At 47.4% G+C, this 142729-nt stretch overlaps 3 long non-coding RNA genes across 4 annotated transcripts in view; 1 reads left to right on the forward strand and 2 right to left on the reverse strand.

The window, feature by feature from the left end:
* The window catches only part of LOC137453323 (uncharacterized), a 21794-nt gene extending 19319 nt beyond the window's left edge, over nucleotides 1-2475 (reverse strand). Inside the window, exon 1 of the long non-coding RNA XR_010990324.1 lies at nucleotides 2427-2475. This is a non-coding gene — a long non-coding RNA (uncharacterized lncRNA). The remainder of the gene's footprint in view (nucleotides 1-2426) is intronic.
* Nucleotides 2476-5324: 2849 nt separating this feature from the next.
* Nucleotides 5325-39255, forward strand: LOC137453321 (uncharacterized). The gene is made up of 4 exons (XR_010990321.1): nucleotides 5325-5350; nucleotides 19602-19769; nucleotides 21090-21252; nucleotides 38329-39255. It is a non-coding gene; the product is annotated as an uncharacterized lncRNA (long non-coding RNA).
* LOC137453322 (uncharacterized) lies at nucleotides 33903-73233 on the reverse strand. 2 transcript variants are annotated; one of them, XR_010990322.1, is made up of 5 exons: nucleotides 73072-73233; nucleotides 57591-57745; nucleotides 45082-45197; nucleotides 36642-36790; nucleotides 33903-33983 (listed from the first exon to the last, which is right to left on the reverse strand). It is a non-coding gene; the product is annotated as an uncharacterized lncRNA (long non-coding RNA). The 2 variants fall into 2 exon arrangements; XR_010990323.1 differs by lacking the exon at nucleotides 45082-45197.
* Between the last annotated feature and the right edge of the window lie 69496 nt (nucleotides 73234-142729).

Consider the following 142729-nt stretch of genomic DNA (forward strand, 5'->3'; position numbering starts at 1 on the left):
AATCATAGAATTGTGTGATTCTACGGAACCATTTGATTGCAAGTTCGAAGTGCCCACGCAGAGGCACCCTGCAGAGGTGGTTCCAGCGGCCGAATGCTGGCACCTGTGAATAGCCTCTGTGAATAACCTGTTGCATGGTTTGGACATAAATGAACTACTAATATATATATATTGGTTGATATCTTTGCCGCTGACTCCTGAGGGCACATTGCCAACAAATGGTGAAGTCAGCTAAGGAATATTGGATTGCTGGGGAGGTGCAAGTGCCCCAGGCTGAGCTGGGAAGGGACAGCAGTGAGCAGGACTAGGGCTGGGCTGGCTCACAGAGGATCTTACCACTCTCTACAACTACTCGAAATAAAGTTGTAAGTCAGGCTTTGCTCCCAGGCAGCTTGTGACAGGACAAGAGGGCATGGTATGGAGCTGGCCAGGGGAGGTTTAGGTTGGGTATTGGGAAGCATTTCCTCGCAGAAAGGCTGATCGGGTGCTGGAATTGACTGCCCGGGGAGGTGGTGCAGTCGCCACCACCGGAGGTCTTTAACAAAAGCTTGGAAGTGGCACTTGGTGGCATGGTTTAGCTGATGTGGTGGTGCTAGGTCATAGGCTGGACTTGATGATCTCAGAGGTCTTTTCCAACCTCAATAATTCTGTGATTCACAGCAGGACAGCCATGTCCAGCACCCTGTGACAAGCAGTTCTTTTTCTTGTCTGTTTTCCTAGTCAGATTTTCTTTCCTCAGACAAAAGAGGAGGCTCAGTGAGGCAATTCTGGAACTTTAAAAGCAGAGATTAAGGAGCTCTTCAGTACAAGAGTGGTGAGACTCTGAATTAGGCTGCCCAGGGAGGTTGTGGCTGCCTCCTCCCTGGGGGTGTTCAAGGCCAGGTGGGATGAGGCAGCTTGAGCAGCTGAGCCTGATTGAGAGGAGTCCCTGCCCATGCTGGGGAGGTTGGAGTGGATGAGCAATGAGGTCCCTTACAACCTGAGCCACCCTATGATGATGATTCTGTGATGATTCTATGATGATATGATGCTATGATTATAGTAGTCATGAGGTCTTGGGTGACAGGTTGGACTTGATGATCTTTGAGGTCTTTTCTAACCTCATTGATTCTGTGATTTCTGAGCACCTTCCCTCCTCCCAGGCCTCCTCTCCATCCTTTCCCTCACTCCTGTCCCGGAAGGGTTAACGATTGAGGCCTGTCTACAGCTCATTTCTATAGTAACAGCAAGACTGAGACTACTGGTGGGGTTTTTTTTTTTTATGGGCACCTAATAATTAGAAAGTGCTAGAAGGTATAACAATATAATGAATCAAAACTGATAGACTTGTGGGTTTCCATAGAAACCTCTATAATTATGATAATCGGTCCCTGGCGTACCCTCAGCATCGTATACATTCAGTTAAATGCAATAAACATTAGGCACTATTTAGTGAGCTGTGATGCAGATGAACAGTGTGAGATACAGGGAGGCTATGAAGGAAATTGCTGTACAGTTTAGCTCCCAACTAATTTCCCAGATTGCTCTAGCAGGACGTGGAGGTGAGGAGTGGCAAAGTGTATCTGTGGGTGGGTGGTGAAGCTGGCAGAGGGAATAGTGCATCAAGTGGCTACCTGCTAATCTTGAGGCAGGTTGGGGTCTGGCATGGCACCCTAGTGCACAGGAGATCAATAAGTGCATGGAGAGGGTGGCATGGTGGGGCCCTGCTGAATTGCTTGGGTTTGGAATGTGATATGGGGATATCATATGGGCTGGAGTCACCATCCCTGGAGGGCACAGCATCACAGAATGGCTCAGGTTGGAAGGGAACTCGGAGATCATCCAGCTCCAGCCTCCCCTGCCATGGGCAGGGACACCTCAACCAGACTCAGCTGCTCAAGACCTCATCCAGCCTGGCCTTGAACACACCCAGGGAGGAGGCAGCCACAGCCTCCTTGAGCAGCCCATTCCAGAGTCTCACCAGCCTCCTACTGCAGAACTTCTCCCTCAGCTCCAGTCTAACCCTGCTCTCCCTCAGCTCCAAACCATTCATTCCCCTTGTCCTGTCTCTAGACACCCTCATGAAAAATCCCTCTGCAGCCTTCCTTCAGCTATTGGCAGGCAGCTCTAAGGTCCCCCTGGAGCCTTCTCTTTTCCAGGCTGAACAACCCTCAGCCTCAGGTGTTCAAGGAGCATGTCCCCATGGCACTTGAGGTGCCAGGGTGGTGTTAGGTGGATGGTTGACCTTAGAAGGGCTTTTCCAACCAAAACTATTGTATGATTTTGGAGCTGAGATTGCTTTGGCAGCTGGAGTTGTGTGTGTTCAAATGCAGAAACAGATGTGGCTGTTAGTGATACTGCTAATAAAAACCTTGTTCTTGGGGGCCTTTTCCAATCCAAGCAGCTCTATGATCCCTGATTCTGTGACTCTATGATTCTGTACTCACCAATACTCCTGGTCCAATCCCCACTCCAGCTTTTCCCAAGGCAGAGCACATTGGTGGTGTCCTCAGATGCAGCTGCTCAGCATCAGCAGATTTGTATTCTTAGCATCCCCTGCAAGGCTGTTGGTTTTGGTGGCTCTGTGCTTTATGGGTGAAAAGGGAATTCTGGTTGTCATTTCAGGGGCATTTTGGACTGTGTGCAGCCCTGCATCAGTTAAAAAACCCAAGTCAGATGGCCAGCACTGCACTGAAAGAGAAGCAGATTATGTACAGGTGTGTTTGAGGCAGAGGGTGTTGGAACATGCACTGTGGATCAGGACACTCTGAGCATTCCTGTGCCTGCCAAAGAAGCTGTCCACAAGCCTTCAACTAGGTCTAAATGTTTTCTAATCCTCCTCTTTGAAGGCCCAGGTCTTTTTGGAAGGATGAATTTAGCTTGATGCAGTCCTTTATAGGAGGCAAGTTTTGCCCTAATGAGTGTTTTGTTTAAGCAAACCTTCATTTCAGAAGGGGAGAGAATGGGTTGTGAGACAGCTGATGAATATTAAGAGCCCAGACACAAGGCAGCCAGACATCAAACCCTCAGCATTCAGCTTGGTGCCCAGACAGAAACGTGTTTACCTCAGATGCTCCCTGCTCTGTGCCTTGGGTAAGCTCAGGGACAGCAGCTTTCCTGACAAACCCCTCTGCTGCCCCAGTGGCTCCCCTTGGCCCCATGTCTTCATGGGCTTTTTCTTCCCTGTGACTCAACTGCCTCTTTGTCATAGAGTCATAGAATTGTTTGGGCTGGAAAAAGCCTCTAAGATCACCCAGTCCAACCATCAACCCAAAACCACCGTGGCCACCAAACCATGGCCCCAAGTGCCATGGCCACAGGTTTCTTGATCACCTCCAGGGCTGGGGACTCCACCACCTCCCTGGGCAGCCTGTGCCAAGCCCTAACCACTCTTGGGGGAAAAAACTTTTTGTCCTAACCTCCAACCTGAACCTCCCTTGACACAATTTCAGGCCATTGCTTCTCATTCTATCACTTGATACTTGGAGGTAGAGACCAAGCCCCACCTCACTGCAGCCTCCTTTCAGGGAACCGTAGAGAGCAATGAGGTCTCCATTCAAGCCTCCTCTTCTCCAGACTAAACCATCCCAGTTTCCTCAGCCCCAAAGACTTGGCTTCTCAGGGACCCTGTGCTGTGTCCTGGGGTCCAGGGACAGCTCAGCAAGTGCTGAGTCCAGCCCCCTTGTTTTGCAGACGTGGCTGCCTGTCTTTGTTGCCTCAGCCTTCAGGTCCTTGTCTCTGCTGAAAAGAGTCTTTCATCAAAATGTGTTTCACATCTGGCTTCCCCTTCACTCACTGCTGTGCTGGTACTGAAATGCCAGCAGCTGATAGGGGTTCAGAAAGCTATTAGACAAATTCATGGAAGAAAAGTCTCTCAAAAGCTACTAAAGAGAGAGATAAGACCTCTGGGTCAGGATGTCCCTGAGCTGCGGCTTGCTGGTGGCTGAAAGCAGCTACCCAGGGAGCGTGGCTGCGTGCCTTGCTCTTCTGTTCCTCCCTAGGCATCGCTATTGGCCACTGTTAAAGACAAGATCCCAGAGAGAGATAAAGCCTTCATCTACCCCAGAGCAGCCCTTGCTACATTCTCATGTAAAAAGAGACTTGGCTGCTAACACTGATGAGATAAAACATGTTCAAAAGCTTGCTGCAAGAGATGATACCCAAGCTGCACTCTGGAAGCTTTTCTGATTCTTCCTCCTTTGCCTTTCAGTTTATTTTTTTCTTTCCTTAAGAAAGAGGAGAAAAAAAAAAAAACCAGGTGATTTTTATTGCTGATATTCTGAAGCTGGAAAGCTGCTTCCTTCCTCCTGCCTGCCTGTGCAGGGGGTCACTGATTCTCAGGTGTCTGGTGAGGCTTCCCAGGAAGGGCAACATGAGCCCAGGCTTGGGGAGCACTGACAGATGTGTTCAAGTGCCAGGGGAATTTCCAGCTAGCTCAGTCGTTGTCCCTGATGTTCTTCAGGCCATCTTGAGTGTTGTTCATTTTGTTAGGTCCCTTTACATGTCATTTAGGTGGTAGAAGGCAGGGGTGGGCTAATAGGAGGACAAAAAAAATACACCCAAGTCCTGTGAGAACATTTGTGCTCTCCATTTGTGTCCCTGTACAGGTGAGCCAGGCTGGAAGCCCTCTGCTGTGAGGCCAGGCTGAGAGAGTTGGGGTGGTTCAGTCTGGAGAAGAGAAGGCTCCAGAAAGACCTTCTGGTGGTCTTTCAGCACTTAAAAGAAAGATGGGGAGAGGTTCTTAGCAGGATCTGTTGGGACAGGACAAGGGGTGATGGTTTGTACTGAAAGAGGGAGAGGCAGACTGGGGAGAAGGGAGGATTTTTTACACTGGGGGTGGTGAGATTCTGGCCCAGGTTGCCCACAGAGCTGGGAGATTCCCCATCCCTGAACCATTCCAGGTCAGGTTGAGGAGGCTGGAGGTGAAGGCAGCCATGCTCTCCTTCAGTGCCTCACTGAGAGATTGGAGGTGGACAGCCCTTTGGTTTCATCCTTCATTGGCTTTCCCAGCCCCTTCAGTAGGAAACAGCATCCTTACAGATGGGAACAGAGAGGTTTGGGGAGACATTATGACTGTGCTTATCCCAAGGAAGGTTGGATCAGATATCCTTGAGGTCCCTTCCAACCTGTGTTCAAGGATTCAAGGAGGGTCTGAGCAGCCTGCTCTAGCTGCAGAGCTCCTTGGTGGGTGTGTGTGGGGGGTTGGACTCGGTGACCTTTAACCCTTCCAACCCAAATCACCATTCTGTGGTTCTGATTGTATCATTCTGTCACACACAGTGCTCCTACCCTGCTGGAAGGACAGTGCCATGGCACAGCCACTCCACTGCCTGGGTCTGCAGCCTTCAGCAGGGAAAAGCTTCACTTTGAGGTGAGTTAGCTGTGCTGGCATGGGCAAGGACTGCATGTTTTTGACTTCTCTAAGGGAATAACAGGCTGTGCCAGTGCTCCAAGAGCGTGAGGTGCCAAACCTGCTGTAGCTGTGGAAAGGAAAGGGAAGGCAACAAACTCCTACTGGTGCAGCACAGGGGAGGGCAACAGCCCTGTTTGTACAAAGCTGTGTCTCTGTTTTCTTGTCTTCCCTTTTGTCTGTCCTGTGACCTACTGAATCCTGATAACTACTGACCTGGCCAGAGGATTGCCTTTTGCAGGCTGTGTGTGCTCCTCAGGGCCAGCCCTGAGTGCTTGTGTGCTTCTGGGGGCTTATGCAGAAAGGAACTTTTATCTGTGTGGAGGTTTACAGCTGCTGCTGCTATCTAATTAATAACTAAGTCATCTTCATCCTAATACTATCCCAATCGTGCAGAGCTTCACCCTTGGTTGAGCACAATCACCAAAATCAGAGGTGGCTGTGGAGAATTTGGTCCATCAGAGCCTGCCAATGGGTGGAGGATCCTGTTCAATGATTAAGTCTGCTCCAGTGCCTGGCCTCCAGTTGGCAGGCACAAGGCTAATCCCCTTCAGTTGTGTTCCTGCTTGTTCTGTGATAAGGTAAAACAAGGGTCCCCTCTCGGGGGAAGGTTCCTGCCGCTTTCTGCACTGAATTCGATTCACAGCCCCCCCACCCCTCCCCTCCCCATCAGTTCTTGACTTTCACCTCCTGCCTGTTGCTAGATTTCTTTGTGCTGGCAAGCCTCCTGGTCCCCTGTGAGTTCTTTTGTCATGGCAGAGTGAACTCTTTCTCCTAGGCTCGCTCAGACTGCTCGTAGCCACATTTTCATCTGGTGTCTTTGTGAGGCAGAACTCCCTACAGCTCCACTTCTTGTTCTCCCCTTCCCCAGGATGCTGAAGCTGATTGCTTTTGTACCAGCACACATTGCTAACCAGGAGCTGTTTATCTCATGTGCAGGGCTGCTGACTGAATTTCCCATAATTTGATAAATACAGACTTCAGCATCTCCCCTCTAAAGGGCTTTTTTCTCCTGTGCTAAATGAAAATATCCAGCTCAATATTTCAACCAAAAGAATTGGCATGACAGGCAAAGCAGGATGTGAACACACTTTATTTAGATTATTATTTCCCCTTTTTTCCCCCCCCCTTCCCTTTTCTTAACTGTATCTATCAGCTCAGATCATTTTATTCATTGTTTGCCCATGTTTACAAATCATTTCAGGCACCCACAACCCCTGAAGCTGCTGAACAGCTTCCTAGCTAGCACACAGTGTGGTTGGCTTTCTCATTAAAATAGACCTCCCCCCCAAAAAGAAGACTTTTCTCTTTCAAGGGTGCATGATTTTCATAGTATCAGTCAGGGTTGGAAGGGACCACAAGGATCAGCTAGTTCCAACCCCCCTGCCATGGGCAGGGACACCCCACACTAGATCAGCCTGGCCACAGCCTCAGCCAGCCTGGCCTTAAACACCTCCAGGGCTGGGGCCCCAACCACCTCCCCCTAGACAATCCATTCCAGGGCTTCACCACTCTCATGGGGAAGAACTTCCTCCTCCCCTCCAGCCTGAATCTCCCCACCTCCAGCTTCATTCCATTCCCCCTAGTCCTATCACTGCCTGAGATCCTGAGCAGTCCCTCCCCAGCCTTCCTGGAGCCCCCTTCAGATCCTGGAAGGCCACAATGAGGTCACCTGGGAGCCTTCTCTTCTGCAGACTGAACAGCCCCAACTCCTTCAGTCTGTCCTCACAGGAGAGGTGCTCCAGCCCTCTGCTCATCCTTGTGGCCTTGTGTACGTGGATATGTACATTAGAGGTTTGTGGGAGGTGTTTTGAAGATGATTTTTTATTGAAGTGGGGATTTCATCTTCCTAAGTGCATGAGAAGAATCCAGGTGGTTTAGTTCAGCTCAGATTTAGGCTCTCTGGAATGTCCTCTTGTTCTGGTGCTGGCTGGCTGGGAGAAGAGACCAACCTCTGCCTGTCTACAACCACCCTTCACGTAGTTGTAGACAGCACTAAGGTCTCCCCTAAGCCTCCTCCTCTCCAGGCTAAGCAACCCCAGCTCCCTCAGCCTCTCCTCATAGGGCTTGTGTCCAAACCCCTCACCAAATGATCTTGGTTCTGGCACTTTCAGTCATACTCAACAGAATCAACACTGAGAGCTTGCTTTGGACTGGAAAGCCAATGATTTTTTGACTCTTTATTCCTGCTCCCATGCAACCAATGCCCCAAACTCAGTGCCAAGCATGCTCCTGAGTTCTCTCTCTAAGGGTTGTCCTCTTTGTGTCTCCCTCCCAAGAAAGATGACTGTGGAATAAAGCTCCGAGATCTCAGCCATAGAACTGGGACTGAACTCTCAGTTCCTCCACTGAAACCCCTGCAATTATTCTGTAGTTTATTAAAACTGTAGTAAATCAGTCCTAATAACAGTAAGGCTGGAGTAATCACACTGAATAATGGCTGCCAGTTGTTATCTGTGTATTTGCTGTACTATTACAATAATTACAGTTCAACTGGAGGGGTTTATTTAATACAAAGTCTAAATTTACTGTGGTAATTTGCTTCTAGTTTCTTCCTTTGCATAATTTCTGGAGTCTATAATAAGTGCAAGTTCTGGCTGGGGCTGGGAGAGCTTCCCCTCTATCTTTAAAAACTGTCATTAAAAGGATTAATAATTAGACAAATAATGAAGAACTTTGAGGCTTTTTTGGCTGGGGGGGCAGGGAGAAAAACCATAGATACTAGAAATGCTCTTCCTTTTTGCTGCAGTACATGGGATTCTTTGCAGCATGCTGAAACCAATTTGTGAGCCTGGAAGAGGGAGTGAAGCTGTTTAAAACTCATTTAATAGCTTAATTTTCCTGGAAATCCATGAAATAATCATAGTATCAGTCAGGGTTGGAAGGGACCACGAGGATCAGCCAGTTCCAAGCCCCCTGCCATGGGCAGGGACACCCCACACTAGATCAGCCTGGCCAGAGCCTCATCCAGCCTGGGCTTAAACACCTCCAGGGCTGGGGCCTCAACCACCTCCCTGGACAACCCATTCCAGGGCTTCACCACTCTCATGGGGAAGAACTTCCTCCTCCCCTCCAGTCTGAATCTCCCCACCTCCAGCTTCATCCCATTCCCCCTAGTCCTATCACTGCCTGAGATCCTGAGCAGTCCCTCCCCAGCCTTCCTGTAGCCCCCTGCAGATACTGGAAGGCCACAGTAAGGTCACCTGGGAGCCTTCTCTTCTGCAGACTGAACAGCCCCAACTCCTTCAGTCTGTCCTCACAGGAGAGGTGCTCCAGCCCTCTGCTCATCTGAACAAATAGTTGTTCAGAGATTGGATTGGAAGGGACCTTAGAGATCATCTGCTCCAACCTCCCCACCGTGGGCAAGGAGACCTCTCAGCCAGGCTCAGCTGTTCAAGGCTTTGTTGAGGTGCTGGGCAGGCAAAGCAGTGGAATTCTGTTAGCTCATCATAGCCATATAGAAGCTGCAAACACTGAAACTGCAACACTTGGGTAGAATCCTGAAGGCAGGAAGCTGCAGAGGTTCTGTGTGTGTCCAGGTGCAAGTACACAAGAGGTTCATGGATTCAGGGAATGCTTTAGGTTGGAAGGGACCTTAAAGATCATCCAGTTCCAACCCCCTGCCATGGGCAGGGACACCTCCCACCAGCCCAGGCTGCTCAAGGTCTCATCCAGCCTGGCCTTGAACACCTCCAGGGAGGAGGCATCCACAGCCTCCCTGGGCAACCTGTTCCAGTGTCTGTACAAAATTCTTTCTTCTCTCTTTTCTGAATCCCCCTCTTCTGGTTTCAAACCATCACCCCTTGACCTATGACAACAGGCTTTGCTATAAAGTCTGTTTCCATCTTTCTCATCAGCCACTCTCAGTAGTGAAAGGCCACCAGAAGGTCGCCCTGGAGCTGTCTCTTGCCCAGGCTGAACACCACCAGCTCTCTCAGCCTGGCCTCCCAGCAGAGGGTTTCCAGTTGAAGTGAGTCATCTTGGCTACCTCAATAGTTAAAGGGGAATAAGCAGTTCCCTCCTAAGGATGATTCATCTTCCTGCTCTTGGAAGCATATCTTAGGATGCAAAGACTGATGTTAAGTGGAATTGATCCAGGCCAAGGAGGATAAGCTAAAGTAAACCAAATTAGCACCAAAGAAATTGATGGCATTAAAGCAATTACAAGCACTATGGCAACCAAGAAGCTTTTTAATTGTTAGCTCCTTTCACCACAGAGTTTGCATCTGTAGCTCATACTGAGGATCCTAGCATGCATCCAGAGATCTTGGCTGGAGTATTCTTGCACAGAGAGCTTGTGGAGTCCCTCCCTAGAGGCATCCAGAATCCACCTGGATGTGTTCCTGGGTGATTTACTCTGGGTGATCCTGCTCTAGCACCTGTTTGGACTGGGTGATCTTCAGAGGTCCCTGTTCTGTGAGACCCTTCCAAGAGCAATGAAGTAGTTAAACACTTCTTTGAATTCCATATCTGGTCACATACTCCATATCCTTTCACAGTCCATCTTCAATTCAACAGGCAGGGCAACACAACCTGCAGTATCTTGGACCTCAGCTAAGATTAATCATCAGCTAGTCTTAGCATCTTAAATCTCATCTTTGCCAACAAGGTAAAGAGAGCTTCAGAGAAGGGTAAAATCATTGCACTAACCAAGAAAGTTCTTCAAAGCAACCTTCCTCTAGCACTGCAACCAGAGGATAGCTGCAAGGCCCAGGAATGTGTTGGAAAACCAGACTGGATATGAGTGGAGAGGAAGAAGAATTGAAAGGGAAGAGTAAAGAATTGAAGAGTAAAGAATTGAAAGGGAAGAGTAAAGCCAAAGCAGAATGAGGGAGTGAGAAGGGAGGATTTGGTTCATAGGTTGATAGAATGGTTTGGGTTGGAAGGACCTTTAAAGATCATCTAGTTCCACCCCCCCTGCCATGGGCAGGGACACCTCCTACTAGAACAGGTTGCTCATCCAGCCTGGAGCACCTCCAGGGAGGGGGCATCCACAGGATCTTTGCTCCTTCCTTTTCCCTTCTCTGCTCAACTGGTAGGGGAGATTTTGCCTTAGAATGAGGAAAAACTCAAAGTTCTCTCTGCAAGTTTGCAATTAACCTCTTTCTGAGGTTTACATAACTCTGTTCAACAAAGAGCAAAGTTAGGGCACAGAGAATCTGTCTGGGAAAGGAGAAGCTGAATTGCCCTGTGGGGAAATGACATCATTCACTCCACTGATTGTTATGCCAATGCTGTTAGAAAATGCTAACTCCCTCAGTACTGAGAGCCCAGCACAAAACTCTCCCTCTGAAAAGGACTCTTGCTGCAGAGCCTTTTCAGCTCAGCTGGGTGATTGATTCTGGATTTAATGGAGGGGACTCTGTTTCTTTTGCTTGACACACACTTTATGGAATTATTGTGTTCTTGCTAAACAGAAGCAAAGCTCAGGGATAGTTTTTCTCAGCCTCCCCCAGCAGCACAAATGGATTTTAATAATTTCATATTATTTTCTTTCTTTTCTTTCTGAAGAGACAACCTGGCTTGGATTTCCTTTTGATTAACTATTTCTACCACACAATTTCACAGTTCAGAAGGATCTTGAGCCAGTGCTTGAGGTACAGCAAGTCAGAGTGCAGGGTGCTGCAGCTGGGTCAGCCTAACCCCAGGCACCGATCCAGGCTGGCTGCAGAGTGAGTTGAGAGCAGCTCTGAAGGAAGAGGCTTGGGGGTGTTGGGTGCTGAGCAGCTCCCCAGCAGCCAGCAGTGCCCTCCTGCAGCCCAGAGGCAGCTGTGTGCTGGCTGCAGCCAGAGCAGTGTGAGAAGCCTTGCAAGAGAGGGGATTCTGCCCCTGGGCTCTGCTCTGCTCAGACCTCACCTCCAATCCTGCCTCCAGCTCTGGTGTCCCAGCAGCAGAAGGACTCAGAGCTGCTGGAGTGAGTCCAGAGGAGGCCACAAAGATGCTCCAAGGGCTGGAGCAGCTCTGCTGTGAGCACAGGCTGAGGGAGCTGGGGGTGTTCAGCCTGGAGAGGAGAAGGCTCTGTGAGGGACCTTAGAGCTGCCTTCCAATACCTGAGGGGATCCTACAGGAAGGCTGCAGAGGGACTTTTCCTGAGGAAAGACAAGGAGGAATGGTTTGGAGCTGAGGGAGAGCAGGGCTAGACTGGAGCTGAGGAAGAAGTTCTTTAGTGCAAGAGAGGTGAGGTTCTGGAATAGGTTACCCGGGGAGGCTGTGGATGCCTCCCCCCGGAGGTGTTCAGGGCCAGGTTGGATGATGTCTTGAGCAGCTGAGTCTAGTTGAGAGGTCCCTGCCCATGGCAGGGGAGTTGCAGTAGATGATCTCTGAGGTCCTTTCCAGCCTGAGCCATTCTATGATGCCGTGATCGAGCTCAGATCCTTCTCCCAAGCACAGGAGGTGAAGCTGGTTGGAAGGTGCCCACTCTGCACCAAGGGAATGGAGCTACAAATCACAGGGGGTTGGCTGCTGGCTTCTTTTTCATTCAGGACCTCATGCAGGAAAGAGAAACACAAAAGCACCACATGGCTCATGGAGAATTTGTAGCCCCAACAAAATGCTTTTGCCTTGCCTCTATTCTGTCTCAATCAGACTTGGGTACAACAGGTAGGAGATCACTGTTAACACCTTTTGGGGTTTGTTTTTTGAGGCTCTGCCTGCACCTGAGCTGATGAAATCAAACCAGAGTGGGGTTTTTACTCTTTTCTTTACAGCTGAATAATTTTTATTCACCTATAAATACATCTCCTGCTAATTGAGTTTGCATGTGAACCTGGTGCTGGTGTGCCAACATTAATTTAGTAGGGGAGGTACAAGACAAAGAGAAAGGCAGAGAAGGGAAAACTCCAGAGAGAAAGAGTGGGGAAGATTTGGCAGGGTAAAATCATCTCTTTTGTTTGTTCCTTCTTTCTGATTCCTACTGCATCCAGGGAAACTTTGTGTGTGGTGCTAGAATCATTGAACTGTTTGGGTTGGAAACAGCCTCTAAGATCATCCAGTCCAAGCATCAACCCAACCCCAGCATGGCCACTACACCCTGTCCCCAGGTGCCATGGCTATGGCTGAAGGTTTGCTGAACCCCTCCAGGGATGGGGACTCCACCACCTCCCTGGGCAGCCTCTGCCAGTCCCTGACCACTCCTGCAGCAAAGAACTTTCCCTGCTCTCCAACCTAAGCCTTCCCTGGCACAATTTCAGGCCATTTCCTCTTGCTCTATTGCATGTGTGGAAGTAGAGCTCTTTCAGCTTCCAGCCTGGGCTCCCATCCTGTCGTGCAGCAAAGGCAAAGCCCCAGAGTGGTTTTGTTTTTGACTAAGGCCATTAGAGCAACTTCTCACAGCAGCCCTGGCTTGCTGCTGTGTACCATCAAGTGGGGGCTGTGGGGGTTTTATTAAGCTCATTTTTTGTCTAAGGGTGGAGCTGAGCTCCTAAATTCTCCTCCACCACGGCCAGAAGTTTCATCTGAGGGCTGCAGCATCCTGTGCAGCTCTTCAGCCGGCACCGTGCAGGTCGATGGAGAAATTCCCATGTGCTGACACAGCTTGCCTCACACCTGAGCAAATCAGGGTCTTTAACGAGCTGTCAATAGCTCCTCCTGGAAAGCTGCGGCACAGCACTGAATAGAACCCGTGGTTCTCTTTTAGGATGTGCTTTGATCTCTCAGTTGTGAAGTTTAATGTTCTGCAGTTTCCTGCAGCAATTCTCACACAGCAGCTTAAACTTGCAGCTTAAACCTTCTGGCCGTGATCCAACAGAGCATCGTGGAGAAAAGGAGGCTCGGGGGAGACCTTCTCACTCTCTACAGCTCCCTGAAAGGAGGTTGGAGCCAGGTGGGGGTTGGTCTTCTCCCAGGGAACAAGCAATAGGATGAGAGGAAACAGCTTCAAGTTGCACCAGGTTGGCAATGAGGGAAAATTGCTTCCCCCAAAGGGCTGTCAGGCCTGGGACAGGGCAGTGGTGGAGTCCCCATCGCTGGAGGGGTCTCAGAGCTATGCAGATGTGGTGCTGGGGGCCATGGCTTAGTGGTGTCCTGGCAGTGCTGGGTTAAGGCTTGGGCTGAAGGATCTGGAAAGTCTCTTCCAACCAAAATGATTCTTCAGTCCTCTGATTGGTGATCCAAAGGTGAGCTCTGTACCTGCAAGTGCCAAGTCATGTCCCCTCCTTCCCAACACAGGGAGCCAAGAGGGGAGAAACCTTTCATGTGATTCAGGAGCAGATCCTGTGTCATAACCAAGCAATCAGTGGCTGCTGCCATTCATTAATTCAGAGGCTGTTGGCAAACACAGAGTTTGCAAAGGAAATATGTAAGAGGATTAGCTGCATTTCAGGGCAAGTGCTTCACTGGCCAATATTTATCCTTAAAAAGCTTAACTGCAGGGCCCAAAGGGGTTGCCCTGCTTACAAAGCACTTTGAAGGACTTCTATTGTCTTTCATGGCTTGGGGATGAGACCTGTGTCAAGACAAGCTCTAAGCTATGTTGTTTTGATCTGGAATTGAGAAGCTGAAGCGTTTGGCTTGCAGAAGTACATCAAGGTTTGGTTTGTTCCCTGCTGAGCACAGAAAGCCAGGAGAAAGGTTTTCATCTGGACTTTCCTAAGATTTAAGATCCTTTTCCTGGAGTTTGAAGCTGGATTGAAAGATCCTCTGAATCCCTTTTGGGTAGGTCGAGAGGGGGTTTGATGGCAGCAGCTCTTGTCAAGCCTGCGTGAGGGCAGCAACCTGCTCCAGCTGCAGAGGTTCCTGCTGACTGCAGGGGGTTGGGCTGGATGACCTTGAAAGGTCCCTTCCAACCCAGCCCAGGCTGGGATGCTGTGAGCCATGAGGGGGCAGGTAGGGCTCTGTGAAGAAGTTGCTGTCTTCTCATAAACATAGCAAGGAAAGAGTACTTTCAGAAGCAGAACTTGAGATCTGAAGGCAGCAACACTGCCCCAGCACACCCAGCAGCACCTCCTGAGCCTGCCCAGGGCACACTGCACTCTGTATCTCTTTAGAAAATTCCAGCAGGATTCAAATTGCACTGGGGTCAGGCTCCTGTCACTGCCCAGGGAGAGGACAAGAGGCACTGGGCACAAACTGGAACCCAGGAGGAGAAAACTCTTTGGTGTGAGGCTGCTGGAGCCTGGAGCAGGCTGCCCAGAGAGGTTGTGGAGTCTCCTCCTCTGGAGAGCTTCCAACCCCCCCTGGGCATTGTGCTCCTGGGCAAGCTGCTGGGGGTGCCCTGCTTGGATGATTTCCAGAGGTCCCTTCCAGTACCCCGTGCTGGGATGCTGGGATTCAGTGACTGGAAGGCTGCTCTGCTCATACTCGGGGTCTGCTTCACCTCTGCCCAGTTTCTTCTCTTGCCTGGAAGTGCTCACACTGACTCCTTGCTTTCCACCCCTTTGCTTTCTGCTCCTGATGGCTTTTTTCCTCTTCTCCTGTAGCTCCCTGTGCCTCCTTTGTTTAGCAAATCCTGAAGCCACTGCAGTTCAGCAGCACTTTGTGCTTCAGGGAGGTTTCAAAAGCAAAAAGAAGGGAAAAAAGAATTCCTGAAGCTACTTTTTCTTCCCCAGCCTTTTGTTTCCAACCTTCTTGGCAGCTAATGCTGTGGTTAAGTCTTTCTCAGTGCAATTAGCTCATTCTCTCTTCTCTGGCCACTTCTTTTCCATCCTGGTGCAGCCTAGTTTTGTACTCTGGTCTGTGTGGCACGTTATGGGATGCCCAGAGTCAGGTTCATTGCCTCCTATCCTAAAGGGCTGTGGCCATCCTCTCAGCATCTGGATCAAGGCCTTAAAGCAGTCATGGTCCTGGCTGTGATTTGTAAGGCATTTACCTGAGCATACATCTCCCCAGCTTGCTTGAACTCAGCCTTGCACCTGAGCTATTGAGTTCAGGGCTCACAAAGATCTCCTGTTTCAATGATTTCCAATCTCTTCTCTCTTCAGGGTGGTTCAGTTTCTTCCCATTTAGAAGATACTTGCTCCCTTTTATTGTGCTGGTTAAAACTCATCAAGTCTTACGAGGAGCAGCTGCAGGAACTGAGGTTGTTCAGTCTGGAGAACAGGAGGCTGAAGGGGAGACCTCACTGCTCTCTGCAGTTCCCTGAAGGGAGGTTGCACTGAGGTGGGGGTTGGGCTCTTCTCCTGAGCATCAGGTGATGGGAGAGGAAAAGGCCTGAAATTGTGCCAGGGGAGGGCTAGGTTGGAGATGAGGAACAATTTCTTTGCTGCAAGAATGTTCAGGGGGTGACACAGGCTGCCCAGGGAGGTGCTGGGGTCCCCATCCCTGGAGGTGTTCAAGAAATGTGTGGCCATGGCACTTGGGGCCATGGTTTGGTGGCCATGGTGGGGTTGGGTTGATGATTGGACTGGATGATCTTAGAGGCTTTTCCAGCCCAAACAATTCTATGCTCCTATGGCTTTGCTCTGATCATTAATGAACTGTATTGACCACCTCTTAGTCCAGGCACTTGACTCTTCTCAGCCCTCCTGCTCCAGGCTGTCTCATTATTTACTCATCTTCTCAATTCACTGTAATCTGCAAATAGTGGGGAGTGAAAGCCTGAGCAGTGCTGGCTGGCTTTGGTGATGTTTATGAGCAGGAACAGGATGAGTTGTTAGTGGAACTCTGTAATGTGTAATGAAAGAGTCAGCAGAGACTGGCTGCTCCTGGCTGCACAGCAGAGACTCACAGCAGCCCAGGATCAAAATGGGGGCAAACAAACTTATTTTGGTTCTTTCTTTAGTGGAAAGAGAATTGCAGAATCACAGCATGGTGTGGGGGTTGGAAGAGACCTCAGGACATCATCCAGTCCAACCCCCCCTGCTAAGGCAGGGCACCCACAGCAGCGTGCTCTGACATCTCCCAGGATGTTTCAAGGAGGAAGTTCTTCCCCATGAGAGTGGTGAAGCCCTGGAATGGGTTGTCCAGGGAGGTGGTTGAGGCCCTGTCCCTGGAGGTGTTTAAGCCCAGGCTGGATGAGGCTCTGGGCAGCCTGATCTAGTGTGGGGTGTCCCTGCCCATGGCAGGGGGAGTTGGAACTAGCTGATCCTTGTGGTCCCTTCCAACCCTGACTGACACTGTGATACTATTGACCCCAACAGAGGCAAGAGGAATTAAATCAGCTGCACAGAAACTGGCTGTGCTGGGGTGATTCAGTGGATGAACACAGAAATACAGGTTGGAGGGGACAGCATTCAACTTTGCCTAACCAACCAAGCAAAGCTAATGGTTTGGTTTTCATTTCAAAGTGTTCCAGAAGCCTGATGGGTTTGTTTGCAAACTGTCAGTGGTGACTTGCAAACCACAACCTGGGTGTGTTGCAAATCACAGCTTAGTTTTTGCTCTAAGTCACAACTTTTAGGTTTTGCGGTCTCTGACAGCTGGGAGTTCCACTCAGGAACCCCAAACCTCTCCATCTGAGAATCCCCATCGCTGTCTCCATACCAAATTCTTGCCCTGAAGCTAGACAAACCCAGCTGCCAACCTGCAGCATCTCCTGCACTTCTGTGAGACAGCCAAGCCCCTGCATTTTGGAGGCTTTTTGTTATCTTGATGGTTGTGGGTTTTTTTTAACCTCCTGTCAGTGGGGACAATTTCTCTCCCATGCTTAATCTCAATCTTCTAAACAGAAGGCAGATAATTTATCTGAAAGGCTAAAAAAGTCTTTGATTAATAAGCAGGGGAATTGCAGGTATTAAAATCACCCCCAAGTGACCCCATATTGTTCCCTGAATCCATTAGAAACTGAGGCTGAAGTACAAAGGAAAAATAATTAAAAAGTATAAGGCCTGCGGAGCTGAAATAAAATCTGCTCCCCTGAGCTGCTGAGAGGATCCAGACACATGCCAAGTGTCAGGAAATCAGCTTTCCTTTGCAGGATCATTTTCTTCAGCAGCCACAACAAGAGGGCTTACAGGAATGGCAAGTTTGGGGTTGTGGTGGTGTTGTCATTGAGCTCTCCACAGCCAACATCCCTCCCACAGTGGCCTTTGCATCCATGGCAGAGGAAGAGCCTGGAGAAGAGAAGGCTCTGGGGAGACCTAATAATGAGCTTCCAGAACCTGAAGGGTGCTGCAGAGGGACTGTTTGCAAAGGTCTGCAGGGACAGGACCAGGGACAGTGGCTTCAAAGTAGAGCAGAGCAGGTTTACATTGGATGTTAGGAGTAAGTTCTGCACCAGGAGGGTGGTGGAACACTGCAACAGGGTGCCCAGGGAGGTGGTTGGGGCTCCATCCCTGGAGATACTCAAGGTGAGGCTGGACAGGGCTCTGGGCAACCTGATCTAGTGGAGGATGTCCCTGCTGACTGCAGAGGGGGTTGGGCTTGGATGAGCTTTGGAGGTCCCTTCCAATCCAGACCATTCTGTGATTCTAAGAGGGATTAAAGAGGCAAATGTCATTTTGGCAGCTGGAGCTGGAGTCAAGGGTGCAGGGGGCTTGGACTAGGTGATCTCCAGAGATCCTTTCCAACCCTCACCATGGTGTGATTCAGTGATTCTATGAGGCTCTCTCCCTCTCTCTGAGTGAGTCTGAGGCTCTCTCCCTCTCTCTGAGTGAGTCTGAGGCTCTCTCCCTCTCTCTGAGTGAGTCTGAGGCTCTCTCCCTCTCTCTGAGTGAGTCTGAGGCTCTCTCCCTCTCTCTGAGTGAGTCTGAGGCTCTCTCCCTCTCTCTGAGTGAGTCTGAGGCTCTCTCCCTCTCTCTGAGTGAGTCTGAGGCTCTCTCCCTCTCTCTGAGTGAGTCTGAGGCTCTCTCCCTCTCTCTGAGTGAGTCTGAGGCTCTCTCCCTCTCTCTGAGTGAGTCTGAGGCTCTCTCCCTCTCTCTGAGTGAGTCTGAGGCTCTCTCCCTCTCTCTGAGTGAGTCTGAGGCTCTCTCCCTCTCTCTGAGTGAGTCTGAGGCTCTCTCCCTCTCTCTGAGTGAGTCTGAGGCTCTCTCCCTCTCTCTGAGTGAGTCTGAGGCTCTCTCCCTCTCTCTGAGTGAGTCTGAGGCTCTCTCCCTCTCTCTGAGTGAGTCTGAGGCTCTCTCCCTCTCTCTGAGTGAGTCTGAGGCTCTCTCCCTCTCTCTGAGTGAGCCTGAGGCTCTCTCCCTCTCTCTGAGTGAGCCTGAGGCTCTCTCCCTCTCTCTGAGTCTATGAGTGAGCCTGAGGCTCTCTCTCTGGTTCTGAGTTAACTCCTGGAACTCAGACCAAGCAAGTTTGCTTAGCTGAAGACTTTCCAGATAAGTTCAACATTTTTTTCCCCTCTCTTTTTTTTTTGCTTGCAGAGCTCTCAGATGATAAACACATCAACCAACAGCCTCTGTTATTAGTATTTTTTTTGTCAGTGCTGTCATTCATGTGCTGAGAAAAGTGGTACTTTGGAAGCAAGCTAATTCACAAAATAAAGGCATGCAAAGTTTGTCAAAACAGCTGCTATTTATATCAGCAAGGACCAGGCTTCCAGTCTGATTTGCCCATTAGTTTTTCTTCTTTTTGCTGTTCTTTTTCTCAACCCAGATCAAGTTTATTTGCATTCCCTCCTCTCCCTGTTAGAATTCTTCTCTGGGTCTGCTGGAGCCATGGTTGGAGTTACAGGGCCTGATGAGAGCATCTTGATACTGGGAATTAGTTTGCACTGAAACTCAGCATCTTTATGGTGAAAGTCAGTTTGCACTGGAGCTAACCAAAGCCTCTTGCTGAGTAAGAGTCATGGATTCACAGAATGGTTTAGCTTGGAAGAGACCTTAAAGCTCCTCCAGTTCCAACCTCCTGCCATGGGCAGGGACACCTCCCACCAGCCTGGCCTTGAACACCTCCAGGGAGGAGGCAGCCACAGCCTCCCTGGGCAACCTCTGCCAGAGTCTCCCCACCCTCACTGGAAAGAATTTCTTCCTCATCTCCAGTCTCAATCTGCCCTCCTCAAGCTTCAGTCCATTGCCTCCCATCCCAGATGTTCACCAGAGGAAGCCAGAGTGGCAGAATCTGGACCATCCTCAGTAATTCAGGAGTAGAGAGTGGCACAAGGCTGCAGCCCATGGGAGTCAGCAGCACATTGTAGTGCCCCAGAAAAGCAAGAGCTGTGCACCTCAATGAACTTGCTGCTTACCACTGAGCTCAGCAGATCTGTGTGGACATGTAGTTCCAGTCACATGCTGCTGGCTGGCTCTGGCAGACTGAAAAATGGATGATGAGTTCTACCTGAGCACAACCCTTTGGATGCTCTCCACTTTACTTACTGATTTATTTATTCTCTTGTTTGTTTCAGGAGAAAAAGCAGGAGCTGCAAATGAAAACCAGCTTCTTGTATGAGCCACGTGCTGGGGGCCCTCAGGATGTGCCACCCCAAGATGGAACAAGGCATGAAGAGCATGAGAAATGGCCTAGCTCCTGGACTCCACCAGCTCATGCAAATGACTGGGTGAAAAAGCTGTTGGTGAGTTATCCAGCTAGTGACACACTAGTGTCACCTCTCCTAAAGCAGGCTGCACAGTCCACATAGCTGACAGCCAGGAAGACAGAGAGAGGGAGGAGAAGGAGAAAAGGAGAACAAGTAGAAGGAGTGGGAGGAAAAGGAGAGGAGGAGAAAAGGAGAAGGAGGAGAAGGACAGAAGAAGAGGAGGAAAAGGAGAAGTAGTAGAGGGAGTGGGAGGAAAAAGAGAAGAAGGAGGAGAAGGACAGGAGGAGGAAAAGGAGAAGAAGAGAAGAAGGAGAAAAAGAGAACAAGTAGGAGGAGTGGGAGGAAAAAGAGAAGGAGTAGGAGAAGGACAGAAGAAGAGAAAAGGAGAAGTAGTAGAAGGAGTGGGAGGAGAAGGAGGAAAGGAGAAAAGGAGGAAAGGGAAGTAGGAGAGGGATTGGGAAGAGGAGGAGAAAAGGAGAAGGAAAAGGGGGGGGAAGGAAGAAAGGCAAGGGAAAGGCAGAGGGAGGAAGCTCTATTTTTTGGCAGTTAAGCATCAAACTGGCAAAAGCAAATGTTTACTCGAGACAGGGGAGAGAGCAGCTGCCTGCAGCGTGTCACTCGGGTTTTCTGAGTGCTAAAAATAAGGTGGTGTGTCTGAATTTAACAGCAAGTTAACTCCAGAGCACCAAACCACCACTGTTTCAGCTGCTCTGCACAGCCCTCCTGCCTTTCACTGCCACAGCAGCCTGTGGCAGAGGCATTTTTAGCTGCTTGCAGACCCGGCTCGTGAGTAGACTCTGCTGCTTCTCCTCCTCCTCCTCCCAGTCGTGGCTCTTATGAAACTGGGGGTGGTTGTGTCCCTGCAGCCCACTGCCTGTCCCCAGCACAGCCTGAGAGCACAGGCAGCATCCTGAGCCATCTGGAGGAGTAAAAGCCAGCAGAGCAAAGCCTGAGGCTTCACTGCACAGTGTAAAAAGCTTTCCCTGACTCCAGCTCCCCCCAGAAAGTCCATTCCTCTGCAGTCAGTTATTATTATATAACAATTGGTTGAGTGTTTCTCCTGTGTATCAAGCTCAGCTTTTACAGCTCCTTCTTCAGATGATTCTGAACAAGAGTAATTTACTGGCTGTGCCTGGGCAGCCTCCTTCTAAATCAGCACAAAACCCAAGCCTCAGTCTCTCTCTTTTCTCAGTATGGGCACCACTGTGCTTCACTACCACATAGTCATTTTCCCTATTTAGTTGATATTGCTTCTGAATGAGGCCAGGAATCCAGAACATTCCACCCTTGTTTCTTTCTGCAGCATCAGCATTTTAATGCCTTGCCCTGAAAGTAATCTGCTGCCTTGCACTGCAGGAGCCTGCCTGTGGAAACCAAGGTTGTATGGCTGAGGGCAGTCACCTTGAGATGCAGCCCTCAGGTCTAGCAAGAAGAGGCTGAAGAAGCTGCTGTGTACCACAGGGGCTGAAGGGTTGTGGATCTCATCCTCTGCAGGGAATCAGGAGGCACAGAAACACAGGTACCATGGGAACAGTGTGACATAGGAATCACTTCCCAAGGGAAGCAGTGGAAGAGACCTTAATGACCACCCTTCAAGATCATCCAGTTCCAACCCCCCTGCCATGGGCAGGGACTCCTCCCACAGCCCAGGTTGCTCAAGCCTGGCCTTGAGCACCTCCAGGGAAGAGGCAGGGGTTTATGTTTCAAAAGGATCTCTGCTGCCTGGTTTGGTGTCTGGCCTCAGCAGACCACTGCAAGGTCTGTGTTCCACCTGGGTGGAAATGGTTGAGCTCTGAACAGGGGACAGGAGTTCCAGATGCTCTTTTGGGGTCCCTTCCAGCCCCTGAAATGCTGTGATGTGCTCTGTGTCTGCTCTGGGCTGCCCATCAGCAGTCTGTTGGGTGGGATGAGATGGAGGCTCTACAGCTACCTGAAGGGAGGGCGTCATGAGGTGTGTGTTGCTCTCTTCTCCCAGGTGAGAGTGCCTGAAGCTGCACCACGAGAGGTTCAGGCTGGACATTAGGATGTTTTTTTTTCCCATGAAAGGGTTGTCAGGCACTGGGACAGGCTGCCCAGGGAGGTGCTGCAGTCCCCACCCCAGGAGGTGTTTGAAAGCTCTCTAGATGTGGTGCTTGAGGATATGGCTTAGTGGTGGGCTCAGAGTAGGGTGAATGGTTGGACTTGATGATCCTGAAGGTCTTTTCCAACATCAATGATTCCATCAGATTATGAATGAAGGCAGCTGTGCCAGGGTAGCCCACAGGGAGGCCATCTCCCAAGTTTTTTGTGACATCTTGGGGCTAGGAGCTCACTGTTTGTGTGCTTCAAGTGGAAGACATCTAACTCACCTCTTTGGGCCTTCCCAGGTGGTATTGACCATAGAACAGCAGAGAAGAGCCCTGCTGAACAGCCAGATTGGGTTCATCTCTCAGTCACAACCACACCCCTGTCACCTGAGGCTGCTGTGGGAAAGGGGAGGACTTTTTCCCCCCTTTCTTCTCCTTCTCCACTGGTTTCAAGAACACAGTGGAAAGGTTGGAAATGGCTTTAGATTTGGCTGGTAGATCCTGTTGGCTCTCTGAGACTTACACACAGACAGGCAGCATTAAAGATGATCCTGAGCAGGGGCAGACAATGCAGTGTTGCCCTGAGCTGTGTCCTGGTGCAGGTTTGACAACTGCTTGATCCCCTCAGACAATCAGCAGCTGTTTGGGCAAGCCCCATCTCGTGCTTGTAGACAAGAACTGTACACCAGGCATGAAAAGGAGAGAGGGCAATAAATTAGCTCTAACAGAGGCTGGGAGCTGCTGCTGTGGAATTTTCCAATGCAGCATGAAAAATCCTATTTGGATGTTCATGGGAGCTGAAAGAACACACCACAGAGAGGTTTCCAGTGGGCACAACAATCAGTAGCCTCCTTTCCTCTGGGAGTTTTGTGTTGGTTGGTGTTCTGAGTGCACTCCCCTTTCAGCAGCCCCACTTCTGCTCCTCAAAGGAGGTGTTTGAGCAGGAGTGTGTGAGCAGGAGGAGTTGCATAAGGAGGATGTCACAGGCTTAGGTTGGAGGCTTGGGGGCTGGGTTGGTTGGTTGTTTTCCTGTTGTTGTTGGAGGGGTTTTTCCCCCCCTCTCTTTTTGTTGTTGTTGTTGGTAAAAGTTCATCTTGTTTTGTTGACCTAGAAACCAACTGAAGAGACTAACCCAGCTGAAGAGCCTTGTGCAGCCAGCCAGGCTTGCATAAACTCATTCCACACAAGGAAGAGCTGAGGGTCTGTGCAGCACCAGGGTGCAGAGCTGCTCCCCTCCCAGAGCTCTGTTCAGACAGGCTCCATGCAAACAGCCAACTTCTGGCTGCCTGGGCTTGAACTCCTGCTAGACAATTGGACAGAGCAAATTGCTTTGGGCTTTTTTATTTGCTGGCCCCAGAGACAATTTCCAAAGCTGCCAGAGGTTAATGACAAACAATTCTGACTCAGGCAAGGGGCTCTGAGAGGTAACAAAAAAACCCCAGCCAGGGAGGGGATAAAAAGACAGACAGATAAAAAGAAGTAAGAGGTGATTAGTAATTGAGCTTGGAATGGTTCATGTCATAAATGACAGCAGAGGGGAGAGCTGCTTCTCCCTTATCTATTGCTGGAGCAAACTCTCTGCAGCAGAGGCTGCCAAAACCAGGGCAAGGGGAAGGAAATCTTTCACCAGGAGTGGCTTTCCCTGCCTGGTGGTGTTTTCACTTAGGGAGCTCTGCTGATGTTACATTTTTCCTTCCCTGATTTCTGGGGAAGCAGTTCTCCAAATGAAAAGGCAATTCAAGAGAATTCTTCTTCCTTTCCTCCCCTGAATGTTCTCAGCTCCAGGAGAGAAGGGCAGCACCCCCCAGCCGTCAGAGGTCAGCCCAGCACACAGCACAGGTTTTACAAGGCTGTCCTTCCCTTCAAGAGGATGAGTGCTGTGAAATGCTCAGCACAGCTTTTCTTGGCCACAGGGATGGAGTGCAGGCAGGTGGGTCAGGAAAACAGCACTCCCCTGCCTCCTGTCAGTGTGTGCTGACAGCTGGAGTGTTGGGTCCAGAGCTGGGCTCTCCAGTTCAACAGAGGCAGGGAACAACTGGAGGGAGTCCAGCAGAGGCTGCAGAGCTGCTGAGAGGCCTGGAGAAGGCTGAGAGCCCTGGGGCTGTGGAGCCTGCAGAAGAGCAGCCCCAGAGGGGGTCTGAACAATGCTCAGCAGCAGATAAAGGGTGAGGGGCAAGAGCCTGGGGTCAGACTCTTGTCAGTGGTGCCCAGGGACAGGACAAGGGGCACTGGGCACAAACTGGAACCCAGGAGGCTCCATCTGAGCAGGAGGAGAAACTTCTTTGGTGTGAGGCTGCTGGAGCCCTGGAGCAGGCTGCCCAGAGAGGTTGTGGAGTCTCCTTCTCTGGAGAACTTCCAATCTATCCTGGCCACTGTGCTCCTGGGCAAGCTGCTGTGGGTGCCCTGCCTTGGCAGTGGTTGGACAGGATGATCTCCAGAGCTCCCTTCGAACTCCTACCATGCTGGGCTTCTGTGCTTGTGTGGTTATAACAGGGATGGCCACAGTGTAAAAGCCAAGATTGCTCTGCAGTGCCTTCTCAGGGCATGTTTCTGCTCCCTGGGTCCAGTCTCAATATTCTAAGCCCAACCTGGTGTGGCCTCCTGTGAGTGAAGCACTGTTTAATTAGTCAGGTGATAGACTGGGGGAGATGTTACCAGAGCACAGAGGGACAGGAGCACACATCCCCTCATCACTCTCACTGCACATTAGTGGAGCTTCTGCCCATCCATCCTTGCTGCTCCCACCCATGCCTTTGAACTTCCACCATCAATCTTTGTCCTCAGTCCCAGCCCTCCTTGAAACTTACTGCTCAGAGCAAACCTTGCACCCTGAGCTGCAGATCCAAGCCCTGGCTCAGCTCTTTGCTCTCTCAAATCATCTGCACTCTGGGGTGGATCCTGAAGGCAGGCTGGGGAGAGTGGACTCTCCACACTGCCCTGTGGCAGTTCTGCAGGCTGGTAAGGACCAAAAAAGGAACTGGTTGGGGCTTTGTGCCTCATGGACTATGTAATCTCAAATTAAATAGATACTGGCATAAGGCATCAAAGCAACAGCTTTCATCTGCCTTTCTCCCCCCATTTCAATAGTTTTAGAGCTGAGCCTTATCAGAAAGAGCTGCTGCTGCTGACAGCCCAACAGTCACTCTGTATTTTCCCTCTTCACTTTTTGTTCCCCCTTTCCCTCCTGTACTTCTCTCCCATAACCTATTTAACCTATCTGACAGTTTGGCTGCAGCCTGGTGGCTGTGGTGGAGCTCAAGTTCCCTTGGTCTGTACATATTTAACTGCCTGGATCATGGCAGTGGGAGCTGGGGATGCTGCAGGGAGAAAAACCCAAACAAACCAAGCCTGCTGTTTACCTGCAGGATGAATCAGATGGAACTTCAAAAACCACTCCTGTGATTTACTTTGTTGTTGCTGGCATTGTTGTTCTGCAGTGATTAAACAAACACAGAGCTCTCTGTTCAGCCAGAGCTCTGTAGTCTGAGGCTGGGGACAGATGGTATCGAAATGCATAGGGTTGAAGCAGGGAAAGTGATCTTTACATCAGTTTATGCTGTTGGAGTGGGTCAGGAGGAGGCCACAGAGGTCATCAGAGGGCTGGAGACCCTCCCCTGTGGAGACAGGATGAAGGAGTTGGGGCTGTTCAGCCTGGAGAAGAGAAAGCTCCAGGAAGATCTTAGAGCAGCTTTCCAGTACCTGAAGGAAGGAGCCTGCAGTTCTCTGGCTACAAGAGAGCCAGGAAAGGAGCTTTGACCAGGACTGGGAGTGAGAGGACAAGATGAGGAATGGATTGAAACTGGAGAAGGAGAGATTGAGACTGGAGATTAGGAAGAACTTCTTTCCAGTGAGGGAGAGGAGCCCCTGGAACAGGTTGCCCAGGGAAGGTTGTGGCTGCCTCCTGCCTGGAGGTGTTCAGGGCCAGGAGGTGTCCCTGCCCATGGCAGGGGGTTGGAACTGGATGATCTTCAAGGTCCTTTCTAACCCAAACCATTTTATGATTGTCTGGGATTTTCCTCTTGCCCCAAAATGTGGAATTTGGGGAACTTTGCCCCCCCAGGCCTCATTTTCAAAGGTGGGGAAAACTCCTTTCCTTGCTGTATAACTTCCCCCAGCCCCTGGTGAGGCACAGTTGAAACCTCTGCTGCAAAACTCTTTATCTATTTCTCTGCCTTTTCTTTTGGGGGGGGAGAGGGGAAGGGCCTGTGGGGCCCCATGCAGAGCAGGACACCTGAGAGGTTTGGTGCTTTGTGTTTAATGCCTGCAGTAGGCAAGAAGGGAAAGGATGAGAATCTGTGAACAGAAGAGAAGTTTGTGGCAGAACAAAGGGACTTCAGCCCTCTTTGTAGCAGCTGCTGATGGATTTCAAGCCCCAGCATCACTTGAAGAGCCTAAATGTCGAGGCTGCATGATTAGAGAAGCAGAACCTGTTTGCCTGTCTGCAGTTTTTCTCCTGTTTGCCTGGGCTCTAATGAGGGTGAACTTTGGTTCCTTTTGTTTTGATTCTGTTTTGCTGGTGCTCTATAGCACCCCAAGCACCTCAGCCATGCCAGTGGGGCTTGATAAAGAAGTTATTAATCATTATTTATGCCCATGAAACAGAAAGAAAAAGAGGAGGAATGACTTCAGAGGCAAAAAGCAATCCTCCCACGTGGAAGTGCTGTCCCAGGGGGAGGTCAGTGAGAAGATCATGGAATTGTCAGGGCTGGAAGGGACCTCAAGGCTCAGCCAGCTCCAACCCCCCTGCCATGGGCAGGGACACCTCACACTACAGCAGGTTGCTCACAGCCACATCCAGCCTGGCTGCAAACACCTCCAGGGATGAGGCTTCCACCACCTCCCTGGGCAACCTGTGCCAGGCTCTCACCACCCTCCTGGGGAACAACTTCTTCCTCACATCCAATCTGAATCTCCCCCTTTCTAGTTCTGTTCCATCCCCCCAGTCCTATCCCTCCCTGACACCCTCAAAAGTCCTTCCCCAGCTGTTTGTAGCCCCTTTGAGATACTGGAAGGCCACAATTAGGTCTCCTTGGAGCCTTCTCTTCTTCAGACTGTTTAACCCCAACTCCCTCAGTCTGTCCTCACAGCAGAGCAGCTCCAGCCCTCTGCTCATCCTCGTGGCCCTTCTCTGGACACCTTCCAGCAGGAGCCTGTTTCATGAATTTTTAACTGCTTTGAAGATGACTTAAGAACAGGACCCCAGCAGAGAAGCCTGATAGCATCCTGGGCTCTCTCTCTTCTCTAAAGGTGCTGGGTGCAGGACACAGATGGTCTGTGGGCCAAAGTTTGGGAACCAAAGCACTAATCAATCAGGAGTGGTAAGACAGCACCATCAATCATTCTGGAGAGCTGATTCTTTCATTCACCCAACTCTGACACTGCTTTCTCTTTCAGAAGGATGGCCCTTGTAGGAAACACTGGGGGGAGGGGGAGAAGCAATCCTCACTTCTCAGTGGCATAAACTGAGCAGTGGATGCTGAAGATTTTCCTCAGTTTCAGTATTTTCCCCTCTTTTTATTTATCTCAATTTTCACTGGCAAGATCCCAAGGGATGGGATGCCTCCCCTGGAAGAGGAAATGGTGTTGGCTTTATCTGCAGCTTCCTTGAGGTTTTGAGGGGAAACCTCATTGCTCTCTACAGCTCCCTGAAAGGAGGTTGGAGTGAGGTGAGGATTGGTTTCTTCTCCCTAGTCTCAGGTGATAGAATGAGAGGAGATGGCCTGAAATTGTGCCAGGGGAGGGCTAGGTTGGAGATGAGGAACAACTTCTTTGCTGCAGGAGTGGTCAGGGATTGGCACAGGCTGCCCAGGGAGGTGGTGGAGTCCCCATCCTTGGAGGTGCTCAGGAAGTGCCTGGCCATGGCACTTGGGGACAGGGTGTAGTGGCCATGGTGGGGTTGGGTTGGAGGTTGGACTGGATGATCTTAAGAGTCTCTTCCAGCCAAAACAATTCTGTGGTTCCATGGTTGTAACCCACATCCCACCCTGGCTCTGAATCAGCCACTCAGGGTCAGGAGTGGGGAGGGCACAGAGTGCTGGATGTTAAACGTTTTGTTTGCAGAAGGATTTTGCTTTCTGAAGCCCTGAATGGCTTTGACCTGGCAGGGTTGTGCTATGCCCAGGAAATTGCCCCTGGGTTTGGTTTCCTGAGAGCTGCTTTTTTTTTCCCCAGGAGGAATGAGTAATCTGAATGTTTTGCTCTTGAGTTATTTCACCTGCCTCACCTTACTTACCCACAGCAGAGATCTGGGGTGCAGAAGGAAGCCTTTGGTAGCTCTCCTAGGAGAGCCTCAAGAAGAGAGCGCTGAGCTTTCCCCCGCAGCCATTGCCTGCTCCCCTGCCTTCCCAGATCAAGAACTGAAAGGGTGAAGAGCCTGTTGGCCACCAGGGCAGCAGCACCTCTCCCCACTAATGAGAGTGACCTTTCCACTCACCACTTCACATGCAGGGGAAAGGAGTTTACTGGGCTGAGAGCTCATCCAGCGGGTGAGGCCGGGGCTCAGCCTCCTGCTCGTGGTGCGGTGAATACATTGTGGAGCTGTTTGAAGGCAGGGTGGAAATGAGCCTGCAGATGAAAGGCCCACGAGTGAACCAGCTCCATGCTCTGTAGTTTCTGACAGCTAGGTGAAGAATAATGATGTCTCTGAGGTGCTTGGTGAATTACACATTTAACTGGTAAGGAGAAAAAAAAGGCAAGCCCCAGATCACTGCAGCCCAGGCAAAGGTCCTGCTGCTTCCACCGCTCACAAAGGCTCTTGAAATGATGGACAAGAAGATGGTTGGGTGGAGAAGGAGGGGAGGCTGCTGTGGGGGAGGGCTGAAGGGGGGAAGGGTTAAAAGCTTTGCTCAGCCCAAAGCAGCTCTGCTGCTGCTCATTGACTGCTGCACCCAAGCTCAAAGAGGGACCTTGAGATCTTAATTAGGATGTCTAGCTAAGTTAATCAATCCTCCATCCACTCCTCACCACCTATAAAGCAGCTGACATGTTTATGGAGTATTGTAAATACTTGAAATCTACAGCAGGGATGGGGGCAGGGGGGGTGGAAATTTATCTCACTTCTAGATTATCTTAGGCAATAAAGAAAGAGGTTTCCAAAGGAATAATAATTAAAGGAAAATCAATCAGCTAAAAGTGCTGGAATCCACTTCCAGGTGGAGGTGTTCTTGGTGCTTGCACAAAGCTTTCACTTAACAGTGGGGAGGAGCAGCTTGCTTCTTATGAAGGTAGAATGCAACAGGTGAAAGTCAGGAAGATATGTCCCTCTGGCATAGAACCACAGAATGGTTTCAGCTGGAAGGGACCCTAAAGATCATCTTCAAGGACAGATAGCCCACAGGGGGTAGAAATTGCTCTGATTTATGGTAGCCAAAGCAGTCACAGAATCAGAGATTCATAGAGTGGTTTGGGTTGGGAGAGAACTTAGAGGTCATCCAGTTCCAAGCCCCTGCCATGGGCAGGGACACCTCCCACCAGCCCAGGCTGCTCAGGTTCTCATCCAGCCTGGCCTTGGACACCTCCAGTGTCTCACTGTAAAGAATTTCTTCCTAATCTCCAGTCTAAATCTCCCCTCTTCCAGCTTCAATCCATTCTCCCTTATTCCAGCCCTTGTCAGAAGTCCCTCCCCAGCTTTCCTGTAGCCCCCTGCAGGTCCTGGAGTGATCCATGGGACCAGCACTGTTGAAAGTTGAGCTTTAAGAGGAACTTATCCCCAACTTGCCTGTCAGAAGCTGTCTCTTGTGATGTGCCAGAGGCAGCAGACACTCTGGGGGCATGCAGCTGGTGACATGCAGCTTGCTGGGGTTTATCACACTCTTCTTTTTTTCTCCCTTCAAATGCTTCAAAGAAGGAGTCATGAGTACCCAGTGTCAAGTGCCTACATTTCTGTAACCCACAGCCTTCCATCCTGGGGCTGCACAAGCAAGAGATGCCTGGCTGGTCACAGCGAGGGCAGGGCCCTGTGCTTGGCCCCACAGTGTTGGATTCTCCCCCAAAAGGAGAACTCAGGGAAAACACAAGAATCTGAAAGCCCTGCTGTACTGAACAGCTCTGCTCTGCAATTTCAGACCCTTGGGAGCTCTCCAGTCCCAGCAGCTTTACACCCTTGAGGCTTCCTCAGCTCCCCCCACGGTGAAGCTGTGCCTGACCTTATTGGCTGGTGAATAATGAGGATCCCTAACATTAGTTTTCCTTTCCCCCCCCCTTTAAAACTCAAATCTTCTGAGAGTTCAACTTAACAATGTGTTGAGGGCACTGGAATGCAGTCAGGGTTCTCTTCAGGTGGAGGTGTTAAAAATCTGTCCTTACTTTAATTAAGTACCAAATCTATTGTCTGAGGGGAAAAAAGCTACCTCTCAAGCCTCAGTGTTAAGAACCAGCCCTAAATGAGCAATTTGGAACAGAACATTTCTCTGGGTTAATAATGGCCAGGAAAGAGGATTTTGAAGGGGATGCTGGCATTTGATGTATGTTCCTCTGAGTGACATCCTGGAGGAGCCCCAGGCCAGCTCCAGATTCAGCAGAGCAGTGGGCTGCAGTGGAACAGAGCTCCACTGACCTTAGTGTTCACTGCTTGAGGGGGCCTGGGCCTGGCTCCTGAGGTCTTTTCCTGTTCCTCCTTGTAAGATCTCTGTGTTCAGCATGAGCAGAACTTCACAGCAGTCTGAGAACCTGGTGTACAGACACCTCCCTACATTCCCAAGCTTGCATTAGGTGCCTTGCCTGCATCTTTAGGTGCCAAAGGGCCTGCTTCAAATAGGAACATACTCTTGTGAAGGTTTTTGAGATGGAGGTTGGTGAAGCTCAGGGAAGACACCAGCTGAGTTTGAAGGTCAGGTGATAGAATCACAGAATGGCTCAGGCTGGAAGGGACCTCAGAGGTCATCTACTCCAACCTCCCCCCTATGGGCAGGGACAGCTCTCAACTAGACTCAACTCAGCAAAGTGATCCTGTCATAGAATCCTACAATGGTTTGGGTGGGAAGGGACCTTAAAGGTCATCCAGTTCCAACCCCCATGCCCTGGGCAGGACACCTTTCACTAGACCAAGTTGTTCAAGGCTTCATCCAGCCTGGCCTTGAACATCTCCAGGGAGGAGACATCCCCAGCCTCCCTGGGCAACCTGTGCCAGAGTCTCACCACCCTCCCACAGAAGCACTTCTTCCTCAGCTCCAGTCTAAGCCTCAGTCTCTCCCTCATCTTCAGACCATTCCCTCTTCTCCTGCCTCTGTGAAAAGTCTCTCTGCAGCCTTCCTGCAGGATCCCTTCAGGTCCTGGCAGGCAGCTCTGAGGTCACCCTGGAGCCTTCTCTTCTCCAGGCTGCACCCCCCCAGCTCCCTCAGGCTGTGCTCACAGCAGAGCTGCTCCAGGCCCTGGATCACCTTTGTGGCCTCCATTTGTGCTGACCAAATCCATCCTGTTTTCATGGAAAACTCACCACAAAAGGGCAGTTGGACATTCATGTGACTGACAAAGGCAAAAGCAGGACACCAAAACCGTGTTGCCCATGGTCCTTAACATCCTCTACATGTTCAGAGCTAGGTGTTAGAGGTTCTTACCTGTAACCACATCTGTGGGCACCAGACTGCCACATCCAAGTCTCTCTCATGTCCCCTCTGATCTTGTGCTAGGGCAGAAGGAGTTTGTCCTGGTGCCTCATCCCTGAGCTGCAGAAAGATATTTGCCCTTTGGTGCTTCCCCATGACTCCCTCTCCTCCTTGCCTTGGTCACCAGGCTCTCTCTGTGCCTCCCTGGGAGTGACTGGGCACACTGTCAGCTGGAAGGAAAGGAGCACAGGTACTGTGAGCAGAGAGAAAGATGTCTTCAAGTGTGGCACTAATTATTTATACACTCCATCAAAGGCTCAGAGCTCTTGCTGTGCACCTCCTAATCCTTGTCTAGCCCTGGCTCTATCCATTTTTAACTTGGTCTTGTCCTTTCTTCCCTTTCTTTTCCCTGCCCCCCACCCTGTAATAGTCTGTTAGATAAAAATAATTGGGTACTTAAATATTTCTAAAGCTAGCAATTAAAGAATACTTTATGGCATAACCAATATATCTTGCAGTGAATACATTATGGGAGGAGGAGAAGGAGGATTAGAAGGCCAAGACAAGTGCACAAGCCTTACAAGCAGCACAAAACAAAGGCTGTTGGAGCCACTCTGAGCTCTTGTGGGCCATGAGCTATGATTTCTCTGTCCTCTAAAGCCTCAAAGTGGGTTTACACTGGAACAGGTTGCCCTGGGGGGTTGTGGGTGCCCCAAAATCTGTATCCACTTCCATTCTTTGCCCATAGATTGCCCTATTGTTTTTCCTTCCCCTGGTCCTTTGGGTACTGAGTGACCTTGGAAGTTTTTCTCCAGTCTAAACAATTTCCTGGTTTTATTTATAGAAGTTTATATTCTTGCCAGTGAGGCTGGGGAGAGACTGGCACAGGTTGCCCTGGGAGGTTGGGGATGTCCCCTACCTGGAGGTGTTCAAGGCCAGGTTGGATGAGGCCTTGAGCAAGCTGGGCTGGTGGGAGGTGTCCCTGCCCATGGCAGGGGCTGGGAACTGGATGAGCTTCAAGATCCTTTCCCACCTAAACCATTCTATGAATCCCATGGCAGGAGAACTGGAACTAGATGATCTTTAAGGTCCCTTCCAACCCAACCTATGAATCTCTGTCATCAAAACCTGATACCAGCTCTCAGGGGATCATCTTTTGTGTCCACAGCTCAGAAGGAAGTGTTTGTGCCCTAGATGAAGTACATTTAGCTCTTGGGTTCGAGTCATTTGTTGGTCAAGCCAAGCAGCAGTGTTGGCTCTATTATTACAGATGCATAATTAACTCAGCATAAGCTCCTGACCTGTGGTGACTGGCTTATTTCAAACTGGTAAGGAAGAAAACTTATCCATCAATGGTCTAAATTGCTATTAGAATGAAGGAGTAATTTGTGATGGGAAAGGATTTTGAAACAAGGTGAACTCCTTCTCTCACCTCCTGTAAATTGCTGTGGAGCAATTACAACAGCCCCAAACTGTCTGTGGACACAGGGAGGATTTGCAGGAGATAATTAGCTATGTGAGGTGTTCAGACTACATAATTCCCACTTAAAATACCTCAGGTGCCCTGCAAAACTTTGTGGAAGGGCTAAGAGCTGAGGGCACTTTGCATTTAACCAAGGTTGCACCACCCTGAGCTCCATAGAGGGCTCTTGGTATGTAAAAGAAGGGCCACAGTTAGTCTGCTGATGAGAATATTCAAATGCACTGCAGAGGTGGGGCCAGGAAGCTGTATCACAGCTGCAAGAGCACCCAGCAGGTCAAACTGGAGGCTGCCAGCTGCTCTCAGGATTAGCAGCTAATGCATTTCCCTCTCTGCTGCACTTTGTGCATGGGAACTGCCTTTGAAGCATGGCCCAGCTCATGTGCCCAGGCCCTGTGCCTTCTGACCCCACAACTCCTTTTCTGCAGAGCAGATTAGGTTGAACAGGAAGGCAGGAGCATGCTCCCCTCCAGCCTCTCTCCTCACTTCACCATTACCCCACCAGCAGCTCTATTTAGCCTGATAACAGGGAGCAGTGCTGGCTGCCTCTTCTTTGGGCAAGGGAGGGGACCAAGCCTAGATCACAGAATTAATGAAGCTGGAATAACCCAGTCCAACCAGCAACCCAACCCCACCAGGGCCATTAAACCACGTCCCAAAGTGCCATGGCCACACATTTCTGATTCATTATTCAGTATCACTAAGGTTGGAATAGCCACATCTGTTTCTGCATTTGGACACACACAACTCCAGCTGCCAAAGCACTTTGAGTTCCAACATACAGAAATCAGAGAGCTGTTTGGCTTGGAAAAGCCCTTGAAGATCATGGAGTCAAACCAGCAACCTAACACCACCATGGCCATCAAACCATGTCCCAATGTGCCATGGCTACACATTTTCTGAGCACCTCTGGGGAGGGTGACTCCACCACCTCCCTGGGCAGCCTCTTCCCATGCCTGACCACTCTCTCCATAAAGAAAGAGCAGCCTGGCTGCCTGCTGTCCCCTTGCTGACATCAACTCTGGCCATGAGTTTTCTGAATGAGAGAGTTAAAGTTCTAAAAGCTCATAAATACCTTTGAAGATCAGCCCAGAGAGCTGTCAGTTGATGGGCTGCAGAGAGGTGTCCTTGTCTCCTGAAGAGCCTGTCCTGTCTGACAAACCTTTGGGGGAAATGAGAACACCTCCAATTATTTCTTTTCCCCCCTCCTTGTAGCTTCTCTGCTGCTCAGCCAACAGCCCTGGAAAACCTGCAAATAAAGAGTGTTTCATCCACCTCCCCCCAACTGCAAGCACTTTAATTACAGACTAATTATATAAATAGTGTGTTGGGAGGATGCTTTCAGAGGGTTGTGGTTTTTTCCCCCTCTTTGTTTTCTAAATATTATCTGTCTGTGTTTTCTGGTGTGCAAACAGGAATGGGGTTTGGTTTCCATGAAGAGCAGGTGAGCTGCCTGCAGTACAAACTGAGACAATCAGATGATGATTGAGCTATTGAAACCCTCCCAGCTAACTGATCATTTCCAAGTCAGCAGCTGCACTGAAGCCATTCTAACTTGAAAATGGAAATAATCTCTGAATGGAGTCCTAAAATCCCCCTGTAGCATTCACAGGACTGATCTGTCAGTGACAGCCAGGCCAGCAAGGGAGAAATGCAGATTTGAGTCCCCAGGCAGCAATGGAAGGGTTTAAAAACACCACTTCCTTAGAGCAAGGACTTGAGCTTATATTGCTGTAAATCACAGAATGGGCTGGGTTGGAAGGGACCTTAAAGATCATCCAGCTCCAACCCCCTGCCATGGGCAGGGACACCTCCCAGGTTGTTCAAGGACTCATCCAACCTGACCTTCAACACCCCCAGGCAGGAGGCAGCCACAGCCTCCTCCCTGGGCAGCCTATTCCACAGTCTCACCAGCCTCCCACTGAAGAACTTCTTCCTCAGCTCCAGTCTAACCCTGCTCTGCCTCAGCTTCAAACCATTTACCTTGTCCTGTCTCTAGACACCCTGAGGAAAAGTCCCTCTGCATCCTTCCTGCAGGATCCCTTCAGCTACTGAGCTGGAGGATTTTCCATCCCTGTGCTGCTGATGCTCCTTTTGATCTGATTAATCCTTATTTGTGGGATGTTGCTGGTCACACAGTGTCTCTCCTGCCTCTTGCTCAGCTGACTGGAGCTTTAACTGAGGATAATGAGTTATGACTAACAAATAATGAGCAGTGAGTAATGCACAGTGTATTTTCAGGTACAAACTTGGGTACAAACTTGGAGGATTCTGGTGATTCACAGAGACTGTTTTGAATAGTGGGCTACAAATATTTGGAAAGATCTCCTCTCATGGTGGCAAAAAATAGCAACAAATCTCTGGTCATTCAGTTGTGACTATGCTGCAAGTGGCTCTTGGCCATCATCCCCCCAACTCTCAACTCTGAAGTAGAGGCACAAAGCAGTGGAGCTTCTTTAACAGATGCAGAGGAGCTCAAACTTGAGATGCAATTCCAAATAGCATGTTGGAATGATCCTGGGTGCCCTTCTCAGTTGCTTCTTTTCCAGCTAAAACCTTCTCTAATCATTAATATATATCTGTTTTTTGAGCCTCAATGAAAAATAAACCTCCCCCTGAGCAGAGCAGCAAATCCACACCCCTCAGATACTTGTAGCTCTCATGTATACACATAGATATAGGTAGAGATACCTGGGTTCACAGAATGGTTTGGGTTGGAAGGGATCTTCAAGTCTCATAGATTCATGGAATGGTTTAGGTTGGAAAGGATCTTGAAGCTCATCCAGTTCCAAGCCCCTGCATTGGGCAGGGACACCTCCCACCAGCCCAGCTTGCTCAAGGCCTCATCCAGCCTGGCCTTGAACACCTCCAAGAAGGGAGCATCACAACCCCCCTGGGCAACCTGTTCCAGTGTCTCCCCACCCTCACTGGAGAGAATTTCTTCCTCATCTCAACCTCCCCTCCTCAAGCTTCAATCCATTCCCTCTTGTCCTGTAAAAATTCCCTTCCTGGCTTTCTTGCATGTCCCTTTCAGGCACTGGAAGGCAGCTTTAAGGTCTCCCCAAAACCTTTCCTTCTCCAGGCTGAACAGATTGGAGACTGAGCCCAATCATCACCTGACTACCAAGCCTGGTACTGAAAACATGCAGAACTTGCTGCAGTTCCATCAAACCCTTCAGCAGGCAGTGAAAATCCCTCTGTTTCCAAGCACTCCTCGTGAAAGCTGCTATAAATACCATCCCCACCTCTGTTCTCTGCAGTTCATTTTACCCCACGGATGCTGCTCTGAAATCCATCCCTTCAAAGTAAAAAGGAGCCTTGAGGCAGCCAGAAGGGACTCTTGACTGGTTGGAGTGGGAGCTGTGGTGTTCCTTTGTTCAGGAGCTGAATTGATACAATCATGGAATGGTCCAGGCTGGAAGGGACCTCCAAAGGTCATCCAGTCTGACCTGCCTGCTGACAGCAGGGACATCCCTGCTGGGGAGGGACTTCTGAGGGGGTCAGGGAGGGATAGGACTGGGGGGGATGGAGCAAAACTAGAAGTGGGGAGATTCAGATTGGATGTGAGGAAGAAGTTGTTCCCCATGAGGGGTGGTGAGAGCCTGGCACAGGTTGCCCAGGGAGGTGGTGGAAGCCTCATCCCTGGAGGTGTTTGCAGCCAGGCTGGATGTGGCTGTGAGTAGTGTAAGTGTCCCTGGCCATGGCAGCGGGGTTGGAACTGGCTGATCCTTGAGGTGCCTTCCAACCCTACCAATTCTGTGAGCTGTGATTCTATGATCCCCAGCTAGAGCAGGCTGCCCAGGGCCTCCTTTAGTCATACCTTGAATCTCCCTTGGATCCCTCTGTTGCCGGAGTCAAGGCTGAATGGGAGCCAAACCCTTACGAGGGCTGCGCTTTCCGTGCCAGGCTTTGTTTAGTCAGGTAGATTTCATTCCTGCTCTTCACTTCCTCTGATGTCTCAAATGGTTCCTAGGAGGATAAATCAGCTTCTCTCTTCATACAGAAAGTTAACACAAACACCAGATAACTTGCAGAGACTTCAAAGGGAAATGATAAAAACGCTTTGCAGGCATAGGGGGAAGGAAAAAAAACCCTCAGTGCTCTTCATCCTCTCTGCACTTCCTCAGCTCTACAATGAGCAGAGCTGCTTAAGAAATTTTGGCTTGAAAAAGGCCAACTAAATTGTCTGAAAGTATTTTGTGCTCAGTTCAGGGCTGGGGAAGGGAAAAAAAAAGAAGAAGAAGAGGAGAGTGGACAGTTTTCTAATCTTAGGATCAAAGCATCTGACCATTTCTGAAGTGCTAAGCCTGGCATGTGAGGAATCCAAACATCAGTGGTGAAGTGCTCTGACTTTGAAAGCCAAATTGAATGGGGTTTTCTTTATCTAATTATAAAGTAAAAATGATGTGAGAGATCTCTCCATCTATCTATATCTGTCTTTACCTGCCATGCAGCTCCCAAACAAGCATCATGAAAACCCCAAAGGATCTCTTCTTTCCACGTGTAGCCAACACCTCTTCACTTCGAGGCTGCTGGAGCCCTGCAGCAGGCTGCCCAGAGAGGCTGTGGAGTCTCCTTCTCTGGAGAGCTTCCAAGCCCCCTGGCCACTGTGCTCCTGGGCAAGCTGCTGTGGCTGCCCTGCTTTAGATGATGTCCAAAGGCCCCTTCCAGCCCCATCCTGCTGGGATCCTGTGAAGCAAAGCACCACCTCACTTGTACCTCCCTTGAGATAATTGATTATTCTCTTCCTTGGGCTCACTCCCACATCAGGGCAAGTGTTTGACATTTCTCAGCAGGCTACATACAAGAGTAAAGACCACCATGGCCACCAGACCATGTCCCCAGGGGCCATGGCCACAGGTTTCTTGAACACCTTCAGGCATGGGGACTCCACCACCTCCCTGGGCAGCCTCTGCCAGTCCCTGACCACTCTTGTAGCAAATAAATTGTTCCTCATCTCCAACCTAACCCTCCCCTGGCACAATCTCAGGCTATTTCCTCTCCTCCTATCACCTGATCCTAGGGAGAGGAGACCAACCCCCTCCTTTGAAGGAGTTCTAGAGACCAATGAGGCCTCCAAGAAGCTGCAACTCACTGAAAAATGCATGGCCAGTTCTTACACCTCATGAAAAATTCCTTCAGGAATCTCCAGTGTTTGTGAGGGGATGGAATCTGTTCAGTGGCAAGGATGGCACAAAGCCAGAGGCAGCACACCTCAGGTGGCTTTGTGCTGGGCAAAAAGTCACAGCCAAGGTATCTGAGTGGCTTGTGCTCACCAGGAGCTTCCACTGAGTGCTGCTGCTAAGTGAAGCCTCGGTGGCACTGTGCTATCAGCAAGAACTCAGAGGGGTGCAATGCATCAGATGATCTCAGTCTATCCTCTTTTTCACACTCCTGGGTGAAAAACTTCCTGCCCTCCTCATGCCCCCCAGAGCTGGAGGTGTCAGCATTCTGCTCCTCACCTCCAAGGTCAGGATTAATCTCCCCTTGTGTTTTTTCCCCCTCAGTACTCTGTGCCTATGAAGAATGAAGGAAGTAAATGGAATGGACAGATAAAGTATTTGATGAATAAATGAGGAAGTCTTTCCCTCCTGTCACTGTCACCCCTTGAGGTGACAGATTAGCTGCTGATCTGAAATCTACCAAGTGAACTCTCGAGCTCACCCCCTCCTGCCCTGCCTGGAGGAACCCCTGGCTACACAAATAAATAAATAAATAGAAGCACCAGCTATAAAAAGCTCTTTCCCACAGCAAGCTGAGGATGCTGAATCCTGGAGCTCCACCACCCAGACTCCAGCCTTATATAGGCATTTTCTAGGAGCAGCAGTGATGCTTCTCCTTCCAGAAGAGCAAAGCCTGACAGCCTCCCCAGCCCTCCTTCTGGGCTGACACTCGCCAGGTTTCAGCTAAGCTCTCAATCTGTGGTGGTTGCTTTGCACAGGATGTGCCTTTTGGTCTTTGCTGCTAATTAAAGTCACTTCACAAAGTCATCTGCCTAATGTTTAAAGCTGTTTGACAAACAGCAGGTTCAAAGTTGAGGCTGCCTCTTCATCTCCAGCCTTACCTAGCTGGGCCTGCACGCTGTGGCACATATGGAAGGGAGCATCTCTCATTGATCTAACACACTCACAACCTGTAGGCACCAAGGGAACAAATTAAGGGCAAAATCCTCCCCTCAGATCTGTCATGCATGGATCAGGGATAAACAGCACAGATTAGAGCTCTCCTCGGCTGCAGTGCACAAACCTTGCTTCCTGAGCTCCCCTTTTGGCTTTCCCAAAGAGGTGATGCCAGGTGTGCAACAGCTTCCTCCGTGGGCCAGGCAAACCTCTGAGGAGTGTGAGGTCTGGCTGAAAAAAGGAGGAGGAGAGACTCTCTTATCCTGCAGGATTTTGCTGCCATTAGAGGTTTGCACATACACAGTCTGCTGAGCATGAGATGGAATCAGTACAGGCAGGGGAGTGGAACATGGGGAGGGAAGGGGAAGGAGGGAGGGGAGGGGAAGGGAAGGGAAAGGAGGGAGGGGAGGGGAAGGGAAGGGAAAGGAGGGAGGGGAGGGGAAGGGAAGGGAAAGGAGGGAGGGGAGGGGAAGGGAAGGGAAAGGAGGGAGGGGAGGGGAAGGGAAGGGAAAGGAGGGAGGGGAGGGGAAGGGAAGGGAAAGGAGGGAGGGGAGGGGAAGGGAAGGGAAAGGAGGGAGGGGAGGGGAAGGGAAGGGAAAGGAGGGAGGGGAGGGGAAGGGAAGGGAAAGGAGGGAGGTGAAGGGAGGGGAGGGGAGGGGAGGGAAGGGCAGGGCAGGGCAGGGCAGGGAAGGGAAGGGCAGGGAAGGGAAGGGCAGGGAAGGAAAGGGCAGGGAAGGGCAGGGCAGGGAAGGGGGGAAGAAGCAGAAGGAAGGGGAGGGAACAGAGGCAATACCTCTGAAGTCCCCAGGCTGATGAGGGATGGCAGTTGCCTGAGTGCCTGTCCAGGTCTATCCTCAGAGCTCGGTTAGCACGCTGCTAATTCCTGCTGTGCTTTATTGCCATTTGCTTTTGCTCTGATTAAAATAAAACATCAGTCAAGGTTGCTGTGTTTATCCTCCATCAGCACAGCCAGGAGGAAGCCAGTGCATGGGTTAATGATGGATTTTCACCTCCCTTCATGCTCCTGGTGGCTCTGAATTTAGATGTGAGCAGAAGGAAGGTTGTGCTGCCTGCAGAGCCGCACACCAAGCGGGTCTGCTCCTGCTCCCAGTGCTTGCCCAGGTGAGTTCTCATCAGGGGTTTGCTACCTGGGAGCCAGGAGACAGCAGTTTTTCCTAGTGAGCCAAGGACAGTGAGCTGTGTCCCTGTGATGGGTGTTTATTTGTGTCAGGCAGGGTATTGTTCCTGGTGTACAGGAGGGAGCACTCTTGTGTTTTGTCTTTGCAGTGAGCTGCTCTGAAACCAGCAGCCAGACTGAATTCATTTCCAGGCAGGGCACCAGCCATTGGTGTGCTGCTGGAGAGGTGTTCACGGGGTTTATGCTCCAGTAATCTGCTCCTGGGAAGGGATCCATCATTTCAGTGCTCTGAGGCATCTGGGAGGGATTTGGGACTCCTGGCTTGGAAATGGGTTTGATGGATTTAGTGCCTGGGCTGTGGGAAGAGCAACTGCTCTGCTTGCTGAAGGAGATTCTCCAGCTCCTCTGAATATTGAGAGTAGCTGAAAATCAGATTATCAATCCAAGGTCATGTACAAAGCCCAAAGCTGGCTTCAAAACTAGTGTCTGCTTTAAGCAAAAAGCCCCAACCAACCACCCAGACAGCCCCAAACCCTTCCTGCCTCACTGAATATTCCTCACTGCAGCCATCACACTCTGGGTTCCTCCTGCTGTGTAGGTGCAGTCAAGATTAATCTGCATCCTACATTTAGATCCCTGCCTTAAAACACCTGAAGGGATCCTGCAGGAAGGCTGCAGAGGGACTTTTCCTGAGGGTGTCTAGAGACAGGACAAGAGGGAATGGTTTGCAGCTGAGGCAGAGCAGGGTTAGACTGGAACTGAGGAAATTCTTCAGCAGGAGGGTGGTGAGACTTTGGCACAGGCTGCCCAGGGAGGCTGTGGCTGCCTCCTGCCTGGGAGTGTTCAAGGCCAGGCTGGATGAAGCCTTGAGCAGCTGAGTCTAGCTGAGAGGTGTCCCTGCCCATGGTGGGGAGGTTGGAGAGGATGACCTCTGAGGTCCCTTCCAACCTGAGCCATTCTCTGCCACCCTTTCTGTTTCCCCAAGCCACCCAATCCTATTTATTTCCAGTGCCACTTTGGCCCTGTGTTGCCAGCAGCAGGTTTACAGTGCCACTGTGCAGTCAGCAGAGGACTTTTGGATATGAGAGCTGCTGCATTTTTCTCTTTCAGCTTTCAAAAAGCCTTTTCCCCCCTTTTTCTTTTTCCCTTTTCACTGGGACAAGTGCAGGAGGAGATAATACTTTGATACCTTTCCACGATAAAGCACTCCTCAGCTGAGGACAGGAACATGCCCTTATCTGCTGACACTCTTTATGAAAGGAATACAACCATCCAGGAGAGATAGTGTCTTTTGTTTCTCTAAATGGGCTAGCTGCAGAAGAGGCTGTGATCCACTGATACACAAAGCCATGTCCCACGTTGGCATATCTCTGCCTAGCTATCACTCCCAGCTCTGGAAATCACTGAGCCAAAAAATAGAGGTGGGAGGCAGAGCTGCTGTGGGTGAAGCAAAGCGCTTCGGAGATCATCACGGAGCCTATTCACCAAATTGCAGCAGATAAGAGACTTCTCTTTGCATAAAGGGCATTTACACTCCTCTCAGAAGCACATTCTTATCCCCCAGGACTGAGCAATGTGATTAGGAGCTCAGTGGTTGGTGCACCGAAGGGGAGGCAGGAGGCATAGCCTGGTTCACATGGACTTGCTCCTGGGAACTGGTGGCTCTGGAGCTCTGCAGACAGAGACTCCTGGGACTGTTTTGGTTGGAAAAGCCCTTTAGGATCACCCAGTCCAACCATTCTCTAACTCTACCAAGCCTGGTGCTAAGCCCTGTCCCTCAGCACCACGTCTCTGCCTCTTTAAACATAGAATCACAGAATTGTCAGGGGTGGAAGAGACCTCAAGGCTCAGCCGGTTCCAACCCCCCTGCCATGGGCAGGGACACCTCACACTGCAGCAGGTTGCCCACAGCCACATCCAGCCTGGCCTTAAACACCTCCAGGGCTGAGGCTTCCACCACCTCCCTGGGCAACCTGTGCCAGTCTCACCACCCTCATGGGGAAGAGCTTCTTCCTAAACATCTCCATACATGAGGTGGAGGACTACAGATCTGTCCTTGCCTGGATGCTGCTTGAAGGATGGTGATCTTAGGGAAGTCATCTCACTCCAAATACAGCTGGTGAATGAGTTCTGTAGAGTCAAGCCAGGTGCCAGTGCCCAAACAGTCCCAGAAGCACAGGTTAGTGGGAGCTGGAGATCACCCAGCTCAACCCCCACTGCTCCAGCAGCTTGCCCAGGATCACAGTGGCCAGGTGGGGTTGGAAGCTCTCCAGAGAAGACTCCACAACCTCTCTGCTCAATAAATGACAAACTTCTGGGACTTCAAGGAAAAAGGATGGCTGCAAGTCTTTCCCAGTCACAGGATCACCAAGGTTGGAAGAGACCTCAAAGGTCATCAAGTCCAACCTGTCACCACAGAGCTCCAGTTCCTACCAGAATAGGTTCCTGCACTCAGCTTGAGGTCTGCCAGGCTCTACCACAGCAGAAGATCTCTGCCCCTGAAGATGAGGTGTGAGGCTGGAGAGCAAAGCCAGTTCCAAGCCTGGTTTGTTTACAGCAGCAGGCTTCCAAAGACGAGGGAGGTGCTGATGCATGGGGAGCAAGTTTGGGAGCAGTGTACAGAAGGAGCATAAAAAGTGAGCAAGCATCAAGGGGAGCACAACAGGCCCCTCAGGAATTCTCTAAAGGTCACAGCAAATGAATAAATATTAATGCACTTATCCTGCAGGATCTGAGGAATGTGCTGTTATGACTGAAATATTATTCAAAGACAAGTATTGTAATTAAGGTTTTTCTTTTCCCTAGGCAGTGATAAAGAAATGCTGGGTTTATCCTCAGCCTGTAGCCAGCAAAGTGCTTTTTTTACTCCCCCCCCAACTCCTTTTAATTCTAATGTGAGTTCTTAATGCAATAACCCTTTCAGCCTGAATGAATAGCTGGTTAATTCTTCCAAAGTGTGGCATTCCTGTTGCTAAGCATTTCATTTCAAAGCCCCCCCCTCCCCTTCCCCACTTCTCCTCTTTTCCCTACTTCCAGGTGCATTCCTGGGCTCCAGCATTCGCTGGTTTGTGTAACCTCGTGGAGTCAGAAGGCTTAAGAGCCCCCAGAGCTAATACAAAATGTATGAGTGTGCCATATCTTGGGATTCCTGCTGTCAGAAGGGCTGGCTTGGCAGGGGGAGACAGGAAGCCTGAGGGGGAAAAGCAGGGAGAAGTCCCAAAGGAAGAGAAAAGGGGAGAGGCAGGGAAGGGGAAAAGCAAGAGGAGGCAGCTGAGAGCATGAATCACAGCATGCCTTGCTTTGGGGGGGACCCTCAAAGGTCATCTTGTCCAGCCCCCCAAAAAGATGACAAGGAATGGGGAAGACAACTGGAGATAGCTGTCTGAACATGAGCCAGCAGTGTGCCCAGGTGGCCAAGAAGGCCAAGAGCATCCTGGCCTGGATCAGCAGGCAGAAGCTGATGGGGACAGCTCCTGCCAAGGGCTGTGCTGCACAAAGCCTCTGCCTCAGACTTGCTCCAGGGCACACCAAGGGCACTGCCACACCTCGGGGTGCAGGAAGGGAGAGGGGGCACCTGCAGACAGGACCATATCAGTGTGATGAAGGGGGTGAGGGGTGGGGGTGATGCTGAGCAAAGCTGCTGGGAGCAGAGCTGCTGCTTTAAGAGCTGCCTGTGCCACGCAGAGAGTCAGCAGTGTGCACTAGCCTGGAATGAGACTGGGCTACAAGTCAATTATTAAGCTTTTCCAGGAGGCTGGGGGGACATTTGCACCTAGGCATCACATACAGCAGAGACAAACAGGCTCAGGCCAGCTGATAGCAATTGATAGTGACTTGCACCTCCCTGTTCAAAAGCAGTGGGCTCCAGATGAAGGCAGATTCAGCCAGCCATTTCCAGAGCAATCCTACACAGCACTCCCCAGCCCTTCCTAATCACTAATAGGTGTTGATTGGGAAGAAGTGAAACAGGCTTTCATGTGCTGGTACAGAGGTTCTGTGCTTGGCTGCTAACTAACTGGAGGGGCAGCAGCTGCAAGTTTCTCTTTTCATGTTCACTTGGTCCTGCAGCAAGGCAGAGATGTTCCTCTGGAAGAGCCCTGCTGTAGAAAGCCATCCTGCAAGCTTGAGCTGCCTGCTTTGCTCTGATTAGATAAATCTTTGCAGGGCAGCCTGATTTCATCTCCAGGCAGATGTAGGGTTCCCCCCCCCCCCCCCCCCCAAATCAAATAAATCCATTGGGACTTTTTGGAAAGAACTCAAAACCAGAAATCAATCCGAGCTCAGAGGCTGGAAGTGAGAGCAGCTTGTGCAGGAAACCTGCCCTGAGCTCCTCACAGACAGCTGCCTCTGTACAGGGAAGGTCATCCTATCAGGAGGTGTTTCTGTGTAGTGTTTCTGATGGACAAGAGGCAGCCAGGAAGAATTCAGGCTCTCAAATTCCAGGCATAGGAATTACAAACCTCTTCCAGGTCCTAACCTTACAGCATTTGCTGTCTGGGCTCCAAATGTCTGGCACAGAATCCCAGCTTGGTGGGGGTTAGAAGGGAGCTCTGGAGCTCACCCAGCCCAACCCCCCTGCTCCAGCAGGGCAGCCACAGCAGCCTGCCCAGGAGCACCATGGCCAGGCGTGGTTGGAAGCTCTCCAGAGAAGGAGACTCCACAGCCTCTCTGGGCAGCCTGCTCCAGGGCTCCAGCAGCCTCACACCACAGAGGCTTCTCCTCATGCTCAGAGAGGACCTCTTTGTGATCCAGGCTTCTCCAGTAACAAATAGAGCAGAATAATTTCATTCCCCTGTCTCACATCCAGCAGTGCTCTTAAAAACATCCCAGAATGAGATTTGCTCTCGAGCAGCAGCCTCACACTCATCTGTGGCACTCCATAAACTTCAGAGTCTCTCTCTACTCAGTTGCTACCTGCTCCATTTTAAATCCCCATTCCCAAGCTCCCAGGCTTGGCTCCCCTTTGCAAGTGGAAGGTGAAGTATCAAGCTGAAGGTACTCACCTGGCTTTGAAATCCTCTGTAGTCCTGAGTGCTGGGCTCAGCTTTGGGCTCCTCACTACCAAGGCATTGAGGGGCTGGGACATGTCCAGAGAAGGGCAGCAAACCTGGTGAAGGGTCTGAAGAGCAAGGCTGGTGAGGAGCAGCTGAAGGAGCTGAGGTTGCTCAGCCTGGAGAAAAGGAGGCTGGGAGGAGACCTTCTCCCTCTCTACAACTGTGTGAAAGGTGACTGGAGCCAGGTGGGAGTTGATTTCTTCCCCTAAGGAACAAGTGCTAGGACAAGAGGAAACGACCTCATGTTGCACCAGGGGAGGTTTAGGCTGGGCATGATGACAATTTCTTCCCTGAAAGGCTTGTCAAGCCCTGGAACAGGCTGCCCAACATTACCCTGGGTAATTTTGTTCTTAATATTGGTAGCTATTGCTCTCAGCCCCTCTCACAGTCACCCTGCCTGGTCAGTCGGTGTGGTCCTCTTCAGTCACTCCAAGACCACCTTGGCTCCCCCAGCATGTTCTAAAAGCACTCAGAGTCACAGACAGCAGCAAGTGCTGCCCAGGTTTGGAAGCATCCACTCCTTAATCAATTCCAGGTTTGGAGTGCTCATTTCCAGGGACCTGCTGGTGCCCTTCATTACCATTCAGTCCAACTGGTGTGGAAGCTTTCCAGTACCTTACAAAGCCAGGATGAAAGCATCGAATCAGCCACCGCTCCTGGCCCCGCTACCGACACAGAGCTGTATCATGAACCATTGTGCCTGCAGTTAAAGGCAAGAGGAGCAATTTAGCACAAAACAGGCCCCTCTTCAACGGCCCTTCTAGGAGCTGGAGAGCTGTTCTTCTCCAGAACAAAGGGAGGGCTCAGATCCACCTCCATGCCAACCACAAAACCAGGGTAAGTTGTCAGTACGAGCTGCTTTAAAGAGAGGGCTCAGGATCAGGTGAGGTAAGCACACCAAGGCAAAGTGATTACCAGCTGCTCGGGGGCGAGCAATGCTCCCAGGTACCAGGTACCAAGAGGAAAGCAGTCCAGAGGGAAAGCAGACCTCCTTCTCTCCCACAGATCAGAGAAGCCAAAGATCATTGCTCCATGTTTGAAGCACGCTGGACCCAGCTGATGATGACAAAAACCCCAAAGAACCTCTCACCAAATGAAATGCAGCAGAGCGTAGATCAAGGGGAGCTCCAGAGCTCTCCATGGCAAGGCAAAGCAGAAGGAAGCCAGCTTGGTACCTGGGGGCTGGCAGGTCTGGGATTCCCTTCCTCACAAGCACTCTTTTCACTTCACCTCCATGCACCATTGCTGGTGAAGCCTGAGGTTAATTACTAGATGATTCTACTGCACATCAAAGGCTTTAGGAGGCTCCTGAGTCTTCACAGTTTAATGTCTTCATTTATCAGGTGCAAGTAGGAGAAATGAAAACTAATTAAATGCCTTCTTTGCTTAATTCTTCTTTTTCTTTCTTTTGTTTTTTTAATTACCTGTTATTTTCAAACTCCACTCCCTGGGCCAGCTCTGGGGCCCTGCAGAAGCTGCAGAGTGGAGCTAAAAGGGACACCTGGCTTCCAGTGGTTTTACAGTCATGAATCAGGTGGTGTCTGAGGGTCTTATGTAAAATGTGATGGCATCAGTGGGATGGAATGGCATGGAATGGAATGGAATGGAATGGGAATGGAATGGCATGGCAGGGAATAGAATAGGGAAGGAATGGAATGGAAATGGAAAGGAGTTGGAATAGAATAGAAAGGGAAAGGAATTGGAATGGAATAGAATAGAATAGAATAGAATAGAATAGAATAGAATAGAATAGAATAGAATAGAATAGAATAGAATAGAATAGAATAGAATAGAATAGAATAGGAAGAGACCTTCAAGATCATCGTGTCCAACCTATCATCCAACACACATCCTATCAATCAACTAAACCGTGCAACCAAGGATAGTCCTCAGGCCAGAGCAAGCACCCACTGAGCTCCATGGAGGCCCTTCCAGAAGACAGGAGTCACACTTCTCGGTTTTCACTGTCATTTAAAGCAATTCTTGGCTGAAGAGCAGCTCCAGAGGGGATCTGATCAATGGTCAGCAAGGGTAGGGGGCAAGAGGATGGAGCCAGACTCTTGCCACTGGTGCCTAATGCCAGGGCAAGAGGCAATGGGCATCTTGTCATCAAATGCAGGGGGAGGGGAATAAAGCTCAACCCATTTCTCTGCCTACTCCCCAGACATCTCCCAGAAAATAAAAGCTGAACCTGGTATTACCAGTTAAAAAACCAACAAAAACCAACACAAAGAGTACAAAATAAGTGTGAAGCTGCCACTCTGTGCTGTCAGACAGCAAAACAAGGAGTGCTGCTAAGTGACATAATGCCACTCTCCCTGCCATCCTTGAGTCTCTAAGTGCTGCAACATTAAAAGATGTGTGTTTAAGCTCTTAAATGAGACCTCGTGTAAATAGCATCAATAGCTGACACATTAGCATGCAGAAGTTGCTGCAGCAGTCTGCTTAGCATGGGGAACTCAACAGAACTGAAAGGAACTGGGAGATCAAAAAGCATGCTCCAGGAATAAAAGCAAACAAACCAACCAACCAACCCCCCCAAAAAACCCCAAACCCAAACCAGCTCAAGCACACTGCACACACACTGCATGGGAGCCACAGGCTTGGGGTTGCCTGGCAAATTCCATCCTCCAGCTCTGGTTATCTCACAAATCAAGATGGGTTTGGGAGCAGCTCTTCTGTGCTTGGTGTTACTGCTCAGCAACAGCATTTGCTGCCAGAGGAGGAGGAGAGGTAATCCAAGCTGACCCAAGCAGCACAAGCAGATAGCCCACAGGGGGTAGAAATTGGTCTGCTCTATGACAGCCAAAGCAGTCACAGAATCAGAGATCCATAGAATGGTTTGGGGTGGGAGAGAACTTAGAGGTCATCCAGTCCCAACCCCCTGCCATGGGCAGGGACACCTCCCACCAGCCCAGGCTGCTCAAGTTCTCATCCAGCCTGGCCTTGAACACCTCCAGGCAGGGAGCATCCACAGCCTCCCTGGGCAAACTGTGCCAGAGTCTCCTCACACTAACTGTAGAGAATTTCTCCCTCCAGTCTCAATCTGCCCTCCTCAAGCTTCAGTCCATTCCCTCTCATCCTGTCACTGCAATCCCTTGTAAAAAAGTCCCTCCCCAGCTCTTCTGCAGCTCCCTTCAGGTACTGGAAGGCTGCTTTAAGTTCTCCCCAAAGCCTTCTCTTCTCCAGGCTGAACAGCCCCTACTCTCCTGAAAGCTCTCCCAAAGAAGCCAGAGAGAGCCAAAAGATCAATCAGAAAACAGCCCAGGGGAAGCTGAGTGCCCAGAGGAGTTGACATTGCTGTCAAATCCCTGCTGGTGGGACAGGCACTTTGGCTGTCAGGCTGCTTCCCCATGATGCTGATTGTTTGCCATGACCTTCAAATCTCTCTTGCCCAGAAGAAGATCCTAGCAGCTATGAGAGGTTCAGGAACTCTCTGCACACACACACATGAAGATGCCAAGTGAGGAACATGTTGTTTCTGGTGACTGAGCTCTTGTAGGATACTTAAGCTGAGGCAGAGCAGGGTTCGACTGGAGCCTGGGAAGAAGTTCTTCAGTAGGAGGGTGGTGAGCCTCTGGCACAGGCTGCCCAGGGAGGCTGTGGCTGCCTCCTCCCTGAGGGTGTTGAAGGCCAGGCTGGATGTGGCCTTGAGCAGCTGAGTCTGGCTGAGAGGTGTCCCTGCCCATGGTGGGGAGCTTGCAGTAGATGATCTTTGAGGTCCCTTCCAAGCCAGGCCACTGTATGATTTATTCTTGAGATGGATTCCTTTCCCAGGGTCCCTGGTGACCCTCCCCATGCTAGGACTTGGGGCTGGATCTAACTTGTTTGTTTTTTTCTTTCTGAACTGTACCCTTTTTAAGCCATCCCAGCAAAGTGAGAGTGGTGCAGCTCCCTTTTCTCCCTTCCTGCCTGTGCAGATCACCTCTCAAGGCTCCTCCTGTTGTCATCCCTTCCCATCAGCTGGGAGCAAGCTCTTGTCTTTCTGGGCTGAGGATGCTGGTTCCAGGCTGGCAGTCCCTGAGCAGTGGTGCACCTCAAGTAATCTTTTATGTATTTATTTGAAGGCCTCAGCTCCTGAGCCTGCAGCCTGCCCTCTGCTCTGACAATCTGCTTCATTACTGTAATGCTGCTCTGGCAGGGCCTCCTTACAGCATCAGGTCCATCAGCCTGATGTTGATTGCTACCTGCACAGGACTTTGTCAGCACATTGCTTCCACTTTATGCAGATTGGGCACTTGCAGTCTGAAGGGCTCCAACCGATTTTTGGCACTGATAAGCAGCTGGGAAGACAGAGTCTCTGACAACAACCAGCCCTCAGATCCCTGGCTTTCTCAGGCAGCTTCTGGTTTGCTTGATCCACTCAGACTTTCCTTGCTGAGTACCCTATTGCTTCACCCCTCTGAAGGCAGCACAACACAGCAGCTTCTTCCTCAGTGTGAATGTGGATGAGGGAAGCCTCACTGTGGCTCAGTTTCATAGAACCAAAGAACTGGGGAGGTTGGAAGAGGTCTGTGAGATCTTCAAGTCCAACCACTGGCCTGGAGCTCACAATCCTACCACTGCAGTTTCTCTCTTTTGAAGTGCTTTTAACCAAGAAGTTTTGGTCTGCTGACTGGAAGGGTTCCCAGTGAAAGTCCAAGGGCTCTGGATGCCCAAATCCTTTAAGTTCCTTTGAAAATGTCCATTTCAAGGTTTAGAGACAAAGTCTAGGCAAAAAGGAACATCTGCTATGGAAGGTAAGATGAAAGTCAGGCAAAGATTTAGTCTTACCTCTCAGCAACCCCTGAATGAAACAGAATTTGGGGCCAAATGCTTTGATTCAAACGTCTGCCTCCATTTGCTGCCTCCAGGACAGCCTTTAAGAGCAGCCTGAGCCATGGGAGGGCTTTGCTGGAGCAGCCTGAAACCTCCCCAAGAATAAAAACTGCTGAGGAAATAGGATCACAGAGTCACTGAGGTTGGAGGGGATCTCTGGAGGACTTTAGTCCAATCTCTTGCTCAGAGCAGGCTCAGCTGTGAGATTAGACCACAAGGCTCAGGACTTTATCCAGTTGGCTCTTGCAAACCTCCAAGCTTAGAGGCTGCATGAGTCCCTAGACTGCCTCTTCAGCTGCTGGGCTGTCCTCAGGGTGAAGAAGCTTTTCCTTGCATCTAGTCTAAACCCCTCTTATTTAAATGTGTGCTGACTGCCATCTCTGCTCCTGCCACACTCTGCTGTGAGCAGCCTGGCTCTCTCTTCCTGGTAAGCTCCTCGTGGGTGCTAGAAGGCCCTGCTTTGGTCACATCAAATCACAGAATCACAGCCTGGTGGGGCTTAGAAGGGACCTCTGGGCCCTGCCCAACCTCCCTGCTCCAGCAGGGCACCCGCAGCATCTTGCCCAGGAGCTCAATGGCCAGGTGGGGTTGGAAGCTCTCCAGAGAAGGAGACTCCACAACCTCTCTGGGCAGCCTTACCCTGTGCTCTGTAAGCTCCCCCAGAGCTTTCCCTTCTCCAGGTCAAACAAGTCCAAGCCTCTTGTCCTCTTCTCTGCAGCTCAAGTGCTCTAGCCCCTGGTGAACTTGCCAGATTGGATCAACATCTTTTTGTTTGTACCAGGTGGCCCCAAACTGGGCACAGTGGCTGCTGAGGAGAAGGGAATGAGCATTGGCCAGGCTGCTCTCAGTACAGCCCAGGATGCCCTTGGCCTTCCTGGCAGCAGAGATGCTCCCAGCTTGAGCACCTGCAGCCTGGGTCTCTGCGAGAAACACACAGAGCTCCTTGCTGCAGCACTTTGCCTCTGGAGCAGGAGCTGAGCTCAGCCCTCAGCTCAGCTCCAGACATCCTACCTGGTGGCTGGAAAAAGGAGAAGTTGTGCTTCTCAGCTTCTGGAGCTTGCAGACTTCTTTAACTTAATGCAAAGTGCCACTTTCTGTCCTCTGACCATATGCCAGACTTTCTCTCAGCTCATCCCACTCTGCAGGGGTTGTGGGTTTTCCTCTGACCTGGCAGACTGCAAGCAAGGCACTCTTTAGGTGTTAGATCACATTAACTCCGTGCCCAGGGAACGTTTAGAGGGACCTGAGGCTAAACTAAGAGCTTGTTGAGCTCAGGAATAGGGGAACACAGGTGGTGCCCTGAGATTAGATTGGGTTTTGGACTCTTGTCCTGGGTTTGAGCACAGGAGTTGTAGAATGAGCTGGGTTTTGGATGATTTTCATGGATTCAGCCACAGCAAAGGCAGCTTGAAGTCAGTAATAGCCTGCCTGGGATGTAAGGTATAGGTCTAATTCCTGACTTGGAGCTGTCCCTGCAGCCACTTCTGGGCAGTGTGGCTGTGTCAGTAGTTTGTATGAGACAGATCTCAAGTGTGTTGTAATGCCTCCTGGGGAGCTGCTGGAACTAAGCATGAGCTAATACACTCCCTGCCTCTGCCAGACTTATTAGTTTAGGAGGAGTGTGGTGAGGAGCACAGCTCCACGCCTGCCAATGCAGAGATTTGGGTTCTGCAGCTGGCTGAGGGAAGGAGCAGGCTGAGATCAAATCTGCCTGGGAAAGAAAATAATCATCCTGTGGAGGTACTCTGCCACACACTCACAGCTATGTCAGGCTATGCTGCCTGGACTATTTTCTTCTTTCCAATCCATTGCAAGGGTTTGTTTCTTACCAGAGAGGAGCAAAGTGAGTTTTCACACTGGGAGCTGTACTCCTTCAAACCAGAAGCTTTTGCTATATCATAGCTTCTCTTCCTTCCTTTTATAGCCCTGTACAGAGACAACTCCTTGAACCCAAACCCACAAAACCTCTGCTAATGTGAACAAATCTACATCAGAGCTTCAGCAAGTCACCTGCTGAAGGCTGGGCTCTTCCTGAGCTCACACCCAGGCAAGTACGGTCTCCATCTCCCCAAATCCACAACTAACACCCCCCCAGCTGATACCAACTGCAGCTCTCTGCTCCTCACACGCACAGGGACATGTCTGGCTCTTGGAAACTGTCAGGCAGATTGAAAGGAGGTGAGAGAGCTAAAAAAGGGCCTGGGTACAAGTTAGCTTCTTAGAGTAGGTCGCCTACACCGCGTGAGGAGGTGACTCATGAGTAAGCAACTGCTTCTAACAGGAATAGCTCTGGGGAGTTGTGGGGAGCAGTGTTTGCTGGCATGCCTTAGGGCAGGCAGCAGCCCTCTGTGCTGGGCACTGCTGAGGCCACACCTTGAATCCTGGGGTCAGTTTTGGGCCCCTCACTCCAAGAAGGACATTGAGTGGCTGGAGTGGTTCCAGAGAAGGGCGACAAAGCTGGGGAAGGGTCTGGAGAACAGGGCTGGGGAGGAGCAGCTGAGGGAGCTGGGGGGCCTCTTCTCCAGAGGGGAGACCTCGTTGCTCTCTTAACTGCCTGGGAGGAGGCTGGAGCCAGGTGGGGGTTGATTTCTTCTCCCTAGTAACAAATGATAGGATGAGAGAATACAGCCTCAAGTTGCACCAAGGGTTGGCTGTTAGAAACAACTTCTTCCCTGGAAGGGTTCTCAGGGGTTGGAACAGGCTCCAAAGGGAGGTAGTTGAATCCCTATCCCTGGAGGGGTTTCAAAGCTGTGTGGTTGTGGTGCTGAGGGCCATGGTTTAGGGGTGACTTGGCCATGCTGGGTTAAGAGTTGCACTTAATGATCTTTAGAAGTCTCTTCTAACCAAAACCATTGCATGGAAGTGCATGGAGCTCACCTAAGCCCAGGCACCCTTCCTTTCCTCTACTACTTGACTACATAGATGAGCATAAAGTTTGCTGTGTTAGCCTAGAGACACTCCTGCTTCCATCCACGTGAGGTGGACTTGCTAGGACCAGTTTCCCCTTTGAACTAGGAAGAAGCAGCTACCACCTCTCCTTCAAATGGCCTTAATTCCCTCAAGTGTTCAAGGCTGCTCCAGGTGCTGGTCCCAGAGATTGCCTCATGTCAGATTAAAAGCTTACCAAATTCAATCATCTTTTGTGTTTGGTTTTTTTCCCCCCTAATGAATAAATAAACCAAAGAGTGGAGAGCATTGGAGAGCTGCAGAGCTGCTTTTGAAGAGGAGCCACACTTTGGGATGAAGAGAACTTTAGGGGAAGGAATCCAAACAGAATGGGTTCCCAAAATTCAAGCAGACATTTGGTTCTTTTCTCCCTTGTTTGTGCTCTTCTCCTGTTGGTATTTGAATCAGAAGGTCTTCAAACCACTCACTTCTGGAACTGAGAATGCTAATTTGGGAAGTGTCCTGCACCCACTCTCTTTCCCTAAATACCCATGTTGGTAGACCTCTCTTCTATCCCTGTTCCTCTTATGGCAGACTCACATCTGGAGGGATCTGCTTGCTGCAGGAGCTCCTGCTGCTCTCAGAACCTCTCCTTTTCCCCAGAGCACTTTCATCTAAAGCCACTCCTGAAAGCAGAAGTGGTGGTTTGGGGGCTCCCTCCTTCCTTCCCACATAACATGATCCTTGGTAATGAAAAAGAGGAAGAAGAAGAAGAATTAAGCAGTGCTGCTCTGTTGCCACTCCTCTTGCTTTGCCATGGCCATACAGCCACTGACAATTCCTAAGAGCAGAGCAAGAGGCCCCCAGTGCTGTAGCCTGAGGAGATGAAGCTGATGAAGCCCTGCTGAATGCATTTTGCCTTATGGCCAGTTTCACAGGAAGATGGGAACCTCTGAGTGCCTCCCTCACTTGTTTCCTAGGCTCTCTCCTCTGCAGTGGCTGTCTTGATCACCAAATTACAAAGCAATACTTGCTGGCTTACTTTCCAGCTTTATTTGTGGCTTTCTAAGGATAAAACTTATGAAACTCTCTCTCCCATGATCCTGCTGTGAGGATGCAGCTTGTGGGGTGGTTGGGTTTCATTCCTGTTTAATAAAGGAGGGAAATGAATCCTGGATCCACACCTCATTTCCAGCCTTTGTTAGCTGAACCCCCTGAGGTTAGCTTGGTTATTGTGGTGAAGGAAGGTCAACACCTGAGGGAGGGAAAATACTTCCCCATTGCTCTCTACTACCTGAGAGGGGTTGGAGTGAGGTGGGGTTGGTCTCTTCTCCCCAGCATCAGGAGACAGAAGAAGAGGAAATGGCCTGAGGTTGTGCCAGGGGAGGCTTAGGTCGCAGATGAGGAACAATTTCTTTGCTGCAGGAGTGGTCAGGGACTGGCAGAGGCTGCCCTGGGAGGTGCTGGAGTCCCCATGCCGGGAGGTGATCAAGAAACCTGTGGCCATGGCACTTGGGGACAGGGTTTAGTGGCCACGGTGGTGTTGGGTTGCTGGTTGGGCTCCATGACCTTGGGAGGCTTTCCCAGCCCAAACAAGCTGATGGATCTAGGATGCTGTGCTGCTCTCTTAGTTGGTTTCTTTGGGATAGTCTCTGTCTGGAGCTGGAATGGAGGCTTCTCCTACAGCAAATGGGCACACATTAAGCTTACTCCAGGTTAATGCTCTGCATGCCAAATGTTTGGGTACATCCTGGAGTCTTTGTCCTATCAAGAATGAAGTCTAACTTCTCCTGAATATGCAGGCTCATGGCCATGGCAGCACTGAGTGATCACAAGGAGTTATTTGTCATCCCAACCTAAACACCATCCCCAGGAGATGAACTGTGAGCGAGCACCATGTCCTTCCTTCCCACCTCCACTTGCTCTGCAGAACCAGAACAAGTGCAGAGACCTTTCCACAACTGGTGCTGAGTGAATAATCTCCTGCATATTTATCCCCATTTCAAGTGGCTGCTTCTTCCTCCCAATGAATATTTCCCCAGTAACAAAGCTTTCAGCTGGTTTGCCTCTGTTAAAAGGCTGCAAGCATCACGGAAGGAATTGGCAGATTTTATTCACAGGAGAGTTTCCTCTGGAAGGGAAGGGAAGTGTTTGGTGAATCCTCTTTCTTGCTTACCCCCAGCAGTTATCACTGCATATAAAGAGGTTGGATGAGCCCCGAAGGAAGTAGGAATGTTTGTCCCTCTAGGAGCTTGTTAGAAATGCCAAGTCAGTGTGACTAATGGATAAGACAGAAAGCAAAGCCCCTGCTCCAGGATGAATAGAAGCATTAGAGGGAAAACAGGGATGCAAATCTCACATTGTTAGCAACACAGAACTTGTGTCTGCTCCAGAGTTTTGTTTCATCAGCTCTCATAGCTCCTGGGCTGCTCCTCTGCACAGAACAACTGGGCAAACAGCAAAAAAAACAACACCCTGGGAGAGGTAGAGCCTGATGGTTGTACTCAAAGTTGCTTGATGGGAGCTGCTAAGCAATACTGAAAGTGCTGGCAGGAATCCCAGAGTTCAGAGGGAATTTCCATGTGCTGAGTCAGGCAGGAATTTTAACTTGCTGGAGTCCTGCACCTGATGCTGCTGAGGTTATGAAACCTGGAAGCAAGACTGGATGCAGGGTGAACCACTGAGATGCTCAGCAGCAGATGTAGCAGGCATGAAAAGGAAGAGGCATGTGTGTAAACACACAGCATCCAGCTCAGGAGCACCTAGAGGGCTGCTCTGGGCAAAGATTACAAAGATGTGCACAGAATCCCAGGACCCCAGCAGGGTGAGGTGGGAAGGGAGCTCTGGAGCTCATCCAGTCCAACCCCTGCTCCAGCAGGGCACCCACAGCAGCTTGCCCAGGAGCACCATGGCCGGGGGGCGGGGTGGAATCTCTGCAGAGAAGGAGACTCCACAGCCTCTCTGGGCAGCCTGCTCCAGGCCTCCAGCACCCTCACACCAAAGAATTTTCTCCTCCTGCTCAGGTGGAACCTCCTGGGTTCCAGTTTATGCCCAATGTCCCTTGTCCCATCCCTGGGCAGCCCTGGCAAGAGTCTGGCCCCATCCCAAGCTGACAGGAGGGGTTAACAGTTGTTTGTCAGTCCTGGAGATCCAACCATGATCAAAACATGTTGCTGCTAGGAGCACCTCAATTCCAGAGCAGTGTGCTGATGCTCCTTGCAGGTTTGCCATTTCCTGGGCTGTCTTACTTCCTCGTGTGCTACCTCCAGCAAAGCCAAAGTCTGCAGTTCCATTGCAGTGTGGAAATTCAATCACTTAGTAGTATTTAATTTTGCTTTTTAGGTAAAACCAGGCTACAGGCCTCGGATTAGGAAAGAGAGATCCTTTCCTAACAACCCCAGTGCAAATGCCAGCTCTGGGCTGCGGTGTGGATGCAGCAGGAGGAGGATTTTTCAGAGAGAGAAGCCTGTGCAGAGCCTCTCCCAGCCCCTGTGAGAGCAATTTAAGTGGGCTGCAGGGCAGGAGTGGGAAGAGGCCCTGCTGTAACTAATGCTGTTGTATTCCTATGGGAAACTTGCAGGAAGATTCTCACAGCCCTGCTTTTGCTATCTCCTTTTTCATTGTCAAAGCAAGTTCTGAAGAGCTGCTTGCTGGTTGTGTTTTTATTACCCAGTAATGCCTTAAAAGACTTTAACATCTCTATTTGTATGGGCAGCACCATCTCCTCCCTTCCTGACCCTTTGAAAGCTGATCACCAAGCACAACATCTGCTTCCCAGACTCAGGTTGTTACTGTCCAGGTCTGGAGCTAATGAAAGAATTCAGACAAAACCCCCCAAAATCATTTCATAAAATAAGTCTCTGTCCACTGTGGCTCCTCAAATGCAGCAGGACTTCCCCAAATTCCACCTTGATTTGAAAGTTTGCTGAAAAAAGGCCCTGCTCCCACTCCTTCCCTGTCAATCATTGCTCAGCCACCTCCTGCAGCCACTCAGCCTCAAGCTTATGACTGGATGTAAAGCAGGAGCCTGATTAGAGCCTCCTCCCAGGGCTACTGCAGGCACTGGGCAATTCCCAGACAGGACTCCATGGCAGATGGGAAATGGATTCAGGAGCACAGGGACTGGGATAAAAGGCAGAAGGGACAGAGCCCACCTGGGACATCAGCCAGGGAAGAAGAGGCTTGGCCCTGGTGCTCCCTCAGCTCTCTCCTGAAGATGCCAGCCATGGGCTACAGTCCCTTGCTGGGCACTTGAGGGTCTCCTGTCCTGGCTGCTCCTCCCCACAGCTGCCACCTCTGCCTTGCTGCCCCCCAAGGTGTGGCACAAGCTGTGGCAGTGCCCTTGGTGTGCCCAGGAGCAAGTCTGAGGCAGAGGCTTTGTGCAGCCCAGCCCTTGGCAGGAGCTGTTCCCATCAGCTTCTGCCTGCTAGCAGCAGCCCCTGGCTGAGCAAAGCTGCCCTGAACTTCACACAGTGCCTCAGTGAGCAGAGGCTGAGCTGGGGAGGGACAGCAGTGAGCAGAGGCTGAGCTGGGGAGGGACAGCAGTGAGCAGGACCAGGGCTGGCTCCCAGCAGGACATTTAGGAAGAGGAAGAAAGATTTAACCAAGTGCCAGCCAGCTTTCCAAAGCTCTCTGGGAAGAGCTGTTGCAAGCTCTGTTTTGCACACTGAGAAAGGCCAGTCTCTATTTCCCCTTCTGAAGTGGCTCTTCTCTTGCACATAATAACAGCTACTTTAAAAGCAAAACAAAATTACCTTGAAACAGAGAGGTGTCTTGGAGGGGTTTGTGTGGTTTCCATTTGTTTCTGTCAACTTCCCTGCCCTGTGGCTCCCACGTCACTTTCTTCTCCTCATGGAGCTGCTGGAATTGTATTAAAGGTTTTTCTTCTTCTTCTTCTTCTTTTCACTTGCTGCAAAAATATTTACATTGACATAATTAGATCTGGTGGTCATGGAACAACACTTCCTCAGCTGCACACTCAGCATTTATTCAGGGCTCGTCCTGATTCATTAGCAAACTCTAACCTGGAGCTCTTCCTCCCCTCCCCTCCCCTGGCAGCAAGCAGAGCACAGGGAATTTGCAGGGAATTTTCTGTCACTGGAATCCACTGCAAATAACAATATCTTGGCTAGCAGATGCATTTCCTGAAGGGATGAGTGAGGTGATTCTCTCCCCCTGCTCTGCGCTGCTGAGACCCCACCTGGAGCGCTGCATCCAGTTCTGCTGCCCCCTGCCCAGCACAAGGACATGGAGCTGCTGCAGGAGGTCCAGATGAGGCCATGGAGATGGTCAGAGGGCTGCAGAGCCTCCCCTGTGGGGACAGGCTGAGGGAGCTGGGGCTGTTCACAGCCTGAACAGCCTGGGCCAGTGTCTCACCACCTTCAAGGCAAAAATGTTCTTCCTTAGCTGTAGTCTAAATCTCCCTGGTTTAGCTTAAACCATCACCCCTTGCTCAGCTGCAGCAGGGCCTGTAAACAGATGCTCCAAGGGCTGGAGCAGCTCTGCTGTGAGCACAGGCTGAGGGAGCTGGGGGTGTTCAGCCTGGAGAGGAGAAGGCTCCAGGGGGACCTCAGAGCTGCTTTCCAGTACGGGATCCTGAAGGGATCCTGCAGGAAGGCTGCAGAGAGACTTTTCCTGAGGGTATCTAGAGACAGGACAAGTGTTTGAAACTAAGGGGGAGCAGGGTTAGACTGGAGCTGAGGAGTAAGTTCTTCAGCAGGAGAGTGGTGAGACTCTGGAATAGATTGTGGCTGCCTCCTCCCTGGGGGTGTTCAGAGCCAGGCTGGAGGAGACCTTGGCCAACCAAGTCTAGTTGAATCACAGAATCAACCAGGTTGGAAGAGACCTCCAAGAGCATCCAGTCCAACCTTTTAGTCATGGGGTCTGTGGTGACAGGTTGGACTGGATGCTCTTGGAGGTCTCTTCCAACCTTGGTGATTCTATCAGCCAGCCCTATCCAATCAGCTAGACCATGGCACTCTGTCCCCATGGCAGGGAGCTCGGAGTAGATCTCTCTGAGGTCCCTTCCCACCTGAGCCATTCTGGGCTTCTGTGCAAGCTCCCTGTGTCCATATTTTATCTCCTGATTAACCAGTCTCTCACAACAAGGGTAAACACAAAGGTTTCATCTGAATCAGTCTGCTGTTGTCATATTTTCTCATCACTTTGGCACTTTGTGCCAGACAAAAGTTGGTTATTTCCTCCCCCCCTTTCCCATTGAAGAAATTCATGTTAATTATTCTTCTGCACCTGCCTAATGGGGCTGAAGTAATTCAATTGTCATATTGCTGTGGATTGTTGCTTTGTGGAATGCATCACCCCTGCTGCTCCACTTTAAAATAAAATTCCATACTCCTCCATTATTCAGCAAGGCCCTAATGATTATTCCAGCATTTGTAGAGGCTGCTCTGTTGTTTGGATTTTAATTGACTTCACTTCTTTAATTAAGCACACTGCTTTTAGCAGCCTTGTTGACATGCAAGGTTCTGTCTTTATCAGGGCTTGCTCCCATTTGCATTCTGGATCTGCTGACAATTTATTTAGGTCCATTCTCTGGGAGTGTGGAGATAGGCATCATCTCATTTCACTTATTATATTTATCTAATGGCCTGAAAAAATTGGAAACACTCTGAAAATATTAGCTTAAAATATACCTTCCTTTTAGCAGTGCTTTTGACTTCAGCATTGTGCTGAGAAATTCTCTTCCTTGCTAGGATGGAGCTAATTTATCTTTTATGCAACTTGGTCACATTACTTTTTAATCTTGAGTCTACCAGGAAACTTCATAAAGATACTTTAGAAGTTCATTTGAGTTGGCTTTGCTTTACAGCTCAAGGGGAGAGAAAATGAAAAGAGAATAAAGCCTGTGGTGGTAGAAGACATGAAGGAGAACAGGAGGATGGGTTGGGTTGGAAGGGACCTTAAAGATCCATAGAATGGGTTGGGTTGGAAAGGATCTTCAAGACCACCCAGTTCCAAGCCCCTGCCGTGGGCAGGGACACCTCCCACCAGCCCAGCTTGCCCCAGGCCTCCTCCAGCCTGGCCCTGAACACCCCCAGGGATGAGGAATTCATCATTTCTCTGGGCAACCTGTTCCAGTGTCTCACCAACCTCAAAGTAAAGAACTTCTTCCTAAAGTCCAGTCTCCACCTACCCTGCTCTAGGTAGAAACAATTCTATTGCTGACATCAGCTCCATGTTGCTCATTTCCCACTCTTCCCTGCAGCAGGCTGCCCAGAGAGGTTGTGGATTCCCCTCCTCTGGAGAGCTTCCTACCCCACCCTGGCCACTGTGCTCCTGGGCAAGCTGCTGTGGGTGCCCTGCTTTAGCAGGGGGTTGGGCTGGATGATCCATGAGAGTGGTGAAGCCCTGGAATGGGTTGTCCAGGGAGGTGGTTGAGGCCCCAGCCCTGGAGGTGTTTAAGCCCAGGCTGGATGAGGCTCTGGCCAGCCTGATCTAGTGTGGGGTGTCCCTGCCCATGGCAGGGGTGTTGGAACTGGCTGATCCTTGTGGTGCCTTCCAACCCTGACTGATGCTATGATCCCCAGAGGTCCCTCCCAAGCCCTACGATTCTACGATGGCATGCAGATTCATTCTGCTGGACTTGCAGGTGGAATTCAGCACATGTGCAGTGTTGAAGTCATTTTGCTGCTGCTTGGAGTTTAAATCACAGCCCAAACTTTCCTGCAGGATTGCTTTTGGTGCCCAGATAATTAGATGCTGTCTGCAGCTCTCCTGTCTCCACGTGTCGATAACTTACTACTCCTCAGCTGCAACCTGATCATTTTCCCAGTGTTGTTGTATTTACAATTTACAATGTTTTCATTTCGGGGGGGGGGGGGGGGTGGGATGCTCATATTATCCTATTAAGCACTGGCCTGATTCTTATTTTTAAGCTTCAGCCATTTTCAGCCTTTCCAATTAATTAAACCCAAAAGCCTTCAAGGAGAGGAATTCCGACCGGCACCGAATGCTCTCTCAGTGTTAAGTGTGTGCTTTATGGACTTATTTTCCTTCTCTGCACTTTAAATATTTCATTGTTTTCCTTTGTTATTGCCTTTGTGCCATTTCAAAGCCACAGATTCCTTGGCCCATTGTCTTATAAATTAGATCAGCGAAGCACTGCGATAAATATTGCAAAGCCAAGGCTGTGTCTCTCTTAACACAAATAGATCAGCATTTCATTTGTACTTTACAATTCTATTACCATCCATTAGACTTTTAGACAAGGAAAATTTTATCTCAGATCCCTTTTCTTTTCTCCCCTCCATCCAGTCAAGGAAGGAAATGGGATAAATGTTCTGCTGTGTTCCCCTACGCTGTGGTTGAACAAAGAGGTAGTTGGTTGTTCCTTTTTGCCACAGGACTCCTCCTCAGCCCTGTTTGCTGCTCCATTTTCATGTATCTTCATGAGCACTAATGTGTTTTATTAACTTTTAAATCTCCCAGACCCTTCATAACTCCTGCTGCTTGCTCTTAAGTGCAACCAACGCTGTTGTAAGAGAACAATAGACACAATGCAAAGGGTAGAGGTAGAGGGTTGTGATCAGCAGGGCAGGGTCTAGCAGTGTTCCCCAAGGGTGAGCAGCCGCTCCAGTCTTAGTCAACATAGAATCATAGAGCTATAGGATGTTAGGGGCTGCATGGGACCTCCAGAGATCATCAAGTCCAACTGCCCTGCAAAGCAGAGCCGCTTAGGGCAGGTCACACAGGACATGTCCAGGTGGGTTTGGAAGATCTACTAAAGAAGGAGACCCCACAACCTCTCTGAGCAGCCTGCTCCAGGGCTCTGTAACCCTCACAGTAATAAAAAGGCTGGAGAGCTGGGCAGAGAGAAACCTCATGAAGTTCAACAAGGGCAAGTGTAGAGTCCTGCACCTGGGGAGAAACCACGCTCTGCACCAGGACAGGGGAGGATGTGACCTGCTGGAAGTCACAAAGGTGCTGAAGGGACTGGAGGAAAAGATTCTAAAGGCAGATTTTCCAAACACCTCAGCCTGTATGCAGATATTCCATCTGGGGTACCTTGTCCAAAGCACACTGATGGATATCTACACCAGCTTCCCTCCCCCCAGCCACAAAGCCCTGATCCAGAGTCCCCTTCCCACCGCGGCCGTCCTGTGCGAGGAGCTCATCTGGCCGCTTGCTTTGTTGTCTAACTGAGCCCAGAGCTCCTCAGCAAACCCTGCAGAGCTGTGTGATGTGTGCAGCTAGGCTTGCCTCCTATGTTGATGAGGTCCTGGAGGTCACAGTTGCATGTTTGTTTTCTCCATCCAGTGGGTAATTTGGTTTTTAATAATGTTTTTGACCCCATTTGCAGATTGCGTGCCACAACGAGGAAGGGAAGGGCCCTGCAGTAAGTAATTAAGTCTGCAGGAGCAGGGCTGCTTATTTTTCATTGCTGCAGATAATCAGAATGCTGTTGCTCAAGTGTAAAATGCAGAAATTAATGATCCTATATAATACAGATTAAAGCTTTCATTTAAAAAACTATCTGTGCAGAAGCACAAAAGTAGGGAGCCCTGCACCCATTCTGGGACTGCAGTGTCTGAGCTCTCTTAAACATGTTGGGAAGGGGCTGCCTGAATGCAAACCAGAGCTAAATTCAATCATTTAATGGTCTAAACAAATGATCAGATTAGAAGCCTATGAAGCCAGCCCCACTGCTGCTTGGGAGAAGGCTTTTCTGAGTGCAAACTTCTCTGGGAGGTTCTGTAGCTCCCAAGTTTTCGTGGGTTTAATAAAGCATAAAGACCATTTTCCATAAGTAGAATAAAATTGTGCATTGCAGAGAACAAAGAGAGCATTTTTAACTCCCTAAAGGCTTGGCTTTAAAGGGGGGGAAATACATATCTTTTTTTCCAGAACCTATTAGTCTGAATCCCACAAAACTCCTTCATGTGTCTGCAAAGGCATTTAGGAACTAAACCACATCACAGTGAGTCATCGTCCGGCCTGAAAGCAGCTTGGGATCTCATGGTGCCAGGTGATGCACAAGAAGGAAGCAGGGAGAGAGAAAGGGGATAAATAGCAATTGTGTGGACAAAGAGATCAAACCATTTCTCTGTCTGTTCTGAGTGGAATGCAGATGACACAGCACAGCTGTTCAAAAGGGAGATTGGATCAAAGGAGATGATGTAGCTATGGTGTGTCTCTAGGTGAGCCTGCTGCAGCAGGGCTGTTGGACCAGGGGATCTTCAGAGGTCACTTCCAGCCCCTTCCATTCTGTGACTCATGCAAGCAGAGCATCTAGAATTGGATCAGTTGGAAAAGACCTCAAGATCATTGAGCCTAATGATCAGCCTAAGACCACCATGGCCATTAAACTGTGTCCCAAAAGTGCCATGCCCACAGGTTTCTTGAATACCTCTAGGGATAACTAACAACCAAAGTGATTCCTCACCAGGCCCTCCAGGGATAACAACCAAAGTGATTCCTCACCAGGCCCTCCAGGGATAACAACCAAAGTGATTCCTCACCAGGCCCTCCAGGGATAACAACCAAAGTGATTCCTCACCAGGCCCTCCAGGGATAACAACCAAAGTGATTCCTCACCAGGCCCTCCAGGGATAACAACCAAAGTGATTCCTCATCAGACCCTCCCTGCCTGAAATTAGCTTTTGCCTTAAGTTTACCACTTTGGTCCCATGCTGAACTTCAGTAGGAAACCATCTTAACACATCTGGGCTGGTGCCTCTGGCACACAGTGACCCTATCTCTCTATTTACAGACTCAGGAGAAGAAGTGACATCTCTTCCACAATCCCTGCATCCATTTCACTGGCCCTGAAAGGTCAGAGCTTTGGTCTTGGCTTACACATCGAAATGCTAAGAGTCTCACAGAATCACACAACCATTAAGGCTGGAAAAGACCTTTCAGACCAATTCCAGCCATGGAGTGTCATTCTGCTGATGTGGTCTATCATGAGCTCATGATTCTGCCTTGATGAACTTGGCAGCAAAAGATCACTGATCCCCTGCTCACCAATCTTCCCCTCAGCAGCAGCTCTGCAGCTGGTTTTGCTTTCTGCGGCGCAATCGATTCCAGGGATTTGTGAGCAGGGTGCTGGAGGTCAGCCTCAATTGCTGAAATTCCAGAGTGCTGGGGTGTCAGAAAGACTCTGAACCACATTTTGAAACGTTATTGAAGTACTCACCCTGAACACTGGGCAATCAGAAGTGTGTGGCTATTGGAAACCGCTTTGGAAATGACTCTCGCTTTAAGGGAAACTTGGCAGAGAGGAGTTTTGAAACAAGCCTCAAATGCAGCATTTGATACAGAGTGCTCCTCATAACGCTTGTCTTCCAGACCCAGCTTTCCTGCCCACCTCAATGTCCTTCTTGTGGCCCAAACTGAACTGTATTTAAAGTGCAGCCTCACCAGTCTGTGGTCTGGCTGTTAGATGTTGTATTGGATGCTATTAGATTCCACACATATGTTTTCCAGCTCAACAAACATTCCTTCTCCTTAGGCTCACCCAGAATCACAGAATCATAGACTCATTAAGGTTGAAAAAGCCTCTAAGATCAAGTCCAGACATCGACACACCACCTCTGTGCCCTCTAAACCATGGCCCCGTGTGCCATGGCCACACATTCCTTGAACACCTCCAGGGATGGTGATTCCACCACCTCCCTGGGCAGCCTGTGCCAACCCCTGACCACTCTTGCAGCAAAGAAATATTTCCCAATCTCCAACCTAAACCTTCCCTGGCACAAGTTGAGGACATTTCCTCTCATTCTATCCCCTGATGCAAGGTAGAAGAGACCAGCATTCATCTCACTCCAACCTCCTTTCTGGAAGTTGTAGAGGGCAATGAAGTCTCCTCTCAGCCTCCTCTTCTTCACACTAGCAACCCCAGCTCCCTCAGCTGTTCCTCACCAGCCCTGTTCTCCAGACCTTTCACCAGCCTCGTTGCCCTTCCCTGGACACTCTCCAGCACCTCAATGTCCTGCTCAGATTGAGAGGCCCCAGACTGAACCTAACATTTGAATTTCCCGAAACTCACCAGTTCCCAGCACAGTGTCCTGCTCCTGCTGGCCACACTGTTAGATGCTGTTGGCTTCTTGGCCAGCTGAGCACCCTTCTAGCTCCACCTCAGTGTAAAGGAGAAGATCAGCCCCACCTGTGCCTGTACTGGCTGCCAACACTCCCCAGAAACCAATCCCTTCCTTTCCTGCAGCATCACCCAGCCCTGCAGCAGCTGAGCTCCCAGGACACACGGCGTGCTGGCTGCTCTGCCTGCAGATAGCTCCACACGTGCTCCAGCCTTGCTTTTAAAGGGAGGATTTATTTCTCTCTGTGTGAGAGAGACAGTGAAAGAAAATGGCAGAATACCATTTTTCCTCTTCTTTTCTTTTCTTATCTCCTCCTGCTTTGAAAGGAAATCCACAATAATTTACTTGTCCCTTTTTCTTCCAGTCTCTCCATTGACAGTAATGAAGTTCTTGTTAGGCTCATGAATGGGAGGTTCTGTGAGTTGTATGTTCAGAGAGACACAGGCTGGCAAATCAACCTCTTTCAACTGGAGTTGGAAACATGAGCTAAACAGGGAGGATTTTTTTTTCTAGTGATCAGCCTCCTTTTTCAAAGCCTCATCATATTTCTGTGCAGAGGGGGAGGGAAAAAAAGTAAACTCAGCTTTTCAGCTAGATGATCCTATCATGGAATCCCAGAATGGCTTGGGTTGGAAGGGACCTTAAAGATCATCCAGTTCCAAATCCCTTGCCATGGGCAGGGACACCTTCCACTAGACCAAGTTGTTCAAGGTCTTATCCAGCATGGCCTTGAACACCTCCAGGGAGAAGGCAGCCACAGCTTCCCTGGGCAACCTGTTCCAGCATCTCACTACCCTCACTGTAAAGAATTTCTTCTTTATCTCCAGCCTAAATCTGCCCTCCTCAAGCTTCAATCCATTCCTTCTCATCCTATCACAACAAGCCCTTGTAAAAAGTCTCTCCCCAGCTCTCCTGCAGCCCCCTTCAGATACTGGAAGGCTGCTCTAAGGTCTCCCTAGAACCTTCTCCGGGCTGAACAGTTCCAACTCTCTCAGCCTGTCCCCATAGGGGAGGTTCTCCAGCCCTCTGATCTTCTTCATGGCCTCCTCTGGACCCACTCCAACAATTAGATGTCCTTCTTGTGCTGAGACCACCAGAACTGGGCACAGTACTGCAGGCACTAAGGATGGATATCATTAACCAAGCTGAAAAGAGAAGCCAGCTCCTAGGGCTCCCCACCTTGCACAAAGGTGGCTCCCCACAGTCATGGATCAAGTGACCACTTCAAGACACCCTCAGTGTTTTACTTCAGCACAATTTCCTGCCAGTCACTCCCTGAGTGATGGAGAGATCTACAGGAGGGAAAACATTCCCTGCACGCTGAGGAAAATTCCCTGCCTTTCACAAACATTTCAGGAGGTTTGAAATGGTTCCATTATCTTGTACAGACACAGCAGTTAGACACAAAGGAAGATTGGAGTAAAATGCAAAGGAAGTTAAAATGTCAGAGGTCCCCAAAAGAAAAGCTGTGTAAAACAAAGAATATCAAGGGGTGGGGGGTGGGGGTGGGGGGAAGACCCCCCAAAAAATCTCACTGCACAGCAGCTTTACAGAGGCTTTCATCAGGCAATGTTTTTTTGCAGCCAGAACTGCTCTTAGCACTTGTTTTAGTTTTAGTTTTCAATGAGCCTGTGGCTAATCCTAATTCTAGCCACACTTTAAAGCATTTGTGTGTGTGTGTGTGTGTGTGTGTGTGCGCACAGAGGAAGGTCCTGTGGAAGTTAGGCTGCTTTCAGGCAGCTCCATCAGTCTATTAGAGCAAGAAAGAGAATGTCCACAAGATGCCAGTTTTCAATCTTTTCAATTAGGACAAAACCCACCACTACATAATAGTCTTTACAGGCTCATAAACCACCATCCCACCCAAGATGTTAACAAGCTGGCGTGTTCTGAGCATCACAGACAGAGAGGAAACAGTGTTTACATGTTTGGCACAAAAACTAATGAGGAAAGTCAATTGGCCCTTTGTCTTGAGGGTCTGAAGAGCTGAGCTCTAATGTTTGGTTTCTTGGTTGGCACTTGTTCAAGTAATCACTCGTGGCCTGACAAAGCAGCACTTGTGTTTTATTAGTGGCCATGCTGAACTCTCCTGCCTGGGCTGTGTTGTCTCTCAATAGAGCCCTGCACTGGAGGGCACACTTGTTTGAAAACACTAAATCAGAGCATGATGATCTTTGCCCGACAAACACAGCCAAGAGAGCTGAGAAAAAGAGAGAAAAAGGGGAAAGAAAAAAGGAGTTGACAACACTTTCTTTCTTTCTTTCTTTTTCTGGCAAGAAAAAGTGAGGAAACAACAACTGAGAGGGGGTTGTGTGTCCTGAAACACCAATGCAGACAGCAAAACTTTGTTCCCGAGGTGAGATGCTCAGAGCCAACTGCATCCACTCCATCTGTGGGGACAGTGTATCAGCAAGGCTAAAGTTCTTCTTGCTCGCAGAAGGAGCAAGACAGAGCAGGCAGCAGATTTTTACTGGGCTGGCTTAGCCTGATACAGGCTCAGGAAGAAGCTGGAAGGTGCAAAGAATTCAAGAGACAGTTTCATCTGCTTGAGCCAGGTAAAAGGCAAACCCTGGAGAGTTGAAATCCTTCATCTGATAAAACTCAAACCTTTTCCTTTATCTGATCAAACTCAAACCATCTCCTTTGGGATGCTTTAAAAAGCACCAGCTCCTCAGCAAAGCTGGGCTGAGATTGGTGAGATGGGAAATTGGACTTTGTAGTCAGGATGTTGGTGCTCCCTGCCAGAAAGACGCTGAGAACAAACTTGCAAACTCTGACTCACGGCTCCAGTCCCACTGACTGCAAGAGATAATTGCATGGAGGCAAATTAACTGTTCCACTGATGATGTCTGCATGTAGGAACCTTCAGCAGTCTGGGGGTGGGGGGAAAGGGGGGAAAAAAATAGTCCAGAGGGATGTAAAAATGAAAAATAATGACTAAATGGAAGAGCCTTTATCTTGGGCTATTTCATTTGAGCCATCTCTTCCTGTCACTTAGACTCTCCCACGCAGGAGGTATAGAATGCACACAGCTTTTCCTCCGGAGTTCCACATTCCAGCTCCACTCAACTTCGCTAATTTGGCCACACCATCCACTTTTAAATGCAGCTATGGTAGATCATAAAACCAGAGAGCCCTAAAATGGTAGAATCATAAGCCCAGAGAATCATGGAATCGTAAAACCAGAGAGTGATAAAATCAGAAAGTCAAAAGTCATGGGATTGTGAGATCATGGAAATATTCACAGTTGGGAAAGCCCTTTAAGATCACCAAGTCCAACCATTCTCTAACTCAACTCTGCCAAGTCTGCTGCTGAATCATCTCCAGCCCTAGAAGACCATGCTGTTGCAGCAGGCTCTATGTGACATAAACCACCACGTTCCTTGTCTGCTCAGACCCCCTTGGACCCGACACAGCAAATCAGTTCTGCATTCAGCTAGGTCTTGGCACCTGCCTCTTCTCTGTCCAGAGACTAAACTTTGCCTCAGGAGGATACCTCGTGGGATTGTATCAGGGCACTGCAAAGGATGTGCTACTATGACACAAAAATACTCTTACTGAAGTCTTCACACACCTCCAAGGTGCACCCATGGGAGGTAGCTCACAGTGAGGGCTCGTTTGCACTTTTTAGCCTCTTCTTTTGTTGAACATTTAGGATGCAGGGTTAACAAACAGCTTTAGCAGCAGCTAGAGGCCACTCAGGGGAGATGCAAATAAAGGACAATAACTAGAAAACACCCAGGGAAGATGCAAACAAAGAACAGCACAGAACCACAGAATTGTCAGGGTTGGAAGAGACCTCAAGGATCATCTAGTTCCAACCCTCCTGCCATGGCCAGGGACACACTAGATCAGGTGCAGAATCCACCCAGAGAAGATGGAGGTGAAGAACAGCAACTAGAATCCACCCAGAGAAGGTGCAAGTGAAGAACAGCAACTAGAATCCACCCAGAGAAGGTGCAAGTGAAGAACAGCAACTAGAATCCACCCAGAGAAGATGCAAATAAAGAGCTCCAGAATGATTAATTTTTTTCTGGAGGACTAAGTCCAGGGGAGCCCTGTGCGTATAAAGACTAAAATGATAGAATTGTGGTATTTAGAGTGTTTTGGGGAGCAAAAATAGTCATCATAGCTCTATTCCACAGCAAAGTTTCTCTCTGTCACAGCGTCAGGAATCAAGCAAGCCCCCAAAGAGCAGAGTAAATGCAATCTCCAGCTGACACTGGACCCTCTCAAACCAGGCTTGATGAATTCAGACCTATCAAGATTTAAGTTAACCTGAGAGAGATACAAATTCTATATTCTGGGTTTTTTGTTTTCTCCCCTCAAACTTGCCATTTCTTCCCCTTCATTCCAACACTTTGCTTTCAAACCTTTCACAAGGGTGGGGGCTTTGTCGTTGTGGTGGTGGTGGGAAGGGAAGGAGCACAGTGCTCCCCCGTTGGCTTGGGGATTAACTCCTGCGTTGTCCTGGGGTGAGTTCCAAGTTCAAACAGCAATAAGGCATCCAGCAGATAAAACAACAGCAAGAAATTGTTCACCATTTACCTCCAAATTTAGATCAAATCTCTGCAATTTCCTTTTCTTTTTATCCCCACTCTGTGTTAGATGATTAAAAAATGGTATCAGTGATTTGTTGGTTTCGGTGCTGGTTGGATACTGCAGATCTATTTTGTTTGGATCCTGAATTTACAGAGCTTCCTACAGGCAGTCAGGATTCATTTGTTTTATGCAGAGGGACTCTCTCTTGATTATTATAGGTGGTGACCTGGCAGGGCTGGATTAAAAAATGATGTCAGTGAGTTTTTGATGATTGGATACTGCAGACATATTTTGTTTGGATCCTCAAGAGCTTCCTGTGGGCAGTCAGGATTAATTTATTTCATGCAGAGGGATTCTCTATTGATTATTGGTGGCGACCTGGCAGGGCTGGGTTAAAAAACATGATGTCAGTGAGTTTTTTATGGTTGTTTGCATCCTAAATTTACAGAGGTATCCTACAGGCAGTCAGGATTCATTTGTTCTATGCAGAGGGACTCTCTATTGATTATTGGTGGTGACCTGGCAGGGCTGGATTAAACAATGATGTCAGTGAGTTTTTGATGATTGGATGCTGCAGACATATTTTGTTTGGATCCTCAAGAGCTTCCTGTGGGCAGTCAGGATTCGTTTGTTTTATGCAGAGGGATTCTCTATTGATTATTGGTGGCGACCTGGCTGGGCTGGGTTAATGGTTGGACTTGATGATCTTAAAGATCTCCTACAACCATCCCCATCCTGTGACCCCATGATTGTTTCATTCCAGCAGGAGCAGCCAGGATGAAGCCGCGCACGTAGAGGCGCTGCTGGGAAAGCCGCAGGCTGAAGCAGCCACGAGAAGAGAAGAGGAGAGAAAAGCTTTCACCTCACTTTAGCTATCCTCTGTTAAATATTTCTCATCTCTCTACTGTTTCCCTTATTTATTTATTTATTTTAAACCTCTCCAGGGCAGACCCTGGGGGTTGCTATTTCTTCATTGCCAACTAAAGCTCTTATTTGCAAGTGGTGTGTTTGCAACCTGCTCAGCCGGTGTCAGCACAGGCTGGGTGTTGTGGGCAGGCTTTGCTCTGGGACTGAACGTTCAAACAGATAACATTTCTCATGTAGAGAATAGAAATACTAACAACAATATACATTCTCTACACTACACCAAACCAGTGACAGCTATTTAAATTGCATTAGGGATGTATTTACGTGTTATTCTGGGTGCAGTTAATTTTTAGGGGAGATTCACGTTGGATGGCAGAGATTTAAGTTTCATTGAGAGATATTTAACTTTCTTTAACAGACATTCAAATCCCATTAGCAGATTTTGAAACTTTAAGGAGAGATTTTTTAACACCTGAATTGATGTTTGCATTTGGTTGAAGACAGGGTTTGAAATTTGAAGAGCAGATATTTGCCTTTCAAGACATGCTTGGCTTTTGTTAGGTAGAGTTCTACGTTGGGTTAGATTTATTTTTACATATGATTGTATTTCCACTTACATTTCTAGGAGAGGTTCACAGTCCTATTCTATTCTATTCTATTCTATTCTATTCCATTCCATTCCATCCTATTCCATTCCACTCCACTCCATTCTATTCTATTCCATTCCATTCCACTCCATTCCACTCTATTCTATTCCATTCCATTCTATTCTATTCCATTCCATTCTATTCTATTCCATTCCATTCCACTCCATTCTATTCTATTCCATTCCACTCCATTCCATCCTATTCCATTCCACTCCACTCCATTCTATTCTATTCCATTCCATTCCACTCCACTCTACCCATTCCATTCCACTCCACTCCATTCCACTCTATTCTATTCCACTCCACTCTATTCTATTCCACTCCACTCCATTCTATTCCACTCCACTCCATTCTATTCCACTCCACTCCATTCTATTCTATTCTATTCTATTCTATTCTATTCTATTCTATTCTATTCTATTCTATTCTATTCTATTCTATTCTATTCTATTCTATTCTATTCCATTCCATTCCATTCCATTCTATTCTATTCCATTCTATTCTATTCCATTCTATTCTATTCTATTCTATTCCATTCCACTCCATTCTACTCCATTCCACTCCATTCCATTCCATTTTCAGGACATGTTTGCATTTCCAGGATATATTTACTTTTTCTTACATATAAATCCCCTCCCTTTTTTTTTAAGCTACAGTTGCATTTTTTTTATGCTCTAATGACTTTTTTTCATCATCCAGTGACTTTTTTTTAGGACATATCTGCATTTTCTTTGGTGTATTTTTACCTTCCTTGCACTGTACAGGTTGGACTTGGTGATCTCTGAGGTCTTCTCCAGCCTTATTGATTCTATGATTCCATATTCACATTTCAATAGGTTTTCTTTACACCTGATGCTATTTTTACTTAGTGTTCTCCACATTTAAATATTATCATGCTTAAAAAATGCCTTTATATATATTTTTTTACTTTTTAGGCTGTTTTTTGCACTCTATTCTCTGGATTTGCAGTTTATGATAGTTATGCTTAAATGTTATCCCACCACCTTTTACATTTTAGGATCTTTTTGCATTGCATTCTATATATTTACATTTTATTATATATATATATATATTTTACATTTTATTACATAACTTGTTTGCATTTTTATATTGTATTACATAGAATTACATAGAATCCCATGTAATATATTCTATATATAGTCTATATATATAATGTATTGTATATATTGAAATTTCAGACTATGTATTTACATTTTATTTTGTATGTTTACTTTTTCATATTTCTTTATATTTTATTATATTTATTTATAGTTTATTAAATTTGTTTATTTCTATTATAGTTATTTACATTTTATTATATTTATGTTTTGTTTATATTTATTTATATCTTATATTTATTTACATTAAATTATATGGCTATATTTTATTCTCCATATTTACCTTTTCTTATGTATTTACATTTTGTTTTATAGTTATTTGCATTTTATTATAGTTATTTTAATTTTATTATCTATATTTACACTTTATTATCTATATTTACACTTTATCTATATTTACACTTTATTATATCAATTTATACTTTATTATATATATATATTTGCCCTTTATTATCTATATTTACACTTTCATATATATATATTTATGCTTTATTATATATATTTATTCTTTCTTATATATATTTATATTTTATATATATTTATACTTTGTACTTCATTATCTAAATTTACACTTTATTATCTATATTTACACTTTGTTATCTATATTTACACTTTATTATATCAATTTATACTTTATTATATATGTATTTGCATTTTACTCTCTCTCTCCATTGCTTGTGCCAAGCCAAACTCGGTGCAAGCAATGCCCTCAGCACCTACACCTCTCACTGTTCCTTCCTATATAGATAAAATATATATATAAATTCATTTATTTCTACTTTTGTTTCCCTCTAAAATAGGAAAACAGAACCCAAGAGAAGCTCGTGGCCGAGTGCAGCCCTTTGCAACCTGAGTTACTGCCTGGAAGTCGCATTTCTGACCCAAGGGAGCGCAGAAGCGGTGTCAGAGCATCAGGCTGTGACAGATACCTGGGAAGGATGTGACCCCCCCGGCCCTGCCAGTAGGGTGGTGAAGAACAGGAAATGGATTTGGGGTCATTTTTACCTTCAGCCTTCCTGGAGTTCAGAGACAGAGGAATCTCAGCGCTGGAAGAGCGACCGTGAGCGATGTGGATTGTATCTGTGCTCTTTCTGCCAATGGGTTCACCATGGCAGTGGAATGGCAGCAATTCACCTCCTCCCTCAGCTTTTCCTTTGTTCCAGACATCTCCCTGCAGAAGAACAGATAGTTAGTTATGTTTCCTAAGAGCCAATCCTCTGTAGCAGGGCTCTGGCCGTTGCTGGAAACCTGAATGGCTCTCTGGCTGTGTTGGTTGGTTTGTGCTTGTGGACACAGTTGGGAATGGAGTGCCTGAACCAAATGAAAATAAGGAAAGAAAAATGAAACTAAATGTTGTTAAGTCACCTGAAAATCAGGGGCACAACAGAACAAAATGTCTGGACCTGGCAAGATGGAGATATTCATGGAAATACCTCTGCTCTAAAACATCATCCGATTTAATCAGCTCCCACAAATGCACTGTTTTAGTCCTTCCTTTTGCAGCAATTTCCTAGGAGGCTTAGGGGGGGAAAAAAATCTCTTTACACTTCTGGAACTACCTCTTTTCAACAGACAAAATACCACCAGCAGGCTGATTTTCATCCCCCCCTTCCTCAGACAAAGCTCTCTCACTATCTTCATTGAGAACCTGCCGTTGAAACAAACACCTAAAGCAAGGTGCTGAAATCCCAGCTAGGAAAGCCCAAACGTGGGTCCCTAACAAAAACAAGTTGGTGTTCAGCCTGTGACTGAAATCCTACTGATAGGAGGGAAAGCAAAAGTCAGGACCTTCAGAAGGCTGTGCCTGAAGAGGATTTTCAGTCCTAATTTCAAGCACTCCCGTTTAAATGTTTTGAAGCATTGCTGCGTGGATCCCTGCTTACAGCTTTTTATTAGTTAGCTGTTTTTCCCTTCAGTCCTTGAGCTTGCAAGCTCAAAGCACACCCTTGGCTTAGGCAAATGATGCCTCCAGTGAAGTGTCCCCATCCTCAATGCCAGGAAAATTCAGCCCAAGACATTACAGTTAACCATTCACAACTGGTGGAGGGGTGGGAGACAGAGTGGCTGGTGGGCACTTTTTAAACCATCTCCTCTCTTTTTTGTTGGCACATTCAGAGCTTTTAAACTAAACCAAACTCAGGACTTATCTGCTTCATTCTGCCTTTAAATTCCTACATTTCTGCTGGTGGCAATTTGTGCTTTCTGGATATGAGCTAGGAGAGCCAGGTATACATTCAGGAAAATAGAGATGAGCCAGCAGGACCTGGAGCAGTGGCTTTGTTTTCCCCTTCCCTGCAAAACCCAGTGGATTACCCCCACTTTGTGCCTGAAGAGACCTGGCAGTGAGACCTCAGAGAGAATAAACAGAGCAAAGATCCTCTGGCCAGGATGCTTTTGCAGAGTGGTGAGGATGGGCACAGGCTGAGGGAGGCACTTTGCTTCCGCCAGCAGCCGCTTGGCCTTCCCACTCCTTCGTCTTAATCACCCTGCCCCAGGAGCCCCTCTCAATGCAAATCCTCTGGCTATAGAGGAGGGTGACATGGGCAGCTGAGGTCTTTCTTCCTCACCAAAAAAGAAAGCAGCCTGTTTGTGGAGGGTCCCCTCCATGCTTGGATGAGCGGATAAGCACCATCCCTGCACGCATCCTGCCCTCAGTTACACCAGCTGAGCATCGCTTTGTAGGTCTAAGGAAGTGAGGACCTGAACCCTGATCGGGTCTGATCCAAAGCTAATTATTGCTTAAGATATGAGGGATTTTAGGGTAAAATAGAAGCAAATCAGTCAGGAGCACTCTGAGGTGGGTGTTACACGGAGCCTGAATTCTTGCACCTTTGAAGGCTCCATAAACTTGGGAGCACAGCCCCGATGGACAAAAGCTCTGCGGCAGGACCCTGAACAGAAACAGCCACTTCCTGCAGGTTCGATTAAGCTTGCTAATTTTCAGTCAAACACACTAATTTCCAGACAGGTTCTTCTGATGTTTTCCCTCTGTTTGCAATTTGCATCATTAACTAGCTTGGCGTTTCAAAGCAGCCGCGGTGGGAAGGTCACAAGGTTTTATGTTAAACAGCAACATCCTCAGCTTTTGAAAGAAGCAGCAGAGAGCAGCTGAGCTGATGGTGCATAATTTTCTTTCTTTCTTTCTTTCTCTCTCCTTTTTCTCTTTTGGGGGTGAAAAGGGAAAAAAAAAATAAAGGAAAAAGAAAAGAAAAAGGAAGGATTGGAGCTTCTTATGGATCAGAGGCGTTTTAGGCTGGAAGAAAGAGCACATCTGTAGGGCTTTGTGCTCTGGAAAGCAACACAGAATCACAGGTGTTCTTGGCTAGCAAGAAATCTTCTTCTTTTCTAATGGTTTCCCCGTGACAGCAGGTCAGCTTTGGGGGGCTTGAACGTCTCATTTTTAAGAGGCAGAAAATTCAGCCTTAAAAGGAAAAAACCAGAACCAAAGGTATAGGCTGAGTTTGAAGATCAAACCCCAAAGGCTTGGCAGTCCTCGGTGTGGCAGAAAGCAGGGCTGTGGTGACCCATCCAGAGTAAACAGTGAGAGCAAACAGATGTTTCTCGATTCATTCTGCTTCCATGTCTGAGGAAGGGTGGCAACAACACGGCAAATAAAGTGTGGCACAAAGACACCTTCATTCAGCCTCTCTGCCTTTTTGCACCCTCCCCCCACCCCTGCTCCTCTCCTCCCCTTCCTGCCTGTTTTCCTGGTCACACAAAGTGAATTTGTGGGCTAGAGCTACCCCGAAGCAGTTTTTCATGCCTGGGGAGGCCGGCTGGTCACTGGGACTGGAAAAGCCTGGATCTCATTGCTCCAAGCAGTTGTGACAGTTGCTGAAGGCACACATCAGTAAATAAACCAAAACCCAACACTGCATCAAAGGCTCCCGAGCTGAACTGCCCTGGAAAAGCTTTTCTCAGCCCATCAGGGCTCTGGGACACGCAGCAAAAGCTGCTGCTGAATTGCTCCATGGCTCCACATCCAGCAGATTTCAAACCAGCTTAACGTGTGGCTTTAGCTCACACCTATACATTGGAGAGGGACACAGCCAGCAACACCCAGAATCGTGAAAACCGTGGCTGAAAAGAAGTGATGGGGTTTTTTTGTTGTGTAATTACCTGTGCTCATGCATGGCTGCCTGAATGCCTGGCTGAGTGGGTGTGGGATGTGTATATCCATAGGTAAAACAAAGAGTCGATGCAAAGCTGGCTCTGCCTCCCGTGCCAGCAGTGAGTGATGTGTCTAAAAGGCTGCTTTAGTCACAGGGTTGTCAGTTTGAAAGTGCTGACAGCCGGGGGGGGGGCTGGGGGAATAACAACAACAAGGTGCTCCTAGAGCCGGGGAAAACACGCACTGAGGGAGATGCAGATGTTGTGACCTATGTGGGAAAAGATAAACAAAATATAAACCTCCATTTGGAAGGAAATATGATTGTAATTTTATCACCAAGGCCTCTGGGGGTGGGGGAGGGAGAAAACCAAACCAAACCAAACCAAACCCCACAGCAGGTTGATGGTGCATCTTGCTCTCGCTTTGCTTACAAGTCAGCAGCCGCAATTAAGAGATTTGGGAAATATAATTCAGCTTAATTCATTATACATTTTTCCCCCCTTCCAGAGGGCCATGTGATGGAGGAGAAGAGAAGAAACCATGTCTTGTCATTCAATATTTATTAAGCCCACTAAAATAGCCTGTGTGGGGAGGGTGGGGGGGACCCAAAACAAAACAAATATCATTTTGCCTGTCAGAGCAGAAGCTGGTGCCAGGCTGATGTGTTGTGCTGTCTGCCTGGACCTGGTGACTTTGAAGTGCGTCGTGTATACAAATGTCTTGCTGTAAGCGGTCCTGTACTATCAGTGTGTGTGGAGAACCAGCCTGAACTTGCCACTCAAGAGCAGGACAGGGCTGGGAAGAAGGGCAGAGAGAGAAAGCTGCTGCCTTTTCCTCCCTGTTTTCCGTGCTGCAGGAGGATATGGAAGTAGTTCAACAAGGCCAAAGAACCAGGAACAGATCTGTCTTGCTGTAAGCAGCCCTGTACCATCAGCATGTGTGGAGACCAGCCTGAACTTGCCACTCAAGAGCAGGACAGGGCTGGGAAGAAGGGCAGAGAGAGAAAGCTGCTGCCTTTTCCTCCCTGCTTTCGGTGCTGCAGGAGGATATGGAAGTAGTTCAATAAGGCAAACGATCCAGGAGCAGATCTTTTGAGCGCGTTCTGATGTGTGCAAACATGACATATTTAATTAGTATTACATTCTAGCTCTGATAAGGAATCCCAGATTCGAGATAGGATAATTATCTTTTAACAACATCCAGCTGCTAAACTTCTCAGGAATATGGTACCCAACACTGGTTCTTGGAGCACATCACAAATAACCACTTCTGCCGCACGGAGCGCTTATAAATGTCACGTCACGGAAAGAGAGAAGCTGCAGGAGGAGAGGGGGGAAGAAAAAGGGGGGAAGCATTGCCCTTCCTCCAGCTAAAAGCAAGGCCTCAGAACCTCACACCTCTGCAGCAAGCAAATGTGATTAAAGACAGTGCAAACAAGGGGGGGTGGTGGAAAAAACCCCAAACAACCAAACCCCCAAACAAACCTTGCATGAAACAGGTCGTGAATTTGCTTGTGGGTCTGTAACAGATGTGTTACTGACGGTGCTTTGTTTATCCAGTTGCAAGGACTGTCGAAGAGAATCACTCCAGTGACGCTGCTTATCACGCCCTGACTGCTGCCCAGGCAAAGAAAAACGTTTGCAAAACCCCATACAAAGCAACCACCAAACCAACCCAAAGAACAACAACAAAAACCCCAACAACAACCAAACCAAGCCGCAACAAAGACCCCAATGACCAAACCACAACAAAAACCCCAATGACCAAACCACAACAAAACCCCCAACAACAAACCAAACCACAACAAAAACCTAACAACAACCAAACCCAACCACAACAACAAAAACCTAACAACAACCAAACCACAACAAAAAACAACCAAACCAAACCACAACAAAATCCCCAACAACCAAACCACAACAACAAAAACCTAACAACCAAACCACAGCAACAAAATCCCCAACGACCAAACCACGACAAAACCCCCAACAACCAAACCAAACCACAACAAAACCCCAACAACAACAAACCAAACCACAACAAAAACCTAACAACAACCAAACCCAACCACAACAAAAACCTAACAACAACCAAACCCAACCACAACAACAAAAACCTAACAACCAAACCCACAACAAAAACCTAACAACCTAACCAAACTACAACAAAACCCCCAACAACCAAACCAAACCACAACAACAAAAACCTAACAACCAAACCACAACAACAAAATCCCCAACAACCAAACCACAACAAAACCCCCAACAACAACCAAACCAAACCACCACAACAAAAATCTAACAACAACCAAACCAAACCACAACAAACCCCCCCAAAACAACCAAACCACACAACCCACAACCACCACCAAACCAAACCAAACAACCCCCAACAACAACCAAACCAAACCCCAACAACAGAAACCTAACAACAACCAAACCAAACCACAACAAAAACCCCAACAACAACGACCAAACTACCAAACAAAACAATTAGCTTTATTTTTCCCTCTGGCCTTCCTCTCTCTGCCTGCACAGAATTTTCAAAGCACCACAATGTTGGGGGGGGGAGAAACAAACACCCAACCAAAACATTCTCGATAAATAAATAAATAAATCAATAGATGGCCTTTTAATCAGATTACCCTTGGCCAACGTCCCAAACTCAGGCTGAAGTGCAGTGCTTGTGGTTTCTCAACAGCTTACACTAAGCCTGCACCATGGAAATAATCTACTTTTAAAAACCCAGGAAACAAATCGACTGCACTAAGGACATAAGTCGCTGTCATTAGGGAGTGATTAAGCTCAACATTTTTATACACTCTGCTAGCCCAGATTCATGGTGGGGACCTCTGTGCCGACAGCGAGGAGGGCGACCCCCAGGCGGCTGCTTGCTTTGGTTCAGCCACCCCCACCCCCCCCCCCAAAAAAAAACAGAGATCTGATCTTACAGTTGGGTTTTTCCCTTAATGACCTCAAAAAAATAAAAGAAGGGGGAAAAAAAAAGAAATATAAGAGAGGGAAGCAGAGAGAGAGAGAGAGAGAGAGATTTGCTCCTAATGAATTAGAAACTGCAGTAAAATCAGCTTTTGGAGCAGTCATTCAGCTGGGGGGATCATGAGTTTGATTAAAGAGGGTACACGATATTTTCTGACACACATTAGCCTCCCCTAAAAATGCTGTCACCTCAGATTAAATCCCTGCTCCTTGTTTTACACAAACATATTTCCCTTAATGCATAATTGATACTGGAAATATTTTTGTTATCTGCTTTTTTTTTTTGAGGAGGAGGAGGAGGAGGAGGAGGAGGAGGCAGCTCCCACGTTGAACAATTTCCCCCCTCGGAAGGCTGAGCCTTCAGCTTGCCGTCGCCTTTTCCAGAGGGGGAAGGTACAACGTGGAGATGTCGGAGCAGGAATTGTTTTGCCTCCCCCAATTTTCCTCTGAGTTTAAAAAATAAAGTAAAAAAGAAAAAAGGAAAAGAAAAGAGACTACAGAAAAAAAAGAAAAGAGACTACAGCTCTGCCTCTGTCTAATCAAATTATCTGGTGTCTGAGACATCCTTGCTATTTTGGTACAGGCAGAGCCTAAAGAAGAAAGGCTCTGGGGTGTCAGATCCTGGTGCTTGAGGAGCAGGAGGTGTGTTTGCAGGAGGTTTGTTTTCATTTTCTCCCTGAGCCTGAGCTCAGGTCTGGCAGAGTTGGGACGTTCAGCTGGTCTGAAGGTACAAACCAGGTCTGCTCTCCATCCCTGCTTTGGACATTCTGCTGAGAGCTGATTTCTGATTTATGAAACATGTCATTAATCCTCAATCTGTCAGCCTCTTCTTTTGTCTTTTTTCTTTTTTTTTTTTCCTGTTTTTTTTTTTATTTTTTGGACAATAATTCAGGCTGACAGTTGAAGGATTAATATTTATTAAACACCCTCTACTTTAGAAGCCAAAGAAACTCTCCGTGCATTTCCGTGGCAAAGGAGCAGCTCTGCCTCCCCCCCAGATCCCTTCCTGCTCCTTGACAAAGCCAACCAAACCCAAGCAAGTGACCACACAAAGGGAAGAGCTGGGGAGCAGCAGAGGTGCAAAAGGGACACCGCAAAACGGGGAGGGTGGAAAGCAGCCATAAGTAATCCTTCCAAAGACTTGGTTAGTGGATTCATTTAAGGTATTCCTCGGCCCAAGCGTATGTTTTCTCACTCTTCCTTCCCCTTCCAGTCTTCTCCCCCTCCTTCCTTTTCAGCTCATAAATAATTCATCACCTGATAAATATGCAATTTAAAATAAAAAAAAAGTGCAGACATGGCAGCAGTGCATTAAAAAAGTTAAAAAAGAAGAAAAAAATAAAAAATAAGGGAGAAAAGGGGGAGACAAAAAGAGGGAGAAAAGAAAGGGGAAAGGGAGAAAAGAAAGGGGAAAGGGAGAAAAGAAAGGGGAAAGGGAGAAAAGAAAGGGGAAAGGGAGAAAAGAAAGGGGAAAGGGAGAAAAGAAAGGGGAAAGGGAGAAAAGAAAGGGGAAAGGGAGAAAAGAAAGGGGAAAGGGAGAAAAGAAAGGGGAAAGGGAGAAAAGAAAGGGGAAAGGGAGAAAAGAAAGGGGAAAGGGAGAAAAGAAAGGGGAAAGGGAGAAAAGAAAGGGGAAAGGGAGAAAAGAAAGGGGAAAGGGAGAAAAGAAAGGGGAAAGGGAGAAAAGAAAGGGGAAAGGGAGAAAAGAAAGGGGAAAGGGAGAAAAGAAAGGGGAAAGGGAGAAAAGAAAGGGGAAAGGGAGAAAAGAAAGGGGAAAGGGAGAAAAGAAAGGGGAAAGGGAGAAAAGAAAGGGGAAAGGGAGAAAAGAAAGGGGAAAGGGAGAAAAGAAAGGGGAAAGGGAGAAAAGAAAGGGGAAAGAGGGGAAAAGAAAGGGGAAAGGGAGAAAAGAAAGGGGAAAGGGAGAAAAGAAAGGGGAAAGGGAGAAAAGAAAGGGGAAAGAGGGGAAAAGAAAGGGGAAAGGGAGAAAAGAAAGGGGAAAGGGAGAAAAGAAAGGGGAAAGGGAGAAAAGAAAGGGGAAAGGGAGAAAAGAAAGGGGAAAGAGGGGAAAAGAAAGGGGAAAGAGGGGAAAAGAAAGGGGAAAGAGGGGAAAAGAAAGGGGAAAGAGGGGAAAAGAAAGGGGAAAGAGGGGAAAAGAAAGGGGAAAGAGGGGAAAAGAAAGGGGAAAGGGAGAAAAGAGGGGAAAAGGGAGAAAAAAAGGGGGAAAGGGAGAAAAAAGGGAAAGGGGGGGGAGAGGAGAAGGGGGAAAGGGGAAGAAAGAACTAAAGTGTGGGAAAAACAAAAGAGGGAAAAAGGAAAAAGGAGGAAAATAAGCAGGGGAGGAAAGGAACAACAGGACAAAAAGGAAAAAAGGAAAGAAAAAAGAACAAAAGGGAGGGAAGATGGGGGAAAGAAAAAAGGGAAAAAAAAAGATTAAAAAATAGAAAAAAAAAAGACAAAGGGGGGGAAAGGGAGCAAAAAGGAAATGGGAAAAAGGAGGGGAAAAAAGAAAAGAGGAGGGTAAAAAAGGGGGAAAGGGTAAGAAAAAAAAGGGGGAAACCCTTCCCCCAAAAAGTGCCTTCTGCTTTTCCTGCATAAGATCTGACCTAATGGCTGAGAGGTTTTCCAGCACTCAGGAAGCTGGAGCTCATTAGAGCTATGATAGGACTGAAGACTGTTTCTGGTCTGATCCTTGCTGGACAGGTTGTGAATGGTCTGCAGCAAGCTGCAAGAGACAGCAAGTATCTGCTTGGGTTGGCTTGGCCTGGCCTTGGGTTGGCTTCTTCTCTTCTGTTTAAAAGCAAAAACCAGAGGTGCAAAAGCAAAGATGCTTCCACCCCTGGCAGGTTGAGCCCCACCACACCTCGTCATGTCGTTGGGAAATTGAGGAGGGAGTAAAAGCTGGAGAAGGAGCTCAGCTGGGGGATTTGCAGGTAGCGCAGGCGCCAGGTGGAATTCTCCCACTGGGAAGGTCTCCCTCCTCCCAAGGGGCCCCTGAGTGGTGGCCACTTCTGGGCCAGCACCGGATGGCTCTCCAGGGGCCAGCCTCACCAGGGCTGCGCCTGCTGCCTGCGCTCAGGTAAGAGCCACCCAAGGTGTGATGCAGGAGGAGAAGCGAAGCGGAGCGCCTCCATTTTGTTGGCTAATTGCTTCATTACCAGACTGAAACAAAATGGAGGAAAGAGTCTTTTTCCTCCTTTTTCCCTTCCTTTTTCTTCTTTTGTTTTTTTCATCTCTTTTTATTTTTTCTTTCCTCTCCTTTTCTATGCTCTTTTTTTCCCCTCTCCCATTCTTTCTTCTTTTTCTTTTTTCCTTTTTTCTCCTTTTCTTCTTCCTTCCTTTTCCCTTCCTTTTTTTCCTCTGTTAATTTTGCTTCCTTTTTTTCCTTTTTCCCCCCTTTTTCTCTGTTTTTCCCCTTCTTTTTTCCTTTTTTCTTATTTTCCTTCATTTTTTTCTCTTCATTTTTCCTTCTTTTTTTCCTTTTCTCCTACATTTTTTCTTCTTTCCCTTCCCTTTCTTCTTTTCTTTTTTTCTTCTTTCCTTTCCCTTTCTTCTTTCCCTTTTTATTTCTACCTCTTTATCTTCTTTTTTTTCTTCTTCCTTTTCTCATTTTTCTCCCTTTTCTTCTTCTTCTTTTTTTAATCTTTCTTCATCTTTTTTTTTCTTTTTGTTCTTTTTTTTCTTTTTTCCCTCTTTTTTTTTTTTTTTTTTTAATTCCTTCTCTTTCTTCCTTTAATTTTCCCTCTATTTTTTGTTTTCTTTCTTTTTTTTTTCCCTCCCCCTTTTATTTTTGCAAAGCAGCTCTGGGCTGCCATGACAGAAGAGGCAAAGTACTGGGAGGGGGAAAAAACCAAAATTGATGCTTAAAAGAAGGCATCAGTCATAAAAATCACTAATAGGAAATGCAGTAGGAGAAATATAGATAATGTGGCCATGTTCCTCCAGCTCAGGAGAGGCAGAGGGCTCATGTGCAGTTGATCTTTGGGTTCAGCAACAGTTAGAACATAAAAATGATTTCAGCCCGTGAAGTGTAACCTTTCGGAGGAGCATTTAAATTGGAAGCACCGCGGGTAAGAAATAGACCTCAGCGTTTAATTTGGCCTGGCTAGTTGGAAGCCTCTATTTACTGTACAATAATTTCCACTTTAATTAAATAACGCTGCTGAGGCCGGTCGCCTCGGCACTGTAAAGATGATTAATTGTGTGCTTAAATGAAATATAAACTGCCTTAAAAGTGGCGGCGAGGCAGAGCCCTGCGAGCGTCTCGCCGTGGGATCGGCTGCGCCGCTCGAGCCTACCTGCAGCACACCGCGGTTAAAACCACAGCACCTCCATCTCCTCGCAGCGACTGGTCCCAAACCAGGGCTTGCCAGGAGTTTCTCTTTTCCAAGGCCAGCCTGATGATTTTATTTTATTATTGTTATTCCCCACCCCCACCGCCCCCCCTCTCGCTGTGATTCTTTTTGTTTCGCAGGGAAGCTCTCTCCCATGATTTGCATTGTCACCTCCTGGACCCAGCTATCGATAGGCAAACAGGGGCTGGAGCACGGGGCTGAGCTGTCACAACAAGGCAGCTGGATGGTTATATATTCCACTTTGTTCCCATTGTATTGCCATCCACAGAAGCAGCAGGACAAAGGGCCTGACAGAGTTAACCATGGATTGTCACCTTGATTTGTCCAGACTAGCAGATAGGCAGAAAATGAGTGATATTCTGCTGCTTTATTATGAACAAAATGCAGAAGCAAATCAGCTTGCAAAAACCAGTGTTTTCCAAGCTGGACTACCTCTACATAAGTAAACAAATAAACTACCTCTAAAAAAAAAAAGGTAAATAAATAAACTACCTCTTAAAAAAAACAAACAAATAAACCACCTCTAAAAAAGGTAAATAAATTAACCACCTCTAAAAAAGGTAAATAAAATAAACCACCTCTAAAAAAAGGTAAATAAATTAACTACCTCTAAAAAAGGTAAATAAACTAACTACCTCTAAAAAAGGAAATAAACAAACTACCTCTAAAAAAGGTAAATAAACAAACTACCTCTAAAAAAGGTAAATAAATTAACCACCTCTAAAAAAGGTAAATAAATTAACTACCTCTAAAAAAGGTAAATAAAATAAACCACCTCTAAAAAAGGTAAATAAAATAAACCACCTCTAAAAAAGGTAAATAAATTAACTACCTCTAAAAAAGGTAAATAAATTAACTACCTCTAATAAAGGTAAATAAACTAACTACCCCTAAATAAAGAAATAGATGATAGATAATATTCCAATAGCTTTGTCTTCCTTTTATTTTTTTTTCCATGAAGGTGGAAAAAAAAAGAAGTCAGGAAGAACCAATTTAACACAGAGGAAAAACTCCTCCCCAGCAACACCACCTATTGAAAAGAGCAGAAGCAAACTCTGTGACTAAGGGCTGGGTTCCCTCTGGTTAAGCTGCATCCTATCAAATTATTTTCCCAGGAATGCTCCAAAATGGAATTTTCAACCATAAATGTTAAACACTCTGGGAGAGAGACCATGCCCTAGGTCTGCTCAGCTTGGTTGTGGGGCTACATCCTGAACGCCACACGGGAAGGAGTGAAGTGAATAAAGCTATTGCCAGAAAGAGGCATCAAATTAAAAGCTTATTTGTTAAAAGAATAAAAACCCAGAGACTTCTGCTCGGTTTCTACTCTAATGCAGCACTGGATTAAATGTAAAGGATGTCTTTAATAGCATTTTACTGCTTAGACAGTTGCTAGGAGGAAATTCGCTGGTGAAGCAATAGAGTTATAAATAAACCCCAGGACTGCTTTCTGCCTTCCTTTGAAAGGTCTCAAACGTTACCCAAAATCATGGCCAGAAGAAACAAACAAACAAATAAAAGTAAACAAACAAATCCCAATCTATCTTAAAGAACTTTAAAAAAATAAAGATAAATAAATCTAACTTAATTTTAAGGAACTTGGGAGAGGGGGGAAAATCCAATTAAATGTTAAGGAACTTAATAAAACTCCACAATAAATCAACAAGCAAGCCACAAACAACCCAAAAACAACCCAGAAACAACCCACAACAACCCCAAGGCAACCCCAAAGCAACCCCAAGGCAACCCACAAGCAACCCCAAGGCAACCCACAAGCAACCCACAAACCAACCAAGCCAACAACTTCATTTTAAGGAGCTTAAAAATAAACATTAATAAATGAATTGAATTTGAAAAAACCAAAAAGCAATTATCTTGATTTTAAACAACTTCCAAAAGCTCCAACTTCATTTTCAGTAAGTTTTAAAACCATAATAATGATTCAACTTCCTGTTGAGGTGTTTAAAAAATCAAGTGACTTCATTTTATTGGGAGCTGCACAAATCTGACTTCCTTTAGAGGAACTTTAAAATGAGGTTGGGATTTCTTTTCAAGTTCCTTAAAATTAAGATGGATTTCCCTCCCCTCCCCCCCCACCCTCCCCAAAATTCCCTCAAAATAAAGTCAAATTTCTTCAAGTTCCTTAAGATTCAATTGGGAGCTTTTAAGGTTCTTAAAATGAAAGATGTTTTTTAAGGAATTGGACTAAAATCCAACTTAAATAACTCAAAACACAAAAAATACACCACACACACCCCACCAATGGCCTAATTTTAAGGAACTCTAAAAATTAAGTTGGGAATTTTTGTAAGGAACTCGAAGAAATTCAACTTCTCAACTGAATTCCATTTTTAAGGACCTTAAAAAAACAACAAATCCAATTTAATTCTAAGGCACTTAAAAAAAACAATAATCCAACTTAATTTTAAGGAACTTGAAGAAATTCAATTTTATTTTAAAGGAATGTAACGGGAAAAAAATCCAATTTAATTCTAAGGCACTTTAAAGCAAATTTCTAACTTAATTTTTGAGGAACTTGAAGAAATTCAACTTTAGATTGAAGGAACGTAAGAAACAAAATCCAATTTAATTCTAAGGCCCTTCAAAAATCAATATTCCAACTTAATTTTTAAGGAACTTGAAGAAATTCAACCAGAAAAAAAATTTCCCAACTTAATTTTTAAGGAACTCGAAGAAATTCTGCTTTATTTTAAAGGAATTTAGTGTGTGGGGGGGGAAGCTAATTTAATTCTAAGGCATTTTAAAACAAAATTCCAACTTAATTTTTGAGGAACCTGAGGAAATTCAACTTTATTTTAAAGGAACTTAAGGGGAAAAAAAAAATCCAATTTAATCCTAAGGCACTTTAAAACAAATTTCCAACTTAATTTTTAAGGAACTTGAAGAAATTCAACTTTAGATTGAAGGAACTTAAGAAACAAAATCCAATTTAATTCTAAGGCCCTTTCAAAATCAATATCCCAACTTAATTTTTAAGGAGCTTGAAGGATTTCAACTTTATTTTAAAGGAACTTAAGGGGGGGGAAAAAAGTCCAATTTAAGCCTAAGGCTCTTTAAAGCAAATTTCCAACTTAATTTTTAAGGAACTTGAAGAAATTCAACCAGAAAAAAAAATTCCCAACTTAATATTTAAGGAACTCGAAGAAATTCTGCTTTATTTTAAAGGAATTTAAGGGGGGGGGGGGGGGGGGGGATTTAATTCTAAGGCATTTTAAAACAAAATTCCAACTTAATTTTTTGAGGAACCTGAGGAAATTCAACTTTATTTTAAAGGAACTTAAGGGGAAAAAAAAAATCCAATTTCTTTCTGAGGCACTTTAAAAATCAATAATCCAGCTTAATTTTTAAGGAACTTGTAGAAATTCAACTTTATTTTAAAGGAACTTAAGGGAGGAAGAAAAAAATTCCAATTTAATTCTAGGGCACTTTAAAAAAAATCCAACTTATTTTTTAAGGAACTTGAAGAAATTCAACCAAAAAAAAAAATATTTCCAACTTAATTTTTAAGGAACTTGAAGAAATCCAACTTTAGAGTAAAGGAATTTAAGGACAAAAAAAATCCTATTTAATTCTAAGGCACTTTAAAAGAAATTTTCAACTCAATTTTTAAAGGAACTTGAAGAAATTCAACCAGAAAAAATATTCCAACCTGATTTTTAAGGAACTTGATGAAATTCAACTTTATTTTTAAGCAGCTTAAAAAATAAACCCAAAACAAAATAAACCCAAAGCCAAATAATTTAATTCTAAGGCACTTGAAAAAAAAAAATCCAACTTAATTTTTCACCCAGACTATTTTAAGGCAGGAGCTGTGGTTCGCACTCTTCCTATGGCCATAAGAATCCCAGCCTGCGCTGCTGATCAGCAAGGCAAATCGCAGCGAGCAGAAAGGGAGATGACTCAAACAGAGCAAAGGTCACTCCTGAAACACCTTTAATTTTTTATTGAAAGGGTGGGGGGGGGGAAAAACAAGCAGCAAGAAACCTCCTTGTGGCTCCTGCCAGCCACGTGTTTATTAAGCGGCCGAGAGGCGCAATCAAACCCCCGTTTTGCTTAGATGACAGCAGCTCACCAGGATGGACAAAATCCTTCCCCCTCCAAAGGAGAGGATTAAAAAAAAACACCAACAGAAAGAAACCAAAGCAAACCTTTCAGGAGCACGTCATCCCTGGGTCTTTTTTATTTATTTATGAGATAAGGCTTATCAGAAGGCGCTGCAGCCTGCATCACGACCACGCAGCCCCTCCTGAGCACGCAGGATTTGCAGCAGCCTAAGCGCATTGAATATCTATATCTATATCTGTTTATTCTGTGATCACTATTAGCTTTGACTCATCCATTTAATTCTTTTTATTTATTATTATTATTATGATTATTATGTGTTTGTGTCTATATTGTTTGTGTGGGTGGCCCCCATTTTCCCCCTCTTTTTTAACCCTCTAGGAACCCTGTGTTAAATATTCCACACACTACCAGACCGCCTTAAATATCTGATGGAAGCTACGTTAGGTATCAGGAAAGGGGGGGATGGGGAAAAAAGTAAATATATATATATGTATCTAAAAAGCTATATTAGGTATTAAATAAATGGTTAAAAATATTTTAAAAGGAAAAAATATATATAAAGGTACATTAGGTATCAAAAAAGATGAATAGATATGTATTTAAAAGCAAATATGTATATATATATATAAAGCTACATCAGGGTTGGACTTGATGATCTTTGAGGTCTCTTCCAACCTTGGGGATTCTGTGATTAGGCATTAAAAAAGATAGATAAATGTGTAACAAAAAAGTCAATATTTATATGTAAAGCTACATTAGGCATCAAAAGAGATAAATAAATAATATTAACAAGTGAATACATATTAAAAAGTAAATATATGTGTATAAAGCTTCATTGGGTACCAAAAAAGATAAATGTATATTAAAAGAGGTAAAAATGTGTGCACAAAGCTACATTAGGGGTCAAAAAAAGAGAAAGAAATCTATATTAGCAAGTAAATATGTATTAAAAAGTGAAGGTATATGTATAAAGCTTCATGAGGTGGCAAAAAGGAAAAATATATGTTAAAGAAATTAAAAATGGATGTACAAAGCTGCATCAGGTATCAAAAAAAGATAAATATATAGAGAGAGAGTAAAAAAAATATAAAGCTAAATTGATACTGTGAAATTAGGCATTCAAAAAGATTTTAATGTATATATATGTAAAAAAATATATATAAAGCTACATTAGGCATTAAAAATATTTTTATATATATATGTAAAAAAATATATATAAAGCTACATTAGGCATTAAAAAAGAGAAAAAAAATGTATTTTAAAAGGTAAAAATATAGATATAAAGCTCTATGAGGTATCCAAAAAAAAGGATAAATATATATATTTAAAAAGTAAATATATATAAAGCTCCATTAGGTATTAAAAAAGATAAAAAAATAGATATAATAGATATTAAAAAAGCAAAAATAGATATAAAGCTCTATGAGGTATCAAAAAGAAGATTAAAATATATATATATTAAAGAGGTAAATATATAAAAAGCTACATTAGGTATTAAAAAAGGTTAAATATATATATATATATATATATATATATATATATATATATACACACACACACACACACACATATAAATCTTACCCCAGACTGGAATGCTAATGTGCATCCATCAAAGAGCTGCACACCCAGAGCAAAGGTTGCAGCCCAAATAAAGCCTCTTGCATGCAAAGAACAAATAAAACCCACCATGAGGAAGGGGGAAAAACACACAGATTTTAAAACTTTCTTTGTTTGGTTTGGGTTTTGGTTTTTTTTTTTTTGCTTCACCAAATATTGTATAGGAAAAACCTAAAGGCACCCAAAGAAGCATTTATTGTCCGAGGAGAAAATTGCAGAGATTTGTCTTTCCTCAGCATTCTATGCAGCCAACCGTAATAGCTCTTTGACAGTTCACCTGACTGCAGCAGAAATGGGGCTGTGATGGTTACAGTGCCTGACAGAAAGGGGCCATTTGAAGTGCTATTATGCCGCTCACATGAGAAGATTTCCACAGGTTTTGGCTTTATTTCCTTAGGTTATGTTTTCTGCTGTTTCGGTTGGGTTTGTCGTCGTGTTCGTGTGGGGTTTGGGGTTCCCCCCACCCCACCCTCAGCAGGGGTATACATGACAATAACAGAGGGCAGGCTCTGGAGCTGCCCTGTAGGAAATGCACAGCTTAAAATGGGACATTTCAGTCATAGTTCCAAAGTGTCCTGGGCAAGATGCTGCGTTTCACGTCTGAAAATGAAAACACACAAATTCTGCTCTCTCCTGCTCGGAGCAGCAGTTGGAAGGACTGAGCTAGCTCCACCCAGTTCACCCAGCAACTCCAAACTAAGAGAAACCAGATACTCTATCTCCTGGCTTTGATGGAAGAATGAATTTTTCTTGCAGACATTTGTGGCAGAATTGGAATCTTTCAGCATGTAAAGAGCTGCTTTCCTTCCATCCAGCTCACCCAGCAAGTCCAGGTACTATACACACCAGATACTCTATGTCCAGCCATAAGCAAAACCTCTAGAGGAAGAACAATTAAAGCTTTAAAGAACTATTACCCTTTTAGAGGAAGAAAATTAAAGCTTTAGAGGAAGGACTATTAAACCTTTAGTAGATGAACAATTATTTTTTTTTTACACATATTTGTGGCAAGTTAATAGAATTAAAAATCTATTTTCTGGACCTTAAACCCTTAAAAACCCTCAAACAAACAAAAAAAACCCAAACCAAATCAACCAACCAGCACAAACAAACAAAAAACCCCAAACCAAATCAACCAACCAGCACAAACAAACAAAAAACCCCAAACCAAACCAACCAACCCACCCAAACAAACAAAAAACCCAACCACAAAACCGAACAAGCACAAAAATGTTTGAATATCATGCTGCAAGGACCCAATTCTGCAAGCTCTTGCTGGAACAAATGGCTGAGCTGAAGCTTAGGAAGGACCCAAACCTGCAAGCTCTTGCTGGAATAAATGGCTGGGCTGAAGCTCAGGAAGGACCCAAACCTGCAAGTTCTTGCTGGACTAAATGGCTGGACTGAAGTGAATAGGTCTTCCTGGAAGAATAAATCCTACTCACTTGCAGGACTGAGCTGTGCTCTTTAAGCATTTTATGGAATGACTTGAGGAACTTTTGCCTCATGGAACTGCTGTGTGTGGCACAGGTCTCACTGCTGGTGGAAAGATGACCCCAAACCAGCACACAGATCCACCTGGTTCTTTGGAGGTGTTGAGAGCAGGTGGAAAGATGCTGGGAACACGCTGGGCATTTCCCATCAACGTATTTAAAAGAAACAAAAAGCAATCCACATTTCCTGCCTAAGGAGGTGAAAAGGAACAAATGACTGAACTACACTGACCCAACTCACTCTGCATTTGTGGGGGATGGATGGAGTTTAACAAAGCAGAGAAAATAAGCAACTGCATCCTAGCTATATTGTGAAGCAGGCCTCTTGTGGTTCTGCTTTCTGCATAGGGTCCAGCCTGTCGACATGGGATTACTCAGCTGCTCCTCCTCACCGAAGAAGCAGGACAAAATGTTGTCTGTTCCACGCAGCACAGGGTGCTTGAAAAAGAGAATTCAAGAGAGAACAGCGCAGAAATGTGTGGAAAGCAGCAGTTAACAGGTATTAATTGCAGCACTGCTTGCCATGACAGATCCCTTTCTGCTTTGCTTTTCTTGGTTTTTTCTTGCAGGTTGAAGAATTCCAGCAGGAACAAAACAATGCTTCAATTTCCTCCCACTTCCTGACAACTCCACGACTCCTCGCTGGGGTATTGCCCTCAGATCACATTTTACTGACATGTAAAAACATTTGTGTGTCTGTTGCTAGAAGCAAGGACTCTTCACATGTGGATTTGGGCTGATTTACAAGGAAAACAAAACCAAACAAAGCAGCAAACCAACCCAAACAAACAAACAAAACCCACCCAAATACACAAACCCACAGCTACCTCCTGCGTATCTTCTGAGGAAGCTACACCTCCACAGCAATGCAACCTGCTTCCCACAGGCTTGTTGGCTTATTTGTCAGCCTGTGGCACGAGAGAATTGGAGAATATTGGGTGCAAAGTGTCTTCAGGAAGAGAGAGACAAATCATTCACCATTAGAGATAAGTATGACAAGCTCCTTTTTGCACTAGGATACACTTGTATCAAACAGAGTGGCGGGGGGCCCGAGTGAGATTCTATCTGTTACATGGAAGTGGACACTTATTAATCACTGTTTGGAAAATAATTATCCACAGGCTTAGAAATGAAATCCCAGCCAGGACTTAACATTTTCCCACCCCCACCCCCACCCCACCCCGAGTTTTGCCCTAATATCCAAAATGCTTCTTTCTCTTTAGAGTTAGAACTAAACCTCCCGGCACCAAATATTTAGGTCAGCAATGGTTGGGATGTTGCTATAAAGCAGGCATTGCATGGTTAGTTTAGGTTAGCAGTGGTTGGGATGTTGCTATAAAGCAGACATTGCATGGTTAGGTTAGGTTAGCAGTGGCTGGGATGTTGCTATAAAGCAGGCATTGCATGGTTAGTTTAGGTTAGCAATGGTTGGGATGTTGCTATAAAGCAGATACTGTATGGTTAGTTTAGGTTAGCAGTGGCTGGAATGTTGCTATAAAGCAGACACTGTATGGTTAGTTTAGGTTAGCAGTGGCTGGGATGTTGCTATAAAGCAGACACTGTATGGTTAGTTTAGGTTAGCAGTGGCTGGGATGTTGCTATAAAGCAGACATTGCATGGTTAGGTTAGGTTAGCAGTGGCTGGGATGTTGCTATAAAGCAGACATTGCATGGTTAGGTTAGGTTAGCAGTGGCTGGGATGTTGCTATAAAGCAGACACTGTATGGTTAGTTTAGGTTAGCAGTGGTTGGGATGTTGCTATAAAGCAGACATTGCATGGTTAGATTAGGTTAGCAGTGGTTGGGATGTTGCTATAAAGCAGACATTGTATGGCTGGTTTAAAACTGAACTGCTCACAGGGACTGCAGACAGGTCACAGGGATTGCAAACAGGCCACAGGGACTGCAGACAGGTCATAGTTATGCAAAATTAAACATTTCATCCTCTGTAATATTCCATAAATATCTTGTTTTCTTTCTTTCTTTCTTGCTTGCTTTTGGAAGCTAAAACAACAGGGCAGAAAATCATTTCCTTTTTAATTCCAGAATGGGATTTCTGTTGCTCCCAAAGAATGATTTTTGCTGCTGTTGTAGTGAATCTCTCACTCAGAGGGATGCAAAACAATGATTACAGAATGAAAAGATTTGGGGGGATTTGGGGGCAGTTTGGTTTTGTTTGGGGGGTTGTGGTGGTTGGGGATGATTTTTTTTGCCAGTGAAAGTACTTTTGTTGCTAAACAGCTTTGGTGTGGTTTGGGGCTGATTTGTTTTCAGCACAATTCACTGCAGAGGTTAAGCAGCTCAGACTTAAAGATCAAACCGTGGTAGTTACACCTCCCCCCACACACACACAAAAAAATTCCCCAACCCCTTCCTCCTAAACTTTTCAGCCACGCTGATCTCCTGTATTCAAAGCACCTCACATGCACAGAGCTCATCCAACCCACAACTTGCATCTGGTATTCATTAGGTGCCTAATTTTTATTACATATATATTTGCACAGCGTGCTGCTGTATCCACAGCACAGGAATATATTATTCAAGGGGCTCATTTTGGAGAGCAACATATCTTTACCAAGTGCAGACAGGAGGTTTTTTTCCTCTTAGGAGCATTTGCTGGGTCTTTTTTTTTTTCTAATCTAAAAGTGAAGTTTGAAGTCATTTTCTGTATGGGATAATAAATGTAATATTTAAAAGGGAATTATGGCGTTGCAGTATGAAGTAATCTGTGTGAGAGCATCTGGATGCAGGAGGAATGGCTGCAGCGAGTGAAGGCTTGCTTCAGAAGTCACTCTGTGGATCCAGACTGCAGGAATTTTACTCCTTGAACCATGAGAGAGTGAGGTTTTTTTTGCCTTTCTCAGGTTATTTTCCTCTCTAATCACCTGCTCATCTAATTAACAGGCTACAAACTGTGCTGCCAGGCTGCCAGTCCTACAGAGCTTGAACACCTTGCTGTTATCTCCAAATAAATACATCCCAGAGAGAAGAAGAAGAAGAAGAAAAGGAATAAATCTGGATGTGGAGGTGCTGGAACGTGTCCAGAGAAGGGCCACGAGGATGATCAGAGGGCTGGAGCACCTCTCCTATGAGGACAGACTGAAGGAGTTGGGGTTGTTCAGTCTGCAGAAGAGAAGGCTCCCAGGTGACCTCATTGTGGCCTTCCAATATCTGAAGGGGGCCTACAGGAAGGCTGGGGAAGGACTTCTCAGGATCTCAGGGAGTGCTAGGACTAGGGGGAATGGAATTAAGCTAGAGGTGGGGAGATTCAGGCTAGATGTGAGGAGGAAGTTCTTCACCATGAGAGTGGTGAGACCCTGGAATGGGTTGTCCAGGGAGGTGGTCGAGGCCCCGTCCCTGGGGGTGTTTAAGAGCAGGCTGGATGAGGCTCTGGCCAGCCTGATCTAGTGTGGGGTGTCCCTGCCCATGGCAGGGGGGTTGGAACTGGCTGATCCTTGTGGTCCCTTCCAACCCTGAATGAAACTATGAAACTATGAAATCCATTTTTCAAGATCCCAAACCAAAGAAATGGACATGTGCTGGAATTTGAGCAATATTTATATAGCATGCATCCGGGGGGGGGGGGGGGAAGAGAAACCCAACAGATAAATTTCTGATTCCAAGAAGATTTTTGGAGGAGACAGCCTACTTATTTCTCTTTTCTTTCTTTTTCCACTCTTCATGGGCAAGAAATGAATACAGCAACAATGGTTTGCTCATGTTGCTATAAATAATGTTTACCACAAGCTTCAGTAAATGTTTTGACACTGATTTATAAGTATGTCTAGCAAAAAAATATTGTACTTGCCCTCCCCCCTCCCCCCCCCCCCCAACTCCTCCTCCTAGCAGAGAGCTAAATACTTGATAAATTCAAAGTAATGCTTTGGGTCTGCTTTGAAAAGCTTCTTTTTATGTTTCCTGATACCTTTTTCTTCTCCTCCTTCTTTTTCCCCCCCACTTCATACAAATTCCTCCCATCCTGAGGACAGATTCAGGCAGGAGCCTTGGCTTTGTTGTTGTTGCTGCTGAAAGAGGTTATTTATACTTTTTTTTTCCCCTCTCTTCCCTCCCCTAATAATAATTTGATAACTTTAGCAGCTCTTCAATGCCTTATTAAGGATTAAGCTCTAAATTTATTTGGCTAGGTAAAGGAGCAGGAATTGCACAGCTGAAGTGGCTTTCAGCAGGCAAAAAGAAGAAATAAAGCAATGTATTTAAGGGGGGTGTTAGTATCTCTCCTGCCCGAGTCCCTTCTTTATTTCCAAGTGCAAATACAGTTATAAATCACCCTACCCAATGCATACAAATGATCTGAATTACACCACAGCCAGGAATACCTACATCTCCTGTTTAACCTGTGGAGATGACTCACATAATTGAATTGAGATAGAGATACTATGCTTAAGTACAAAACTTCCCTGAGCTTGTTTTAAGGGGAACTGCTTCCTGGGGGAGTGAAAAATGTGCCTGAGAGAGTGGCAGGGCTGTCTTGCCATGTGGCAGATCATCTAATAATGTCTCTCCTGAATTTCTCACCTGATTTACACACAGAAGGCTTTACCAGAAGGATTTCCCACCCCTGGAGAGGGAGATTGTGGATGCCCCCTCCCTGAAGGTGTTCCAGGCCAGGCTAGATGAGAACTTGAGCAACCCAGGCCGGCAGGAGGTGTCCCTGACCGTGGCAGGGGGTTTGGAACTGGATGATCTTTAAGGTCCCTTCCAACCAAAACCATTCTAAGAATCTATGAATTGGAGAGAGAGAGGAAGTCCTTCTCACCTTAACTATTAATTAAAAGTATATGGTGAAGAAATCCCAGTTTCAAGGAAGATACAGCCAGTAAATCCTCTTTATCACCTCTTTACATCTGTGTAGAGTTTATGCCCACCTCTGCTCAGAAGAACATCTCTTCATGCACCTCTTGTTAAACATCCTGACCCAGAGCCCAGTGGACTCAACCAGGTTACCCCATGCCAAAAAGCCAGACTGCCAGGGGTGTGCATCAGTGCTGATGCTCTCTGGATCCAGGCAAAGCTCCCATGGGTGATGCAGCCACTCTTTTTCCAAGGTACAGACAAGCACCCACTCTATGTGTTGGCAGATGAGATCTGGAGGGTAACCTCCAGCAGCAACCTCTCTTTGTAAGTATGTGTTCTGTGTGTGAAAGACCAGAAATCAAACAGAGAATCCTTTCCATTGGAAGAGAACTTCAAGAACATTAAGACCAACCCTTGACCCAGCACTGCCAGGTCACCACTAACCCATGGCCCTCAGCATCACATCTCCAAGGCCTTGAAACCCCTCCAAGGATGGGGACACCATCCTGGGCAGAGTGCTTCAGGCCTTGACACACTTTTGGGGAAGAAATTGTTCCCCATGGCCAACCTAAGCCTCTCCTGGTAAAATTAGAGGCCATTTCTCCAGCCCCTTCCCCAGCTTTGGTGTCCTTCTCTGGACACTCTCCAGTCCCTTAATGTCCTTCTTGGAGTGAGGGGCCCAAAACTGACCCCAATACTCCAGGTGTGGCCTCAGCAGTGCTGAGTACAGGGGGACAATCACTTCCTTACACCTGCTGGCCACACTGCTCCTGGTCCAAGCCAGGATGCTGGTGGCCTTCCTGGCCACATGAACACACTGCTGACTGATGTCCATAGAGCTGTCAACCAGCACCCCCAGGTCTTTCTCTGCTGGGCAGTTCTCAGCCACTCTGCCCCAAGGCTGGAGCATTCAGGAGGTTGTTGTGACCCAAGTGCAGGACCCAGCACTCAGCTTTGTTAAACCTCAGACAACTGACCTCAGCCCATTGATCCAGCCTGGCCAGATGAGTCTTTTTCAATGCAAGCTTCACACAATACCCTACAAAGTACAGAATAGCAAGGCTTTGAAAAGCACCTTAAAACCCCAGAAGCTTTTGCCTATTTTGTTCCAATGCATTTGCCCTAAGTTACTCTTCTCTGCTGTCCCAATTTATTTTAACATGGAAAAAAATAAAGCATCTAATCTCTGCTTGTAAAGCAGATTATGCATGTATTAAATTCTTTAAAATTAGAATATACTTAATGCCACATTAGTTCCAGGCATGCAAAGCAAGAGGAAGAATTACACACCTAAACAACAAGAATGGGCTTGGTGCTTAAATTTCTACTTTGCTCCAATCCTCATTTGGGAAAATTAAATGATGTACAATCTACCACTTAATGAAATGCAATAATGAATGCAGTGTCTGGGCTTTGGGGCTATTTTCCCCTGAACAAATCACAAAACAAAAGATTTAGAACAGCCAATGCTTTGAATTGAGAGAAATCGAGGCCAATGCATCGTCTACTCTGCCCTAGTGAGGCCCCACCTGGGATGCTGCATCCAGTTCTGGGCTCCTCAGTTCAAGAGGGACAGGAATCTGCTGGAGAAAGTCCTCCAGAAGGCTACAAGGATGCTGAAGGGACTGGAGCACTGCCTGATGAGGAAAGGCTGAGAGCCCTGGGGGTGGTTAGTCTGGAGAGGAGAAGGCTGAGAGGAGATCTGATCAATGTCTATCAATAGCTGAGGGCTGGGGGTGTCAGGAAAGAAGGGGCAGGGACAGCCTCTGCTCACTTGTGCCTTGGGATAGGACAAGGGGCAATGGATGGAAACTGCAGCACAGGAAGTTCCACCTCAACATGAGGAAGGACTTCTTTCCTGGAAGGGATCACAGAGCAGAGAGGTTGTAGAATCTCCTTCTCTGGAGGCTTTCAAGACCTGTCTGGATGTGTTCCTGTGTGATCTGAATTAGATTCTGTGGTCCTGCTCTGGCAGGGATGTTGGACTTGAAGATCTCCAGAGGTCCCTTCCAACCCCTCACACCTTGTGAGCCGGTGATCTTGGTTGTATAAGCTTGGCCAGCCAGTTCTTTCTCCCATCAATAAGTTAAATTCCATTTTGCTCTTCAAACATCCTGCTTTTGGTCGCAGCAGAATATTGGTGACTCTCTTCTCTGCAAGAAGAGGTCAGAGCTCATTTGGACTAGGGCCTAAAACACAGAGGACTGCAGACCCTTTGGTCTTCAAGGTCAGATCTGCAAGTTCATTCAGGGCAGCTTGCCAACAGAGTAATTGTGCTGTGAGGCTGTTTGCCCTGCTTTTCTGCCATGCTATCAGAGCACTACTGCATCTTCCATACCCACTTTTTGCTGCTAAATCCTCCACAAACCTTGCTTCTTTCTGACTTGGAATGCAAAAGGTGTTTCCCTCCCCCCCAAGTTGTTATTATCACTACCCAAAAGACAGTAAGTTTGTGAGCCAGGTAAATAACTGTCTGAGGTAGGGATTGGTACATGAAGTCTTACATCATAAAATCAACCAAAAAAGAAGATGGAAAAATGCAATGGAAACACCATTCCCTCAACAGGAAGGGCATCCATCACCAGAACAGCTCTTGGAGGCCATGGAAGAGACAACAGACAACTCAGCTGAGCAGGTGAAAAGGGAAGAAAGAGGAAGCAGAGCACCATCCAGAAAGAGGAGAGAGAATTCAGGAGTCCAACAGAGGCACTAAACCTGTGCTGTCCATCAGCTACAGGCAGCTGGGGCTGGGGGAAGTGCTGCACATTGAGCAAAGGTCATCAGATGAAGCAATTTCACCTCGTAGAGGCATTTAAAGGAATTTACTGCTAATTGCAGTGAGGTTTACACTCTGCCTGGAGAAGCAGTCAAAGGGGATGGCATCTGCTCTTCTGTTTTACCAGGAAACTTCTTGATGTATGAGAAAAGCTTTGGCCTTGGGCAGAGAGAGCAGCCTTGCCCTTCAGGCAAAGCTCCTTCTGACCCTAGTTGAGGTGGGATTTGATCCACAGGTCTGGTTTATGGGATAACACCAAGAAAGTTCTTTCCTTTGCCCTTCATGGAATGGTGAAGTTGTGGCCTGGTTAATTGATGAAGTGGCAGCATTTTGAGGAACAAGATAGAGGATAGGAGCACCTCTGTTATGAGGTCAGGCTGAGAGATTTGGAGTTGTTCAGGTTGGAGGAGAAAGGGCTCCAGAGAGACCTTCTTGTGGCCTTTAGCAGTTGTCCTATAAAAAGTTAGGGACAGATATTTTAGCAGGATCTGTTAGGACAGGAGAAGGGGTGATGGACTGAAACTGGAAGAGGGGGATACAGACTGGAGAGAGAGGAGAAGTTTTTTACACTGAGGCTGGTGAGACACTGGCTCAGGTTTCCAAGAAGGATGAGAGATTCCCTATCCCTGGAACCATTCCAGGTCAGGTTGTTTGGAGCTCTGAGCAGCCTGCTCTAGCTGCGGATGTCCCTGCTGACTGCAGGACTAGATGACCTTTAAAGGTCCCTTCCAACCTAAAGCACTTTATGATTCCATATAGCAAACAGACAATTCATCCTGGAGGAAACCCAGGAAGAGTTCTGGAGTGTTTGTTGTGTTGTTCCTTACTTTAAATTCTGTTTCTGTTGCTAACATTTGCATATATTCCTCCTAATGAACCCTTCGCAGCTGAGAGAGACAGTGAAAGGTGCAGAATGTGAGGATTATTAAATTAAACCAGACCTGATTTGCAACAAAACCCAACATCCTTAAATTGCACAGACAGGCTGTGAAATAATTTCCACCAGACCTCTCAAACTCTTCTGTGAAGAGTCCTTTTGTCTTCAGTGGGACTGTTCCACTCTCCCCAGTCACTTACCTCCCATGTCTTTGCAAGCTAAAGCCATTTTAGGTGGCATCCTTAAACCTGCCTGGGGTAATTCTGGGCCTCACAGACTTTTGCAACAGCCTGAGACATCAAAATCCTCAGTAACCAAAAAGCCCCTCAAGGAGCTCAAAGCATTCAGTGAATCCTCTGAAGCCTTCAGCCCCAGAGGAGGAGTTTCTACTCTTGTTTAAAGTGGAGGAAGGTTGAACACCTTGGCAAAAATCATTGCAGTGAGAAGTGGAAGTAGGAAACATCACAGAGAGGAAAGATTGGGCACCCACCTCTGCTCAGCTGGGTAACTCCTCTGCAGAGGGTCTGCAGCACTGCTTGCTCTCCTGCAGGTAGGAATTTCATCCCAGTTTTTCCAGAGTTAAAAACCTAGAGAGGAAAAAAGCTTAGAGTGAAATCTCAAGACCCAACAGGTTAGAGCAAATCTCTGCAGAAGAAAATGTGGGCTTGGGATCCCTCTTCTGCTTCTTTGAGAGTAAGGTCTTGCACACAGCTCTGGTCCTGAAGAACTTCCCCAGTGATGATGCTTTGGGGTGGGGAATGTGGACACAGCTACAATGTTCCTGGCTTTCTGCAGCTTTGACACAGACTCTGTTTGACCTTCACACATCTCAACAACCACCCAGCACAGGGAGAATAGCTCAGACTCAGACCTCAGGGCCAAGAACTCTCAAGTAGTTCACTCTGTGGTGACATGGAGATTGCTTGGCACAGATTAGTGGCAGAGAGGTGAGGTCTGAGCAGCACTTCTGAGGATGTGCACTAAATGATGAGCTTGGGCACCTGAAAAAGTACCCTCTGGGAGGTGAGGTCTAAATCCCTTGTGCTAAAGAAGAACCTGGATTTCTTTTGCTGTGGTTCTTTCCTTTCACTTCAGGGAAGGGGAAAAAAAAACAAGTGACTACCATGTGATGTGTTCTATTTAAGCACCTTTTGCATGAGAGGAATCAAAAATGAACAAAACAACCCAACTCTGAACCCAGTCTTGTTGTCATGCTGTGTGACACTCACCTTTGCTCCCTTCCCTCTCATACAAAACCTGAATAGATTTGCTATTTTTCTTCCTGATATTTTTAACTCTGCTAATGCAGCTGTTGAAGCAAGCTTCTGGAGCTGGACCTCTCAGCACTGAGAGGTCAGCACTGAATTCCTTGTGAGTGTAGCACAAGCACGGGTACTGATGAGCATCACCCATGTCAGGAGGAGAGCCTTGATGGAAGCAGCAGTGCAAAAGACATTTTGTCTCTTGCATTGGAATGCACTGACCTAGTAGCCTGGGGGGGATCAGAGAATCATAGAATTGCTTTGGTTGGGAAAGAGCTCCAAGATCATCAAATCCAACCATCAACCCAACACTGCCATGCCCCAAAGTGCCACGGCCACAGGTTTCTTGAACACCTCCAGGGATGGGGACTCCACCACCTCCCTGGGCAGCCTGTTCCAAGCCCTGACCACTCTTACAGCACAGCAATGCTTTCTAATCTCTAACCTGAGCCTCCAGTAGCACAATTTCAGGGCATTTCCTCTACTTCTATCACCTGATACTAGGGAGAAGAGACCAACCCCCACCTCACTTCAACCTTCTTTCAGGGAGCTGCAGAGAGAAATGAATCCTAAGGCTACTGAGAAGGAAGAGGTAGAAGTCCATGCTGACTATCCAGAGGCTTCATCCACACCTGTACCCTTACATCAGAGCTGGCTGTAGGTTTCAGACATGTTTCTTACTAGTTTGATCCCCTCCAAATGATTAGAAATCAGAGGAAGCATTTTTATGGATTCACAGGATGGGTTGGGTTGGAAGGGACCTTGAAGACCATCCAGTTCCAAATCCCCTGCCATGGGCAGGGACACCTCCCACCAGCCCAGGCTGCTCAAAGCCTCATCCAGCCTGGCCTTGAACACCTCCAGGGAGTGGACAGCCACAACCTCCCTGAGCAACCTGTTCCAATGTCTCCCCACCCTCACTGGAAAGACTTTCTAATCTCCAGCCTAAATCTGCCCTCTCTCTTCTCAGCCTCAAAGAGCTATACACCTTTAAATAAACTCAAAAACTTTCAGCTACACTCCAAACACAAACCTAATTATTTCAAACACAGAAGCTATTCTGGGCCCACAAAAAGGCTTCGTTTTCCCAGGGCGCAGCAGAACACAAACAGTTCCTCTAATTAATTCACAATCAGGGTAGCATTCCTGTCTGAAACAAGTCATCAGGTTCTTTTGTTTCTAGTCTCAACAAAGAGTGGATGTTGTTCTCATCAAAGGCTCCTCACCACGTAGGAGGAGGCAGAGCAGCAGCTGCCGTTGTGTCCTCCTAGCGAATTTGAATTTTGCAATAAAGGATGAACTTGGGCTACACCTTCACTGGTGTCAGAAATCACCCCCGAGCTCTTCCTCTGAGCCTCCCCAGCCCTCCTAGTGAGCCACTGCTGCTCGCTGTGGGCCTGTCCCACTTAGCACTTGGTGCTTGATATGCATATGAGCTGCCACCACCTCCAGTCTAAGGAAGTGTTGCTACAGCCCGTTTGGTCCCTTCCAACCCCAACCATCCTTGTTTGCACAAGGATGAGCTCCTGCTGAGCAGCTGCTCCTGTCCCTACAGGGACAGCACACGTGCTCGTGGAGAGAATACATCAGTGCCTCCTTTTATTTTGGGGTGCCTCAGAGGGTCCATCACCTCACCAAGTGACACCTTCACCCAGCCACGAGAGGCTGGCCCAGACAGGTGCTTGGCAGGGAGAGGCACAGCTGTAGAGCTGTCAGCTGCTTGAAAAACCTGCTCCTCTGATCCTCTCCAGCGTGGGAGGCGAGAGCTGGTCCCTTCTGATGGCTTTTTCCCTCCAACAGGAGAAGAGGTCTGGCTCCCTGATAAAGCTAACAAGAGCACTATGTGGCTGGACTGACAGGGAGGTGGAGTTTGTCTTTCTGCCCTAACACCACATAAACCAAGCCAGACCCTTCATCTTCCTCCACTCTGGGCTGCTCACAGCTGCTCTGGCTAAAGCAGCTTTTCAGTTTTGAAGAAACACTTGATCTCTTTTTTTCCCCCTCCCCCCCTTCTTCTTAATGGCAGCAAATCTTCTGAAGTTACAGCACATTTAGTTCCATTTTAATTTAGGACTTTTTAAATTAGGACTTTCCAAGAGCATTCCCTAATCAACTGTAGTTGTAGTAACAGCCCCTAATCCATTTCAAGTATGAAACAGAGCTGCATTCCTTACACTTGGAAATGAATCACTGAGCGAGCTTTATGGCAAATATAATTCAGTTCAACCCCATGGCTTAATGAAGAAGTAGCAAAAAAAGAAAGGGAAACAAATTAGACATTCTCTGCTTAATTTACAAAGCAAATATCTGCGTTGTGCAAAGGGAGCCTCATCGCCGGCGCACAAATGCCTTCTGCTGAGCTCCACTCCTGGAATGAGGCAATTAAAATGGCCTCTTTCTTTTCTTTCCTTTCAGGGTGGACATTGCTCCACATGGCCACGTTTGAACATCTCACACAGGGACCAGTGCAGGCCCTGCACTCACAGTGCTCTGAGAGCCACCCGGAGACGCCATGCCTCCATCCTGGTTTGAATCAGGTCACCTACACCATGAAAAGAGTGGTCTGCAATCACAGAAAGGTCTTGTTTGGAAAGGACCTGCATCCAGTTCCAGCCACCCTGCCATGGGCAGGGACACCTCCCACCAGCCCAGCTTGCTCAAGGGCTCTTCCAGCCTGGCCTTGAACACCTCCAGGCAAGGAGCATCCACAACCTCCCTTCAGTGACCTGTTTAAGTCTCTCCTCACCCTCACCAGAAAGAATTTCTTCCTAATCTCCGGTCTAAATCTGCCCTTCTGAAGCTTCAATCCATTCCCTCTCATCCTATCACTCCAATCCCTTGTCAAAAGTCCCTCCCCAGCTTTCTTGTAGACCCCTTTCAGGTACTGGAAGGCTGCTCTAAGGGCTCAGGTTGTGTGAGAGGACCTGAAGTGCTCATGCTGACAGTTTCTAGGTATCTGTGAACTGTTCAAGGTATTTTCCAGCCCTTCGTGAGCAGCCAAACCTCCAGCACTTTGGCCTTCATGGCAGCAGCAGTGCTCTGTGTGGGGTCTACATGGGACAGAAACACAGATGATCATCAAGTCCAACCCTTAACCCAGCACTGCCAGCTCTCCACTGAACCATGCCCCTCAGCACCACATCTACACAGCTCTGAAACCACACCAGGGATGGGGATTCCACCACTGCCTTGGTGTTCTGAGACAACCCTTTTGGGGAGGAAATCATTCCTCATGTCCAAGCCAAACCTCCCCTGCTGCACTCTGAGGCAGTTTGCTCTCATCCTGTGCCTGGTGCATTGGAGACTTCTAGAAAAAGCCTTTTCTTCTCTAAATTATTATTGGTGCCATAAGCTGACAGCCCAACCCCCTGAGGCCCACAGCAGCACCTACATCTTCTGCAGTTACCAAACCACCTCCACTTTGAGCTCTTCCTTTCACCAAACTTCATCCCTGTGCCTTGTCGTTCACATACCACAACGAAGCAGCAGATGCAAAGACTCCAGCCTTGCACCACAGCAAACCTGACAACCAGCTTTGTCTGAGAGAATATGACTCAGGGGGACCACACCACTGCCACTCAGAGAGGCTGTTTTCCAGAAGAAACACTTCCAAAACAATGAAGCAGGATCCCAAAGCTTCCAGCTTCCCAGCTTTGGGGACACACAGAAAGCAGTTTCTAGGAGTAGAAGATAAAAATGATGCTCCTCCAGAACCCCAAAGAGCCTTCTGGATAGAATCCATCTGCTTATTTTTAATGCATAGAGCATCTGCAGTAAAGGACAATTTGAGATGATAGGATTTGGGCAGCGCAGGCTTTCCCTGGAAAGCCACCACAGCACCAGGGAAGCACTGCTCAGAAGGGGCATAGGCAGGCTATAAATGTTTATTGTGTTATTATTGACAATTAGCTGTTTAAGACTGGGATTAGTCAATGAGTAGTTCAGAAAATGCTGTGTTATGGCTTAATTGCTCCAGTATCTAATTCATTTTTAAAACACCCTGTAGATAAAGAAGAGAGTAGAAGAATGGATGCCTGTTTATGAATGGAAATTGTACTCTGCCTGCCTTTCAGCCAAACACTTCTTGTCTGTGCTTCAATCAACAACCACAAAGTCATAATAATTCCACAGTGGTCCTTCCTTCTCTCCCTACCTAATGATCATGGCTGGGTTTTAGCTTACAGATGGAGATCAGAAGTGGCTGTGAATTCCTTCCCCTAATAAAATGATGGTAAGTGGTATTTGCAAGGGACTTTTGGACAATTGACAGCTTACAGTGTGAGCAATCCCAGAATGGCAAGGGTTGGAAGGGACCTCTGGGGAGCACCCAGTCCAACCCCCTGCTCAGGCAGGGCCCCCCACAGCAGCCTGCCCAGGACCACAACAGCCATTCCTGATAACAGATTTTCCAGTGTCACATTGAATGGTCAGGTCAATTCCTTGGCTTCCACCACTCTCTTGCAACTGTTCCAAAGACTAATAGCCTCACCACCAGGAAGTTTTCCATCTACCCAGACTTTCTTTTAGGCCATTACACCTAATTCCAGTGCACTAAATCATTTCTTCTGAAGGGCTGACCCTCTGAATATTGCAGACCAGTATCATCTTGCAGTTAAATTATACATTTTGGGGTCCTCCAGCCTATCAGCATAAGTGAACCTATTCCTCCAGTCCCCTTTTCAATTTTTAATTTATCTCTATTAAGACTGCAGAGGTAAAAATGAGAAACCTTTCCTCCAAAGGATGGGTTGCAGGGAATCAATAGGAGCTCCCACGCATGGCTTTGCCTGGAGACCAGGGAGGTCATTGACATATCAACAAGGCTGCCTTAAAAGAATGGGAAGGAAGACAACTCTGTGGGCAGGGTTGGGTTAGAAATCATCATTTGACTCTTCCTCTGCTCTCTATATTTGCCAATATCTTCTTGATAATGAGGTGAAGCCAGTGTGAGGAAAGACTCATTGCCTCTCTCCTCTCTGACAAGACACTCGTATTTATGAAGCACTAAATTAAAATGGACTTTTTAACATACATTTGTGCCTAATGAACTCATCTAGAAAGGCAATACACTCTTCTCTTCAATCCCTCATTAAAGGCCACTTAATGCTAATTATTTGTGTTACCAGAGTTCCTAGCTGCCCCCATAATAAATCAGGTGTTTCTTGCAGTGGGTGCCTCATTCCAGCATTCTCTGCTCCAGAGGCTGCAGTGCTGAGGGCACCCTGCCAACCATTCTGCAGGAGTGCTCTCCAGACAGGTAGGGGATCTAGAGCACAAGGCTTGTGAGGAGCAGCTGAGGGAACTGGGGTTGTTCAGCCTGAAGAAAAGGAGGATCAGTGGAGACCTTCTCACTCTCTACACATCTCTGAAAGGAGCTTGGAGCCAGGGGTACATTAGTCTCTTCTCCCAAGGAACAAGAGATAGGGCAAGAGGAAATGACAAGTCACACTAGGGAAGGTTTGGGTTGGACACTAGAAACTACTTCTTCCCCAAAAGGGTTGTCAAGGCTTGGAACAGGCTTCCCAGGGCAGTGGTGGAGTCCTCATCCCTGGAGGCATTTAAGAGCCATGGAGATGTGGTGTTGAGGGATGTGGCTTTGTGGAGACCTGGCAGTGCTGGGTTAAGGGTTGGAATTTATCTGAAAGATCTCTTCCAATCAAGATGATTCTACAAGCCTATGATCCTGGACAGAAACAGCATTCTAAAATACAACCACCAGGAATCATTGACCCACCAAAAGAACTTCACTGGGAGAAGAGGAGGTGCAAGTCCCACAACCCTGTGACACACGGCTGCTGGGTGTATGAGGAGTACACAGGCCCCATGGCTGAGTTAAGCTGCACCTTGTAGCACAGAAAACGAATATTGCAGAGAGAGTGGCAATATTGGCACTTACTTCTTCCCTTGTAAGCTGACACTGAGCAAGAATGCTGTGCACAACAAAGCACAGCTCTTGATAAAGCTGCTGTGACTTCCCAAAGCAAAGAGAAAACTCACACAGGTACCAGCTGCTCTTGGCTAACTTCTGAGTCTTGAGGGTGGAGGGGTTTGGATTTATGTTTTTGCACAGAGAATTCCTCTTCAGGAATTCTGCTGCCCTTCAGCTGTCCTCTTCAGGACAGCTCAGCCCAGTGGCAAAAGGAGAGGTGTTTACCTGAGCCTCAAGCATCACTTAATGAAGGCAAAACTACTTCTTTGCATACAAAGGAAAATTAAAACACAACAAGTCCCATTTTATTTCTTTTTCAAAGTCTCTTTTGAGGACATGTCCATGTCTGAGCCCAAATCCCATAATCTCTTTGGAAGGGTTACATCAGAGCTTCTAATCTCATTTGCAGAACACTCCCACATCTACACTTCACTTAAAGTCAGTGAAGTTCTACCTGGAGGAGTCAAGGCAAGGTGATTTTTGTCACAGAATTCGGTGATGGGGGTTAGCAAACTTTGCATGACAAAGCCTCCATCTCCAATGTCCTTCTGAAGGCTATCAAGACAAACTTGGCTGGCAGAAAGGCAAAATCCACCACCACCAGTAGCAGTAGTAAATGAGTCTACCTCCTGGAGATTTTCCTCCCCCCCTCAGAGTGTCCTGTAAACCATCTCAGAATTTACTTCAACCAAAGGCTCACCTCTAAGGTGAGAGGATATTAACTGAAGTGCCATTAATGTTCCATACTTCAGCTAACAAAGCCTGCACTAGGTTTTGGCCATGAAGAAGTGACCCAAGGCTGGCAGAAATCAGCAGACAGCACTTTCCTAATCCAACCACCTCATCTCTTTTCCCCTCTATTTGTTCATGTTGCTGAGTTCCACACACAAAACACTCAGGAATAACTCAAGGCAGGGAGGAATAGCTGAACAAAACCCTCCACATAAAAGTATTATTTCTGTGTGATTATTTGCTCCTCAGCCATTGCAACGAATAGAAATGGACCCAGAAACATCTTAGCCTATATGTTCAGCCCACAATTATTTCTTATTGCACTCCCAAAAAGTTTAATGTCTGCCTGATCTGGAGTGCTAGCCCTAATCGAACTTTTTGTTGCTGCTGTTGTCTCTTCCTCCCAGTGCCTGAAGAGTGCTTAAAAGTAAACAGAAACGATGGAAAGGGAATCCCTGCAGCAGAAATGAAGAAATAAAATGCAGGGATTAACCTCCACCCTTAAGTGGCTTTATCTCCTCCCTGCCTTGCGACCAAAGGGAGGCTGTTTAACCATTAAAAAAGATTAAAAGTGTTAATTAGACTAAGAGACAGAAACCTATCACCCTTCCGTCAGAGCAGAGCAGACATAAACCTTCTTCCAGATAAAAAGAAAGGAAGAATAAGACAAATCTATAGTTTCTTTGTTAGAGTTTAGACCAGACAACAGTGCTGTTGATCAGCTTTCCCTCTCCCCATTGTTGCCCAAAAGATTAAACAAATCAGCCTGAAACTGAATAAACACTTGGAGGAATTTCTGAGTGAGGGGCAGGGCTTTGCTTCCTCCTCCTCCTCTCAAAGCAGCAGCGCTCCAGACAAACAAACATCAGCCCCTTGGGCCTGCAGGAATAAAACAATGGCAGAGAGGATTAACAGGCAGCCCCCAGCAGTGGAACTCGGAATTTGCCCCGAGTTTTGCTGGTTTGGGTTTGTGGTTTGGGTTTGGTGGGTCGCTTCTCTGAAACTCCCTGAAATGAAGGAAGCAGGCAGCGCGCTGAAGTGATGTCAAAAGTATTTTCAACGCCTTTGGAGGCAGAAAGAGACATTAAAGCAAACTGCTGGGATGTGCTGGGGCTAAGGACAGATTAGACATCTTTTAGAGTCACTTGTCAGCAGAGGATTACTAAATATTACTCAAGACAGAAGGCAGCTGGCAGAAGTGAGGACATTTCATCCCAGAATAACCTATTTCTGAATTTTTCCAGGCTGCATCCCACTCTTGCTTGTTATTATTATTTAATCTCCTGGATTAATAACAACAGCTTAAAAAAACTCTATCTAATGATATAATGAATTGCAGCTTTCAGTCAGACACCCTTATAAAATGAATGCATGTGAATAAAAACACATCCATCTCCTCATGGGCTAAAGGTGACCCTGTTAGAAAAATAGATTATGATGAGGTTGGGAAATTCTAATGGGCTCCATTAAATAGCTCCATTTGAGAGATGTTAAAGTCAGCTGCTAAACAGCAAATTAAAGTAAAATAAAATCAAATGTGTTAGAGGTCACCAGCAAAGGGAATTCTTTGGGCTCAGAGTCCTAGGTAGCAAAAAAATAAGTCACTGTTTGACCAAAAAGTGCTTTTTATGTATATATACACACATACATAAATATCAGTGTATCCTAAGACAGTGCAATAGCAGTAGGTGGGTTGGAAGCTCTGCAGAGAAGGAGACTCCACAACCCCTCTGGGCAGCCTGCTCCAGGGCTCCAGCAGCCTCACACCAAAGAAGCTTCTCTTCCTGTTGGGATGGAACCTCCTGGCTTCCAGCTAGTGCCCATAGCCCCTTGTCCCTGGGCACCACTGACAAGAGCCTGCTCTGAGTAATAACATTTGTGACTTCATTGTATTCATACTAACTTGAGCAGAAGATCTGGACTAGAGCCTGGCCTCATCCTCTTGCCCCCCACCCTTTAGCTCTTGCTGAGCATTGAGAAGATCCCTTCTCAGGCTGCTCTCCTCCAGGCTGATGTTTTCCCCACAGATTCCTGTGTCCAGTTGATAAGGAGAGACTTTGACAGACTTGGAATTATCCCTTCTGCCACTGGCTTCTGAAATGTCTTATGACAAAGTGATTTAACCTCCCCGAGATGCAGCACAATGGGGACACTGCTGATGAGCTGCTTGCTTCAACTCTTTGCTGAGAACACTCTGTAAGGAGTGAGTATTAACAGGATTAGCAGCCTTTAGGGGACAGAGCTGACTTGTCTGATGTCCTGGATGGTGTAGGCTATGGCATCCTGCTGTGCCTTAAGAGTGTGGCCAGCAGGTCAAGGGAGGTTCTCCTCCCTACCTATTCTGTCTTGGTGAGACCACATCTGGAGTATGTGCCCAGTTCTGGGCTCCTCAGTTCAAGAGGGGCAGGGAGAGAACCATGAAATTGTTTGGGTTGGAAGGGACCTCCAAAGGGCATCCAGTCCAAACCCCCTGCAGTCAGCAGGGACATCCTCCACTAGAGCAGCTTGCTCAGAGCCTTGTCCAGCCTGACCTTGAATATCTCCAGGGAATATCTCAAGTACCTCCCTGGACAACCAGTTCCAGGGTTCCACCACCCTCATGGTGCAGAAGTTAGACTAGAGAGTGTCCAATGGAGGCTATGAGGATGATGAAGAATCTGGAACCTGATGAGGAAAGGCTGAGAGACCTGGAGCTGTTTGGTACAGGAAAAAAAGAAGGCTGAGAGAGAATCTTATTAATGTTTTTAAATATCTGAAGAGTGGGTGTCAAGAAGAAGGGGTCAGGCTCTTTTCAGCAGTGTCCTGGGATAGGACAAGAGGCAATGGGCACAAACTGGAAGCCAGGAGGTTCCATCCCAACAGGAGGAGAAGCTGCTTTGGTGTGAGGCTGCTGGAGCCCTGGAGCAGGCTGCCCAGCGAGGCTGTGGAGTCTCCTTCTCTGCAGAAATTCCAACCCCACCTAGACATTGTGCCCCTGGGCAAGCTGCTGTGGGTGCCCTGCTTTGATGAGAGGGTTAGACTCAGTCTTCAGAGGTCCCTTCCCATCCCTACCATTCTATGATTCCAGGCTATATCCTACCCCTATTGCTGGTTGTGAGCCCAAAATTATGTTGAACAGCTCAGATGATTTTGAAGGATGCAGGATCTAACATGCCCTTGGAAGTTTGTCCCAGATCTTATCCACACCCCACTTCTGCCCCCATTAGTAATCTGCAGCTGATACTAATCTGAGCTGATGCTAAACCCAAGCCAAATCATTAGTTCTTACCTATTCCTTTTTTTTCTCCCCTTCATTTCCCCTGCCAGATTAAAGGTCTCTTTTGTAGCTGGTATTTTCTCCTTGCCAACCTCCTCACACGGTGTAATCAAGTCATTTATCAGCCTTTTTTAGGTACTATTATTATTATTATGGACTGCAAATGGAGCCAGACAGGAAAAAAAAAGCAACCCCTCAGCCTGAACACCGAAATCCTGTGCTTAAACACGAAATGAGACTAGCAGAGGCTATCAGCAGTGCTGGCTCTCCTGCAGTGCCCTGCCAATGTTCTTTAATCTTGATCAGGAAAGACCACCTGCAAGGCTAAGCTGATAGTCTCATTCTCCCTGGCCATTCATTGCTGGGTCGCTGAGCTCAGTCTGCCAACATGGGTATCAATTAGTGCAAAAAAAAAAACCCCCACCACCCCACCTCACCAGAATCCCAATGAAGCTGTGCTGGTGTCTCTGCATTCAGAGGGTTGTTGTCAAAATTGTGCAAATTGAGAGCAAGAGAAAAAGAGAAGAAGCTTTGCTCTGTAATTAAGTCTGAAATCAAATATCTTTTTAAAGGAATAAAAATGAAATGAGTTTGAAAACACTGAGGGGAAAGGGGGGGGGGGGGGAAGCAGCAACAACCACCACACACAAGCAGCAAAGCACAGGCCAGGCCAGGATGTTGTTATTGCTCTGACTCCAACACATCTTTTATTTTTAAATGACATTTCACAGGCCATTAGTTCATAATGTGAGCTCCTGCCTCTGGACAGGCAGAGGAATAAATAAAGCCCTGCTGCAGCAAAGCTCACATTGGGGCTGCTTCCCTTCCTTAATTTGTGCACTTTGGGGGCAGCAGTCACAAAGGTACCCTCCCAGCAGCCAGCAGATCCAGGGAGGTGATTCTGCCACTGCTCTGGGGGGAATTCACCTGGAGCCCTGTGTCAAGCTATGGGGTCCCTGACACAAGAAGGACATGGAACTGCTGGAGAGGGTCAAGAGGAGGCCACCAAGGTGATCAGAAGGGTAGAAAAGAACCTCTGCTATGAGGACAGGCTGAGAGAGTTGGGGCTGTTCAGCCTGGAGAAAAGACTTTGGGGAGGTCTTAGAGCTGTGTTACAGTGTCTGAGGGGGACCTACAGGAAGGCTGGGGAGGAACTGTTTAGAAGGGGATAGGATGAGGGGCAATGGTTTGAAACTGGAGCAGGGGAGATTTAGGTGGGTTTGGAATCTCTCCAGAGGAGGAGACTCCACAACCTCTCTGAGCAGCCTGCTCCAGCACCCTCAGAGCAGAGAAGTTTCTCCTCCTGTTGAGGAGGCTGTATACAGCCAAGTATGAGGGAAACAAGAACTATTCCTCCAAACAGCTTGAGACAGAGCCCTTAAAGGTTAGAAGATGAGTTTTTAAGCACAAGGGGGTTTTTGTGGGACAACTCTGGTCTCTGCTCTCTTTAGTCTATATCTCAATGTGGGAAGCCTTCTTCCTTTTGATAGAGCTTTGTGTTGTGGAATGAAAACACAGAAACTCACAGCATCAAGTCCAACCACTTGCCTAGAGCTCAATGTCTTTGCTCCTGCACATTCCATTGAACTCTCAGGTGCAAACTTCCCTTACCACAACACCATTTCACCTCTCTGAAGCACCTGCAACAGCCTGGCACCAAGCAGAGCCTCCCTAATCTCATTCTTCAACTTGGCTGTAGTCACTTTTCACTGCACTGTGGTCAGACCCAAGGTGTCTGAGGTTCAGGTTTGGAACCAACAGCAGCTCCACAGAAGGGCAGGGGATGGCTCTGGTGGCATGCTCAGCACAACAGCAGGATGAATGTCTCTTCACCTCCAACCCCTCAGCCCATGGGAGAGGTCTCTCTGGGGCAACACAGGGAGTGCAAATTGCACTCAGCTCCAGAAGGAACTTTTGCCTTTGAACAACTTCAGATACAAAACCCTGAAGGGAGCTAGCACAAATCTTTCTACATAATCTGAGATCAAAATACAAACCTCTGAGCAGCATGGGGCATCACATGCATTTGAGAAACCCCCTATCAAGCTTCAGCTCAATAAACTGATGAATGGATTACAGGGATGGAGCTGTATGAAGGCCTTTTCTTCCCTCTCTGACAGGTATGGGGCTGCTAATATTCTGCATGCTAATAGCTGAGAGATGGCTTCACACTGTTTAATGAACTAGGCAGGACCCAGGCTCCCAGGGCCCCATGCCCACCAGGCCATGCCACATAATCTGTAGCTGACAGGAAAAAACCTGGCAGCTGTGTTCCACCACTGCTCATTTTATCTTTAGTTCTGTTTTATAGATAATATTTTGTTTAATAACAGCTTTCTCATTTCATACACCAGGACTTAAATCTCAGGCTTTACCGTGGGGGAAGAGTAGAGGTGCATGGAAGAGGTTTGGAGGGACACTGTCTCCAATATTACAATCACCCCTGGTAAGAGGGCAGGTCTGGTTGGAGGGGGCTCTGGGCAACCTGGCAGCTTCCTCCTCAGTATCCATTGCAGCCTGGCAGGCTGGGATTTACTGGGAGATTTCAAACAGAAATAATCCTTTCTGAAGTGATCAGGGACAGGTTGGATGGGGCCTTGAGCAGTCTGGTCCAGTAGGAGGTATCCCTGCCATTGGCAGGGGGGGTTGGAACTAGAGGGTCTTTAGGGTCACTTCCAACACAAACCATTTCTATGAATAGTCATAGAATTGTCAGGGTTGGAAGGGAACTCAGAGGTCATTCAGTTCCCTCCCCTTCTGCCAGGGGCAGGGACACATCACCCTGGACCAGGCTGCTCAGAGCTCCATCCAGCCTGGGGATGGGGCTTCCACCAGTTCCCCCAATACAGGCTTTGTCCTTCTGGCCCAAAACTTACCTCTGATACCCAGAATGTCCCATGAGCTGGCACAGGGACTTGGAATGAAGCAGCCAAATGGTGACATGGGGAGTTTAGCTTCACAGAAGTCACGGGAGGGATGTCTTTCTACGCTGATTACTGGTGGATAAAGCTTAACGACCTGTAATTAGGGCTCTCACCTAACACAAGCACCTAAACAAGGCACAGCTTGACTAACCTAGTTGTCCTCATTCCAGCAAGAGCCAGTGAGGAAGGGTGACCAGCTCATCCCAGCCCGAGTCAAATGTCTAGTGCAGGCAGACAGAATCACCTCTGGCAGCTTCCTTTGTCTCACACCAACATCAAAAGCCCTCCAGACTGTCACATCCTGCCTGGTAACGATGGCACATGCAACTCGGGTCCTATGCAGACAACCTTTGCCTCTGTGGAAGCCACAGGAACAGAGAGAAAGGGCTGAGCTGAACTAACCTGCTGCCGTAACACTGAGCCCAGAGGCTCTCCCTGCCAAATTTAGGAGCTCAGAGGCACTGGATGCCATCAGAAGGTCTCCCTGTGACAACTGTTCATAGATTTCCTTCAGGCAGACATCAAAGAGCTAAGAGGTTGCTATAAAAATCAATAGAATTGTATTTTTAACTTCTCTTTTTTTTCTCCCCCAAATATTTCATGACTCAACTTTTCAGCCTTCTGGGATCCCATTTCCCAGCTTTATCTGCAGAACCATAAAGAGATTTTAGGTTTCTTGTTGCTTGCTTGGGGTTTTTTTCCTTCTCCCCCCCCCCCCCCCCCAACTTGAAAGCTGAGGTTTTGATGATTTCATTTGGCTGCAAGAGCAGGATGATTAAAAGGGCAGCCACAGTTTCTCTGAGAACATTGCTAATTGGTCAGCCTAATGAAATTCCTCGTTATAAACAAGGCAGCCAGCATCCTCAGTTGGTTCTTCTTATTTTTATAAGATGAGCTCTGGGGAGGAGTTGGTTTTATTTGCAGCTTCTTCAGGAAGCCTGAAATGCCAAAATCCTACCCAGTCACAGGACAAGGAATGGCTTTAAGCTGGAAGAGGGCAGAATTAGAATGGAGACTAGGGAGAAATTCTTTACAGTGAGACACTGGAACAGGTTGCCCAGGGAGGCTGTGGATCATAGAATGGCTCAGGTTGGAAAGGACCTCAGAGATCATCCACTCCAACCTCCCTGCCATGGGCAGGGACACTTCTCAGCTAGACTCAGCTGCTCAAGGCCACATCCAGCCTGGTTTTGAATACCCCCAAGGAAGAGGCATCCACAGCCTCCCTGGGCAGCCTGTGCCAGAGTCTCACCACCTCCTACTGAAGAGCTTCTTCCTCAGCTCCACTCTAACCCTGCTCTGCCTCAGCTTCAAACCATTCTCCCTTGTCCTGGGGTTATTATTGTTGGGTTCTAGGAGGTCCTTTTGTTGTTGTTGTTTAGGGTGGATTTTTTTTTGGGGGTGGGGGTGGGGGGTGTCTGGGTCTTGTTGGGACTTATTTGGTGGTGCTTTGATTTTTTTTGGGGGGGTAGCTTTTTGGTTTGTTTGGGGGGGGTAGGTTGGTTGGATTTATTTACATTTATCTGTTGGCTTTGGATTTCATTGCTTTGGGTTTTTTGTCCTGGATATGGTGCAGGGTTTTGCTTTTTTTTTTGTTGTTGTTGTTGTTAGGGATTTTGGGTTTGTTGCTTTGGGGTTTTGTTTGGTTGGTTTTGGGGGGGGGGGTGTTTGTTGTTATCTGAGGGTTTTTTATTGTTTGGGTTTTGTTCCTTTCTCTTTTTACAATTATGAATGATTGCTCCAGGGAATTTTTAGATGTCAGTTTTATACTTCCTCATGTTAAATGAAGTGAAACCACCGAGACCTCAGGCAGCTAACTGCATCACCAGGCAAGGAGGGAGTTAGTAATTTCCTTTTTTATCTGGACAGTAAAAAAAATATTGCTGTGCCACCATAACTTATAGCTTGTGACAAGGCAAAACTTTTGTGACTTCTGGATTTCTAAGTGGGCAGTAGGAGGAAAAAGAAAAGAAGAGAAGTCCAACTTGTCAGAATCTTGGCTTTTTTTTCTCTCCTTAGCATAATAACCTGATGAAGATTAAATTAATGGATTCATGCACATTTCCCCTCCTGTCTCTCACTCTCTGTATTGATTTGGAGAGTCCCATGGAAGATAATCTGGACTAGCTGCTGCCCAAGGAGGGGAGTTCAGCTGAGGTAACTCTGAGCTTTTCAAATCAAATTTGATAATAAATGAACAGGACAAGATTATTTTTTTTCCCTCCCCTTAGCCTCCACTAGAGGAGGAAAAAAAAAACTCCTGAACAATGCAACCCTCTTCATCCTGCTTTCACTAAGGACTGGAAGCCTGATGAATAGGAGCAATCATCCAAAAGCACCACTGTCAGCCCAACTTTGCAGCTCGGCTTGAAGACCTTTCCTGTAGGCTACGACAGCACCGAGGCTCAGAGCTGTCTTAGGCTCCAGAGAGTGCTCTCACTGTGCTATCTCAGCACTGCAAGGGTCATTTCCTCCCAGAGACAAGGGTCTCTCCAGTCCAAACCTCCCCCCCTGTGGAGCTGAAGGAAGCTGTAACGTTTCCTCGGCTAAACCATGCACCCTGCTCTGAATGCACCCTGCCTTCTCCTCACCCACTATCTGAACATCTCAGAGCTTTGTTCATTAAGGCAGTGATTAGAAACCAAATCTGCCAGGCAACAGCCACAGTCATTAAGCTGGAGGCTCTGAATATTAAAATATTTCAAGTATTTTGTATTAAGTAGATTAGCCTCACCAAGCAGGAAGGAGAGGCTCGTCCTGGAGCGTGCTGCTCTGTGATAGCTGATGAATTCTTGGCCTGGGCTGGGGCACCATCCCTATGGAGACAGGCTGAGAGAGTGGGGGCTGTTCAGTCTGGAGAAGAGAAGGCTCTGAGGAGACCTAATTGTGGCCTTCCAGGATCTGAAGGGGGCTAAAAGAAGGCTGGGGAGGGACTTTTGAGGGTGTCAGGAAGGGATAGGACTGGATGGAATGGAGCAAAACTTCAAGTTTTGCAAGAAGATTCAGACTGGATGTTAAGAAGTTGCTCTTCCCCATGAGGGTGGTAAGAGACTGGCACAGGTTGCCCAGGGAGGTGATGGAAGCCTCATCCCTGGAGGTGTTTGCAGCCAGGCTGGATGTGGCTGTGAGCAACCTGCTGTAGTGTGAGGTGTCCCTGCCCATGGCAGGGGGTTGGAACTGGCTGAGCCTTGAGGTCCCTTCCAATCCTAACAATTCTATGGTTCTCTGCTGGGAGGGTAAGAAGTGACTTCAAATCTGTGTGCCAAAGCAAGCAGGAGAAGAAAAGGAGCCTGTGCATTATGCATGAACGCTCCATGCATTGGGCTGTGGAGCATTTGAGATGGGTCACTGGGTTTTGTTTGTGACCCAAGCTGCTGAAGACATCCTGAAATATTTTATTACATCAGGGCTGGCCAAGAAGATCAGAGAAAAAAAGCAGCACAAAACCCAAAGCTATGGTTTGTGACTCTTTCTGTGGTTTAGGCAATGAAGTTCAGCCTTTTCAGGTGGCCTGCTTGGAAGGGATCATGCCAAGATACAGGAATGATGGTCACCAGCAATTTTCTGGCTGAAGTCTCCTGCCAGGGCTCCCAGGACACCAACAGGGTCAGGCAATATCTGAGAATCAGTTTGGAATTAGGTGCTTGCTCAGGTATTAAATCAGGAACTTTGGTGAATCAGCTCTTCCAGGGTCAGATCTTCATCTTTTTGGTCCAAAAGATGGGGGACACAAGGAAGACTGGAAGACTCAGCACCCTAGAGTCACACATTTGCTTGAGCTAATGAGCTCAAAAGGAACAAAGGGACATTTAGATGGTAGTCAAAGCCATGCTGTAGAGCAATGCCACAGCTTCAGTGGCTGAACCAGCCACTTCTTGCTCTGCAGATACCAGCAGGTACAGCCTAAGTAGACCTAATTTAGATGCAACAGGCCCAGTGCTCTCTGGAACTTGCTCAGGGACCTCCCATGCACTGCACTGTGTTCAGCTGCTGCCTCAACACAAGTGCCCTCAGGAGTGGGTCTCCACTGTTAGATGACTACATGGAGCCTGTGGCCCATTTCCTTGGAGCCCTACTGCTATCCTGTGGCCAGAAGAGAAGGCAGCTGGAATCATGCAGCTGCCACTGTCACTAGAATAATTAATTTAGCCTGAAGCAAGCTCCTGTGTGTCTCCAAGGTGCCCTGGGAAAGAGAGCAACCAGGATTAGCTGACAGACCATCAGCTGAACACTTGAGAGCTGAGACAGCAAATTGATTTAATTCATAGGTTGGATTTTTGTTTAAGTTTATTTTATTTTTAAACAAAGTCCTTGGAAAAAAAACCCAAGAGTGATGTGGGTCAGTGCACCTAAAAGCTTCAAAGGAATCAAGATGGTTTTGATTTGGTTCCTAGCAGGCACCCCACTGCTACAAACATATGAGACTTTCCAGGTGATGTCTACCCTGGTAGAACAGAACAGACTAGGGAACCCTAAAGGCAAATGGCCTAAGAATGGCTCATGGCCATCTGGCTAAACTCTTCCCTCCCCCCCAAAACAACAGGGTCCAACCCAGCCTGCCTGGGGACAGCAGCCCCTAACGTGTGGTATTCTCCAAAACACACCAAGGCTGTGTCTCAGGAAATCCTCTTTGGCACAAATCTGAACTCTGCCAAGAACAAGCACTAACAACCAAATACAATGGACACTTGTGCTCTGGCTGTCAACCCCCCCAGCCCTGGCCCTGCTCCATCTACCTGAGCAGACAAAGCCACAGAATGGTGCCAGTGAACTCCTTCAGGCAAAGCACAATGACCTCCAGTTTAGGACCTGGAGCTCTGTATTAACAACTCTGAATACTTAACAGCTTTGAAGAGCAGAATCCAACATAACCCAGAATGTTAGGGGTTGGAAGGGACCTTGGAAGATAGAATAGAATAAACCAGGTTGGAAAAGACATTGGAGATCATCAAGTCGAACCTATCACTCAACACCATCTGATCAACTAAACCATGGCACCAAGTGCCTCAGCCAGGCTCTTCTTACACACCTCCAGTGATGGTGACTCCACCACCTCCCTGGGCAGATCACCCAGTCCAACTCCCCTGCCACAGCAGGGTCACCCATGGCAGGTCACACAGGCAGGTTTTGAATGTCTCCAGAGAAGGAGACTCCACAACCTCTCTGGGCAGCCTGCTCCAGAGCTCCAGAACACTCACAATGAAAAAGTCTTTCCTCATGTTCCCAGGGAGTCTCCTCTGCTCCAGCTTGCCCCCACTGCCCCTTGTGCTTTCACTGGGCATCCCTGAGCAGAGCCTGGCTCCATCCCTGCACATCTTTATCAACATGAATGAGGGCAGCCCTCAGGCTCCTCTGCTCCAAGTTCCAAGCCCCAGAGCTCACTCAGTCTGTCTTTACAGGGAGATGTTCCACTGCCTGCAGCAGCTCTGTGGCTCTGAGTTGGACTCTCTCAAGCAGTTCCCTGAGGTCCTTCTGGGACTGAGTGGCCCAGAGGTAGACAGAACATTCCAGATGTGGCCATTGACCCTCCTGGCCTCAAGGGCACATTGCTGGTTTATATTCATCCTGGACTCCACCAGGTCCTTTTCCCTGAGTTGCTCTCCAACAGGTCAGTCCCCAACCTACCCTGGTCCATGGGGCTGTCCTTTGCAGATGCAGGACCCTATGCTTGTCTTGGATTTCAGAAGATCACAAGCACAAGCCAGTCTAGAGGATTAGTCCTCTATGAGTTAGTAATCAAGGCAGTCAAGTCTCATGGTTTAAGCATCTAACTTTGAGCGCTTCCCACCTAAAACTGAGCATATTCATAGCTAAAATAGAGACACTTAAGATATTTCACAGCTCCAGAAACGCTGCAGGCTTTCAGTTTAGGAGAAGCAATGTTTTGAGTATTAATTCCATCAACCCAATGGATTCCATCCATTGCTGACTGTCATCTCACCAAGTCATACCAGGCAGGGACATGAGGGAGTTGGAGGTTCTCTGGGATGCTTCATGCCTGTGTTGATATCACCTCCCAGCAGGAGTCAATCACTGGTGCTGCCACACCACAAATACTAAATAACAGCAGCAGCAGATCTCGTGTTTGTGTTCCCTCCTGGGCTTGTCACAGACCCATCTAAAGGTGTTTCCAGCTCTGAATACGTTAGAAATCATTTCAGAGCCAAACTCTTCTGAAAAGGATGTGACACTTTCAACTGCTGGGGAATTTAGTGGGATAAAGCCAGAACAAACACAGACCCCAGCACACCGACTGGAGAAGGTACATTCAAAGAGCAGCACAATGACATCTTTTCAAGTCACTCAGACTTTGGAGGACAAAAATGTTAGCTTTTGTCCAAAAGTCTGCCTTCTGTTACTGCATGTCATAATTATTTGCATTAGGGCAGTATCAAGAGGGAGAAGACTGTCTTCAGAGTGCCTTTGCGGGACTGAGCAGCCTTCTGAACCAAAGCGGATTTGCATTTCTAACAGAGCTGGTCAGAAGCTATCCAGGACATCACAGCACGTTTGAGCAGTTGCAGGGCTTGAAGGAAAGCAGCCTTGCCATCCTGGGAGAAAATAATCAAGTAGCAAAACTGAAGTGGATGAAAAACTCTGAGGGATCAAGCAGAGCACACTGGTCAAGGAGGAGGAAATCCAGCCGCTGAAGTTTGGCCATGGACATCCTCGCGGCCATGAATTTGTCTCTGGCAGCTCCTAGTAAAACTGATCAGGCTGCAGATGTCCCTGCTGACTGTGGGGGGTGAGCTGGTCTAGATGACCTTTAAAAGGTCGCTTCCAACCCAAAATACTCCCTGATTCTCAGATACATAAAGGCCAAGCCTGTGGAACCAAGGCACGAGAGTCTAGCAAAGAGAAAGCAAACACAGCTTCATCCTGTTCAAAGAATCCCTGAATTATTGAGATGTTGTCTGCTGCATTTGTTACTTGTCATTACTCTGACACACTAGGGCCATTATTTTTCACTCACTGGATCAATCCTCTACAGGCTAAAAGCTTTCTGTAACTTCCAGTCAGATGGTGCTGGTTGTCTGCCATTCACAGAACCTCAGCATGGTGGGGGTTGGAAGGGACCTCTGGAGCTCATCCAGTCCAACCCCCCCTGGCTAAAGCAGGGTCACCCCCAGCAGCTTCCCCAGGATCACAATGGCCAGGCTGGTTTGGAAACTTTCTAGGTCACTGATGAAGATGTTTCCCTTCACATCATTCTCTGAGTCCTTTCTCCAGCAGCATTTTGCTGTAGCCTCCCCTGTGTGACGCCCCAGGACCTGCCCAAGCCTTCCTGGCAGCACAGCTTCTGACTGCATCCTTCTGTGCTCACACAGAAGGGAGCAGGGAGATTTTAGGTTTTTTCCTGGTGAGGTTACTTGGTTTATTAGTCAGCAGATTCTGTGGTGACACACAAACCAGGAAATACAGACAGCTACACTTGCTCATATTTGTTATTACAGCAACTTCAGGCAGCGGCTGGGGAAATCCACCACAGCACAAGGGCTGGGAAGATTTTTATAGCTCAGATTTCCCTCTTGTTTTAAACATCCATCACCATAAGCTTCACTGGCCTGAATTTCCATGGGGAGCAAACTTGGAGCTACTAAGTGAAGTTTTTTTTTCCTCTTGCAGAGACTACTTACTGCAGAAATCAAATATTCCTGCTGCTGGGAATTCTGCCTGATCAAGCTGCACAATGGATCACTCTGGTTAGAACAGGGATGCCCTGGTTAGGGATGGGGAGCTACTGCAGAGATGTTGAGGGGACTGAAGCATCTCTGTGAGTAGGAAAGGCTGAGAGCCCTGGGGCTCTTGAGGAGCCTGAAGAGCAGCCCCAGAGGGGATCTGAGCAATGCTCAGCAAGAGATACAGGGTGGGGGGCAAGAGGATGGGGCCAGCAGCAGGAGAAGGGACAACAGGCACAACTGGAGCCCAGGAAGTTCCATCTGAACAGGAAGAGAAATGTGAGGGTGCTGGAGGCCTGGAGCAGGCTGCCCAAAGAGATTGTGGAGTGTCCTCTGGAGAGATTCCAACCCCCCCTGGCCATTGTGATCCTGGGGGGCAAGCTGCTGTGGGTGCCCCTGCTTGAGCAGGGGGGTTGGACTGGATGATCTCCAGAAATCCCCTCCAACCTTCACCATCCTGTGAGTCACATCCCTTCTTTCAGTGGAAAGCATGAACCTGTTTTTCTGCTTCATAGCCCTCCTGGAAAAGAGAGAATTCAGAGGGGGAGTAGGAATCTAATTCAGGCCCAGTTCTTGTGGAACAGAAGTTGCAGCAAAATGATTCAAAGGAGTTCCATTTGCAGCACCATGTGTTGGAACTGTCAGACCAATACAAGGAGATGAGTTTTGGTACCTACCACTGTTTTGCTCATGGCACTTTGGAGAGAGCTGTAACAGCACAGCCTCTCAGAAGCTGACATCATCATCATCACCACCACCCAGGCAGATAACCAGTCCAAACTTCTACCTTGTGCTCTGTACTGGGCAGGAAACCCCCACCCTCCAAAATGACTATTCTTTTTGACATGGGAGCTTAAAACAAAGTGCAGCTTAAGAAGCTTAACTGGCAATTTAATTGATTGGTCCAAATATTGTTTTAATTGGCAAATAAACTCCTAAATGTCAGGAAATCTCTAAAGCAACATGCAAAACTATTCTGGAGTCCCCTCCAAAAAATTAATGAGCTATTGATTCTGCTGCTGTGAAACTACTCTGTGGGTTGGAAAGATACCTTTGGGCCACAATGTATTACATGAGCCAATTACAGTACCTGGTGCTGACAACAAAGAAATGACAGCAAACTTTTTCCTCATGAGAACTGGGACTGAAACATTTAAGAGAGGAAAATATATAGAAAAATACCAAGACTGATTTTTCTTTCCCTCCCTAAAATAAATAGAATCATAGAACTGGAAGATCTTTAGATCTTGAAGATCTTTAAGGTCCCTTCATACCCAAACCATGGAATTGAAGGCTGGACCTAGATGCACTTTCAGGTCTCTTCCAACCCAAACCACAGAAGTGAAGGCTGGACCTAGATGCACTTTAAGCTGCACCTTCCATCTCCAACCATTCTGTGAATCCATGAATTGTTTGGGTTGGAATGGACCTCAAAGATCCTCTAGTTCCAACCTCCCTGCCATGAGCAGGCACACCTTCCACCAGACCAGCTTGCCCAAGGTCTCATCCAACCTATCTTTGAACAATTCAAGGCTTGGAGACTCCACAGCTCCTCTGGGCAACCTCACTGCCCTAATGGGGAAAAATTTCTCCCTCATGTCTAATCTAAACCTAGCTTCCAGTTTGAAGTCATTCCCCACCCCCATCACTGCCTGTGAGTGGAAAGGTTTCCTGGTTTTCTTGCCCTGGGTAGAGGCTGAGCTGCCTCCTTCTCTGAGCTGTGGTGGCTTTAGCCCTGAGCAGCAGCAAGGTTTGTAAAAGGACCAAATCTTGCACACCAGCTATCCCTACTGATGATGTTGAGCACAAAGTTCAGCAAGAGCAGTGTTTGGCCCTGGATGCACAGAGGCTTCCTTTCTGAGAAAGGAAAAGCAATGAAACACTGAAGAATTCCTCCTTTTGGATGCAACTAACAGGATCTAAAAGCAAGCTTGATCCAAACCTACTGAGGTGCCAAAGGGGCCTGGAATATACTTCCTGCCTGGAAACTAAAGTGTTCCAGGTTTTCCTTTTGGTTGATTGCTTCTTCTCTGGAGGTTTGAAGTTTCACTTCTACTGTGGAGTTCTCATCAGCTGCCTTTCCCCACTCCACAACCAGGAGTTAGGTATTAGAAGTGCAACATCCAAGCCCTTGCATTCATCTGCTCTTTGTACTTGGGGCAAAACAGGAGGAGGACTTCACATAAAGATTAAAAGCAAAACAAAAATAGCAGAAAGGCTTCAGAAAGCAAGACCAAAAAAAAAATAGAAGAGACTTCATACATCAGGACAAAACTGCTCCAGGCTCCAAATTAAACCCGATTCCCATCCCTGCTGATTACCAAGGGACATGTGGAGGATCCCCAGTGGCCAGGGGACATTTCCATAGAGCCTGTCACGTTAAGGTGAAAAATTCACAAGGACAGTCTCACCATCTGTCATCAGCTCTGCTTGGGTGACACAGAGGACTGGGCTGCAATGGCCAAGAGGCCTCATGCATAACAAAGCCCTCACGCTCCTGCATTGTTTCTGCTTTGACCTGGGCAGATAATCCTTCAGAAAGGGAGGGAAGGTTGTGTTTGGCTGCCTCTCTTGTCTTTTTTTTGGTGGGGTTTTATTTTGCCTGCAATGTTGGCCATTTCACTGCTGTCTTTTAAAGAGAAACCATCCATCCATCGTGGGGGAAAATAATAATCATCAATTTAAATCACTCTCTCTGTTACTCTTCTGCCTAAACTCCTACCTCACAGACCAGAGGCATTTTATTAGCTGCACTGTGGTTTGTGAAAGCCTCTGCTTTGCTAAACCAAGGGGCTTTTGACACAGTCACTTCATTTAAACTGTAAATCCAGGCAGTTGTGAAAGCTTAAATACACTGTCAGGGTTTGTTGCTAACAGTCTTTCATTAAATGGATAATTTCAACAGCAGACAGCAATCTAGAGGAGGGAGGGGGGTGGGAAGAGAGAGAAAAGCACCTTGGTAAAAGCATGTTAGGCTGCTTGTAGAGTCACTCACCTAACAAGGACCATTTCCCATAGCAGAAGTCAAAGATAAACTGTTCTTACCGTGATGTCAAGCACCACTTAAGACTTGCAAATACAGTTTTCCCCTCACACAATAATTCCTTCTCCAGCCTATCAGGGTTGGAGCCTGCACACACACACAGAGCATCAGTTAAAGGAAAGAAGGAAAAAAAAGTTGGGAAATGTCTTCATCCTGTCAGTTGTCAGCCTCCATGACTGGAGAATAGAAGGCTGAGAGAACATTCTAGTGTGAGGTGTCCCTGCCCATGGCAGGGGAGTTGGAACTGGATGATCCTTGAGGTCCCTTCCAACCCTAACAGTTCTATGATTCATCCCAGAGCTGCCTCTGCCTGGAGGTCCAACAGCAAACAAGGCATCAGAAAGAGCTGTTCTGAGGAACAAGTGAATGGATGAAGAGAAGAATGAATGAATGTGTGATGGAAACAACTCTTCTGCCACTAGAACAGGACCCTGACAGGATGCTTTAGGCTTCCTTTCATCTTCAACACAACCATAAAATCATTCAGACCTTTAAGGCCATGGAGTCCAGCTGACAGCCCAACACCACCATGGCCATCAAACCACACCCCAGAGCAGCATGTCCACAAATGTTTTTGAACACCTCTGGGGGTGGTGACTCCACCACCTCCCTGGGCAGCCTGTTCCAAGGCCTGACCAACCCAATCCTAAGATCCAACCTAAACCTCCCCTGGCACAGCTTGAAACAGTTTGCTCTCATCCAACTGCTTGTTTCATGGGAGAAGATGGAGACCTCCACCTGGCTCCAGCCTCCTTTCAGGGAGCCAGGAGGTCTTTCCTCAGCCAGACTGAACAATCCCAGTGCCCTCAGCTGCTCCTCAGAAGATTGTTCTCCATCCACACACCTAGGAGCAAGGCTGAGGCCCAGACAAGCCTTCAGACACGGCACTGCACCCAGCCAGACCTATCCCTCTTTAAACTGGGGAACATTTGCTATTTTTCAGTCCACCTTTACATTTCAGTAATAAACCAGACCTTTTAATTACAAATGAAGTCAACTCTTCCCTCTGCAATGACAGGCTCCACTGATGCTAAAAGGGAATTACACTGGATTCTGCAGGATAAATAAATCCCTTGAGGTCCATTCCCCCTCTCCCACCTGCATCATGAACAATATATCAGGAATATGGAACCACTTAAGCATGGGAGGGCTTCCTCCTGGCTCCCCTCCTCGTGCTGTGTTCCACTGAGCATGGCTGCCCATAAACAAACAGCCACTTATTATTCTATTATTGCTTTTTGTTCTGAGGGGATTGCCTTTTTAATCAAATTTCCAGCTGGAATGTAGGAAGTGAACAAGACAAAGAGCCAAACCCTGGTGACCTGTGAATCCTTGAGCTCCTGCTTCCTCCTGAACTGAGGGCCTAGAAACAGGCAAAACTGCTTCTGATCGAGTTTGCTGCCTCTCTCAGATAAAGTAAGAAATTGGTAGGGTGAACAAACCCAAAACTTGGTGAAAAAAACAGGTTTTGAGAGAGACTTTCCATGCAGCTTCCAGCTATGCATCACAGATTCACAGAAGGGCTCAGGTTGAAAGGGACCTCAGAGATCATCTGCTCCAATCTCCCTGACCTGGGCAGGGATACTTCTCAACTTGGTTGCTCAAGGTCTCATTCAAGTTGGCCTTGAACACCCTCAGGGAGGGAGGAGGCATCCACAACCACTTTGGGCAGCCTATTCCAGAGTCTCACCACCCCCAAGCTGAAGAGCTTCTTCCTAAGATCCAGTCCAACCCTGCTCTCCCTCAGATTAAAACCATGTGTAGAGGCATCCAAGGTGATGCTACAGATGCTGAAAGCTCCCCTGTTCATCCATTTGCTCTTTGCATGGCCATGGCAGGAAGCATTTTTATTGATACCTAGGCATAACATTTAAATTCCTTCCAATCTGAGCTTTTAAATGAGACAGTGAACTGCTGCCCCAGCAGAGAAGCTGGGAAATGCAGGTTCCCAGGGAGGAAAATGCCAGATTTTACAAGCTAAGGTTCCAATAAATGAGATGGTAAATTTAACTGGAGTGGAGCACTCTGATAAAATAAAAAAAGGGGGGAAAAAAAAACCAGGTAATGAGGGTCCAACATCTCAAGAGTCAGATTAGAAGTGTAAAAAGTCCTTCTCCCCAGGGCTGCAGGTGCTGGGCTGCACTGGTGACAGCTGAAGCTGTGATTTCCATGCTTTAAAGTGAAAAATAACAGGATTGATTTGCTTGGCTGTTTTCTACTTAAGTGCAGGGTTCACTTTCCCTCTGCCTCACACAGAGCCAGAGAGTCCTAGCTCAGAACAAGTGACACACTTCAAGGTCTCCTCAATGCTCTGCCCACATCTCTCTGTGATTTAGCCACATTAACCAGCTGCATTGCCAATTAATTTGGGGGTTTTGGTTTTGTGCTGCTGCATTATTTCTGTGTGAAAGCCTTTCCCCAGAAGAGCTGTTGAGGGAATGATTTTAACTGATATTAGACCTGCCAGGTAGAGGGGAACAGACCTTCACTACAGGTGAAGAGCACCAGCTAGAATGCCTGAATGAAAATGCTATCAAGATATTTAAGGTCTGAAAGTTCTCCATGCAGAGCTTGGAATAAAAATCATTAATAAAAGCATCTGGAAAATATAACTAAAGTGCTGCTGCTTTTCATGATCAGAACAGGAAGAGCAGAGAGATGTTCCAGCAGCATGAATGAGGGGGGATCTGAGCAATGCTCAGCAACAGCTACAGTCTGGGGGCAAGAGGCTGGGGCCAGACTTTTGCCAGTGGTGCCCAGCAGTAGGCCAGGGGGCAACAAGCACAAAAGGGAACCCAGGAGGTTCCATCCCAACAGGAGGAGAAACTTCTTTGGTGTGAGGCTGCTGGAGCCCTGGAGCAGGCTGCCCAGAGAGGTTGTGGAGTCTCCTTCTCTGCAGAGCTTCCAAACCCCCCTGATTGTTGTGCTCCTGGGCAAGCTGCTGTGGGTGCCCTGCTTTAGCAGGGAGGGTTGGACTAGATGGATCCCCACAGGTCCTTTCCAACCCATACCATGCTGGGATTCTGGGATAAAAGTCAAGTTTACAGCCTGTAGTGCAGTTCAGAAGGTTGCCAGGAAAACTCATTTGTAGAGTTTGAAGAGTTGCAGAATGATTCAGACTCCTGCAGCTGATGGAAACTATGACAAAGCACTGTAGAAGTGGTTGCTTTATTTACCAGCCACTTGTCACCACTTCTTCATTGCATCACCACCTTTCACAGCAAGCTGAGGAATTCTGTGGCTAAGGAGACCTGAGTGTTTATGACAAGCCATTCTTCCTTAAGTACTCAGCAAGGACTAACAATTCTCTCTTGTGGTTTAGGTAAGGACAGACCTTCCATTTAACCTTTGGATCTGAGCTAAGATCTCTGGTGGCATGATGCATGATTTCACAACCAGCAGTCAGAGGTGAAAATACGGTGCTTGGCCCTGCCTCCCACAGAGGTAAAAGGCAGTCCTGTGAGTTATGGCCACATCAGCATCTTGACCCAGGGCCAAATCCCACCCTCTGAATCACAGAATGCTAGAGGTTGGAAGGGACCACTGGAGCTCATCCAGTCCAACCCCCTCTGCTAAAGCAGGGCAGCCACAGCAGCTTGCCCAGGAGCACAATGCCCAGGGGGGGTTGGAAGCTCTCCAGAGAAGGAGACTCCACAACCTCTCTGGGCAGCCTGCTCCAGGTCTCCAGCACCCTCACAGCAAAGAACTTTCTCCTCCTGTTGGGATGGAACCTCCTGGATTCCAGTTTGTGCCCAGTGCCCCTTGTCCTGCTAGCCCCATCCTCTTGCCCCCACCATTTATTTCTTGCTGAGCATTGATCAAATCCCCTCTAGAGCTGCTCAACAGCCTCAGGGCTCTCAGCCTTTGCTCCTCACAGAGATGCTCCAGGCCCTTCAGCATCTCTGTAGCCTCTGCAGGACTCTCTCCAGTAGTTCCCTGTCTCTACAACTGAGGACCCCAAAACTGGACCCAGTATTCAAGATGTAGCCTCTCTGTGTCAGAGTAGGGGAGGAGATCCTCCCTTGACCTGCTGGCCACACTCATGGCATCCAGGAGCCAAACCACAGAGGGTCACTGGTCGAAGGCATAAGCATAGGGCTTGCTCCTAGCTGTGTTTGGTGTGTGGATGATGACAGCTGCAGGCACAACCACACTGGGCTACACAGACAGACCTTCAGAGGCTCCGTTCTAGGAAAACAGAACCATACCCATATTGTGTCCTCCAAAGACAGAAGCACACAGCACAGATTGTGCAGTCCTGTACTAATTTTCTTTCCTTTTTCCAGATCAAGAATGAAAATATCAAATTCTGGAGGGCTTTGGAAACCTCCCTCCATCCCCCAACTAACAAATCCTTCTTCTGGTGCCTTTGCAGGAGCTCTGAAAATACTGACAATCTGTTATTCACACTTGCAGTCAATTAAGCTATTTAAATGATTTGTTTTAATTTCATCCCCAAGCCTTCCAAACTCTGTTGTCTCATGTTTGGTCCAAATAAAGCCAGCTATTTTGTTTGTTAAATACATTTCTTGCTGGGTAAACAGGACAGACTGCAACTTGCTCACATTTAGCTGTGGCAGGAGCTGACAGGGAGAATTCTTGCAGGTGAGCAGTGGATGAGAAGGCTCTCCTCTTCCACTGGGCCATTAAATAGCAATCATCTCATTTTCTTTCTTTCCAAGGACTTTCTTTTTGCTATATTAATATATTTGCTGCTTTATTTCCACCCAGGACTATCAACTGAGCTATAGCATCCTGAAACAGGCCACAGCTGGAGCACTGTCTCCAGTTCTGGGATCCCCAGTACATGACAGACAGGGAACTACTGGAGTCCAACAAAGAGCTACAAAGATGCTGAGGGGCCTGAAGCATCACTGTGAGGAAGAAAGGCTGAGAGCCCTGGGGCTCTTGAGCCTGGAGCAGAGCAGCCCCAGAGAGGATCTGAGCAATGCTCAAGGGTGGGGGGCAAGAGGCTGGAGCACAGTGACAGGACAAGGGGCACTGGGCACAAGCTCGAACCCAGGAGGTTCCATCTGAACAGGAGGAGAAACTTCTTTGGTGTGAGGGTGCTGGAGCCCTGGGAGGTTGTGGAGTCTCCTTCTCTGGAGAGTTTCCAACCCCACCTGGCCATTGTGATGCTGGGGAAGCTGCTGTGGGTGCCCTGCTTGAACAGGGAGGGTGGACTGGATGAGTGCCTGGATTCCTGTGCAGATGTCAAGAGCATCCAGTGGAAATCTTTGAGCTATGAGATCATTCCCTGACAACAATGTTGATGTCGTCCACAGAAAAATCCCAGGAGCAAAGGAAAACCTTGCCATGCAATTGGACCAACCTCTCTTCCTCCTGCACTAGCTGCCTGTGGTCAGCATTTCCTTTCAGCAAACCCACCCCTTGCCCTGCCCTGTGCTCCCACACTCATCTGCTGCATCCTGGCTGCCACAGAGGTTGCTGCCCCAGGCTGTGACACCTCCCTGTGTGACACTCTGTAGGAGGAGTGTGTTGAGAGCTGGTGGCTTCGTGCCCTGCTCTAAAGGGAGGATGATAACCATCAGACCTTGAGCTAACCCTAATGACATTCCCCCTCCTAGGTGTTTGCCCTGCAGGAGGAAGTTTTCCTAGTAAAAACGAAGGTGAATTGGGGCACTTTTACCACTCTGCTCTAATGCCACTGAAGGTTATTAATCTGTTACACTTTCAAGATCCCAACACAATGGCAGCAGGCTTGCACTCTGCATTGAAGCAACCATTCACCTCTTAATCAAAACAGGAATCTGTGCCTTGGCTGCCACTAGAAAGCCTCACAATGAGAACAAAAGAAGCCAAGTCTGAATAATTCTCCTAACAAGGCAACATACCTGTGTCTAGTTGCACGAGAGACAATGGAGCACAAACCCTCTCGCAGCAGACAGGCAGAAAGGCTGAGCAAAACAATAACAACAACAACTCGAAAAGGCATTACTTATTTGCACTAGCATGCCACAAATCCATGTCCCTGTGTTTGATTACTTAAGCCAAGGCTCAGGCACTGTAATAAAATTCTCCCGTGGTTTTATTGCTTGCCCGTGTGAGGCTGTGGGACGGGAACAGGAGTCTGAGCAATTATGCAGAGTAGGGTTAGTCATCCCTGCATGTTTTTGCCTCCTCAAAACTGGATCAAGCCCTTTCCAAAAAATTGGTTCCTAAGCACAAAATGCCTTGAGCAGCTTTAATTCCAGCAAAGAGCAATAAATCACCTTAATACAAGGAGCAATATTTGATTACTCCGCGCTACCCGGTAGCCCCTTCACAATTATAATCCCTTACACTCTTATCAATGAATGCATCACTCCTAACTCTAACCCCTCAATCACCCTCTCCCTCACCCTACCATTTGGGAACAAATCTCCTACTATTATTTAATATTAAATTATATAGCAGGGATGTGATGGTGATAGCCATGTGATAAATGGCATTTATCAGGCATCTCTTAATGCGCCCCCATCCATCATGCCTCTCCTTCACTCTGCCCACTAATCCATCTCTGTCTGAGTCTGCTCAGGCCCAGCCAAACCTTTCAGGAGGTCTGAGGATGCACAGGTGGAAATGGGACATCGTTTTGCCAAGCACTTGCAGCCCAGCAATTGCACTGTCCCGCAACTCAGCACAAATAACTTCGAGGCTGTGCAGGGGTTTAAGGGGACGTTGTCTCCTGAACCATGAGACTCCTTGAGGTTAAAAATCTGAGAGCCTTACAGTTTTCTGCTGTTACAAGGCACTCCATTCCTAGCCCAGGGTTATTATCTATGATCCTGGACATTAAAACTGAACCATTTGATCTTTACAAAATAGGTGTTGCTGAAGGTCTTGAAAGCACCTCTGCTACAGCTCTCATCCCTTCCTAGACCTCTAAAGGCTGGCTGCAGTTGGAAATCCTGCCCTTGCAAGCCAGAGGAATGCAAAAGAAGGAACCAAAAGCCTTTTGGATTTCTCCAGAACGTTTGAAACCAAGCTATCTATGAATTATTTGTTCCATCTTCTGTCTGTGCAAAGGTGCAAGGCAGCAAGCACTGAAGATAAGCTGCCACGTCCCTGATGCTCTGCCTCTGTTGGCTTCAGTCCACACTTTTTAACGCTCTCTGTTCCTTAAATTGAACCTCTCCCCAGCAGAGAAGGGAAGCAGGAAAAGGAGAAAACCCCCACAGGCTGGAACAGAATGGATTGAGTGAAACAACCAAACTAACTCAAATGTAAAGCACATGAAGTTAAACTCACCCAGGGAGCGTGCAGTGGTCACACTGAACGGGAAGGCAGCCCCTGGAAGCAGGAAAAGGAAGAGGAGCAAGGCCAGATGAAGTCCAAGCAAGAGGAGCCACCTGCTCAGCAAACTTTCCCAATTATACTGAGGGTGGTGTTAATGGGATGGGATTCACCTGGAGCCAGCTCAGCTCAGCTGACTCCAATCTGCTAATGACCTGCAATGCAAGGCTGGCCCAGGATTCTGGCCCAGGATTCTGGCCCAGCAACACCAGCACAGAAACTTAGACCCTTTGCTTTTTAAACATCTTTCCAAGGAAGGATTCTGAAGTTGAACATTGTGTGGATCCAGACCAAACTGCTGTGGGAATATGCTGGGTGGGAAAACAAGGAGAAAAAACTGGGCAAGGAGCAGGGGAAAAAAAATAAAGAAGGAGGAGAAGCAATGTTGAACACTTTGCTCCAAAAATAAACAGAAATGGTTTTGGTTGGCCAATTAAAAGTCTGTGTATTAAGAAAGGACTTTTTACAAGGGCTTGTTGAGATAAGAGGAGAGGGAATGGATTGGAGCTGGAAGAGGGCAGATTGAGACTGGAGATGAGGAAGAAATTCTTTCCAGTGGGGGTGGTGAGACACTGGCACAGGTTGCCCAGGGAGGCTGTGGCTGCCTCCTCCCTGGAGGTGTTCAAGGCCAGGTTGGGTGAAGCCTTGAGCAAGCTGGGCTGGTGGGAGGTGTCCCTGCCCATGGCAGGGGGGCTGAGCTGGATGATCTCTAAGGTCCCTTCCAACCCAACCCATTCTCTGACTCTCTGTAAATGCATTTTCAAATCACACCAAAAAAAAAAAAAGAAGAGAAAGTTGCCTATTTTACAAATGTGACACATTTGCAACATTAATATTCTTGACAACCCCCAAACCATCTTCCACATTTTGGGAAGAATTCAACCACCTAGACTATCATTAGTCACAGCAGCTGGGAATGCTTCTGTCATTAGAGCTAAACATATGGGAAGTGTTTTGTTGGATCAGGATCTATATGTTCTGTGAAGCTGTATAAATAAATTGAGCTCTCAGACATTCATGCAGCCATAGCTGAGAGACTGTTCCTGAAATCTTGTCTGTAGCAGAATCACAGAATTGGTTTTGTTGGAAGAGACCTTTCAGATCATCAAGTCCAGCCCTTAACCCATCCCTGTCAGGGTGCCACCAGACCGTGTCCCTCAGCACCACATCTCCACAGCTTTGAAACCCCTCCAGGGATGGAGACTCCACCACTGCCCTGGGCTGCCTGGGCCAGGGCTTGGCAACCTTTTTGGAGAAGAAATTGTTGCTAATATTCAGCTTTTTCAAGCTCTGAAATCCTTGCTAAACCCATCTGGAACTAAACACAGAGCAGTTCAGATCACCCTGCTGGTTATGCACTCTGCAGCAGCTCAAAGCACTGACTTTCTGCTTCCCCCCCCAATAAAAAGGAGATAGGAAATGAAACCCCAAACAAACCTGAAAATATTGATAAATCAGAGACATTTACCCTCTTTCCTAAAGCACAGCAGAATTAGCTGTTGCCCTAATACATCAGGGCCACTCACAGCCTTCATCATGTGAAATCACTTCAAAAAGAATTGAGAGATTTAACTAACTACAACAAAGAAGTAGAAAAAGCTTCAAAGCTTGTTTTTTCCTTTTCCCCCAGCAGGAAGAGACCTTCCCTTTAATTGGGAGCATGTAGCTGAGAAAAACTCCAGCTTTTCAATAAAAACAGATTTTGAGCCCGCCTAAACAGCAAAATGATGGGACTGGAATGGCTAATATTGGTGTGGTGCTTGGTTTGAGGATGAAAAACTTGGTCAAAGCTTTGTACTCTGTTATTGCAGCACAGCTGAACCAAAGTGGTCCCCAAGCTCCCACTCACTGATCCAGCCTCTCCCTATTTTCTCAGTAAAGAAGTGTCTCTGTCCCCAAAGTCCGACAGAGCTAAGTCAGGAGATGACCACTAGAGAAAGGGAGAAAAATTCTTTCCAGTGAGGCTGGGGAGACACTGGAACAGGTTGCCCAGGGGGGTTGTGGATGCCTCCTCCCTAGAGGTGTTCAAGGCCAGGTTGGATGAGACCTTGAGCAATCTGGGCTGGTGGGAGGTGTCCCTGTCCATGGCAGGGATTTGGAGCTGGATGATCTTCAAGATCCTTTCCAACCCAACCCATTCTATGAACCTGTGAAAAATGGGAGACCATATGGAAACACTCAGCATGAACAAGAGGCAGTCCCAGGTTTGGCTCCACTCTCACCATTTGCAAACCCTGGAGGATTATCAACATTTTCTCCTTTTCATCCTGCAAACCCTGGAGGATTATCAACATTTTGTCCTTTTCATCTCCTAAGCCTCTCCTTTGTAGCAACACCAGGAGGTGTCAGTAACAGGTTAGCATCCTCTGCTTGCCTGGCTGAAGGAGGGATGAGAAAGAGGCAAGGCCAATATGAACTTTATCCTATTCTCTTTATCAAATGGCTTGGTTGAAAATTCCCAGGAAAGAAATCAAAAGCAGAGAGAAAACCAAATGGGGACCAATTTTTTTATGGGGAATGAAAGATTGCTTCCTGCAGTTACCCCAAGTGTGAACTTCCCTGAAAGAAGCCTCCCATTAAACGTGTTTTAAACAGTCCCTGGTACAAAGTGCAAACTAACCCACACATGGAAGCAGTGTCACTGGGCTTAAATAAATAACTCCTGCTTCATCCTTTAAGTCAAGTGGATTTCAAGTTACCTCAGGGAGCTTGGAATTAGGAAGCACCAACGTTTTAGAGCTCTGGGCTTACCTGCTTAGACCAGACCAAATCAAATGCACGTGGATGGAAATACACACCGAGAAATCCTCAGGAGGATCCAAGAGCAGTGCAGGATTTTCTAAGCCATACAACCTGTGTTGATATGAAATATTCTCCTCCCACCCCCCCACCTCCCCTTTTTTGGCATGAAATGTATCCCAGGAAAATAAACCATTAGGAAAAGAAAGACTTCTGCTCTCTAACAATCGGAGTGAAACCCTCTGAATGAGATTTCACAGCACGAAGAGAAGTTGCCACGTTCCAGTGCAGTCAAAACATGCCAGCCAGTCGTGAAAAGCTATTAAAGAAGATGAAGATCAGCTCTTTTTTAGCCCACTCCAGCTCTGAAAGCTGGCATTGCTCTCTCTCTCTCTTCCATTTTAGGGAGGGGAGAGAAAAATCAGAGCCAACTGAAAAAAAACCCCAACAAACTAAGGTACCTAACTCTGCACCAAACTGCTGTGAAAATCAGATCTTTGGTAGAAAATGGGAACCTTGGCAATGCCTGGGAATTCTGTGGGAAAGAGAAAGTGGGGAAATAGCCTTCATGACTCTGTCGTCAGCAGGGCTGCTAATCGTGGGTCTGTTAACGTATTAGCAACAGGGCTGGCAGCTTCCAAAGTGAAAGGACTGCAGCTTCCCCTCCAGGCAACTGGTGAAGAAAAACAATTGCATGTAAACAAATGAGCAATGTAAAAGGGTTGTGTTGTGCACTTCAGTGAGGACACTGGGAATTTGTCTCTCTAATTAAGAGTTCATTTCTCCTGTAAGAGTAGCCCCAGTACAGAGAATCATAGAATGGCTCAGGTTGGAAGGGACCTCAGAGGTCATCTACTCCAACCACCCCACCGTGGGCAGGGACACCTCTCAGCTAGACTCAGCTGCTCAAGGTTTCATCCAGCCTGGCCTTGAATACCCCCAGGGAGGAGGCATCTACAACATCCCTGGGCAGCCTGTGCCAGTGTCTCATCAGCCTTGTACTGAAGAACTTCTTCCTAAGATTCAGTCATAACCTACTCTGCCTCAGCTTCAAACCACACCACACCACCCCCCTTGTCTTATTGCTAGAGACCCTCAGGAAAACTCCCTCTGCAGCCTTCCTGCAGGATCCCTTCAGCTGTTGGAAGGCAGCTATAAGATCCTCCCAGAGTCTTCTCCTCTCCAGGCTGAACACCCCCAGCTCCCTCAGCCTGTCCTCAGAGCAGAGCTGCTCCAGCCCTTGGATCATCTTTGTGGTCTCCTCTGGACTTTCTCCAACAGTTCTGTGTCCTTCTTAAGCTGGGGGTCTGAGCAGCCTGCTCTAGTTGCAGATGTCCCTGCTGACTGCAGGGGGTGATAGCCTTTAATGGTCCCTTCCAACCCAAACCTTTCTATCATTCTGTGATCATGGCAGGGAAGCCTCTCATAACCTCTCCAAGAACAGTCCCAGTCCCATCCCAACCCTCTGTGGCACAGTTTCAAAGGCTGCTTTGACCTTAGGAGGACAGCAGGTGAATCTCTGTGACTGTGACAGGGGTTTGGAAACCTAAACTTTGCACACTTGAAAACCATTCTTTGTTTCACTCACAGAGGTGCTTCTGGTTACCCTTCTGAGGTGCCTGCATGAGGACACAATGTGGCTAAATGACATTTTCAGCCTGCTTCCAGGTGAGGAAGAACTCATCCCTTGCGCTCATCCCTGCGCTGCGTGCAGTGCCTCCTGCCTTAACCCTTCTTCATCTTTACCAGCACATAAAAAACACATCTCAGCTGTGCAGCTGTAGCCAAGCATCCTAAGTGACAGCCCAGCAGGAAGAACAGCCTTTATTTGTCACCTAAAGTTAATGGCACAAATTCAGAGACCCCCCTCCCTCCCTCCTGCCTTTCTCCTACAAAGAGGACTCAAGGCCCTGATTAATATGCAGCCCTATTAACTCTAGTGGCTCTAAGGAGGTGGTGACTGAAGGGGAAAATTAATGACCTCCTGTCCAGGATTTGCCCCTTATTTGAGAGGTGAAATACAAACTGCAGTCTGAAAGGAAGCAGAATTATTAAATATTTCACCACAAATTGGTGCAGTAAACACTTGCCAGAGATGGCAGCTTTGATAAAATTCACTTTTCACTCCTCCTGTTTCATTCATTATTGGTTTTTTTTCCCCCTTTTGGTACTGCCTCAGCCAAGTTGTTGCTTCTTTTACTGTCATCTCTCAAAGCTCAAGCATAGAACACACATTTATGGGGTTGGCTTTTTTTGCCCATGCTCTAGAGGATTGGGGTTGGGGTTTGGTTGGGGTTTTTTTTGGTAAGGTCACCTCAACCAGGAAACAAAAGAGACCTTAGCTGAATAAAAGCAGTCCAAACCAAAAACCTCCAATGAAACACAAACAACAAAAGAGCAACCTTCAGAACACACATTTCACCTCCTAAGCCACAGGCTACAGGCAACCACCACATCAAATCCATTTGTTAGGAAAGGAGAAGGTTCTTCTTCTTCTTCTCTAAACTGTGTGTTTCTCTTTGTTCTAGTTTCCACAGTTCACATTCATTGACCAGCTTTCACTTCCCAGCCTCCCAGCCCTGGTCTGCACAGGAGAGATGCACACAGGCTACTCCTGTACTACTTCTGGTAGCCAAACACAGGGTCCTGCCACTTCCACAGCAGTGCACCTCAAACAGCTCCTTCAGGTTTAATAAATAACCTGAAGCAGCAGATCCCCTCTTTCATTAAGGATTCCTCTGCACTCTAATTGATTACCTTGCAATAATTAGCACATCTGAGAGTTACAACAGACATTTCTTCTATAAACTTCTCCAGGAATAAATCACAGTTGCTTACACTATAGCCACAGTAACCTTTACATACAACTTGCTACCTGGCAATTCATTGACTTGCAGCAGCAAACTGATGCACACCTCCACTAACAACCAGCAGCATCAGCTCTTCCATCTTTACCCCAGCCCCACCTCATGCCAGCATTCAGCTGTGTGGGATACTGCCAAACTTTTCTACTTTCCACACAATGAGTGCTGGGTGCTGCACTTCGGTCACAACTACTCCAGGAACGTTCCAGGCTTGGGGCAGAGTGGCTGGAAACTGCCCAGCTGACAAAGACCTGGGGGTGCTGGTTGACAGCTGTCTGAACATGAGCCAGAAATGTGCTCAGGTGGTCAAGAAGGCCACCAGCATCCTGGCTTGGATCAGCAATGGTGTGACCAGCAGGACTAGGGCAGAGATCATCCCCCTGCACTGGGCACTGGTGAAGCCACCCCTTGAGTCCTGGGTTCGGTTTTGGGCTCCTCACTCCAAGAAGATCTGGGGAGGGCTGGTCAGAGCTGCTCTCATTTCTAGTATCTGTTGCATTGTGTAGTCTGAACATGTTCACTTTAACCAACCCAAACTGCCCTGTGGTTGCCAAGAGAAGGGCTGGTGAGGAGCACCATGGACTATGCAGAGCAGAAATGGCTTTTCCGTGGCTGCTCTGAACAATAAGATCTGAAGGCCTGGGAGAGGGAGGGACAGAGCTGCTCTCATTTCTAGTATCTGTTGCATTGTGTAGTCTGAACATGTTCACTCTAACCAACCCAAACTGCCCCGTGGTTACCAAGTGAAGGACACCATGGAGTGTCCAGAGCAGAAATGACATTTCTGTGGCTGCTGTGCTAATTTGAACCATCAGCTGCTTCTGGCTTAGGCCCCTCCGTTCTTAACTGGCTAATTTACAGAGAACACAAATATTATTCAAACACCCTGCCAGCCAAGACAGAGTCAAAATTAGCTCTGCTTTTCACTCTCACTTCTTCTCAGGGTTAGAAATTCCCTCAGCCTTCCCCCTGTTGAGGAATATTTTATTCAGGTTCAGAAAGAGAGCTCTCAGTGAAGACCCATTCACTGCTCTTTCACTGTGCTGCAGTTAAGCAACCATCTGCCCATCCTCTATTACTCATTTAATTTATACAGCACAACACATTTAACTTACATCTCTGCTGTCTGAACAGTTTTCATTTTAATATCATTACAACCTTATTGCTCCCCGTTAGGAGTCCAGGCTCAGCTGGAGAGAAGGCTCTTTGCCTCCCTTGTTCTTTGCTATTCCCCCTCAGTTCTGCTTTCTGGTTTTTCTCTGTCATTGCTGTTGTGTTTGTTCCCCCCTAAACACACCAAACAGGAGCTGTGATTAGTCTCAAACAACAGCAATCTGCACATTTGTTTCCCCATTACACCAAACGTTAGGCACCTCCCAGGATTCCACTGCTAGCACACACCACACCCCCTCTAAATACTTGAAGAATGGAGTAGGACTTGCCTTTGAAAGTCTATTTTTTCCCTTAATACCTGTGTGATTTGCACTCCATATAATTATTTGGGCTGGATTTTATTTATTTTGTCCTGCTTTTTTCCAATTCAGTGGATTGTTGCTTCCCCCCCTCCCTCCCCCCTCCCTCTCTTCTTTCCTATTAAAACAAATATATCTCCATGTCACTCTACTTAGCAGCTGTATTCAGTCATAAAAAGGCCACTTGGTATCAGCAAACTCATACATATTTGCCTAATAATGCCTTTTAAGTAATCTGCCCCTTTGTTAATGGCTTTTTTTTTTTCCCCCCTCTCTTTTTTGGGCTGTTGTTTTTTTTTCTTTAAGCCCAGCCATACACCAGGAATCAAAATTAGCATCTAAATGAGGAGGTTTTAAACGCATGCCCAGGGGTTGCAGTTTTTCACCTTAGCCTGTGGTTTGTTGTTGGGTTGTGGTTTTTTTCCCTTCTTCTTCTTCCTAATAGTTTGCCAGTGTTAAATTATGTAAAATAGAAAGGGGGAGGGGGGAGGGTGGTAGGGGTGGTGGCTGAGTGTTTTAATGAGCTAATGCAGACCTAGCAACCCTCCTCCCCCCACTTGCCTCTGCTTTGAAGAGCGTCACAAACTGGTTTGCAGGTATGAAAAATGGGCCTGGAAGGGAAAAACCCCAAGTCAGCAGGCAGAAGGGATCTCCTCCTCCCCAGCAGCAGCACTGCATGAGGGCACTTGGGTTTGAAGTCCCCCCTGGAACAGCCTCCTTGCCTGCTAATCACTTTCCAGCCCTTAGAAGAAGCCACTATTTTTATATATTTAATTTCGGGAGAAGAGGCTTTATTATGGCTCCTTTTAAATTGGCTTTTCATTTAATTATGGGGAAAGATTAAAAAGGCCTCACAATGTGTGCTGTGGCGTGGCCAAATGATGATTGGAGAGGGGAAGGAGAGATGCTCACCATCTGCGAGCCCCGGGTGTGGAGGGAGGGGGCAGGCAGCAAAGCGGGAGGGACTGGGGGGCAGGGGCTGGTGCCAGCAGGTGAGATGGCTCATGGCAGTCAGGCTGGGCACCCGTGGGCACAGGGTGAGTGTCTGCTGGAGAGGGGTGTCCTGCTGTGAGCTACACCAGGACTCGTTCTGGGCAGGGAATTCACTTCTCAGCTCTCTGACAGGCAGCCCTGCTCTTGGGGCTCCAGCACCCCCACACCACAGAACTTTCTCCTCCTGTTCAAATGGAACCTCCTGGGTTCCAGTTTGTGCCCTTTGTCCTGTCCCTGGGCTCCACTGACAAGAGTCTGGCCCCAGCCTCTTGTCCCCCTCCCTTTAGCTCTTGCTGAGCATTGCTCAGATCCCCTCTCAGGCTCTTCTCCAGGCTCAACAGCCCCAGGGCTCTAAGCCTTTCTCCTCAGAGAGATGCTCCAGCCTCATCAACATCTTCACAACCTCCACTGGATGTTCTATAGCAGTTCCTTTTCTCTCTTGAGCTGGGGAGCCCAGAACTGGACACAATATCAGATATGGGCTCACCAGGGAGGAGTAGAGGGGGAGAAGAACCTCCCTCAACCTGCTGGCCACACTCTTCTTCATACACCCTGGGATCCCGTTGCCCTTCTTGGCCATAAGGGCACATTGCTGGCTCATGGGGAACTCATCCACCAGCACTCCCAGGTCCTTCTCTGCAGAGCTGCTTCCCAGCAGGTGCCCCTCACCTGTCCCAGGGCAGAGGCTTATCCCTGCCCAGCTGCAGGACCCTACACTTGCTGTTGTAGAACTTCATGAGGTTCCTCTCTGCCCAGCACTGCTCTCTGCCTGTGCAGGTCCTGCTGAGTGGCAGCAGAGCTTGCTGGTGTGTGAGCCATTCCTCCCAGAATAAAGCCAGGAGGGTATCACAGGGCCAACCAAGAGGAACTGAAGTTTAACTGGGGAATAATCCCATTTAATTAGCACCATAATCACCTCTAAGTATCTGCCCTCCATTATTAGAGCATCAAACAAGGCAGAAGATTCCCTCAGAATTTACAACTTCTGTGGCTAATCCTTTCCATTGATACCAATGTCAGATGCTGGCTAAGAGCTGAGCCTTTCCTAACCTACACATAGGGAAACTTCTCATTGGGATTCTTTCCCTATCTCTGTTTTTAATTTCCTTGGGGTTTTCACTTCTCCTTTCTTTTTTTCTCTCCTCTCTCTCTTGTTATCTGTCACATTTTAGAAATTGTGCCTACTTAGTCCTTGAGCTAAGCTTTGGCTTCATCTTCTGTACTTCTAATCACTGGTTTCTGGTTAGGTTTTAATCAGGGCTTTTTTTTTCCCCCCTCTTCTATCTCTGCTCTTGACACAAATCCACTTTCCTCCTCTGTTCATTCCCTCAATCATCTTTCTTTTTGATAGTTTTCCTCTCTCTGTATTTCTCTCCCCTTTTTATTTTTATTCCACTCCATATCTGAGATTTTATCCCAGATGTTGTACACAGGTGACAAAATTCCTGCTCTGGCAGAGGGGGTGGCCTGGAGGATCTTTCGAGGTCCCCTCCAGCCCCTAACATTCTGTGACAAAACCCATGGACATTTGTGAGCATCCTTTCACTTCTCTCCACCCTCCTGTGCCAGCCTCATGTTACCCACAGGATGTGAGAAGAGCCAAGAAGGGAAGCTGTGATAATCTCTGTCTTTTCCAAGTGATCCCCTTCTCTAGTAATTCAGCTTTAGGGATGTGTAAACACTTAGCAGAGGTGCTGTGTGGCAGAGTAGCAAAGCCTTGGTGATTTGCTTAGCACAGCTAATTAGCTGTTCAAGGGCTGCTTCCTGACTGCTGCTGTTCCTTTTGATACTCAGGAAAAAAATTAACCTAAGAGAAGGTTGGGTTCTTTTTCCCTAGAATCATGGAATCCCAGACTGGGTTGGAAGGGAGCTCTAGAGGTCATCTCGTCCAATCTCTCTGCACTCAGCAGGGACAGCTGAAGCTAGAGCAGGCTGCTCAGAGCTCCCAACAGCCTGACCTGGAATGGTTCCGGGGATGGGGAATCTCCCACCTCTCTGGGCAGCCTGAGACAGAGGCTCAGCACCCTCAGGGTAAAAATTTCTCCCTTCTCTCCAGCCTGAATCTCCCTTTTTCAGTTTCAAACCACCACCCCTTGTCCTGTCACAACAGGCCCTGCTCCAAAGTCTGTCACCAGATTGCTTCTTGACCCCTCTAAGTCCTGAAAGGACACTGGGAGGTCTCCCTGAAGCCTCCTTCTCTCCAAGCTGAACAACCCCAACTCTCTCAGCCTGGCCTCACAGCAGAGGGCTTTTGTTTGGGGTTTCTTAATTAAAAACAAGTATTTCATAGCACTCCTCTACTGAATGCTGGAAACTGGAACCAAACACAAGTCTTGCAACACTTTGCAAACAACATGGTCTAGAAAAGGTTGAGTTTGATTCAGCTAAGGCTCTATGGAGTGAAGGAGGTTGCAGTTCTGACAAGGCATTAGGTATCAGAAAGAAATTCTTTCCAGTGAGGAGGTGAGACACTGGAAGAGGTTGCCCAGGGAGATCATGGATGCCTCCTCCCTGGAGGTGTTCAAGGCCAGACTGGATGAGACCTTGAGCAAGCTGGGCTGGTGGGAGGTGTCTCTGTCAGTGCCAGGGAGGTTGGAACTGGATGATCTTCAAAGTCCCTTCCAAGCCAAGCCACTCCAGGAATCTATCAATCTGAAAACTATTGCTAGCTTTTTAGATATTGGATTCTGACCAACTTCTAAACAGTTGTGGGTTGGCTTTTTTAAGAGTAACTTAGAGCTCATAGACACCAAGTCCTGGCTTCTTAACTGAGCTGCTGGTTCCACTGCTGCCATATCTCTGCCCAGGGTTTACAAAGAGCAAATGTCCTCTCTCCAGACCAAAATGGCACTCAGACAAAAAGAGCCTGTGTAGGAAAATGCAGACAGATGGCAAGGCTGGCCCTAACTGACCACTTTGCATGCCCTCAGTCCACTCCAGCTGAGAAGTAAAACATGGCAGTTTAAGCCACTTCCATCAAGGTTTAGATACCAGGGAGCAGATGGACCTTCAGGATCCCAGCAGCCTTCTTTATGGTGGGCTCTGACTTTAACAGTTCATTAAGCATATGCTTAGCTTCAGGCACAAGCACACCAGTGGTCCCATGGATCAGAGTGCTGTGTCCAGCTTAAAATGAAGCATGTGCTGAAATGTTTGGTCCAACAAGGGTAGAGTTATTGTTGTGCTGAAGGCTGTGCTGTGTGCAAACTGTTCAGTGAAAGCAGCACTCAAGCCTGTGGGTCAGCAGGTGCTTTGCTCATGCATCTCAATATAGTGCTGTAGTCATAGCAATGTCAATCACCCCACTCACAGAATGCCTGGGGTTGGAAGGGACCCCAAAGATCATTCAGTTCCAC

Source organism: Melanerpes formicivorus, unplaced genomic scaffold (genome assembly GCF_026170545.1).
Source record: "Melanerpes formicivorus ecotype bairdi unplaced genomic scaffold, bMelFor1.0.p_v2 SCAF_65, whole genome shotgun sequence".
NCBI lineage: Eukaryota > Metazoa > Chordata > Aves > Piciformes > Picidae > Melanerpes > Melanerpes formicivorus.